This window comes from Patagioenas fasciata, chromosome 3 (assembly GCF_037038585.1).
Source record: "Patagioenas fasciata isolate bPatFas1 chromosome 3, bPatFas1.hap1, whole genome shotgun sequence".
NCBI lineage: Eukaryota > Metazoa > Chordata > Aves > Columbiformes > Columbidae > Patagioenas > Patagioenas fasciata.
Window position 1 is genome coordinate 67,359,894 of NC_092522.1, and position 126,858 is coordinate 67,486,751.

The 126,858-nt window shown below is 39.4% G+C and overlaps 4 protein-coding genes and 1 long non-coding RNA gene across 5 annotated transcripts in view; 4 read left to right on the forward strand and 1 right to left on the reverse strand.

Annotated features, from left to right (window-relative positions):
• The window catches only part of LOC136100391 (trace amine-associated receptor 1-like), a 990-nt gene extending 92 nt beyond the window's left edge, over positions 1-898 (forward strand). Inside the window, exon 1 of the mRNA XM_065835417.2 lies at positions 1-898. This exon is cut by the window's left edge and continues 92 nt beyond it. Coding sequence (XP_065691489.2) covers positions 1-898 — 898 coding nt within the window.
• A 7,028-nt stretch (positions 899-7,926) lies between these two features.
• Positions 7,927-10,455, forward strand: TAAR5 (trace amine associated receptor 5). Its single transcript, XM_065834078.2, is given in 4 exon segments — positions 7,927-7,964; positions 9,353-9,525; positions 9,528-10,046; positions 10,049-10,455. Coding segments are annotated over 4 exon segments (1,137 nt in total).
• Positions 10,456-17,400: 6,945 nt separating this feature from the next.
• On the forward strand, positions 17,401-49,408 carry STX7 (syntaxin 7). The gene is made up of 10 exons (XM_065835342.2): positions 17,401-17,506; positions 24,963-25,116; positions 37,517-37,586; positions 39,444-39,534; positions 41,209-41,346; positions 42,076-42,128; positions 42,881-42,971; positions 44,295-44,367; positions 45,387-45,469; positions 47,999-49,408. Exons 2-10 carry the CDS (start codon positions 25,035-25,037, stop codon positions 48,089-48,091), a joined length of 774 nt encoding a protein of 257 aa, XP_065691414.1. The 5' UTR covers positions 17,401-17,506; positions 24,963-25,034; the 3' UTR covers positions 48,092-49,408.
• On the reverse strand, positions 29,387-71,325 carry LOC139827581 (uncharacterized). The gene is made up of 3 exons (XR_011738381.1): positions 70,911-71,325; positions 35,659-35,781; positions 29,387-32,481 (listed from the first exon to the last, which is right to left on the reverse strand). It is a non-coding gene; the product is annotated as an uncharacterized lncRNA (long non-coding RNA).
• MOXD1 (monooxygenase DBH like 1) lies at positions 71,292-121,166 on the forward strand. The gene is made up of 12 exons (XM_065835341.2): positions 71,292-71,725; positions 82,248-82,394; positions 83,852-84,019; positions 84,145-84,228; positions 101,636-101,815; positions 104,080-104,182; positions 106,722-106,888; positions 108,368-108,559; positions 111,315-111,374; positions 113,637-113,779; positions 117,318-117,486; positions 120,678-121,166. The coding sequence occupies exons 1-12, from the start codon at positions 71,456-71,458 to the stop codon at positions 120,843-120,845; spliced, it is 1,851 nt and encodes a 616-aa protein (XP_065691413.2). The 5' UTR covers positions 71,292-71,455; the 3' UTR covers positions 120,846-121,166.
• Positions 121,167-126,858: the final 5,692 nt, after the last annotated feature.

Here is a 126,858-nt window from a genome sequence, read left to right on the forward strand (position 1 = left end):
TATTATTCTGGCCACACTCATTGGAAATTTGACAGTTATCATCTCAATATCACATTTTAAGCACCTCCATACACCCACCAATTTCCTGCTGCTTTCTATGGCTACAGTAGACTTTCTGCTGGGATTCCTCATCATGCCTTGCAGCATGGTGCGCTCTGTTGAACACTGCTGGTATTTTGGGGAACTGTTCTGCAAGATCCACACGAGTATGGACATTATACTGAGCACAGCTTCCATCTTCCATCTTTCCTTCATATCCATTGACCGTTACTATGCTGTGTGTGACCGTCTAAGATACAAATTAAATATAAATACTTTTGTTATCTTGGTCATGATATTGGTAAGTTGGATGATCCCTGCTGTTTTTGCTTTTGGGATGATCTTTCTACACTTAAATTTGCGAGAGGCAGAAGAGATTTATAATCATGTCCATTGTGCAGGAGGATGCTTTGTCTTTTTCAGTGAAACTTCAGGTGTTGTGTCCTCCATTGTGTCTTTTTGCATTCCTGGATTTGTCATGCTGTACATCTACAGGAAAATATACTCCACAGCCAAGATGCAGGCAAGATCCATTGACACAATTAGTCAAAAAAAGATGCATTTTGAAATGAAGAACGACATTTCATTTGGCAGAGAAAGGAAAGCTGTGAAGACATTAGCCATAATAGTTGGAGTGTTCCTCATCTGCTGGAGTCCATTCTTCTTCTTTACAGCAACCAATCCATTTATGAATTATGTGATACCTCCTATTCTCATTGATGCTTTAGTTTGGTTTGGTTATTTAAATTCTACATTTAACCCAATTGTTTATGCATTTTTTCACATGTGGTTTCGCAGGGCATTGAAAATGATTCTTTTTCAACAGGACTCTTCCAGGACTAATTTGTTTTTAAAGTAGCATGCTTTAAAAGCTCGGATTCATGGCTTTGAATATTTGTCTTGCATCTGAACTCCCAGATGTACTCATTTACCAAATCCAGTTCAAGTTAATAAACAGTGATTGCACTTTACATCTTCTTTCATTCCAGACTGGTGTTTTAGTTATAGCTATTTATATGCAATGCACAGAAAACCAATACTTAAGTTTAAAAAACTTTCAGCAGTTTATATCCCTGCTCTTAATTATTCTGATACAACAGATTAATTTTTTGAACAAGGGGTGTTTATATTTGCGTTTATTTATTGTCCTCTAGAAAAAGGAGAAAAACCTATCCTATTCAATTTCTAGACATCTTGAGTATTAACCCAAAGCTTTTAAGTTTTGTCCCTCCCCTACAATGTGTGTGCAGAGGTAAAAAAAGGCCCATAACCAGCACACTCTGTGAAGGGAAGATGGGACAGAGGAAAGTCATGCTCCTCCTTCTGTTTCCATTTCAGCTAGTGCTTGTCACTTAATGAGTATGTCACTTAAAGGATTTGCTGCTTAATGACATCAAAAGCATGTTTAACTAGATCAAAGACATGGGAAAATATGATGTACGTAATAAAAACAAAAGGGAAAAGCAATGTCGAACCTGACAATGTCAGAAAATGATGCTTATCTAATTATAGAGTCGTTAAGGTTGGAAAAGACCTTTAAGATCATGAAGTCCAACTACTAACACTGGCAATCCAGCTGCCATAAAAGTAGACTCCTTTAAATGTTCTTACTTTTCTCTTAATTAATTTTAAAACCCATGTTCATTTTCTGCTCTGTTCTTATGACATGCTGTATATTGTATCAAATAAAAATCCAGTCGCTGTTGAATAGTGGTCATTTACCCTTGGACTTACAATGCACCTTCAATACATCTGCATCAGTGTCAGCATTAAGTCTGAACATCCACCTTTGACCTCAGAGAATTTCATTTATTCACATTAATAGTGAACTAATTTTGTCTTTTCTTGTAAGAAAATCAATACTACCTTTCCTATTTATATACCTTTATAAATAATAGATTATCCAATAACAATGATAGATTGACCTAAATTAATACTTCTTTTTATCTGTTCTGTAATGTATGGGGAAGATTTTCTGTAGAGATTTCTGTGAAAACTGCATATACATCCAGCCTGACAAAAAGTGTTATTTCAGCCCACTAAGTTACAAGATCGTAATCTTCTTCAAGATTATTAAATATTTAATTTCTAAGTTTCATTAGAAATTATAGTTATTAAAAATATGATAGATCGAATATACTGGCCACTAAAATAGGTTTACAAAACAACACCTGTTCTTCACCTTTACTTTTAGCCTCTCCTTTCAAAGACTCTTTTTGATATGACATGTATCTACCTTAAGTCACTGCAATAGCTCACCCATACATGAGGACGAATGAATTAATAGAACGAGCAAAAATAATAGCCTTGGGCATGTAGATTTCTGGCTTTGTTTATCTTCTATTGATGTAAACCCATAAGTTATATATACACACATATAACTCAAAATCTCCTGGGACTTAAATGTAATGTCATAAAAGAAATATAAAATCTCAGCTTTCATTAATGTGAGCCAAGTCACAGAGGGGGCCTGCCTTTTACAGGCATTGCAGTTTTGCAGAACAACAAAACAGGAAAACATCTACTTAAAGAATCTGTTGGTGGTATTACTAAAACAGATGCAGGTAGGGTTAGTCTATAAAACTGACTTCCAAACATTCTTTTTAATCTTTTGATGCTCTGTTTCTGTATTTTCTTAATTTCAGTTTTATACCTATTGGAAAAAATCAGTGGACCAAACTGCTTTCCAAGTTCCCTATAAGTAGGTTAAATTACTGTGGAGAAGAGTATCTCTTTCTTCCTCTATTTCTAAATATGCTATCAGTCTCAAACAAGTTCTCAGGAAAAGAGGTGGTAGAAATGGGTCTGAAAATTCCCATATAAATGGAGTTTTCTGACCCTTGAAAATATTCACAGGTGTTTAAATTTATAACTACTGTAGCTGGACCACAGCCTATTACAGGAGACAAGACTTAGCTTATCTCCATTCCCTTTCAGTTAGTGGAATTATAATGATAGAAAACAAGTGTGTAAGTAGGGAAAGAAAAGAATATTCCTAATCCTACCAATTTTACAAGTGATTTCCATCAGATGTGTTCATTGCTAGTACTTCATAATGCACAGCAGATTAGTTTAGCATCGTAAATAATTTGGAAAAGGGGATTTTGGCAGCTCATATGTGACTCTTAAGATAAATGTTTAGGTGAACAGTTCGTTAACTGAAGTCTCCAAGAAAGCTGAGGTATGTGAGCTCACATAACCTTTCTGTTATAGAAAAAAGGTCAACATTCTAGGATTGAAGAGATTAATAAATCTTATACAATATTTACAGATGGAAAAGAACTTGAGGATTTTCTTTGTCTCTGCATCTTTTTCTTCCACCACTTTAGAATTACTAATATTATGGTGTATATAAAGTACAAGAACCATATTTTACAAAATGCTCCAGATACAACAGAATGCACTAAATAAAATTAATGGTATCATGTAATTTAGTTAATTTAAGAGGCAATTTAGTTAACTTTCAACTGCTTTGTTTTAAATACTGTTTGCAATTAATTTTATAATAGCTTCCAGTTATCAGATTTCATGTACAATTTCAGAAAAACAATAGGTTGTGGTTGGTCCCTATTTAGGTCGAGAGTTTGCCTCTGAATTACTGCATTTCACACAGTAACTTAATTCATGTTCTTGACTTACTTAAGTCATGTTCTTGAAGTTGATATTTTCCCCTAAAAAGAACAGAATGGGGTTTGCAGCCCTTATCCTTCCCGCACCTTGTACTCAGGAAAGAGAGAACTGCTCACACTCCAGGATGTGCTTGTCCTTTCTCAGTTTAGACATCAGGCTCCAGGTGTTATATTCTCACTGACAGCCCACCCCATATTCACCCCACCACAGTTCATCAGTGAACTGTGGCCTTTACTTGAGGTCCTTGCCATGCTGATGGTTCCCTCTGATGTCAGTAAGAGTCACTGCCAGAGCCCACATCAACTACATAATAAGGTGTGGCTGAGCTATTGTTACTGTTGTTACTGAACACAGCTACTGCTGGCTTTTTATTGTTAACTGTACATGTGACTTACCTTTTGTGGTATGCCTAAATGTATACCCTTACAAAAGTCTGACTACTAAAAAGCCACCCACACGTTTATTCACTTCATGGCTTATCATGATCTTAATTCCAACAATTGCTGTATTTTGATTCTTAAATAGTTTGCAACTCAGCAACTCACAGGTATTAGCTGCAAAGCCTGCTTGTGATCGGAATATTTAAGTTCACTTTGTATTTTTTTTTTAAATCTTATCTGTCACAGCCTAACCTGTGAAAAAGGATTTCCTACCCCCTCGTGGAGTCCACAGGTAAAGGCAGCTTTAAAGGACAAAAAAAAAAAAAAAAAAAAGTTAATCCTTGGGTTGCAAAAAAAACCCATGAAAACAGGTGAAAACTTTTTAAGAAAAAGGTTGATTTAGTTGTGCAAGCTCGGTGCTGATTTTTATTTCATACCTTAGTACTGCAGAGCACTTAACAAATATTTAGTGTGAAGTGACCAGTATAACCATGGTTCTAAAGGCAAGCATGTTCTGGAGGTGAAGCAAGTGAGCAATAACACAGAACATCCAAAGGACAATTCTCTGGAGACACTGCAGCAGCATTTCCAAAATAATTTTGTCGGGATTAAAATTAAAGGGTTTGGTTTATGTGCATTAATTTTTCTATTCAAAATGGAAATATATCAAAGTCATCAGATAAGTTCGGGTAAAATAATGCTCAATAGTCCATGTCTGATTTTCAGCTACAATGTTTTTTGTCAAAAAACAATCTAACAAAAACAAAACAAAACAAAACCCACAACACTTTAATCAGCTTTAGTGAAAAATAAATAAGTGAATGTAACTGTTCCAAGAAATGCCTGACAAAAGTGCATATACAGCTGTAACTGTAATATATTTAAATAATTTATTTGTTCTTCTGTTTATATAACCTAATCAAATAATCTTCCCACAGGGTCAGTTCTGTGTCATTCTTCAGGTCTGCAGCAGCAACAAAGCATCCATGAATCATTACAGAGAAAACTGGCATAGGAAAGGATGTGCAGTTTCTCGAGAGACAGCCATGAGTCTTTTTAGCTATATATAAACCAAGAACATTCCAGTTTTCTTGTAAGGAAGGAGGAGTATTTTCAGTTGTATTTTTAATTACACATTTCCATCAAAATGCAGGATGAAGAAAATCTGAAGCAGCTTTGTATTTTAATGAGGGAATGAATATTTAAACACAGTACTCCAATCTGGTGGTGCTCTGGGTTATAGACAGGAGGTGAAGAGGCAAGGGAAGGGAGCCGTCTGAGGTAGGAGGGGAGAGGCAAACAGGCAGATATTTGTTTGGCTCTGATGGGGAGCAGGGAGCAGTCTTCCCTCACTCCGCACCTGTAAACAGAGGCTGTAGCTGCAGCATATTGCAGGTGAGGTCAGCTGGGACAGAGGACAGCTGGCTTGTGCCACCAGCCCCCATCAGCATTTTCATACCAGGCAGACATGGACATCTGAGCTCCATCCTAGGCTTGGCACCCTGCCCTCAGACACTTCCATGTCAGAGTCCATGCCTGATGGTGGTGACACTGCACATACTTGACATCAGTGGAGCTAAGGGACAGATTTTTGTCCCCTCATCCTTCAGCTCAGATGCCGAGTGACAGAAATGACTATCACAGCACCTCGTTTAAGCTGCCACAGGTAACTTACAGAGGTACTGCTTCTAAACCTGCTCGTGTAGTTGTGTCCTATATGAGCATATGAACAGACAGAACACAAAACACACTAACCAAGGGCAGGAAAACAAAAGCAAAAGTTACATAAAAATGGGATGCAGCAGGTGGAACAACTTCTTGTGAGTACCATAGACAAGTTTTCCATCATTGCAAAACTCAAGGCCAAATGCTGCTATTTGCGTAAGGAAAACGAACCCCAGGGAGACCTCCTGTCTGCACAGAGGTGGGGTGCCCTACACCTAGCACAATTTTCAGCTGGACTGTGTCAGTATGTACTCAACAAACATTTCCACCATTCTACACTAATGATAAAACACCCATATGATACACCGGCTTCTTCAGAGATGATCACTGCTCACTACCGGAAGGTAGAGCAAAAGGTTGCACTGTAGACCCTAAGCCTGTGAGACATATGACAGAAGACTGGAAGTTTAGGTTCACTTGCTCAATGTAGGCCATCAAGTAAGCCCATCACCTTCTCCTACGATTATATTCTATTTAGGGATCCCAGACTGACTCTTTTGGAAGGTGTAAGGAAAAAATTCACAGCAAAGGGGCACTGATGATGGCCCTCTTAGAAATTCCATAATTCTTTGAAACTGCCTTGTTCTATTTTAAGGAACTCAGACTCAGAGGTTACTTAGAAAAACTTACCTCTTAGAGGTTGTGTGAAACAATTTCGATGAAAAAGATATCAGCTATACACGTCTTCACTGCAGATCAAAGCATATCAGATAGTGCACTTTTCCTTCTATTTTGTGTGTGTTTTCTTGCTGGCAGTGTATTCAAAAATTTAATTTTGAGACTATATCCAGCAATTTTGTCTGAAGAAAGAAGGATGTAGAGAAGGAACACCTTGAGTATGATGGGCATTTTTAATTTTATGTTAGCGCTTTTACTTTCAAAGTTAATACACATTGAAAAGCTCTTCTTTCTCCAAAGTATAAAGACCTACATTGTCATTATCTGAGGCTCCACTTAATCATGAAATCATCTTTTTCATTGATCAGATGAGAAGAGAGGGGAAAATATACAAAGTGATTCCAACAAGTAACGTGTGCAGTAAGGGCGAGCTGAGATTTTTTTGTTACATGTTGTTCCCTTTAGGAGTTGTCATAATCACTTCAGAAGCATCACAATAGTTAGCTAGCTAGACAGAGTAAGTATTTTGACAAGGACATGATTTTACTTGGAATCTGAATGAGAAAGTACTTGGATAAGAATGATACTTTATTGCATATAAAATACAGGAAGAATGGAAACTAATGAAAATGTCAGAGCACCAAGGACAAAAGCCCTTGAGCTATCCAAAAGCCTCTGACAATCTTAATAAAAATTATCAATTATTAAAATATGGAAATAGGAAAAGGAGAAACAAATGTCTCTGAATTTTTAAGGCATGTGTCCAGCTAAGCACAATGTTTCAGAGAACTATACCAAATTTATACTTTTTTGCACTGGGATTTTTACTATTGTGGAAATGTCAGCTTAAATTGTTGTTGAAGCAAAACTGAACACCAAAACCAAAACCAAAAATATCTTGCTCTTGTAGCAGTTTTTACATCCCTTTAGTAAGAGATGTTACTTATGTCCTGATGCAAAACAGAATGATACAGAAACTGATGGTGACTTTAGCTCTTTCTTGTACTAAAAATTCAGTCTAAGCAATTGCCTCAGCCTTACTCTAACAGCCTCACTGCTGGGTGTCAGCAGCCTTTGGCACCCAGTGCCTCAAAGACATCAAGAGGGAGGGGAGCTGGGCAGCAGACAACTTCTTAATCAAAGAAAGAAACTCAAAGTAGGGAAGATGGAGAATGGCAGTGATACTGGAGAGCTTGTAAGAAACTAATTGCAGAGCAGAGAAGACGACAAGCTCTGAGAGATGTACCATTGGAGTCCCTTAAGTTGCTGGTATGAGCTTGCTCTGACTGAGCAGGAGACAAGATTGGAGGATCTGAGCAGCAGGAAAACTTTCATGGAAAAGCGAGACGCTTGTTATAAAACCTCATATCCCATCTAATATGAAAAAATCCAGGATTTTCCATGGTGATATTTGTCTCTGTAATGTCAATGTAAAAACTGACCATTCTATTGTGTCAAAGAAATATCACAAAATTATCCAGGAGTGAAGGCTGCTGTACGCACCTCTTCTCCCAATTTATACTGTGGGATAGAAATGGGTTCCACTACGGAGGAAAGAAGGAAACTCCAGAGGTACCTGATGTACCTCCTTCCAGAGTGAAAGATGTGGTTTTGGGGAGACTGAGGCTCAGGAGCAGGCAAGGGAGGCCTCCATGGGGTGAGGGTCACTGGTGCCCCAAGATGAGCTGGCATTAGCTTCAACTTCTTGTGGGAATACCCAAAGAAAGAAAATTCACAGCAAACTCTGATACAAATCTTCAGAGATTCAACTGCAGCTGAGCACAAGTGCATTTTAACAACTCCTTATTAAATGGCAATTTTTGCCCAATATGCAACAGTGTCTCTATGCCCCTAGGGTGTATTAGACACCTTCAGGGACTCCCCGTCTGGTTTATGTAACATTTCATGCTTTCCATGCGGACAGTAGATATGTACTCAGAAAAGGATTTCAGTGCTCTGCAGTACAGGCCTCATTCTACAAAAAGAGATACTTTACTACAAGTGTTCCTGATTTAAAAGTTTATGGAAATATAATCAAGAGAGATTTGCTATTGTGTTTTGTTGCTGCTGGAAAGGATGGGAAAGGTGGGAATAATTTCCAGCTATTATACCAGTCCCAGTCATTTCAAGAACAAAAATACATATAGCAAAATGCCATGTATTTAACTGCAGTTGTCGTACTGTTTAAAATCACACCATTCAGTAATCTGTTTTACTAAAAAGACTACTGGAATAATCCATTATAATCCATTAGTATCAAGTATTTCTTACAGTTAAAATTACAAATTAAATAACTTAAAAATTAAGTAGCCATTCCATAAGTAAAACCAGGTAGCCATCTTTAGGGCATATAACAATATTTCTGTTTCCCTTGCTGAATATTTATGTCATCAGTACAATAGATATCCATATATATCCCCATAGCCAGAACACTATAAATTGAACAAATTGCCCTGAGGGGTTTTCCTTGGCAATCAGATATTACTTGTTTTAGAATTATCACTTCCCAGCTTCTACTTAATAAAAACAATCATAACTAAATTGGAACTTAATTTCCAGGGAAATTCACAAGAACTAGTACATCATTATACTAGAGTCAGATTTCAAATCCCTTAAGGAGCTTTGGCTTCCAATGCCTGTTACTCAGCACTGGTTTTCCTTCTGTGGCAGATCTCTTTATTCACTGCTTGCCCATACACCTCTGGATTTGCTGCATCTCCTGCACTACTCGTGATACTGGCTGAAAGAAAACTAAAATATAATATAAAGTTGATGCCACAATAGTTGAATACACTGACCTGGAGCTTCTTTATTTCAGTAGAGATATAAAACAGATAAATCAGGCAATTTTTTTTTTTCACCTGGAATATAGAAACTACCTGATGGCTTTAATGAAAGCATTTTATTAAAAGGCATCTCTCCTTCTAGCCTGCATTTTCATTACCTTTTTGTCACATTAGTCATCTGGCACCTCTGCTGGAAGGTGAATCCTTCTCCAGGCTTGTGGCAGAACTGGGAGAGGCAGCAGGACCTGGGAAGACTGAGACAAGCTCAGCCCGGGGCCCCAGTGCTGAGAAGAGAATGCTCATCACCTTGTGCTATGAGGCAAATGGCTCCTGCTATGGAACCCACAACCAGGGATCCAGCTGGCCTTTTATCTGGCCTGTGCCTTGGGCACACTGATCACAGTGTTAAGGAATCTGCTTGTCATAGATGTCGTTTTGCAATTCAAAGCCCTGCACACCTCCACCAACCTCCTGCACCTCTCTCTTACCCTTGCCCACCTCCTCCTGGGGCTGACCATGCTGCTCTTCAGCACCAATCAGTCCATAAAGAGCTGCTGATATTTCAGAGATGACTTCTGTAGGCTGCACGTCTTTTTGGGCACACTCTTTAGGTTGACATCTGTATTTCACCTGTATTTAATTTCCATTGACTAGCACTGTGCCATCTATGACCCTTTGCTCTACCCCACCAAGTTCACCATAAGAGTGGCCTGTGTTTACACTAGAGTGGGGTGGGCAGTGCCTATAGTTTACATGTCTGCCTTCCTCTGCACTAAAGCGATTGCAGAAGAACTGGGCCATTTATTGCAAGACATGCCCTGTGTTGGCAGCTGTCAGCTGCTGTTCAACAAGCTCTGAGAGTGGCTGAACTCCCAGTACTCTTCTTCCCTTGCCTCACAATTATGGTTTTGTATGTAAAACTATTTACTGTGGCTAACAAGCAAGCCAGGCTGATGAACAACATGAGTAGGAGTCTAGGGTCTCAGTTAGATGTGGGAGCATTCAAGAGTGAAAGGAAAGCAGCAAAGACTCTTGGTGTAGCTGTAGGAATCTGCCTCCTGTGCTCGTTGCCCTTTACTGTTGACACAATGGTAGACAGTCTTCTGGATTTCATTACCCCCAAAGTTCTATTTCACATCCTAATTTGGTTTGCCTACTTCAATTCTGCCTGCAATTGCTTGATATGTGTTTTTTCCTACCATTTGTTCTGGAAAACTATGAATCTAGTCTTAACTTGGGTGATCTTTTCTTCTAGGACATCTACAGTAGACTTGTAGCTGTCTCGCACTGTAGAAAATATTGTAGGCTATATCACAGCATTTCTCATTAATATTCTTCAACATCCACTTAGAATTTAGATTTTTTTTTTTTTTTAGGCTGCTGCCTTGGGCAGATCCCTAGTTTAAATAGACATGCCATTCTGTGACTCATCTTCCACGTCATTTGACCCAGCACACACATCTTACTGATGTCTTGTGTTTGTTGTGTGTTGCCGACAAGCGCTTGAAAATTGACTGTAAAAGCTCCAAAGAGGACCCTGTGCATACTATGCCTTGGGCATCCTGAAATAGTTGCTGCCTGTTTCTGAAGAGCCTTTCTTTACGGACAATTGTCTAATTTTTGCACAAAGCTGGTGGTGCTCATTTGTAAAGTTACACAGGGTATATGTCAGCTTTTAAGTACAAAAAGGCATAAGGATGCAACTGCAGGTGAGATCAAATGTCTGCCTAACCTAGTCACCAACAGTAAAGAACAAGGCTACACTGATATTTTTTACAATATATTTCTAGGCCACAGACACATGCCACTGAGCCAAATGCTACATGTGGGAGATGATTTTATGATTCTATAATTCTGTGGCATAGTATCCTGAATTTCTTAGTACTGTCCATTGAAACCCATGGAATCTTTGCCTGTTTGATCTGTGTGTGCAAGGATGCTGCTCCATACCTTTGAACACCCTTTTTGCCTTGATCCATATGTTTCCTGCTCCTACTGCACAAAGGGAGTTAGAAGACGGGGAAGAGGGAGGACAGGAACTGCACTGGGTATTCCAACTCCATATATCAATAGGTGTTATGATGTTTTATGTTTTGTTACTTTGTTGTTGTTTTTTTTTTTTTCTTGACGATACTGAGATTCCATATGCTCTTTTGTTTGCTTGTTTCCAAAGAAATGAGTGTGTCTGCTTACAGACATAACATGTGTTCACATATTTGGGTTGAGCAACAATGTCAGCATAGGTTCTCAGTTTTCTTCAGCTATGTTTTTGTGCTCTCACGAGGCCAATTTTAAAATTGTAGATGCTGATGAGTTGACATCTCTGTTCGGCAGCAAGCTACATGGTAAAGTTTTGTACTGTTCATAAGGGAGTTATTTTCTACCTCACTATTATGAACATTTTATCAGAAATTAACAAGCAGCCAAGTAACAATTTTAATAATTTTGTCTCATTTTTCTGCTAATGGTATGTAAAACTGTCGTTAGGTTTGAAGGCTGTCCGAATTTTTAGTGCCTTCTAAAAAAAGTCATTCTATCCTATAGTCAGTTGCATATTTTCTGAGTGACACATGCTAAAAGAACAGCTACAGAAAACATGTAAGTAAGAGATCAGCAGATGTCCCAAAACTCAGTGAAAAGAGCGGTCAATTTTTAACTACATGCAACAGGCAATTGAATCGGGACCTAGATGTGTAAAAAAAAAAAAAAAAAGAAAGGAATTGGACAGCAGATATTCTGTAGGAAATCAGTACAATACAGTGACTGTTGTAGTGACTGCATATTTTAATGTATGCAATAAACTAAATGGTAAAACTGTTTTCCCTATTTTTTGTCTTATTATGGTTTTTGCATGGCAAGAAGAGTTTCCTCTACTAGTACAAATGAGCTACAGCTTTGGGATGTTGTAATCTGTTCTGACATATATTTATCTCAAACCCTTTTTTGGTTTTGTCCATAATCTTAAGATCCCAGTCAGAAAAAAAATCAGTATTCAAAATACTTAAAGCTAAAGAATGTGTCTGGAGGAAGGAGAGGAGAAGGAGGGCTTATGTGTTATTTTCAGGGATGTCTTGAATAGTGAGTGACCATACAATGCTGGTGTTTTTAAACTGAGATATTTATGAAGCCTTAAGCCTGGAGTTGGGGTGTCATTCGATCTCACTTCATTTTCCTAGTGTCTGATATGCCCTTAGTTCACTATATTAATCTTCACTGTTTCTTAAGACAGAAGCAAAGGCCTCTTCTATTGTTCCCCTGTTTACTCATGCTGTAGAAGAAGGTAAAAACCTGAACCTTACTGCATACAGCTTTAGATTTTCTATAATAAGGGTATCAAACCCAGGGACCAGGCTAGAGACTGAAAGGCATAATCGGATTCTTAGAACAATTCAGGTGCCAAATTACCACAGAAATATATAGGAAAGCTGTGGTACATCTTGAAAGACATAGGCTGTGGAATGAGTTTCAAGCTTAAGACTCAAATTTAATGTGTATAGGTAGGTGTTTATAATTGTGATAAATGTCTAACCACAAATTATAGCTACAGCCAGGATGGCTGTTTAAGCTCAGGCTGTAGTCAATGGATATTTAGGATATGAATCATTTGCCCAATGCTACCTAAGGTGCTTTAGGGAACCTGAGATGTCTACATGGGCCTGGCATCCAGCATCAATGAAGCACCAGCTGAGAGCCATCTGGGACACATCTAGGCATATAAAATGGCACTAGATACCTACCTGTGAGGCATCAAGCTTAAGGAAGGCATATAATAGAAGTTTGGACATGTAGCTATGTAGAAATCTGCAATTCTCACAGTGAATCATGTCCCAGGGGCATATTAACAACATCTTTCATTGACACCTTTTGCTCTGAACTTGCCGAAGTCAAAGCAATAGAGAAAGGGAACTTCCACTGAGTTTCTAGCTGTTTTCTGAGATATCTTCTACCAGTACTCAACACATTACAGAGGATATATACTGTAAATGTATTCAACTGGCCACTTCTTTTTTGAGTCACATGGCATAGTCTGTCTTTATAGTTTTCTTCTGTGAGCCTTATTCCCTCAATGGGTTACCACTGCCTATGCCACAATATAAGGACTATGTCATGGCATTGGATGATGGTTGCCACCTCCTTTTTGGCTGAACAGCAGGCTGGAATGGAGAGAAAAGCAGAACCCAGACTACTGATACGTATAGTTTGCATAGCAAATTTCTGTCAGGATCCTTTCGTGTGTTTGTTTGTTGTTTTTTGCTCGTTTGTTTGTTTATTTGTTTGTTTGTTTTTCTCTCCATGGTTTCAAAAAATAATGAAGGTAATTATGAATTATAAAATGATGATGATGTGATGATAAGTTGTAAAATGATGAAGATTGATTGCTCAGCAATGACCTCATTTTCAAAATTACAGGCTATTGAATTCTGCCAGAGCTGGTTGCTGACCTCAAAGTCCATAATTATTTTTTTCTTTTTTAAATACATTTCCTTCTGTAAATTTGTATTTCTTTAGCTGAACAAAATATTGCTATTTTATGCTCCTTATGAATCTTCATAATTTTTAAACAGTTTGGTTGAAATTAGAAATATAATGTAGTTGCAGGTACTTCTTAATTAAAGATGGGGCTTTGAAATAGTAACATCAGCTCATTGCACCAATGCAGATGAAGTTATATTATGGTCTTTGAAAATTAAACAGAAAGGCAAAGAAAGATTTGAAAATACGTAAACTTCATTTTCTTTTTTGGGGGGGGGCTGGGGTGGGGAGAGGGCGGGATCATTATTAATGTTTGGAACAGAATTTTTCTCTATTTAAAATGTATGCTATCACGTTAATTACTACTGCTTGAGAGCAAGTAACAGTCAATACATTTTTATTTATTTATTTATTTATTTTAACCAAATAGGTTTTACAGGTCATTCTGTAATATAATTAATCCATAAGCTTGTTTAGGCTGGAAACCATCATCCATCATAATTTTGTACAGTATCAAGTGTAACAGGAGCCTAATCTCATTTCAGGTTCTGGGGTAGATATTTTAATTAAATTAGCAAACAGAGATGATGACAACAATAACAGGAATTCTTCCAGATGGTCAAATGCATCAGTAACAACCATATGGGAAGCTCTGTCAGGCAATTTGCCATTGGTACCAAATACTGTCAGCGTTGCTCTTCCTATCTAAAGTTAGAGGTGAACAAGTGAAATGCAACAGCAGAGAATGAAATTTGCCCATTAGATAAATTACATAGCACTTAGGCATTGCTCACACCTTGGAAAGAGGACACTCATCAGGAATATGAGGCCAGGGCTGGGCTGCTTCCCCTTTATTCAATTGTGCATCATACAGACCTGGGGAGTTGCACGGAAATGGGTGCCACATTCCTGTGTCACCAGTGGCCCCGACGCTTGTGCCACCCACACTACTGGGCCCATGTGCCTGACAGTTCAATGCCAGGGGGGAGCTGGAGGTGGGAGGCAGAAGCAGAGGGTCTGGGAGGTGGGGCAGCTTCAGATACTGCGCCAGGAGGAAGGCTTGCCCGTTTGAAATCTCACTATGCTATAATAGTTTTGATTTCATTTCCAGTTCTTCCAAGCTCTGGATGTCATACTGAGTACAGATCCTCAAACAACATGTGTTTGAAGTGACATCCCTATTAGCTCAGTTTTACATACATCAACAGGAATATAAATGGTGTATACTCTGATCTTCAGTTAGTGAATACACAAAGCATCCTCCATGGTACGCTGTACCTGTGAATAGCGGGGTCTCAACATTTCCCCCTTCTCTTCCCCAGAGCTTTTCTTATTTCATTTAATCAACTGAAATCTGATCATGTTCCAAAAGCAACAGGAAAGGTCCATAAGCAGGTGAACATATGATTCCAAACTCAGTCCCCAGGTGACACTGGTGTGGGAGGTCTCAAAAAAGGCCACTTAAATTAGAGACAGAATTGTGTAGCAGCACTCCATTTCATTAGCTCTGATGAGAACACTTAGAGACAGCTTCTTTACAACTCTTGTCCACGCATCATTGAAAGCAATCATATTTGCTAACAGAGGAAAGCACACAGAAACTGAAGGAACCCTTCTGTCTTGTCTAAGAAGGTGAAACTTTCTCCCAGCCAACCTATCTTCTATAGGAATTAACAGAAATCCTTCAAGGACATACTATGCTCTTAGCAATATTTGATCAATAAATAGGACTGTATGGCCAGTCTCTTAGATGTATCTTCATAATTATTTTATATTATGATATTAAAGAGGCTATTTAAATATTTTAATAGTATGGATAACATTTTAATGAAAAGTTTTGTTTATAATACAGTTTTTCCTCCCAGGCCATAATATATTTGCTGCAGCCAGTTACTTTAAAGAATAGCATCACAAGCATTTTTGGGTATTGACCAATAAAAGGTGGATGCTGATGATAAATGAGCTAACAGTAGGTGAGCACCAGCATTTTGTCCATAAAACACCAGGCATCTCTAGAAAAGTGTTTGTATACCTCTTTTCCATAGCATAAGAATGAACATCTATGATTGATGACTGTGTATTCCCCTCCAAGCAACAAAAAAAGTATCCAAGCAGTGATCTGCAGACAAAGTATTCTCACTGACAATGGGTCACTTCTTTTAATTGGAAGCGCATACCTGAAATCAGATAGCAAAAGATGTATTGTTTTCTGGAGAAATACTGACAATGAGCTCAGCTGAGGCTTTATAAAGCAAAAATGACTGGGCTCAATCAACAAAGATTATATGACAAACACTTAGAGATAAAAATCAAGGTGAGGCTTTCATTCAGAAGCGACGTGCATTCTACTCTAATTAGTGCACTGTCTAGTGGGATCATCTTGGATCAGTTTCAGTACATCAACAGCATGGGGGGCAAACACTTGCAGATGCAGCAGCACTAAAATAATTGCTAATCAAAATAGCCTATTAAAACTAGAACAAAGATGTATACAGCAATCCTGCAGCAAGTGAAAGGACTGGTATATCAAAATGGGTTTTTCTTGATAACTTTAACTTGTGAAAGTGAGAAAAGGACATTTCTGAGCATCAGTTAACATAAGAACTATATGTAGACAAACCAGTCTCAGAGGTTATGTTGTCTCTCCTTTCAACATGCTGTGGGAAACATCAAGAACCACCAATGTAAAGGGTATTCTTTCTGTTTCAGGTCCTTAACTTCACTTTATTGATCTGGCATTTTATTGGACTTCCCTGTTAGTGTTATTTGGTAAGGATGTTATTAAGGTTTCCACTGCTCTGGTTATTTCTAAATCCTAGCAATGACCAACATCTATGATGTAGCAGAAATAAACTTGCACTTCCCAACTTCTACAGCTCTTCCCCAGCCAAGGCTGGACGGGGCTTTGCGGAGGAGATGCGTTCCCAGCAATCAGGTGTGACATGTTCTGTGGTATTTAATGTACATGGGGGCATCCTGCAGATGAAGCAGCTCAGCTCCAGGACCCTGGGGAGCATCTGGTCCTATAATTTTCCCTTTGAAGAGCTGGGGAGGATGCAGAAGCGTCCCAGTCGCCATGCAGGCTCACCTGTCTCTTCTTGTCAGACAGCTGGGTCAGGAGGAGACCAGATTTCCCCTGGTCTCTGCTCCCGCGGCTCCTCCATATGTACATATGCATAAGTACTGCAGCTGCTGCCCTCGACCACTCCTCCAGCACCCCGAAACGCATGCCAGCAGCCCTGCAAATGCACCCCTCGTTTTCCATTGTTCCTGGCATCGCTTGCTGCCCCTCTCTCAGTTGCATATTATAAATCTCTTCGCTTCAAGACACCTTTACATTTCTGTATCATTTCTCAGCCACTTTCTTTTAAGTCCATTCCCATCTAGAGACAAAGTGATCAATACCGAAGGCAGTGCTTCTAGGCAGGATATTAACATAGTAACATCGTATTTTTCACTGTAATATTGTTTCCTTACTCATGTTTCTCCCTTAATTCCTGATACAACAGTATCTTTTCCTTAAATTACACTCTCCCACGCATTTTTTCCACCCGCAGAGGGGCGAGCGACGGCGAGGGACCGGGTTGCCTCGTTTCTCTTGGGAGCGCCGGAGCCGCGGCCGCCGGAGCCGCGGCCGCCGGAGCTCCGGCCGCCGCCGCCAGCCAGAGGCCGGGGCACCGCCCCACACCGCCCCCGGCCCGCTCGCTCCACCCGCCGGGCGGGGCAGCGCCGCGACACCGCCTCCTCACGCCTTCGCCGTCACGGCAGGACGGGGCGGGGATGGGGCTCGTCTGCCCCTCCTTGCCTGCCGCTGTCGCCAGCCGCGCCCCGTGGGAGCAGGTTCGCCGGGGCCGGGTAAGGGCAGGGGGAGCTCCGCTGGGGTGTTTGCTGTCCGGGGTCGCCGTCCGCACGGAGGAAGGGTCGGGCAGGGGCGTGTCCGGCCAGCCGGGAGGGGGCTGCCAGGCGGAGAGGCTGTCAGCTCCGCTGAGAGGGGCCGCAGCGCCCCGCGGGCCCTCGCTGGGGTCGGGGCCGCCTCCCGGCTTGGAGCTGCCGCTCGGCCTGGAGTGAGCAGGGCGGCAGTGGGCGGGGGGGTGACCGGCCTGTGGGGCGGGAAGGGTCGCGTCGGGGCGGCAGGGCGGGCGCGGTTTTGGAGCGCGGTCGGTTGTGTCACCACCACCCCCTTTTCCGCGCACCCCTCCCCGTGACATCCCCGTGATATCACGGCTTCGGGCTTGACGCTGACCGTGGTGCTCCAAGGAGAGACTCGGGGCCTACAGCTGGTGTTTTGCAGCAGCTTGTGTCGAATTGTAGGGTAGGATGGTCCTTTTGCTGCATTGAAACGCTCTCCCCGCTGTTCCACATCGGAGGTGAGCAAAGCATGTCAGCAGTAGAGAGGGAGTTTATGAAAATCACCTACGTAAATAGCAAACCCGGGCCTGGCACACCAGGCTCCTGGCCAGACCTTATCGCTGCTTTCCTGGTGAGCTGCTCGCCACCGCAGCAGCAATGGGCACTTCTTGAAACTGTAGAAGGAAGTGGAAGGTTTCACTCCTCTTTGCATGAAATGCAAGGCACGGCATCTTAATTGAAGCTCGGTGATAAAATCCCGGGATGTTTACTGCCAGGAGTGATGTACTCATGCGTTGCAACCCTCTCCACTGATGAACAAGGTGTGGAAAGGCAGAGAGCCGTGCCAGCAGGGCAAGCAGAGCCCTCCTCACTGGTTGTTGTCCAGGTCTGTGCTTTGTTGGCAGTGCAGCCCTTCTGCTTGGAGCTTGGGATTTTGTGCAAGTGCAGTTAACAGAAAAGAAGAAAAAGAGGATGAAATACAAGTTTAAATATGTTAAAACCAGAAGAAAGTGGTGCTAGATGGTCATGTTGTTACAAAGTGTATTTGTGATCCCTTCATGAAGACCACTCATGTAGTCTTAGATCAGAATATTAAGTAGCACTCATTTGGTGGCTTACAGTGAAGTTAAAAACTCTTTTTGGAGGGGAGGAGGGGGAAGAGGCCATGAGCTGTATACCGTCATTAGCATCCTGAAAGACCTTAGAGAGACTTAGCATCCAGAGCAGTAAGATTTTGTGTAAAGATAACTTCTCCTTTGGTGTAATTGATATGAGCGTTTGGTTCAAAGTAAACAAGCTACAGTTGAGGAGATTTGGGTGAGAACGTGTAACATACTAGACATCATGTGGTTCTGGTTGATCTTCATTTTCTCATGAGATGTTGTTTGTCTGCCAGCAGCACAAGAAACTTGGCACTTCAAAATGGTCATCTCAGGTCCGTTTTTAGCCCTCCTATTTCCTCCCCTCCCCAATAGTTCCAGTACCCAGTGTTCATTTTTCCTATTCCTGCTTCATTGTCAGGCTGTAAATGCTTTGTGTGCTCCTAGGAAACATAACTCCCTTTCTTAAGGCATTTTCCTGTGAACTACCATGTTGTGTTCAGCTTGTGAAAGCTATGTGCTTCCTTCATCTAGTTCATTAGAAATATCGGTGTGGATGAATTGGGCAGTGATAAGCATATTCTTTTTTTAGCCATATATGCTAAGAGTTGGTGATGCGTTAGGCCTAGTAGTATTTCATGCTTTCATAATTGAATTTTCCTCACTGTGCTGTTCTAAATGGCACTGCTTTAAATTACATCTTTGTTGAACAGAACTGTTTCTAGGGAAAATGACTAAAAAATGACTAAAACACTGACCAGTGGCACAAGGTATTTTTTTTCTTTCTTAAAAAAAAAATAAATTACTTGCCATTACACCCTGTGAACTTGGTTATGGTGTGCTTCCACATGACTAATGTCGCAAGGCTGAGGGAATTGGACAGAGTAGAATAGAAAATTACCTTTTGACATCTTTTATGTTAGTGTTGCTGCATTGGAGCAAAGAAAGTTTTAAATAAACTTTGCTTTTCCCTACCCTATATGGAATTAAGTTTGACTTCTACTTGAAACCAGATGATAAAAGAAAATCTGGAAACTCTTTTTCTTCCGAGAAGGTAGGAAGAAATTAATTTTACTGCTGTTTTGTTTGCATGTTTATTATGCTTCATAGTTGGTTTTGTATAATGGGAACCCCCAGCCCATCTTTGCAAATGAGGATTGCAGCACATTAGAAGCTGCAAAAGCACAAAGTGGAAAATATGATCTCTGTCTCTAAATATTTTAGCCTAAGGGGCAAAAATAGATAAAACTGGAAAAAACCTAACCTTCCTCATCCCCTCTAGAGGAAACAATGACAGCTTTAATGCTCACCTGTATATTATGAAGTCAGTTGTTATGAGTCTGATATGAGGATCCCTCAGGTGCTGTAGCAGGTTGTATTTATCTTACAATGTGCAGTCTGCCCTTTATTCCAAGAGCTGTTATCTATCTATCTATCTATCTACTTATTTATTTATTTATTTATTTATTTATTAAGATTAATTTTATCCACTGTCAATCTACTGCTGAAGTCAGCAGCAGATGCGGTCTGAGGATGGTAATGTGTTTTCAGTTGCATTAGGTAGTTGCCAGAGTCACTCTGTAGATGCACCTTAACTTGGTATTTGGATGGTAAAACCTACTGAGGTGAAATATATTGAGCAATGTCATATTGCTGAAATCTTAGTAATCATGGCTGTGTACCATGATCCATGATACAAATTTTCTGCAGCTAAGATTGTGACTGGCTATATTTTTTTTTTTTCTTGCCAAAGTCTTTGAGCAGTTCATCATTTTTGCCAATGTTTTCACCCTTCTTGAAGGATTTTGCACTTTTTTTTCGGCAGTAGTTTACAAAGGAAGTCACATTTAGGAGTTGTTCGGGAGGAGCTTTGTTTCTCTGATCTTAATTTAGAAAAAAAAAAAATCACATACATGAAAGCTCCATGACTTGTCTCTGGATATTTAAAGGCATAAAAATCCTAATTCAAATCAGATTTAAATTTTCAAGCATTTCTATGGAATGCAGCATGTACATTTTGCTTTCTGAAAGTTAAGGATCCATGTGAACATTTCTAGGTCCTGATGCTCAAACACTGCTTAAACAGTAAAATCATCAGTTAAGGGTTCTTATCCTAATGTATATGGGCTAGATTTATAGTAGAAGGAAAAGTCTTACAACATCTAAATGAGAAAATACAAAATAAATTAGGTGCTTATTAACTGTAGCTGACTGGAACCTACAAGATACTCAGGTGACCGCTGCTGGGGTCTAACATGTGTTGTGCTTGTTATGTCTCATTGTTTTGTACTCATGGAGCTTTCAAGAATGGCACTTGGGAGCTGCTCAGTTGTGGAGTTCCCACTTCTTATCTCTGCATTCAGCAGTGATCTGACTGATAAAAGCCAAGGGAAAACTAGATTTTTTTCCATGTCTGACAAACACCTTTCTAGAAAACAAGCTGATACTAAAGTTCATGTTTTGCTTGGGTATGAAGTGACAGTGTGATGCAGGAGCCAGTTAATGCAAAAACTAGGAAAAATATGTAGCAATCGTTTGAATTCTTTAAACTTCACCTATGTACAGAGAGATCTTGCTTCAGCAAGCGTTGATGAAGTGTTCTGATTCTTTATTTCATTTGTGCCAGTAGGCTTGCTTTTCTGGACTTTCTTCAGTAACTTGACAAACTGAGTTGCCACTAAGTGTACAGCCATTCAGAGACAGAGATGCTGAGGGGAAGATAAAGGTACAATCAAAAAACCCACACCCGACTGAGCCTTTTAGAGGAACTGGAGACAACCACAGATGCAGCTTTGTTCCAGTTTGAATGCAAAGTGTACTTCCTTCAACTGCAGCTGATTATTAACTTTCCCGTTTTGAAACTTATGCAAGCAGTAATACCAAAATACACCATGACAGAGTTGTTAAATGCTGTGGAAGTGAAAAGGGGGAATTTTCTATGGAAATTCAGTCTTGATGAATGCTCCTGTCACCTTGATATGAACAGAAATGCTTGGTGCACACATCTGTTTTTTTTCTTGGTGGTTGAAACCCTGACCTTGTCAAAGCCATTAGCAAAACTCTCGTTGGCTTCCCAAGGGCTCAGCTATCCGTGTTTCCAGAGGAGTTTGAGTAACTCAGTGCTAACAAACGAAGGGTGTGTGAATGGAAGTGGGGTGTTGGTTTGGTTCAGACGGCCATGTTGCTGTGAGAACTAGAATGAGGAAGAAGTTCATGCTTCCCATTGAAAAATAGTAGTAAACAAAACCAAAATTTCCCTTCTCTTTGGGCTGTTCAGTTTGTTTTTTCTTGACTTGGGGAGTTTGTGGTGAAAATTAGGAAGGGATGAGAACTGATGGTCAACTCCTTACCTCTCTGTGTTAGCCAGACCAGTAATTTACTCTGTCACCAACCTGTTTTATCAACATGCTCAGGAACAGTATTGCTGGTGGAAGAATTTGTATAGACTAAAGCTGCTGTGAATTTACACTGCTATTCTACAAATTTATGGTAAATCTCAATTTATTTATATGTCAATGCAATGAGTTGTATCATCAAATAGAGATGTACATGTGCAGATGAAAAGCTAAAGTCTATCCTGTGAGTTTTGCAATCCATGATCTGAACATCCTCTCATAATGTGTTGTGTTTGGCTGCTCAACTATGTAGCTAGAAAGTTGAAAAGCTCAAGGTCTTATGCATTGTACAATATGTACATTTCTCAGTATAGAGCAGTGTAACTTGTTCAAAGGTATGGTTAGCTGTAGAAATTTTCAAGACAAAAAAAGGAAGTCAATCACTGCTTTTGTCAAAACTTGGATGAAATATTCTGTGTCTGTCTCTTGATTGTGATGCTGTTGCTGAGAACAGAGTTGCAGGCAGCTGTCTGGTAAATATAAATATGAACAGTAGCCTTCTTATTCAAGGTCATTTGGTCTCTTGCTGTCTCTTCTCCCAAGTAGCTGCATTTTAATGTTTAACTTTTAATTGTAGATATAATATGTAACTAAAAAGTATTTTTAGCTAGTGCTAGTTTGTAGTTAGCATGCTAGTAAGGTGTCTAGAAATAGTCGTAACTTTTAAAAGTTACAAACAATGTTAACAGTACTGAGAAATCTTATTTTTTCAAAGTAACTTCTTTTAGGTGGTTTCTTTGGATTTTATGCCTATGGTTGTATTTTCCACTGAATTGATAGAACTTCCTTACTTAGCCAATACACCAAGGCGTAGAGACGTTTATTCACTATGAAGTCAGCATGGGTTTGGTCTTACAATACAAATTCAATGCAATATTGCCTAGGGTTTCCAAAAAGATCAAGGGCTGTTATGCCAGCCTTGGACCAGATAAGTGGGTCTTAGGATGTCTGGCTGACTGACTTCAAGCTTCAGTCTGTCACCCAAAATAACTTGAATCTGCATGTGGTACAGACAAAGACAGGAAACAACACTGCAGAGAGCCAGCATGGCTCATGGCGATGGTGCTGCAGGTAGCTAGAAGAGTGCAAATAGACCCCCTGCCACCTCATCTGCAGTCAGGTAGTTCATTACTAGGGGACACTTCAGGACCTGAAGACTCCAAGCAGGGTCTGAGATGCTGGTGCTGCAGCCATTTCAAAATCTTCCTTGTAGCAGCAGCTTGCTCATCTAGCACAGGTAATGTAACCCCACTGAAGGTCCACTGGGATGTGTCTGACCAGTACAATGGCTTGACAGCTTCACTAGAGATCATTTCATATCACAGAGATAAGAAAACAATCGTGTTTTAAAACAACCGGGGTGTAACTGCACTGTATTAATACAGGCATTTTTGAAGGTGAAAGAAAAGAACATTTGGCAACAAGGACTGTTAATTTTTTTTTTTTTTTTTTAATGTTCATAAGGGCTTGAATTTGCAAACTGTAGCACAGCTGGTGTCACACCTGACAAATCGGTTGACCTTTTTCATTTCCTCCTTTCCTCTTTAAACATTTAAATGTGCTTTCTTTCTCTCCCTGAAATTGAGTTTTAGCAGTGTCTGTTAACCAGAAGCTGACAGACCAAGAGAACAGGACATTGCTTGGAAGGCACATGGTTTGGGTTGAACAGTGGAAGTGCAGGGAACTGGTGAGGTGAAAATGTTGAACCCATGAAGGTGATGTACAGGAGAGCAGGAAGGATACAGTTAAGACTAAGCACAGCCTTGGTGAAACTGTGGGATTGTGTTGAATGCATGGGTGCTTGATTAGTCTGTATTCTCACTGCAGAACAGACAAATTGCCAGTTTGATTTGCACATGTACCTTAGCTGTGTCCTGTTAACTTACTTTTAGAGCAGGAGTGTTCAAACTCATTTTCACCAGGGGCCACATCAGCCTCATGGTTGCCTTCAAAGGACTGAATGTAATTTTAGGACTGTATGAATGTGACTACTCCTACATTTATGAAGTCCTAAAATTGCATATGGCCCCTGGTGAAAATGAGTTTGACACCCCTGATTTAGAGTATCTTTGAGTTAGTGCTGAAATTTGGTCTTTATGGATGGAAAGCAGGCTATGACATCTCTAGTAGTTACATACTGCGTGATCATATATGTGTGCTTTTAGGGCAAGCTTATCTGTGAGTATTTGCGTTGTCAGATTTTGACCTTTTTAGATAACATATTATAGTTCTGGGTGAAAAAAAAACATCCCCTAAAAATGCATTTGTTTACCCAAGTTGTTGAAAAATTAGTTCAGCTTGAAAAACTCAGCAACTGAAACAGAATAAAGTGGCAATTCATAGAACTGGATTACTACTAAAACTGAAGTTGATACAGATGCTTGGTGTTCAGAGAGAATTAGGCGCTTCCTTCATTCTGATATCTTGTGTGACATCTGCTGGGATTTTTTCCAGGGGTTTATGTATGCTAGGTTGTGTCGGTGGGATGGGTGATACCTGGTATGGAAATAACCATAATTGGTTTGGGACATAAATCATCAGATGATTTGACATTGACAGATTAAACATCTAGTATTTTTCTGGAATGACAACAAATGAAAATACATACTTTTTCTTTGCTTACTGTGGGGAAAATGTGTAAGAATTTTGACAAAGGATGTAGTGTCTGTGATGTAGCTGCTGTTAAACAATTGCAGATCTTAAGCCATGTGTATTACCAAGAATCTTAATAGTAAGAGTTATTGTAGGAAATTTAAAAAGGATGTCATAATCTATTCAATACTTCTTTAAGAAAGCATTCCATTAAATGCTGTCTTTGAAGTACTGTGGTTTTTTTTGGAGAGGGTAAACATCAGTTTATGGAGTTTTCTTTAATCTTTTCCTGTGTGTTCTTCTTTAAGATGATGAAGACCATTGTAAATCAATGACCAAGACATAACTCTCTTTTCTGGTGGTGGGGGGGTTTAGTTGTCTTTACTAGGTGGAGACTGTCTGACTTGTTCCCATTGTGGATGATCTTGACAACAAATCTGCTCAGCCATGTCGTACGGTGCAGGTTTTGGGGATCCTAATCAACTAGCCCAACGCATAACTTCTAACATCCAGAAGATCACACAATGCTGTAAGTTGCATTTATGCATGTTTTATATAAAACTTTAATAATTGTCGTGCCCCCAGTTTGAGGTGAGGTTTACAGAGTCGTTCATGGGAATTCACTCTTTGACTTCATCTGTTCATTTGACAGGTTTGTGGCACCTTACACAGTAGGTCCAGTCCTTTGTATGTATGGCAGTGATCTATCCTGGGAAAGTATAGTGTCACTCTGTACTCACCAAATGAATAAAGAATTAGTAAGGTGGCTGTTGGTAATAAGCCATTTTTGTCCTGGCTGTTTATGCGGCACCTTAAGATGATAGGCTGAGATGTTTGCTAAGCAAGGACTGCATTAAATATTTACTGGAGCTGGAATTATTTAGCAGGGATGAAGTTTTGGCCTTGCAACTTGCCCTTGGAAGTACACATTTGACATGAAAATAAGATTGTGCAAGTTTCAATATACCTGTGCTTAGATTCATGCCAATTGACTGGGATGTTCAAGTTAAAGGTAAGTTAGGCTGCTAGGGTTTTCAGTCCTTTTCCTTTTCTCCTCATTTTCCATTATGTTTTTAATATGTGTGTGTATATATAGAGCAAATACAACTTGATCTCACAAATTACACAAAGTATAGCGTTCATCAGAACGGAGCTAGCGGTGGACAGCATATGGCTGGATTTTGGCATGCATGTTTTTAATGTTGTGGAGCACATACTGTGCATGTAGAAATTGGTATTTTATTAGTATTAAAACTTCAAATTAATTCTGATCAGTTAAGTATTTGAGTTTTTATTAAAACTCTAATCTCTGTTTTGCCAGGCAAGTTTTAGATGTTTGTATTTGTAGCACAGATGACACTGATTGAGCTTTTGTCTAGTTTTTCAGCTACATTTTGCATTTTCTTCCCCAAATAATTTATTTATAACTCAACAGACAGGAAGAAAAAAATGTTAATTTTACATTATTGGGAAGTTTCTGTACAGCAGGGTTGTATTTCCTCAACCTAAAATTAACAAACTGGCTCTGTAAAAGCCCTTTTGCTCAGTGAATTCAGTCTTGTGACTTCCAACTCTGCCTTCCAGAGACACCTGTCAACCTGTGACAGACACTGAGACTCCAACATGCACAAAAGAAGTCTTGGTTGTCAGGTGAAAATGTAAAGCGAAATCAATGGTTGCAAGTGGAGCACTGTGAATATTGAACATAATTAACCATCTTGTGCTGGACTCAGCAAGTCCTTAGTCTCAGCCTGCCTCTTCCATCTACTCTCTTGCTTTTGCTCTATGTCCCTTCCTCTCGTGACAAATGAGGCATACTAAACGCAAACTGCCCAGGCTTAGATAGGAGACACGGCACATCTGCACTCCTTCCCATTTTGAAATTTACAGGGCTGAAATCTGAGCAACAAGTGGGTGCCTCTGCCATTCCAAGACCCAAGTTTCAATCTTTCTTAGCCCTGCTATTGCATGGCTTCAGAAACAGGAGCTTTCCCCTCAAAAGCTCCAGCCAGGCACTTCTCTAGGACTGGCAGATGCACAGCTGGATTCTATCCCTTGCTTTTCTGTAGATCTGACTGAACTGTAATCACTCAGTTACTGTTGTAGTCCATTTTCTTCTGGCAGATGTTCTGAGGATCTGGATACTAGAGGCATGCTGAACATGTTTCCTGGACTGAGCTCTCTAAGGGCTTATGTACATTTCTCCAATTGTTTTGTTACCAGGTGTAGTACCTGTCCAGCTGTCTAGCTTTCTGTGTGAAGGTGTGAGCTGCAGGAACTTCCACACCAAATGGGCAGAAACCTGCAAACCTAAGGACCTGTAGAGCTAGTCAGCTACTGAACAGGTCTCTCTGAGACTACAACTTGTGATCTCGGTTAGGGAGGGAGGGGGAGAGAAACAGGAGTCTTGACCTCAAATCCATGTTTTTCCTTCTAAACAGTTGACTTGATTTTGCACTTCTGTCCAGAAATGCTTTGCATTTGAGAGATGTGTCAACACATTTGAAATCTTTTTGATTAACCTGGAGTTGTATAGATACTCTGGTTTTCCGGGTGAGATTAATAGAGTAAGACAGTTTTGTTTGTGATTATGAAAGTCTGTCTTATCTGGAATCTGGTCCAGAGTAACTCTGATTCTCATTCCAGGCCTATCTGATACCTACTTATAAAATCTAGATGACACACTTTCTATTGGACTTTTGAAATACGAATTTAAAGATGGTTGAGATTTGTCCTTGGCTTTCTGAACATGACGAACAGGTATATAGAGAACATAGTATAAGGAACGATGCAGGTTGTGGAGCTCAAGCCTTTCTGGGCTTTGCAGATGGATAACCTACTATCAAGGTGTTTTTATCAGTGTTTACTAAAGGAGCAGTAGTTCCAGAACTGGGTTTCATAGGTTGCACTCTCACTTCTGTGGCAGCTTAATGGCAGCTGCTATTGACTTGAGAGAAATTCCTTCAATATTTCCTTGAAATACTTCCTGTTGATCACTCATTTACAGCAACTGGATAGACAAGGAATGAGTGTGATGCACAGAAACAAGATGAGCTAGCAAAAAATATTTCTTTGTGACAAAACAAGTCCTGCCTGCTTACAAATCTGTATTCCTACTGGGTATGTCAATTCACAATACTAGGGATATGCCTAGCATGATGAGAGCACTGAGTCCATGTTGTATTTTTTTTTTCCTTTATTTTTCCTCTTCCTCTTCTAGAAAAAGAAATAGCAAATCTGATCTTTCAACAAATGGAAAGGTGGAAGTAGAATCAGTAAAAGAAACAAACAGCTGGATTTAAAAGCTTTAAAATACGTTGATTTCAGACTTCTTACAACTGTGAAGATGAGGGGGAGCAGTCCTTTGAAATCTGACAGTTTTCTGCATTTTAAATAACTGATTATCTGTGTGTAGCAAAAAGAGGAAAAGCATTTTGTCTAAAGATGTTCCCAAGAGAGAGCAAAATGGGAGTTGAATTAATCTACAGGGACAACTCCAGTTACAAGAGTAGGAAGGGTATGGTTAGAGGAGTAGTGGCCTCTTCTACTCAGCTGGAAAGATTTGACTCGTGTCTCTGACAGGAACTGTGCAAGCAGAAGTAACCAGCTGTGTTTTTTCTTCCCCCCACATACTACTTCTCAAGTCTCTCTCCCATGTGTGGGTCATTGAGGAAGCAGATTCGTATGCCTTTGTTTTCCTTTGCTCCTAATGTTTTCTTTGTAGCTACCAAATATATCACACAGTGCAATCCAAGAAAAGAAGCAGGAATGATACAAGTAAGATAAAAACTATCGTGTCTCCACTGGCATCTTAAACCAGGCTTCAGGAGCTGCCTTTTGCTTGGGAACACACAACAAAGCTTGTCAGTGGTAAAATAAATTATCTTTGAGTTTTAGAGAATTTCAGATTTGCAGACTGTAATCAAACAGTTACAGAACCTACACTAACTGAAGTGAGGCATTCATATTCCCTCCCTACTTCTCCTTTCCCAGCTTCTCTAGGTTAGAAAGGTCATAGCAGGATTTTGTGAAGTGGTAGTTGCAAAGTCAGTAAGAATGACATAATCTACCCTTGCTCAGTATTGGCAAGGTCAGTGATATTTTGACTTGTTCATGCACACTGAAAATCAGCGCAGCTGGAGAAATGTATGTTCTGCATGCTGCAAGATAATAAAATTAAAGCAAAATTCAGTAGCCTCAATACACATATGGCTAGAGGGAGTCTGCCTGGCTTTGAGAGATTCTTTCTCATAAGGGCTCTTGCTTTCTTTTCTGTTCATTTGGGTAGCACAAGCTTCAATTCATAGAGAGCACATTCCCAGAAGGTCAGCTTCAGCCAGCAGAGATCCCTCTGTCATGTGCTACCTCTCTTGTGACAGCAAGTTTATCCAATTTCTGTTGCATCCAAAGTTTTCTGTAAACCAGTATTTTCCTTGAATTTTGTTCAAGTGGGAGTCGAATTACATCAATCATATGACTTTCCCTTTGACTTTATGTAGCTGCAGAAAATCATCAACACAGAAAAAACTGTGAAGAATATTAGAGTTCTAATATATGCCTTTTTGTTGTGGTTGAAGCCTGGTAGGTAGCTAAAATGTTCAGCTAAAAGCAGCTGAAACATCCGTGAAAAACTGTGTTTGCCACTATGTTTGTAGAAACAACAGATTTGCATCATTATTCTTTAGCTGAAGAAGGGTACAGATGAACGAGTTAAAAGTAAATGAAATCACTGAGCTGTTGAAATCAGAGCCTGTAAGAGAATAAGATTATATTCTGTCTATATTTAAAGCATGGTTTTATACAGGTGTGATTTTAAAGCAAATAAGCATACAGTACAGTTTGTTGAGACTTTCAATGATGATATTGTCAGAAATTCCCAATTAAGCTACAATTAAGCAGAATTTAAGTTTGTGGGAACCTACTAGTTGGAACAATTTATTATTGTTGTTGTTGTCAGGAAGGTTTCTTGGATCTAGGATGAAGTTTTGGTGAAATCTGGAACAGGCTGTTTTATTAGGGATTTTAAGCACCGCTATCGTCTTCCACATTCTATTTAGTGGGTTTTTCCAAGGCTGAGGAGTTGAATGTGAATCTGCTCTATCCAATTTATAACCTGAATATGAAGGATAATAGGAGGAGGAATTCAAATATTTGGTTTTTTTTCTAAATGCCTGTCTTTCTTTAAGGAGGTGAAGTCATAGAGCCCACGGTTCTTTTAGAAATGAAATAAACTATTTTTGAAAACTTCAGGCCTGAATTATTTGCATGCTGTTCCTAAAGGCTTTTTTCCTGTGTAAAGTAGCATATATATTTAAGGTATCATGCATTGCAGATTTTTTTCTGAATTTGAAGAGTTTTGTGAATATTTTTTTCTGTGTTTTGTCTTGTTTGTTAAAAATGTTTTAGTTCCGTGGAAAATGACGTATGAAACAGTGTCTTCCGTAGATGACATTACACAAGAGGGGCAGGGATTTATTTATGTTAGCCGCAGAATAGAGTGAAAAATGGGTTTCCCATGTACACCCCAGCCAGCTATTTGCGCTAGTATGTGCAGAAAAGGCAGAATTTTTCCTTGTCCTACACTGTTTTGCATTACCTTAGTTAACTAGTCTGGGTAAGGTGGGGTGGCAAGAGCTCTGTAAACGAAGGCATCTTAGTTTAAGAGCGGTTTAAATAACAATTGTAAAAGTACTGTGCAATTTGCAAATAGTAAAGTGACCAGTGAAGAAATCCACAATTTTGTCTGCAACTGTTGCTTTTGGTGGTGGAGCAAGTATGAATGGACTCAGGTAGACTAGAGAACTTTTGCAAAACAGCCTACCTTTGCAGCAGAGAGGGGCAGGGATGTGGCCAGGGGCCTCATGTTCCTTCCTATCTCTAGATAGTTACATTTCAGAGCTTCTGTACGGTACTTTATTACCTATTCCAGGTCAATTCTGTTGGATTTTTCTCCTTGATTCCAATTAAGTGAGCTGTTGCATGTGGGGTTGCTTTTTACTAAGTTGGGGTCTTTTGACTGGCGTCCTGGATTTGATTCCACTACTGAACTGTCACACTTGGTTGAAGTAGGAATAGTAAGGTGTACAGCTCAGCAGCACTGTGATTTATTTAAAATCTCCAGTGAGTATGAACTACACTAGTAGCTTTAAAGAGGTACTTAAACTCATACAGTAAATTCCAATGTGCTGTATTTATTACAACTACATTAGGTTGCTGTATGTCACAACTTTTATGAAAGATTGATCCAGGAATGTTTTCTGCAGTGTCTGTCCATTTTTAGTCAAGTATTTTCAATTAAAGTGCAGAAGGAAAACACACTGAATTAAATTTAAATAAATTGAGGAAGCCTGCCATCTCCAGGCAAAAGCAGTTTGAATTGGTGTAAATTTTATAAATAATTATTCCGTTCCAGTAACCTGCTCTGAAGTGACTCTGAAGTTTATTAGATTCCACACAACTTCTGTAACTGGATGTGCTGTTTGGTGACTCATTTGTTCAGCTGGAAAAAAGGAGGAGATTTCTTCATAGTTATCCAACTGGTGGCAGCATGGTTAAGGCCTTTGAAGCATTTCTGAGTGGTGACTGTGCTGGTGTTACATACACTGTTTATTTGCCATACGAAGCCATAGCTCAGCCTGAGCCTCACATGGAGCAGACTTTGTGTTTGGTGCACACCAAGAAACACTTTGCTGATTCTTTGTATTCTACTTGGGCTCAGGAGCTACAAAAAAGTCTGAAAATCAATGGCTTTTAAATCCCCATTGTTAGTTTTAGTCCTGTCAACCTTAGGCACTGACTAAAACCCCGTGTGTCTCTTTTTAAGTAAAAGATGGTGGATGGAGCAGGGGGACTCTCACCATCACAGTTAATATTCAGTGCTCTGCACCTTAGTCCTGTGACAGGTCCCAAAGCCTTGCTGTTCTGTAAGGCAGGTTTCCTTGTACTCGCCCTGCCTGCTTAGCTGGTTCTTGTTCTCTGCAGTACGATGTCCTCGTGCTTGGTGTTCCTGTTGCTGCTGGTGTTTTTCCAAGCACACCCAGTGGGTGCCGCATTTCCTGTGGGAGCATCAACCCCGGGCTTTTATGAAACCAGGCAATGTGGGGGGTCTGAAGGAAACTGCTGCTGCATGGCTATAGTGCAGTCTTGTGTGATCCGAGTAAGGTTCCAGGCTGCGAAGAGGTAATAAGCAGCACTCATTAAATGTATTTTTTCCTCTCAATTTCATGCTTCTGTGTTTTGGCCTTATTTTTAGAACTCTGTGGATTACATGAGGATTCACCTCACTCTCCAGCTATAGAGCTGCAACAAGCTAGGCCATAGCCATTTGGGGGTTTAAAATTTGGTTTTCCAAATCTTAAATAGAATGGAGGTTGAAGTAGGGAGACAGCTAATTGCAGGTAACGTGGGAAAGCGTCTCTCCTGTAGCTGGACTTACTGGTAAGTGTTCCAGAGACCATCCTCAGTTTCTCTTGTCTCATGCTGGGGATGAATGTGGTGCTTCGATACTTCTCAGCCCTGCCAGAGGAGGTGGGTGACCTACAGCCAAGTCTTCATATCTCTCCTTTTAATTAATTATTTGCCTTTCAAACGTTAAGATTTTACTGAAGGGTTTGGGACTTTTTTCACATTTTCTCCTATAGTAAGACTATGGTGTTAGAACTTGTATGGTGTTTACTGGTTCTCTATTGGGGACAACATTGTTTGCTCCTGTATTCTTAGAGACAAGAAGTTGTTTACGTTTTGATCTTCATTGTATTAATTTAGACATTTGTATCTTTATTTTGAGTTTGAAACTTCCTGTGTGATCTTAAACATTTTCACGTTCAAGGAGCAGAACAAGCAGTTATGTCAACATAGATTTACTTCTGGTAATGGAACAGCTTTGCAGACCTGGCTGAAAAACAAGAGAATGAGGAGAAAGGAGTTGAAACTTTTTTCTTTCCCAGACAGCTAACAGCAAACTGTTAAGCAAGGCTAATATGTGATCCAATACGTGAAATATGTTTTTACCTGTGGAAACATAGTACATATTGCAGATCTGGCCAGAACATGTTTCTCAAATATTTCTACCTGTTAAAAAATGTAAACATTTCCACTGTAAATCTCAACACTTCTGTAACTCATGTAGAGAAAAGGAGGCCTTTTGGGAGAGACAGTATTACTATTTTTTGTTCTGTCCCAACTTTTTTTTTTGTTCCCTTTAAGTAGAAAGAGAGTTTCCACTGACTAGAAAAGAAACCACTGCTTGGCTTAGTAAAAGTAAACATGAGCTGACTGTTAAATAATTTTCTCTGTAGGAATACAGGTTAGGTCTTAATTGTTTTTCTGGCTCATCATTAACCATGTCTGACCTGTTCCTGAGCATGTGACTGGTCTGAGAGTAGCCGAGTAGCTTTCATCAGCTGATAGTTATATATTATGAGAGAGAGATAAGGAATGCTGCAAAGAAGTGGAAAGTCTTCTTACTAATACAGTGTTGCTTCTTTCTAATACAAAACTCATTTTCAGGAAGAATAAGTAAGATTCTTTTGCTTGGAGAAAATGCATTTTGCTTGCATGGTATCGCACACTCAGCTTCCCACCAGGGAACTGCGCTGCCCGGTTCCCGACGGGGACTGGCCTCTTGCGGTGGCTCACTGACAGCCCACAGCTGGCCAGATGCTGCTCTAGCAGGGTTGCAGTATGAGCCATGAAAGAGGTGTTGATTTTCATTATATGCAACACCTACCCTGATCTTCACTGTAGAAGTGAGGGTCCAGCACAGAACCACAAAGATGATTAAGGGAGTGGAGCATCTCCCTTATGAGGAAAGGCTGAGGGAGCTGGGTCTCTTTAGCTTGGAGAAGAGGAGACTGAGGGATGACCTCATTAATGTTCATAAATGTGTAAAGGGTGAGTGTCACGAGGATGGAGCCAGACTCTTCTCGGTGACAACCAATGATAGGACAAGGGGCAATGGGTACAAACTGGAACACAGGAGGTTCCATTTAAATTTGAGAAGAAACTTCTTCTCAGTGAGGGTGACAGAACACTGGAACAGGCTGCCCAGGGGGGCTGTGGAGTCTCCTTTTCTGGAGACATTCAAAACCCACCTGGACACCTTTCTGTGTAGCCTCATCTAGGTGTTCCTGCTCCGGCAGGGGAATTGGACTAGATGATCTTTTGAGGTCCCTTCCAATCCCTAACATTCTGTGATTCTACGATTCTGTGAAGTGGCTGCAGGAGCTGGCATGCCTCTGATGGAGGCTGTTGCCATATCCCAGTGACTTTGGTGAAGAATGCCTGTGTGCACGCTGTGTGTTTCCTTCTGCAGCTCCTGAGCAAAGTCCAGCTGTTAGCTGTACGTACTCAAGGAAGCTGAGCTAAAGTGTGAGACTTTGCACTGAAATAGATTAAAATTGTACACAAGATCCAGTCAGGCTCTTTTACAGAATTGGTGATGCCCAGAAGAACAGGAGAGACCTCTGGTAGTTGTGTTAACTCTGATCTTTCAGAGCTCCTTGAGAAGCTGGAAGAACTGTGAAGTGGGGAAGGAAAAACGATAAAGGGTGAGGTAACCTAGGAACCTATCAAAACTGTACTCTGATCTTTGGTCCCTGACTGTTACCGGTATGTTGGAAGTGCAGAGCTAGGACTTTGTGAGCTGGGCCTATGCCTTTGGTTCTCTGGGACACTTGAGTGTTACTGATGGATTGAGAGGTACCAAAGCATGTGCCATGTACTTGTATGTGCCAACCTGAACTCCCTGCACAGAGGTGAAAGGATGGTTAAACGAGGGAGGCAGTGCTCCTCTAAATAGCACCATCAGCAGTGAAGCCAGGAATTTAGGGACCTCTGTTTATGAAAAGTAACCCCAGGTTTCCAGTGGCTTTGCTTTCCCTCTTCCAAGATCATCTCCATGCTTGTTTCCCAAATGCGGCAGTGGAGGGAGCCAGCAGAGATGTTTCTACAGTCTTGCCTTCAGGAGGAGAGGCTAAGGCTACCCTGCTTTTCCTTCGAGCAAAGGAAGAGATATTGACTTCTGTCTAAGAAGTTTCAAAGCCAGTTCTTGCTTTGAATCAAATTCTGTAATGTCTCTATGTGTAAATGTGAGGTAACAAGACGCATCACCCCTGTGATCCAAGTGATAATGTCTTGAAGCCTATTTTAAATTTTCTGTTTATCAATAAAGCTGTATGAGTTTGTGAGTCTGGACAAACGCCTGTGGTTTAGGTAGTTTTGTTATTATTTGTATATTATCATATAAAATGTTTGAGCAAGTAGTAGCTACAGTAAGAAGTCTGAAAAATAAACAAACAAAATGATGAAAAAAGCCAAATGAATTACTAGGCTGTATAAGAAATATTTTTTTTTAGCTGGTATATTAATATCAAGGAGCACAAAGGATGGATTTCTTTAACTCATCAACTCGTTGATATGTACTGTAAATCAAGATTTCAGGAATGTCATCTTCTCTGCTTCCTGTGTTATACTGGTCCTACCAACTTGATTTTGTTTGGTTGGTTGGTTTTTTATGAAGACAGCTTCAGGAGTGCTGCTGAAGACCATTGGCAAAAAATTACATTTACTGCTCTGCCTTTTTTCTGTTTGCTGACTTGAATAAGAAACGCATGAACAAAAAAAAAACTGAAAAGAGAAATGCCATTTCTTTCTAAATAATATCCTTACTGTGAAAGCTTAAGGTGCAAAATGCTAAATTACAGGAAACCCAGAAAAATTTGTGACAGTTCAGTCCTTGTTTGTTTGTTGCTTCATTTTTTCCCCTTGAGGTTGGAAAACCCATTAGCACTTGGCAATTTTGATGCATACCTACAGACTTCTTGGTAAAAGTTGTTTTAATTTTGTACTGAATTATTGAATCACAAGAGTTAAACTGGGATGAACCCTTTTACTTGGATTTGTATAACTGACTGATTACTCTGTTCTGACTTTTAATTTACCCTCAACTATCTACTTGTGTTCAGTTTTAGAAGCAGGATGAAAATCTAATTAACTTAGAATGCAAATATTTTAAGTATAGGCTTTGTTTTAGAGAGTTTTTCATGTGAGAGCCTTTATTTAAAACACAAACCTTATTTTCTTAATTTGCAGTTAAACAATGTATCTCTAGGTGGCGGTAGGACACACGGAGCCTTTTTCCGTCTGCAAACCCGCTGTTAACCCGCCTGTAGTTGGTTTTGTTCTGTTTTTCTCCCTGTAAAAACAAAAGCAGAATAACTGAGCATCTTGTCTCTGAATCAGAGGAGAGCCTGTCTTTGAACAAACAAAACTTCGGGTTAATTTGTATTTGGTTTTACATATGTTAAAACTTCACACTGTTGAATTCCAAAGGTAACACCAGACAGTTGCTTTTTTGTTTGTTTTAAAACAATGCATTATACCAAACATAAAAAGAAGGCTTAATGACCCAGAGTGGGTATTTATCAGGATGTGTTGGGGCTCCTGGCCCCAGCAGGTGAGAGAATCCCCCCAGCCAGGGAAGGGCTGGTGCTCGGCAGCAGCTGGCGACCGTAGGCAAAATTCAAACATTTTCACTCATGTTTTACTGATTTTCTGAAAAATTAAAATAGAAGTTGTGTGAAACCCATCTTATACTGCTGTTCACCTCAGTAATTCTTACAGTAGCTTGTGTACGCTCAATCCCCCCAAAGATTTCTGCTTTAAAGTGTTTCATTATTACCTCATGCGAAACTTAGGTACTAAGTTTTTGATACCTTCGTTACCTCTGTGTGCACAGCAGGAATTTACTATAGCAGTTGTTGACATGGGGACATTACGCAAAGCAGTGTAGAAAATCCAATATAATCTAATTCACTGGGGACTTGCTATGAAACAAAGATTCAAATTACTACCATTACTAAAAATGTTTTCAGGAATTCCAGTTTTATTTAACTGCTTAACAAATCTCACATGTAACTGTCTCCTTGTAACTGAAGTTCTGTCTGTTGTAGATCTCTTCCATGGTAAATATGGAAAGGTAACTTTTTTTAAAATGTGTTTATTCACTACTTAGAGATGCCATTTGCTGCAATTTTAACTATATTTAGGGGAAAAAAAAAAAAAAAAAAAAAAGGTGTGCTATTAAAGCAAGGATCCCACATACTGTCATACCGTCTTATTTTCTACTGACTGTGTGGTACACCAGTCTGCCTGGAGAGGGCCACTGAATACAGGGACAAGTCTACTCCTAGCTGAGGTCAAGCAAAAATAAGTTATTTTGCATATGTATGCGTTCATTTTAGGAGATGTGAGGGTGTTAAGCTGAGATAAAGCACATTTAGGATATTAGTTTTGCAGTGTCTGTCCATTTTTCTCCTTACTTTTACATGTGACAGTAAAATATATTAAGCTGAAAATAAGGCTCAGATGATGTGTCATATTTTGCAGTTCAGAACTAATAGATTTTATTAAACACACTTAAAAAACCACTGGTGGTTTATATCCCACATTTAAAAATGTGAAGATATCAAAATTACAATTAAAATCTGGACATCTGACTTTTTTTTTTTTTTTTTTAATGTACTGTAAGCCCACAAATGCTTTGTTGCTGTCTTTTCATTAATGCACTGGTTCTGAAATATTTGTGTATGACTATGTCATGGCAGTTTTTTGTATGGCTTTCCAAAATGACATGTAAAATATCATTAAACCAGAGTTGTGCTGCTTATTTTAAAAATATTAAAAGGCCTGATTTATACTTACTACTACCTAAACACGTTAATATATTACCTTTATAAGAAACCCTGGGCAAAAACCATTCACTAAATGTTCTGGGACTTCTTCAGCGGAATCTTTGCAGTAGGTTGAAAAAGTTTTGAGTATCAGTTTCTGTCAACTTTTATGGCTCTAGAATTGTCAAACAAAAGTGCATAAAATTAAGTGAGAGTTGTCTGTGTCCCATTAAAAGTTCTCTTCCTCTTCACAAACAGCTGCCGAAATACAAAGAATACTACATCAGCTTGGAACACCGCAGGACACGCCTGAGTTGAAGCAACAGCTGTGAGTACTTCACATGACAACGTTTAATTTCATTGCATTGTAAACAATCTCCTGGTAGGTGATGTGGTGGTTTTTTGTTAGGCAGAGTTCTTGATCTCACCAAGAAAAGAAAGTATAGAGAATCACAATCTGTAAACTATAGTCAACTGATTTTCCTGTGTACATTGCCTGCAGTATCAGTAAATTTATAAAACTTATGCTGTATACCAGCAAAGGGAAAGTGGCAGGACCAAAAAATAATATCACAAACATTTGCACACCTCTACTCCAGTCAACAATTCAAATCTGTCTGTGTGATTTTCACAAGGTAATGAATATACTGGGGAGAGATTTGTGAGTTGTGATACTGGGTGAGAGAGGGGACTACCTTTTTAGTGATGAAAGCTACAGTAAGGGATAACATTACAGAATAAATATATACCAGAAATACTAAAATAGCTAAAGTGAAATAAGGCTCCAAGGCAGATGCTGTGTGGTAGTTCAGTCACATGAAGGTGAATTTTCATTAATATGCCACTAGCAGAGACAGTCAGCAGCTCTCCACTTCTCTGCACAGTCTGAGGAGTCAGTATGTTTTGTTTTTTTTTTTCCATTAAACTCCTTTAGTGAATTAATCTTAGGATCCTAAAGGCACATAAGCAGAGTGTTGTGCCAGCCCTGTGACTAAGAGAGTTGGCATCCTCAGTGTGGTTAATGCTGCACTGTGACCATTGAATAGGAGGCACAGGCATGTGTTGGACCGAAGGCGACACCTTCCTTTCGTGTGAACAGCCAAATTGCTTTCTAATAGCATGAGTTCAGCGCCCATAACATCAGCCAAGTACCATCCACAGTGGATGTCCTACTGGTGACTCTGAATAGGGGAAGGGCAGCATATAGAGTTTACGCAATAACCAGACAGGATCTTGGCATAAATTCACAAAACCTGTTGTGAAGGACACATTCCAGTCCCTTTCTGGAGGCAGTATATGTAGTAAGCTTCCTTGAGTTTTCATTGTCCATTTTTCACTTGTCTGAATGTTTGGCCCTTCCTTTTATGTTGGTATGTATCTGAAGAGTCATTTGATTATTTTAAATATTGGTGTTGTTTTCTAATAGCTTTCCAGATAAAATCTTTTCATATGCATTGGGGAGGAGGATGTAAAAGCAGGTGAAGAGTTTGAGTTGCTCCAGGAAAAAATATGAAAATGTGAGTGTGTGATAATATCAGAATCAGAGACCAAAAAAAAGAAAAAAAAAAGCAAACCAAAAAAAGTGCAATGCTGTTGAAGAGGAGGCTCTTTTTTAAGCACTGTTAAAGTAATTAGTAAATAGTGAAGCTTTCAGCCAAATTTGCAGCTATTGTATTGTGGGAGAATATAGATCTCTTTGGATAAGCTTCCCAGTAACTCCCAGGAATTGACCTTTCATGCACTATGGTATCAGAATTATATTCAAGCCATGGTATGTTCTTCCGCACAGAAAAACACTTGGTCTTTTCTGCATTTTTTCTGAACTCAGAAGTGACCAGATGTTTCCAACTATTGTTAACCTCAAAATGATTATGAAAAGCATATTTATAATAACTAGAAACATATTGCTGTGCATTAGGAAAATTGAAGAAACTTCGGTGGCAGGGGAAGAAAGAAAGGTGAATAATGAGATGCTGTCACACTGAAGAACACATGTTCTTCAGCATCTGTCCCACCTGAAATCAATGGTGTAATGCCTTTTGTCATGTCTTCACAGTGAAGAACAGAATAAAGATGACTTCATGCACTTCAGAGAGGCATTTTGTACTGCTGCTTTTCTGAAAATCGGCAGAATTTGAACGAAGTAACCCAATGGTCTCTAATGAAACTTTGCATTTGGTTGTAGGCAGCAGAAGCAGCAATACACCAACCAGCTTGCCAAAGAGACTGACAAATACATTAAGGAGTTTGGATCTCTACCTGCAACAAGTGAACAGGTATAAAACCAAGGAGCGTGGTTTGTTTGATGATCATGTTGGCTCATGTAGAGTGTTTGAGTGACTTCAGTTCTGCATGCCTATTTTTGTGCTCCTCAGCAGGCTTTCAAAGCGCTGTTTAGTTAGTCAACACATTTACCCAACAGGGACACTTACAATGTAAGAATATTTCGTTGCAGTCCAGACTTGTTCCAAAGCCGGGTTTTTTTTGTTTTTCAGGAATTAAGGTAGTTTGATTGACATGGTAGGAATCAAGGCAGTGTGCTGTGCCTGTGATTTCAGGTCTCTGTGCGCTTTGTAATCTGTGTCAGTGACGCTAAGTCTGACTTCTCAGGTGCTCTGACTGTGTCCAGGGTCGAGGAGCTGTGCACCAGAACTGCTTGCAGGGCAGGTGGTCAGACCTGTTCACCCACTGTCTGAATAATTTGATTACGCACAGTAGGTCTGTTCTGCGTCACTCAGATCAGCATTTGTGCTGTGTCTTGTCTGCAGGCTTTTCCTTTCTTAAGGGGAGTGGACAGGACCTGTTACTGAAACAACTTGTGCAGTCTTTAAACTGCTTATTTCCCAGGTCTGTGTAAAATCTTGTCAGGAGGTAACACAAAGTGGCTATTGTCATTAACACACTCCTGCTTGCCATCCTGGGGTTTCTTATCCTAGTGAAATTTGTCATTTAAGTAAGGGAAGAGCAACAGGAGCTCAGGAAACATGGATTCAGGTTATTGTCGCTCAAACAATGTGCTTGCTCTGTGACTGGTTACCACAGAGCCTTTAGAGAAACAGATTATCCTGAAATACTGAATTCAAATGGCAAGCCATTATTTACGTGTACTCATCCTGTTGAGTTGTGAATTTCTAACAGGGGTGTTAAAACTTGGCCTTGGTGTATAACCTCTAGTTCAGGCAAAGTATGTTTTTTATTTTAATGGTTTCTCTATTTCTTTATCTTGGAGCTGAAAAGTTGGCAGTGAGATGTTTTATTGTTTAATTTTACTCCTTTTATCATGAGCATCCTCTTCAAAGGTACCTCCCAATGAGATGCATAAGCGACAGGTTGATGAATGGTAAATTATAGCCTCGCATAAATTTGGAAGAAAGGATTGATACAATTAGGGAAATACGGCAAAGGCTCTCCTGAGTGCCCAGTATTCCTCTTCCCTTCCCTACATCTAAAAAAAAAAAAAAAAGGCTTGAAAGATTAGGACAGGTATTTTTGTACCAGTTCTTAAGCACTTAAGGGAGAATGTGAATCTACTTCTGGATGGAGCTTGATATGTATTTCCAGAATTTATGTAAAATATATGTGAAGTGCCATGTTCTTTCTTTTCTGCACCTTTCCCCCCATTTAGTCACCTTTGCTTAAACAGTAGATTTTATAATCAACAGATAATAAGGAAGGTAGAAGCTTTCTTGTTCCTGCCCATTTCTCACTTCCAACTGTTAAATGAAAATAAATACATTGATTTCCTCTTTAACTGCCTAAAATTGTGCAGTTATGTGATCCTAGAGGGAAGGAAAGTTTGTCCATGCAGTTGCAAATGGTTTTGTAGACAGCCTTCCCTTACACCTATTTAGAAAAAAATTAGTATATGCCTTAGCATTGAGCAGCCTGGAAATGTCAGCGCCTTGAAAAGCTGGAGCTCATTTGACTTGGTAAAATTTTTTCTCCTATAGCGTCAAAGAAAAATACAGAAAGACCGTCTTGTGGGGGAGTTCACCACAGCACTAACGAATTTCCAAAGACTCCAAAGGCAAGCTGCTGAGAAAGAAAAAGACTTCGTAGCCAGAGTAAGAGCCAGCTCAAGGGTATCTGTAAGTATCAGAAAATGTGCCATTATACTTTGTTTACAATGGTGTTGGTGGTGTTCAGTGTCAAACTTGCCTCCCTGGTGCTACTTACAAGAGCTCGTATCTGACTCCAAATACTGCAGAATATGTGCTATATAGTTATAAATATATAATTATAAACATTCTTTGCTCACTTTTATGCATAGCTGAATTGCACAGCTCATTATAGTAAAGGCTGAATTACATTGTAATAACCCCAACAGAGAACTGTTACTTTGTCCTTGCCTTTCTCACACAAAGGCATGAACTGCCCCTGAGTTCATGCTGTAATCTGGCAAAAGCAATTTTTAGGAGATTTTTGAATTGTTTTTGCTGGGCCTTTGGATATCAACAGCTTTTTTCTACAGGGAAGAATCACTCGCCAGATTTCTATGCAATAGTAAAGTGGAGAAGTGCTGAGGAGCTTGAAATGTTGAGCTTTTCCTTGTTAGCATATCAATTCTGCTTTTCACTCTACCAAATACACGTTGCTGTATTTGTAAATTTTAGCAAGCAGTTACCAAGTTGAATGTTTTTGCTTGTGTTTCAGCTTTATGCATAAAGGAAAATCAGGATGAGAACAAGTTAAATCATGTTTCGGTTTGAAGTTTGCTTACTATGAACCTTGCAATATTGACTCATTATAGAAATGCTGACAGTGCTTCTTTTGGGACCATAACGGTTAATTTATATTTTTAAATATTGATCATGTAGGGTGGTGCTCCTGAAGATAGCTACAAGGAAGGAACACTTGTCTCTTGGGACAGGTAGGCTGAATTTGTTAATAAGACTTAACCTAGCTCAGAATACTAAATGGCCTGCAGGGAAGCCAGCTGCTGATTTTATTTAATTTTTTTTTTCACCTCTGACCAATTGCCTTTTTCTGGAGGGAGTTGGGATACGTTGTTCAGTTAAGCTTTCTTCCATAGGATGAATGTAGAGAAGAGGCTTTGATGGGATAGGTGGGAAGAAAAAGGAGCAGTTCACATTATTTCCCTCTTTCTTCCACACGCTTCAGCTTTAATCATGTCCTTGAGCTGCCCTAAATCTATATTTGGGCTTTCTGAGGCTCAAACTTAGGTAAGCATAACCTGTGAACAGACTAAAAATGTTGTGATAAGGGTCCAATGTTTACTGGGATTTCCCATTGCTTTCATACTCTCCAAGAACAGCTTCTCAGTCTCAGATTCTGTTTTCTTGGCTAGCTCGCTTTTGCCTCAGATGGATATAAACTCTGCAGTTTATAATTCAGGAAAATGTTTGCTCTTGTATTCATACTTGGAATATCCAATCGGTTAGCTCAATGTGATGTGCAACGTTGCTACAGCAGCAGGTTCCTATACTGAAAGTGTGACTTTTGGACCTTCCCTATTAGCTAGATGGGTAAAAATGTATGTTTTGTTAACTGGTAACGTGAAGTATGTGCTACCTACTTAACTGTCATTTTATTCTTCTGAGTTACTTCTGATCACACCTGTTAAATTCTGGGTGTTTTTTTTTTGTTGTTGTTGTTTGATAGTCAACCGCAAGCACAAGTGCAAGATGAAGAAATTACAGAAGATGACCTTCGTCTTATTGAGGAGAGGGAATCTTCCATTAGGCAGCTTGAGGTAAGTGCAAGCAGTTTTAAAGCAGAATGTGCTTTTCATGTTTCCAGAGAAAAAAACATTTTATAGTGGCCTGAACATTAATTGCAGACATTAATCTTGAGGAGTTAGGATTTGTTTTGGGTTGTGTGTTTTTTTTTTTTTTTTTCTTCAAAACTATAAGTTTTACCTTTAGATGTGAAATGTGCATTAGAGCATTAGAAATCTACTGTATGAAAGCCACGCTTTGGTACTGTGTTCAACTTCAGTTGTTCGATTATGGAATAAGAAAGTACTCATGTGACTACAAGAAAAAATACAAATAATTTTTTTCCAATGTAGTGGTCATGTTATATAACCTTTTTTAACAGTGACTGTAAATGAAACAAAATTATACCTTTCCTCCCAGGCATTCACAATGTATTGTTCAACATCTTAATTTTGTAAGCAGCTTATTTGAATTCTTCTGCAAATACAGATACTCTGTTTCATGCAAACTTTTGTAATTAAAGGTTTGTCGAAAAGTTAAAAACATTTAAAAACAAGATGTAAACTACACAAAAATTTGACTTCAAGAGAGTTCTGTAAAGACAAAACAAATTTTTCCAGCCAGTCTGGAATCCACATCTCTACGTCCATCAGCAAGAAAGGTGCTGGAACTGGAGTTTGTCAGGAAGTCTTGCTGATGCATGTGGCAAAATCCATTCTATGTATAATTTTTTCACTAATCTCTCCCTTGCCACCCATATTTCAGTGTCACTCATTAGTTACAAAGAGATCATATGCACAGTGTAAGATGACATTTGTAGTGTCCTATAGTAGTAGGACAGTATAATACAGGTGCAATAGCTTGACCGTATTATAGAGATAATTTCTGTAAACCATGACGCTTATGAAATTTGTGTGTGTTTAATTTCATAAATGTACTAAAACTAATGCAAAATACTTTCTGCACATGCTTTTGTTAATTTGGCTTAAATGGATACCTTGTAAGCAACATTGGCATGAGCCTTTCCTTTCAGTTAAATTAATACAAGTATGTGTGCCAACAAGCCCTCAGCAATGAGAGATCTTGTTTGTGATGTGGTGGTAAGTGTACTTCACACACATCGTCCTCTTCAGTTAGTTTGATTAGAATAAACTTGGTCTCATAGTGTCAAAAAAGCCTTCCAAATAAACATATCAAGTTGTTTGTTTGTTTTTTTTTTGTTTTTTTTTTTTTTTTAATCCTGTAGTATAGCATCATGGATGCTTACTTGGGGGAGAGAAGGAGCATTATTTGTATCTAAATGCAGAGAGATGCTGGAATATGTTATGTCAATTAATGCAATGCTTGTTTCCTTGCAGGCAGATATTATGGACATCAATGAAATTTTTAAAGATCTAGGGATGATGATTCATGAACAGGGTGATGTGATAGGTAAGTCAAATGAAAATTTTTTATTCTGTTTCTCTGGAGAGCAGCAATGTAGAACTTCCTTTTGCTGGAAAAGTTCCTCTAATGCAAATATCAATACTAGAGCAAATAATCTGCAACTTAATAATGGGTATAGTGGCTAATATAACTGTGAATACATAACAAATTGTGTTTAAAATGTAGTTGAAAACATTATGTAGTCTTTAATGTGTATAAAATGTCTTTAAAAGTAGTTTTTTGAACTATTTGTATATAAAATTGGAGTTCATGTTGATAGCTCTACTATATTGACTAGTGATATAAGTGTGCAGATTCAGCAAAGGTTCCTGCTTGGCCCTCCATGCAAGCATGTTGTGTTGTTTTTTTTTTTTTAATGAAATGTGATTGGAAAATACCTGTTCTGACTCTGATGCTAAGTCATGCTGTTGTATATGTCCAGCATATATTTGCAGGACCTTTTCTAACACCTTAGCCCATAGTCCGTTCATATTTTTTCAGGTAAAAAAGATAATTCTGTGTCAGTATGATAGAATACCAAACCAGACACGTGCCTCTTGGAGTGTTTTGTGTGTCTGTTTCTCCTGATTACATAGGTCTTAGGACATTTTAAATCTGAGCAGAAGACAGAGAGTAGCAAGTTGCAGGGCAAGTAAAAGCAAGCAAACAAACAAACACAACACCACACACACACCAAAAAAAAAAAAAAAAGAAAAAAAAGAAAAAAAGTCTCTACCCTCTCTACTGTGGTTGATATCTAAGGTTCAGCCTTGCTTCTGGGGCAGAGGAGCTGTTACTGACACGAATTCAGCCGCTCATTGCTTGACTGGTTCAGAAATGAACTCAGGTGTAAGTATAGGATGGGTCAAACTTCCATGAGAAAGGTATAAAACTTTGGGTATTGATGAAGACACCAGCAGTTTGGAGGCAGCTATTACATGTGTTCTCAAGTGTATTTCAGCATTCCAAGCCTTTGGCTGGGGTATGACTAATCAAAATTTGAAATCTTTTCTTTTAAAATAAAGACAGTATAGAAGCCAACGTGGAAAATGCAGAAGTACATGTACAGCAAGCAAACCAGCAGCTGTCAAGAGCAGCAAACTACCAGGTAATGTCAATGCCGACTGCCAGCTGTGTGTAACTCTCCCGTCTCAGTAGTCCCGACTTCCACTTTCTTATGCAGTTCAGATTTTGCTTATCCATTTCCTCAAGGCTTGGAGACGTAGTTAGAGGTTTATGTTAGACCACGATGGTATTTCTAGGTGACCATGAAACAAAAGGCAGTGACCTCTGCAAGCTTTGAGTTTCCTGTAAAATTAGACAGGCTCTTCCAGAGCACTGGGAGTGTCATGCCTTTATTAAAAACAAACAAACAAAAAAACAACCAAACAACAAACCCCCTCTTTTTACAACTCAGGAAGTCGAAGTTTCTTGTCTATGGAGAGCGAACTGCTAAAGATCACTGGAAGAGTAGAGAAGATAGGCAGGGAAGTCTTCTGAAGATGCTGCCAGTTAGCAACAATTTTTGCTGTCTAAAATCTTCTCCCAGCTCTATATATCCAGCTTCTGTTAATTGCTACCCTGATGCTAAAAACGTATTTCAAACTCTCAAACTTTCTGAAAAGCCTTTTAAATACCTTTAAATGCCGCTTCTTTACAACATTTTTGGAACTTGTTAGAAATAATCTTATTAGTAATAAATCTTCCTTCTTAAGTCAGAGTCAGTCCTTAGGCTTTTTTATTTTTTAATCTTCTTATGTGTGTTAGTAGTAGCCAGGAAAGTAAATCAATGACAAAATGTCTGAAGGACTGCCTGATGATTTCGTAAGTGGGAGAAGGAAAGGGGTGAAAGCATCTTTGAACTGTATTCTAGGTGGCACTAACTGGCACACCAAATGTGGTTGATGTGTCCTATTTTGATAGTGAGAAGGTTCAGGAAAAAAAATAGTAACAGACAAAGTTTTCTGTGGAAGGTTTCTGGTTGAAATTTAAAATTTAAAAATTTGTGTTTTATCTTGAGGAGGAAAGGATGGATGTCTTTTGATCTCAGAGGAAGGTTTGGACACTTGATAAGCTTTTGTTTGGTGGGTCTTGCAGCAGAGACCAAACACTCATCAGACCTGGCCCATGATCGTGTAGTTTGCTTTGAATTTGAACTTTCCTTTGCTTGAAAATTCATCTGTGTGCTAAGATGCTGAAAAATTGTTTCCACTTCCAGCAGACTTTGAATTTCGGCAGCTATTACATCTGCATGCCCTGGCTCCCTCAAGGAAATGTTAGAGGCCCAGGCGTGGTGGCAGGAGTGAGGCTGTGCATGGTTGGCACCCTCACAGCTCCTGTTTGTGGTGAGACCAGGAGTGTGAGACAATCTGCCATGGGTGCAGAGCTGTTTGGGCAAGGCGAGGCTCCTCTCCTTTCTTTCCACCTTTACCACTACTGCTTTAGCACTTGCAGAAACGATGATCAAATGTAGGAGGAAATAAGATCTCCATGTCTTTAGCCTACTACCTTGCTTTAGCAGTGTTACAGGGGAAATGTTTGGCTTCACTGCAGTGTTGGCAAGAGTTGGTCTCCAGGATGAAAATGCAAATGGCCACAGATTTTAAAAACAGAAAGGTGCTCCAGCAAATGGATTGAGCGTGAGCAAGTAAAATGATGAAATGAAGAAATCTTAGGCTGACCATGGGAAAAGTAGCAGCAAGATAGTAAAACTAGAAGAAAACAGTTAAGAAACTTGATAGTCTGGGTGGTACTGGGCAGAGAACTGGCAGCTCCACTGAAGAACTGACACAGATGTAGTTCTTCAGGGCAGGGGGAAAACCAAAATCACCCAGGCAGAAGAACCTCTGCCAAGAGAGCAAAGCCTGGCTTTGCTTCTGGAGCTGTGGCCTAGAATCCCAAGATCTGAGTGTTACTATGACTTGGCTATCAGCAAAAGCCTGTGAAACCCACTGGTAATTTCTTTTCCTGTTGTGAAGGACATTCTCATGACTTACACTTTATTGTAGCGACATCTATATAACGAAGTGTCTACTCAGGTCTCTTATTTTTACTTCCTTCTCTTTTTCTTTCCTCTTATTTTTTTTTTTTTTTCCTAAGAGAAAGATGTACCTAAGAAATTTCACAAAAATAGCTTGAAGATAACTCTGTGAATAAATACAAAATCAATCTTCCGGAAGTCTAAAATTGCAGTCCTCTGTCCCCTTCTGTATATACATTAATAGTATTTAAATATTTTTTGTTTTCTAGCAGACTATTTCTGCCTCCTCTACTATGCAGGCTGATTGTCCATTTTCCATTGTATGTGGTCACCTGCTCTCTCACATTTTTTTTCCCTCAGTATTCTAATTATATCCATTCATTAAGTTACTGCATTTTCTTTCATTACTTTATTATGTGTGCCAGAAAATACCACTGAAATAATTCTGTTGAATGATATATCCATGCAAGTAAGTCATGGATACACTAGCTCTTGTTTTTTTTTTTTCCTTTTTTGTCTTGAACAACCTTATATGACTTGTTAGCAAGGACACAATTTAGTTAGATTACATGATCAGTAGGACCGTAAAAGCATTTGAATAGTCTTCTGATGTGGTGGTGCAGTTTTTGATCAACTTGGGTTTCTTTCTATTGGCAGCAAAGGTCCCGAAAGAAGATGTGCATCCTTATGATTATACTTGCTGTTGGAGTATTGCTTCTTGGACTCATCATATGGTTGTCTGTAAGATAAGTCTCTGGAGAAAGCATTGTAACTGGTATTTAAATTATGGAAGGAAATTCCTAGTTATGGTTTGCTCATTGTGATGCTGAGTAAAATAATGATTCTGTACTTCATCACTTTTTTTTTTATAAGACTTTCTGTTTTAATCTGAGGAGTAACATTCTCAGTACTGCTATCAGTATGAATGTCTGCCCTCTTGGATGTGAGTGTTCTTACCAGAAAAAAATAAGAGTCAACATCATAAACTGTTCCGTTAACTTACACATGAAAACCCCTTTAGATTTAGAGGGGCTGATCAAAATCCTGATAATTTGATTTGAAGGGGTGGGTGGTTATCTTTTGGGATATTGCCAAAACAAACTCTTGAATTGTTGCTTGAGGCAACAAATTCATATATCAGAATCTATTTTTAAGTTAGAAATGTCTTTCTGTCTCTTACCCTTCCATCCCACTCACCTGCCCATTTGATATGGGTGGTTCAAAAATAAAACGTAGGTTGCTGAAGTTGGTGTGATCTCTCTTTTATAACTGAAGCCTTTTGAATTAAGCCTTCAGTTTGCCTGAAAACTTTTAGATGCTTCATATATCTCTATACATGGTGTTGAACATGGTTATGCCTGGAAACCTCCTGCAAAGATTGGTAGGGTGGATGGTGTAATTATGTGGATTTTTTTGTTTCAATTCTTGCATTAAGAAATACTGTGTTTTATGTGCACATGTCCAGTATCTTTGCATCTGAAGTGTGCGTTGATGAGCTTGGCTACATGAAAATAAGCTCTAGTCTGTGAATTCTTAGATTTACTGGGAAGAATAGAAATTCCCAACTTCCTAACTGCACTTGAATGTCACTGTTCTGAAACTGCTGTGATTCGGTTTCCATGAACAAATCCAAAGTTATATGTGAGGTCTTTCAAACAGCTGAAGAAAAGAAGATTACAAGTTCAATTGCAAGTTCAACAGTGGTATTTGAAATTAAGTTGAAATCGGTTGAACTGATTCAAACTTTTTAAGATGTTTGCTTTATAGCCTTTAAAATAACTTTTTTCCTTTTGTGCCATTTTGTACTAATATATTAAAAATGTAACAACACTCTTTTTTTGCCAATTAATCTAGTTGCCTTTTTAATTGATGAACTAATCAGAAAAGTGTACAGATTAAAAGGTCACTTAATCTTTATTTTATAAAGTTCTTGTACACTAGACTGATAGAAAATGCACTGTTTACATGGTGAGCTGTGAAACATTATTTGGGAACAACCTAACTGTAACCATATATGGACTCCAGAATTGTAACCATGCAACCAAAATAAAGGTCTTTTAAAGAGTATATTTTCTTCTAGCAGTTCCTTTTTTCCAAGGATCGGTGTTTACCAGTACAGCTGTTGTCTTCGCCTTTATGTAAATGATTTAAGCTTCTCTGAATTTCTGAGTATCTGTTCCTGTGCTGTGCTTCACATTGTTAATGAAACCACCCCTGGGTTTTGCGTTCCTACCTGTGTGAGCCCAGTCTTGGGAGGACAGGCTGCTTTGCTTGGTGTTGCTGCTGATAGCGGGTGCTGAGTCAGGGCTGGTACTGGCTCTCCTTCAGCATAACATGAAACTTTTAAGGGGTGGGAATCCATGATGCAGGAAGGAGGCTTGTGCTGCTGCATTTGGATTCTCAAAAGCAGTGGAGGAAAAATAAGTCCGGTGGAGCTGCATGATTATATACCATGTAACGTGGAAAACATCGCTGAGATTAAAAGAGGAGTTTATTTTTCATGTAAGTTGCAGTATGAACTCTTGTGTGTTGAGATCCTAGCAACAGTGTTCCTGTGACTGCCTTTGTGCTGTGAGTGAGACTGGGACTCCTTACATGTTAAATAACTAGCAGATATGCCTTGGGCTATCACCAGCCATGGTAAGGCAGGCACTAGTAATGTTAATGCCTTTTTTGTTGTTTCCAGGCTACACTAGTCTAAACTACAAGAGCAGTCCGCATTTTGGCTGAGCAGCTTTCTCACCAGTGAACTGTAAGACTGACTTTGGAAGTTTCCTGGCCTTAATGTTAAACAAACTCTTACACCATTGCAAACAGGCACAGAAGAATGGCCTGATCCTACTTGCCCAGGAGATCCTTTTCTCTGTTGCAACACCTCATATCTGCTTCTGTCAGTGACTGACTGATTCCATTGACATGCTTGGGAAGGAAAAGCAGCATTTCAGCAGTGGGTCTTCACCTCTGACTCCTAACAGATCAGAAATTCTATTTGTGCTTGATACTTGTCACATTTTGTATGCATTGCAATTTACTTGTTTGTTTTTCTACTAGGAAAGGGCTTAAGCTGAAGAACATTGCTCATTTTGGGATTAAATGGTATATATTATGATTTCCTATTTACCCATTAAAGGGATCAGTACCTTCCTTATTGAGTTTCTCCAGCAGTGACTGCAAAGCAGCATAGCCAGTACATACAGCTTCGTCCATCAGGAGCTTGTGAGAATCAGGCTGGGGCAGCAATTTCAAGTGACTTAGGAATTCTGTGAGTTGCACAGCATTGCGTATTCCAAAGCCCTGCTGCAACTTGCTGCCTCTGTTCTTATTCTTCTCTGTCTGATTTGTCTGCATGTCTTTATTTTCCACATGCGATCAGCTCTTTCTTTTTAGACAGTCATGTGCATTATCTGTTCAGCTGCTCGTGGTGGTGGTGGTGGTTTGGGCACTGTCAGGGAGAAGAGCGCTGCTGAGACCCACGGTGTCGGCATTGCTTGTGTTCTCATTCATGATCTCCTGCTCATAAACACTGCTTATGGAGGGGGTGTGCCTCCCCTCAAACAAAAGATTTCTTACTTTCTGGAATCCCAGTGGAAAGGGGATGTTTGGAGCCTTTTACCTCTGGAAGAGTTGAAGGGCCAGCTGGCAGAAGTCACGGGGATGTCCCCACCTGGGCAACCAGATGGGGCTGGCTGGTTCCAGCAGCCCAGGCGGCTGGCTGTGGGGCAGGGGGTGGCGGGGCAATCAGGGCTGAAGTGTTTACACACAAGCTCCTGTGCCTGTTGGAGAGAGCAGCCTACAAGGTCCTAATTGCTCATTAAGAATCTTGGTGCTATTAATTTTCAAACTTGATTATGCAGAAACAAACTGTTGAACTTTTTTATATTTAGAGTGTCCACGAAGAGGGGCATAAATACTCCTTTTTAAGCTGCTCTTAATGGAGCTCCTCTCTTTCTATCTTTCCCTCCTCTGCATGCATGCTTAAGCAGATAAAATACAGTTTCCAAGTATTTAAAGAAAGCTTTGATATCTATTAGAAACCCAGTAAAACATCTGGATGTAACATGTACAAGTCCATGTTTTTAGAACAAAGATTTTGGCTGTTCCAAATTATCCATCAATATCTGTCAGATTAGCACGGCCAAAAATGCAGTCAAAGCACCCTTCGTTTTACTGAAGGAACCTGCTAAGAATAGTTCCTTTGTAGTTATCTTAACCACACACCAGGAGTGCTTTTTCTGCTCTTTCTTGCTTTTTCAAAGAACTGCAAATCACAGGGACAGACAGCTTTGTAAAGGCCTTTTTTTTTTTTTTTCCCCTGCACCTCCCCCTTTGGAAATTGTTCTTGGTAATCAGCAGGGTATACAATTTCTCCAAACTAACTTCATACCTGAGAGCCTTCGTAAGTCACACACACTGTGTACATATAGTCAGCAAATATGTTTGAAGTCAGAGGTATGGGCTAGATTTGGGGCATCAAAAGTAGTTCAAAACCACAAAAAAAAATTAGTCTTGGGAAGTAAGGGTCAAAAGGTGGGGAGGAAGGAAGGTAATGACATAATCTGTTAATAAAGTTGGAAAGATCAAACACCCTTGTAGCTGATCATCAGTTTGAGATGTTTCGAAAACTGTTGGAAGAGATGACTCGCTTTGCTTTTGTTTATTTCTGGTTGAACTTATTTGATGCTTTCAGGAGCAGCAGGTTGGTTAGTGAGAGAATCATAGAATCATAGAATGTCCTGAGCTGGAAGGGACCCACACTGTCAGGCTTGGGGCTATGACACCTCCCTGGGGAGCCTGTTCCAGTGCTCCACCACCCTCTGGAGGAAGAATCTTTTCCTAATGTCCAACCTAAACCTCCTCTGGTGCATTTTCCCACCGTTCCCTCAGGTTTTGTCATTGGTCGCTAAAGAGGAGAGTTCAGCACCTGTCCTTCCTCCTCCTCTGGTGAGGAAGCTGTAGACCGTGATCAGGTCTCCTATTAGTCTCCTCCAGGCTGAACAAACAAAGTGACTGAGGCTGCTTCTCATACGGCTTCCCCTCCAAACCCTTCACCAACTTCCTAGCCCTCTTCTGGACACTCTCTAGTAGCTTTATACCTTCTGTATCCTGTGGCACCCAGAACTGCACACAGTGCTCCAGGTGAGACCGCACCAGTGCAGAGCAGAGCGGGACAATCCCCCCCCTCGCCCGGCTGGCAATGCTGTATATGATGTACCCCAGGACATGGTTGGTCCTCTTGGCTGTCAGGGCACACTTTTTTAAAGGAAAGAGCAGAGATCTCCTTGCTGCTGGATATCAACATTTTATGACTTTCTGTTTCTTATGATACCTACGGTGCAAAGTGGTGCTTAAGTGCATAGCACAGTTTTCCTTTTCAGCTTGCAATTAAGTCCAAATCTCTCACCCAAAGCTGTTGGGGAGTGAGGAGTAGTTGTTCTCTGATGAGGTGCCCACCTGCAGAGCCATCCTAGATGCTACAGCGACAGAGACTTGCAAGAATAAATATTGGAAAGCAATCAGCTTTCAGGCTTTTTTGCCTTTGTACGTGTCTCTGATGGTTCTCCTGAAGCTGCAGAAGTTTCTGTACCTTAAAAATGCAGGTAACAGGGTGTTTGTTTTGTTCTTTATCTGTCCTGAACATATTCAATGGTAAAGGAAGCCAAGTGCTTGCACAGCAGCAAGGAACACTACAACCCAGAAATAACCAGAAGAAGTATCAAAATGTTTATTTTTGAAAGGTGTGCATACTCAGGGTAAGGGAATGCGTCACACTTTTTGGTATTTGCAAGAACATTCTGAAGAAGGAATACTATAAACATCTGCTCGTTAGTTAAGTCATGCCTCAGTCCACAACACAGCACATTTCTGCTACTGCTGATAAAATAGATTTTTCTGACTCAATAAAAAGAAATAACCTAGATTACAAGGTTTGTTAGCATAATAATATTAAAATAAAACATATTAAAATGTCTTGCAAAAAGTGGTGAAAAAAGTAAAATAAATTGGAGGTCACTAGCAGGATTGTGCACACGCACTCCCCCATCCAAGTTCTTCAAGATTTATCATGGTCTGAGTTATGATCATGTTTGTCCTTCATTTAATGTTTGAACAGAAAATGTTTGTCCTTTGGCAGTGCAGATTGAAGTCTGAAGAGGTAATAAGTATGGGAAGGAGCAGGCGAACTGCATAATCCAGGTGTTATAAATGATAATATACCTTCCTACCTCTACTCAGAAAAGGAAAAGCTGCTGGAGTGATTGCTGTAGCTGCCAGGCTGGTGGTTTAGGATGGAGGACTTGACTACGCTCCAGACCCACTGTGAGTTCCTCAGCAGCAGCTTCAGCTTCTCCCAAGTCCTGCCCACAGGATGGACCTTCATCTCGAGGAGGTGAGGAGGGACCAGGAGTGGATCTTCTCTGCTCTAAGGGAGAATATCAGCCAGCAACTCGCAGAGAGGGTAGATAAATATATTTCCTCCCATCTGTGCCATGTTTGTTCCTTCCCACCCACTCTCGCGTACGCCTGGATATTCTCTCTACAGAGGGAACTGAAAAACCAAAATTGGGTTCCCAGAGCCTAGCACACAGGAAGAACTACACCTTTGTATCTGGTGCTCTTAAAGAACTTCTCTGCCACAAAGTGTCACTGAAATAGTGAGAAGCTTCATTGCCTGATACGCTGTTCCCTGACCACTCTTCTTCCACCGGATAAAGAGTAAGTATAATCTTGGAGACTAGGCACTGTGTTGGCAGGGAGAAATAGGCTGAAGAGGCTTGGAGGATTAGAAATCTGTATTTAAAAAGTAGATTTAAGCTGTCTTTGTCAGATGACAGAAACAAGTTGAGGCTTTCTTATCCTGTGTCAGCCTTGGTTGTGACATCTACAGCAGATCATTATTTAAAATAATGAAAAGAGAACTTTAAATGGAGAAGGAAACTAGAGCATTTGTCCCTGATCTGCATTGTTTCTAGTAGCTTATAAACTGGTTTGTGAATTTCAAACCTTGAAGCTCTAGTGGGACAGGGACTGTCTCAGCAGCAATGAGCCACCGTCATCCTTCCAATGCAGATCCACAGTGGTGTCCCTGGAAAAGGGCAGTCTGGCACCTGAGTGGCCAGACAAAAGCACAGGGCGTCATCAGTTTTCAGGCCTTGAGGCAAAAGCAGGTTTTCCATGTAATGTACGAAATACTCTTAAATACCAGATTTTGCAAGAGGAACAGGTGCATGCCTCTTTGATGCCTGAGCTTTAGAGTCAGAGAAATGGCTCTTCTGCAGCCTGGTCAGCTGAGACATACTGGGATGGGATGTGGTAGTTATTTAAGCTTGCCTGCTTGCAAATAGGAATATAGTCAGGTGTCTGAACACCTGAAGTGTCTGAAGTTACAGTGAGAAAATGTGGCTGGAGCCACGTGAGTACCTCTTAGCAGTTGCTCTGCAGATGAGTGTTGGACTGGCTCTTGTTAAAGTCTGAGGTGCCTTGAGATAAGTATAGAATTTGTTGTTCCTCTTGTGGAAGTTTCTTTTACAGTTTTGGTATCTGAATGTATTAATGAAGGGTAGAAATCACCTTTTAATCTCTTTTGAGGAGTATGGATTTTTGTTAAAAATATTTGGAGTATAAAATATATTTTGGAATACACAGGTTCGCTTTCAGTGCCGTTTAAACTGAGAGTAGTGGATTATATGATATTCTAGATTTATTCAGGAAAAATACCAGTACAGTTCCGTAAGATGTGAAAGATATTCTATTGGTTGCTCATTGTATTAAACTAAACAAACAGCTACCTGGAAAGGTGGGCTGATTCAAAAGGGATTTTCACATACCTTAGTTTAGGACAGATTGTGACTGTCTGCATGGACTGAGACCCTGTCAGCTGCTGCTGGGCTATTCTGCTTAACCATGTACTGTCCCTGTCCCTTTGAAACTGTTTCCATGAAGCACCACTTCCAATTTATCCTTGCAAAAACTTAACAGGAGGAGCAAAAAGGGTTTTGCAGGAATTTTTTTATCCATTTCACAAATGGAGTTCAGGATGTGCACTAACCAGCACAGAGAAGGCAACGAGCTCTACAATCCACCTCCTGGGCTTTGCCACCCTTGGAGTGGTGCCCTCAGAAGCCAAGGTCCCTCTTCAGGACTCAGACTTGCCTCCTCTGACATCTTCCCTGTGCTCCCCACACCAACTCACTCTTACAAGAGTCATTTTTTTTTTAAAAAGCAACTCTTTGCACACTTTATCCTGGTCTTGTTTTTCCTACTGGCAGCTTTTCCCCTGCTCCAGCCTTTGCCTGGCAGCCCGTACAGGCAGAACCAGCTCTGCTTTAAGGTTCTGCCTCCCCCATTGTGCCGACTTTCATTCGGCAAACAAGGTCATTTAGGTTGGCTACATGATTGCTATGCAAGTCAGTAGTTCTAGACTGGGAACAAGCATTTTATTCACTCCGTGTCAAAGGCATTCAGTGATGGAGCAATTTGACATCATCAATTCAGTAACTTCCATGAACTCAAGCAGTTGTAACCTCGATCTCAGTGTAGCTCTTCCCAGTGGAGATGAAAATTCAGTTTATTTCTTTTGGCAGACACTAGAAGGAGATTTTTTCTTGTTCAGTCCTTATGGTTCTAATTTTACAATGGAACTGCACCTGAAAACAGGCAAGTGCCCAGCAAACCAAGAATTTCCTTGCAAGTCACAACCCTCTTGTCATCTCCTCTGCTTCCTGCCACCCTAGATTTACTCCTGAACATTGCCAGGACAGTGGAAGTTCTTTCTAGCTAAACTGCAGCTCCTCTGGATTTTCAGTAGAAATTATTTCTCAAAAAAAGTATGAGGTTGTGATTCATCCATTTGCAAACATGGCTCTGCATAAAAAAGGCTGAAGGGATATTTTGTAAACCATGCACATAGAGTAGAAGAGCTCTGAAAACCCAGAAATATTACATAAAGACCACAAGACTAAATGAAAGTAAGAAAAATATTTGAGGGGAGAGGATGAGGTAGGGGAGACAGAAAAGGATCTTTCTATAGCTTGTGCTATACACCAGGGCAGAAACAAATTTAACAACTGTAGGTCTGAGAAACTGGATGTGACTGTGACGGGTTGTACTGAGTAACACTATGCAACATTGTTCTGGGCAATAAATGGTGACTGACTCTCATCCAGTGCAGATGACTCAAATTTTGGAAATTGCTCTTCTATGAATAGCCTTCTAAAGCTGGCCCTCTATACAACCAGAAAAACCATCTTTGCTGTGGTTGTTTTACAGTTTGGGGAGGGAGAAAAACAGGAGCTTTTCTGCATGTTGTGTTTTGTTTGTGTCCTGAGGATTCAGTAGTATGGTGGAGTCATTTTTGTTGCAAGTCTAGGGTAGTGCTCAGATCCCTGAACTTTTCTTGAATTCCTAGTTATGTTCTTGTTTTCTGGGAGAGGTGTGGTTGGAATGAAAATGTGAGGACTTGACCAGAAGCAGAATGTGTTAGGAAAGCTTGTAAAAGAATTAGCAATACCAAAATAATGACATCATGCTAATATCAAGAACTTGAGATAGACAGGCATAATTTAATCTGGCTATGGATGGGTTATTATAAGACAAAATATATACCAGTCTCAAAACTTAGAAACTTAGCAGGTCAGATATTAAATCATATTGAAAATTTCAGGAAAGCATCAATTTATATTTGGCTTGACAGCATCTATAAGGTTGCAAAGGGTCCAAGAGTGTTGCTATATTAATTACTTTTGATTCTTAATTGCTTTTGTGCCTCGTCTCTGCTGTTCTGTTGAGAGGGTGTTGGTGAAGTAAATGGCCTGTTCCAAATGCATATTTGTTCATTTGTACTTTTCACCATGATTACCCTGCACCAAAATCATATCTGCATTACTCCTGTGCTATTTGGTTGGAATGTTTCTAGCAAGAGCGCTACCCCAAACTGTGTTCTCTGCTAAAATTCAGCAACTCTAACCCCAAAGGAATACAAGGACAAGACTGATTTTCTGAAAGGTGCGTTCAAAATGCCACTGCTGGTACTGAAGATGTAGTAAAATCTCAAGCTTGTCTGATGTGCCGACACCTTGAATGAATACTTTCATTTGGCAACTAATCTATTTTTTTTGCATCCCAGTTCTGGGCTGACCTTCAGTAGCCATTCCTAAAGGGAGAAGGGAGGAGTTTCCTCTGCTTGATCCTCAACATTTCGTGGTTAGGCTTTGCCATGAAAAAACACAGAGGATCTTTTGATGAGCTCATTAACAAATTCAACCCAGAAGCATTTAAGGCAGACAAAAAGTAGCACATTATAGAATCATTGAATCACTTAGGTTGGAAAAGACCTTTAAGATCATCGAGTCCAACTGTTAACCTAACACCTCCAATTCCACCACTGAACCATGTCCATAAGCACCACATCTACACATCTTTTGAATACCTCCCGGGGTGGTGACTCAACCACTTCCCTGGGCAGCGTGTTCCAATGCTTTATTGGGAACCATTTATCTGATCAAAAAGTCCTGAGCACTAAAGAAAAAAAATCTTTGAAGTTTGTAAATTAAAACGAGAATGAAGAATGCAAATTTGACAAGGTTTAACCCAGCCTCTAACAGCTCTTTTTAGCTGTTTATGGTTTTGGGGTTTTTTCTACTTATTCAGGGTTATAAATTTTTCCACAGATATGCATTACAGAATACTTCCCACTGTGCTGAGTAGTACTTAATGACTATTAGTCACTACAATGCTAATAGTACTGATTTGCTTTTAATGGGTGCCAAAGTACCTTGAGTGTTTACTTTTTTAAAGCTGCCATGGGTAGAGGGATGATATAGATTTCACAGGATGGCACAAAACTGGGGCTAGTCTGGGCTGGTGCATAAGTGTAATCTCAGATGAGAACAAGTAGGTGACAACTGCACCTCAGAACTATGCTGCTTCTGAGGTAATGATGGGGAAATCGTTTATTAAAACAAAACAAACCCACACCAACCTAAATGTCTGCATTGAAACTTGGGCAACAGCCCAGTGGTAGGGTCTGAAGCCTGAGATGCTGTGGCATTCCTACCCAGGCCGCTTTTCCCTCAGAGAGGGTCAGAACAACCTGGACAACCTTCACACCAGTCACTCTATTGATCACATATTTCCACCAGCTCTAAGAGCACAGCTTGGTGATAGACAGGAGGAAAAAAGGACAAAGATCAGTAGCCCAAGATCTGCAGATGCTGTCTAGAAAATCCTTAGGGACATTTTTAGGTCATTAGTCCAGATGAAGATTTGCTAGAAGGACAGACAGGTGACTGTGGATGTTTATTGAACTAATGGCGATGTACTTGACAGAGAAATCTCTGACAAGAAGCTGAAAGCGTGTAAACTAGCAATTTGCAGGGAAGTTTGGGTTTGGACTGTAATCTCTTATCCTACCAAGGATAACAAGAGTATGGTGTTAAAATAATACAGAAGCTCCTGAAAGATGCTGAGGAGGCAAACTCTGATCTATACTTAGTATTGTGAAATTACAGTACAGCTCCAACAAACCAGAGTTAATTATTTGTAGACCATATATTTAATGGAAAACTGAGTTTGGCTGTTGCAGTGTCAGGTTTGTAGGAACAGAGGGAGATGAATAAAACTAAACAAAAAAAGACATGATTTAAAGTCCATGAAATGCCAGGAGTTACTGAAAATGATACATTGTGCAGCATTGGTATCACATGAGTCTTCTGAGGTTGTGACCACAGATGCATGACTGCCTTCTCCAGCTTCCACAAAGGGTTTAGGGGAGAGCACTGAATTCACTGCTCCCTCAAGGAGCTCTGCTTCAAAACCAGAACCATTGTGGGTCCAGATATGGGAGCTCCAGAGCACTATACTGCCAGAACAAATCATTGTCTACTGGCAATAGTAGTACTGGTATTTTAAAGCAGATCTGTAAAACACTGACAGGGTAAGGGCCCATCAGAAAGCAAACACTATTGGTAAATTTTGCTTACAATTGCTGGTAGTGTGTTGGCAGGGCAAGGAAGATGTGGAATTTGGAACTGGTGTCTTTAAATGGCTCAGCTTCAGAGAGGGGAAGTCCACGAAGCGATGTGGTGGTGGTGTGAGGTCCTTGGGCAGAGCTACTGGGACTGGGCCCTGAAGAAGAGCTTCTTTGTGCCCAGAGCAATTCCCCAGCACTGACGACTTGGTGGTCTGTCTCACTTCATGGTATATCCCTTCGCAAAGGAGAAATGGAAATCCTCTCTCACGGAATTGCCCCTCGCAACAGGGACTGTCATTTCCTGTAGTTTTCCCTGCTGAGCAATTTCTGTATCTGGTTGATCTCAGTATGGCTATTTTTCTCTTATTGGAGGAAGGAAAGTGAGACAAAAAAACCCACAAAAACAAAACAGCTTATTTTCCTGCTCTGAACTAGAGTAGTGTTTGAAAACATCACTGGCCTTCAATATCTGGCATCATAAAGAAATCATGGACTGTGGAAGATTTTTCTGTTTGCAAGGTGCTTCACAGGCCACATCATCATGCAGCATCACCCAAATCAGCTACTTGAAACCCCATCAGAGTGGGACATTTAAGGCAAAACACAATCCTTAAAAAAAATGCACTTTGGGGATATCTCTGACTTTCACTCCACCAGGAGGGAGTTGTTGTACAGGTTGTTTTGTACACATGTATTCCCACTGCTCTTACACTTCCACTATTATTAGTTCACTTGTGTAATTGCTGCAGAAGTCTTGCTTGCCCAGCCCCTGGAGCACCCCCAGAGCCAGTGGCTTTCTGAAAGGAGCAATCCTGTTGATACACAGCTTGTACACTGACCAGCTCTAACCCCCAAGCGTGCAGAACTTGGGATCAGAGCTGTTTTCTACTTTATGCCTTTTTCTCATAGAAATCTTTTCTCTTTGTGAACAGGGAAAAGTCAGTCCCTGTTTTGGTGCTTTTGTAGGAGAATAAGAGTGGAGGAGGTGTTGCTCCCTGTCTTCCTGTGTAATGTCTTCCCTGCTTTCCTCCTACCCCAACCATGAGGTGACCACACAACCTGCCCTGAAGTAAATTTGGGAATAGATCCTCCTATTTAAAAATAAATGTTTTCCTAAAATTAAATATGTAAGATTTTGTTCTTGGGGTTTTGTTTGTTTGTTTGGTTTTTTGGGTTTTGTTTGTTTGTTATGTGAGGGTTTTGTTTGGTTTTGGCTATTTTACTTGTCAGCTTTTCATGTAAAGAACTTCAGCTCCTGGAAGTTCAAAGCAGCTTGATTATGGCAAGAGGTATTTTTTTTCCCCGCAGCCTAGCAATATTTTGTTGAAATGGGATTATCTATTTTTGTTAATATCATGACTTGTGATTAATACAAAAGGAATTAAAATCTTGGCTAAAACAAAAGCCAACAAATAGGCAGTCATTTCTGAATTATTTTTGTTCTCCCTTCACACCCACACAACTTAGCATGCTTGGAGTCATCTGATGGATTATATAACAAACAAGGATCCAAATTCACATCACCAGGAGAAAGTGCTAAATGCAACTCCACCCAGGAGTCCCCACAAATAGTCTTTGGATATTGAGCTCAGTTGGCAGTCACAGGTTGTTTATGTAAGTGTGAGTTTTGGGCTTGAGACTTGTGGGTATATTAACAAACCTGTTGTTGCCAAAAATCGAAATAATATGTATTCATGCTTTGGATTGGTATAGTGTTCTCCAAGCAATTATTTGCTTAGATTTATTTGGAAGGCTTCAGCTTTGTTGAAGTGAGCCCTAATTTGACAATGATTGTGCCTATGAATGTCAGCTGGAAATCTCTGCAGTAGGGTTCGTATGGGAACACCTCACAGCTATTTTTCTCCTGATGTTTAGAAGAAATGTCTGTGATCTGCTGTGGTCTGGACTTAAACTTTCTCAAAAAGTCTACAAATCTCTCCATCATACTTATTGTTTCTTCTGCAACACTTGCATAATGTCTTTGAAAAATATGTCAGTAATTCGTAATGTACCAATGACACTGTATTCTCAACATTAACTGTATTATAAAAGAATAAGAACACAAAAGTACAAATAAATCGACTAGAGTAACTCTTAAATGACCAAACTGAGCATGGGAGAATGTTTTACTAGATATGACATTCTCACATGATCATAAACCATCATCCATGCAGATCTCCCTCTACACAGCCAGCTACTGAGAAGGTGAATGGTGGTGCTGCAAAGCCTTCCTCATACAAATACGGGACAGGGCCATTTAACAGACCTGAAAGAAAAACAATGCCTTTATTGTCAAAACTCTGAGGAGCTAGGCTAGTCTAAAAGCTTTAAAATCACAATTTTGGGTCCACTGATTTGGAAAGCACTGGTTTAGGGAGTGGCTGGGGCACTAAACTGAGAAGCAGAAACAGTGTAGAGAAGGAAGTGATGGAGAAAAGTGGAAAAGTGGAAAAGTGATGGAGAATGTTTGGGATTTGGCTGGGAGGGCAGTCTTTTTACACATCTCAGATGCAGTAAGAACAGGACATGTCCGGCTGCCTAAACATTCTCCAGATTGTATTAAGGATCATTAAAGATCGGAATTTAGCTGTTTCATGAAGAGTTTTAATTTGAAATCCAGGTCCTCCTATCTCCTGCTGATGCAAAGCCCAAAACGGCTATTATGACTCTGACGCCTGATTACCATGGAACATTGCCCAGAAATTTCTGCACCTGAATCACAGCTCTGGATTGAACTGGCACAAACCTGCATACAGGACCATGCATCGTACTGTGGAGCCTGCAGGGTCTGAGTACTCATCACATCCTTTGGGAAGCTGGTCAGGCGTTTATGGCTACCACTTAACTTTTCCATGCAGTTGTCTTTCTTGTTTTGTATTTGAATGGCTTTTGCTTTCAGTGATACAGTTGGGTAATATCTTTATTTACAGACTGTATTTTTTACTGTAATTTTATCCATAGGTATTATCAGGTCATGATCAATTCATCTCCTATCTTTGACTCAGAGAAAGACTCTAAGAAATGCAAGGAGATTTCTGAGGCTTTTAGTGAGGCTTTCAGTCATTTTCTCTATATTTTCAGTTTCTTAACTGCCTTTTCAGTGTATGGACCCTGGCACAGGGAACAGAGCAAAGCGACTCTTGCCTTCTTCTGTGGTGGCACGAGTTTTTATCTCTCTTGACATTTCATCCTGGGGGTTCCTGCTCAATAGATTATTTAGCAAGATGCCTCGGTGTCTTTTGTCATCACTGCTTCCAGATACTTTTTCTATCACATAACCATGACTTTATTTTTTCCTATGCTTGCTGCTATGGTCTTGAATATCTGTAGTCTTTTTTCAAGTCTGCTTTATGTCTTCTGAAGTTAGTGATCCATTGCTGACATCATTATTGACAAGAGGTGATGTCATTTGTTAATTTTTAAGAAATATAATTTCATTGCTTTTTGTCACATTCCTTTCACTTCCATAGTAACAGTGCTCGTCATTCTTGGTTTGAAATTTGACAAAAGTATCTATGACTATGAGAAGCAAATCAACAAATCCAGGAGAAAAATCCAGACAATCACTGATGCCCATGTTGAACACCATCTTTTGGAACTCTTACAGTAATCTTACCTTCAAATCAGCAAGCAAGAATCTCATTCCTCAACCTGTGTACATTTTATATACACACACTTTATTTATAAACTCCATACTTCAACAAAACTTTCTTCTTTGCTTAAATACAAGCTACCTTGCGTGTATGTATTTGGGCTGTATATTACATATACAGAAGCAAAATGTATTGCATCAGTTCTAAGTAAACAAAATCCGAGCAGCAGAGTGCTTGAAAGTTTTAGAGATGGGTATTTTTTTTCCACCAAGGAACCTTTTAATCTCAAAAGCAAGGTCACTTCTCCTTTTGCACTGGGAATTTACCACTGACTTCAGTGGAAACAGGATTGGGTTCAGTAGTTTGCTGTGTTGAAAAATACTGAAAACTTTTATATGATGAAGTAACTGCAAGCTAATCTTCATAATTTGCTGGGGCGATAGATGGTACCTTTGTTGTCCAAAGGATACAGTACATTTGGCACTCTCTGCTACATTTTTGTTTCTTGTGTGTATTCATGGCTTTGAGTGGCTAGGCAGGCTGTTTGAACAAAGGGTAGGGCACGGGGATGCTCTCCACTTATGCAGAGCAAAACATTCCCTCCAAGGCACCATGCCCCACCTCCTGCTCTCTTTCTGTTTCATGTTTGTTCTTCAAATTTTGACACTATAAATAACAGAGGGAAATTAAACCCAGAGGTAAGTTATGTTCCCTGAATCCATCTGTCCAGTTAGGAAAAAAATAGAGATGATTATTCATTTAGAAAACTGGATGCCTATCGAGCTTTGTGAAGGCTGCACAGGAGAGATGGTCTTCAGCTTCTTACAAAAGTCATACAGCTTGAAAACCTCTGTTTACCTGTTGGTTTCTGAACTATACCAAGACAGAGAACAAGGCAGTGAGGGGTAGGGACCAGGAAATACCTTCCTTTTGCCTCAAGAGCAGCTGTGCTGGTTTCCACATAGTCAAATAAATACATCAGCAGTTTTGGGCTTAAATTACTGCTTTCAAGATTAGACACCTAAGCGAGCTTTATAAAGGGAAGAATGGTGATGGATCTGATTCTATCCAAAGGAAGAAGGACAGAGGAGGGGGAAACAATTCTGTGTTTATGGACATTGTAAAGGGGAGGCTAGGCAAACATCTCTCAGGGCTGCCACATGTAAAAGGGGATCCTGCCTTGGAGTTAGGGTTTGGCTTAGGTACTCTTAGGAAGTCAATTCTCAGCTGGTAAGTCTATTACTCTGATAAAGACTTTCATTTTGATTTTAGCCAGTGTGTCTTAAGAAAAAACAACAAAAAGCCCAAACCAAAACAAACCCAAAAAACCAAACCAAAAAACCACCAAACCCCAAAACACCAGGTCTATTCGCAATCTGACAAATATTTGTCAACCTGCATTTTTTATTTTGTTTAACAAAAGAGATGTTGATATTAAATCATTATTAATCCGTTAGCATATGCTGTCTCTCAGGAATTTAGTATTATGTGGAGGTAACAATGTTTAATTAACCAATAAAATCTATTAGAACTTCTCTACAGTCTTGTTACAACCAGTAAGAAAAACATGAGTTGAATAACCTAAGTTTTCCAGATTTCTCTTCATGTTTGAAATTACAAAGAAACAGCAGAGAGAAGCAATTTGGTTTCATTTAATTTTTAGATACTTTTTAGATGGAGAAATATTATTTTATGGCATTTAATCTAGCAAGGCTTTTTGTATAATCACCAAAATCTTTGGGCTGGAATTTTTAATGGGACTATGAGAAACCAATTTAGAGATGTACTATAAATCACCAAAACCCAGAAGCCTCAGATTCATCCTTTGTTTTGAAAAAAATGATGTCTGTAACACTTTTTTTTTTTTTTAAATCTTTTTCAGCTATGGTTTGTGTGCATTTAGAGAGATTTCTCTCCAAATTATATGCTGTTTACTCATTATATATAATGATTTTCTCATTAATTCAGGCTTACACATTGCTGTGTGGAATGCCCAGGTTTAGTAAATGGTAGCAAGTTCTGGGAAGCAAGAGATGCACTGTGCCTCCTGCTGCTACCCTATTGATGATGCTCTTAGTTGTTGACAGGAGCTGGAGAGTGAAGGTCAAAGAGATGATGCCTCTCTATTGTTCCTTAATGAGTCAATTAATAATGAAGATTTAGCCTGATCATAGGTAGTGACCTCACATCTAATTTACCTGCTGGCGTGTTGTGGCATAGCAGCGTTCTTGCTAGAGAGTGGTCCTGCAAGAACTGGCTGTTCTGTCTGTTTGCAGGCAATGGGTATCCCAGAGACATAAAAAGGTTTGGTTTCAACATATTTCTAATGCATCCTGTGTTCTGTGGCGTACTTTGGGTTAGATGCCTGCTGGCTGTTCTCTTATGCAATTTAGCTTACATGCAGGAATTCCAAGAATATTGAACATCGATTGTACATTACTAATTAATGCAAAGTCTTTTATAAACATTTTGTAAACTACCTAGCCAACAGCAACAACATTTTGCTAACAGAGGGCTACCAGAATTCTGTTCTCACCTGTGAAAATGAAATGAAACACCTTTTATTCAGTCATTTAATTTAGAGATATATATCCCCCATGGGGATGTCTACATAAACCCATATTTTGACATCAATGTGATGCAAGAGGGTTAGAGAAGTAGCTTGCAGATCCAGTTGGGAGCTTGTTACAGTAGGAGAGTACCTATGCAGAATAAACCCATCAATGTAGATGGGGGACTGAGAACAGGAAGGTTTGTGGGTTGAACTTATGTTGTCTCTGAAATGCTGAGCCAGCAGGATGGGTTCCTAAGGAACATTATTCCCAGCAAAAGTAAGAGGAGCTGGAAAACTCTTCTGTCTTGATCCAAGGCCAAGATCACTTCAAGAAAAGAAAGGTGGAAATGTTCCACCTGTGCCTTCGCCAGCACCAAACATTTCCTTAGGCACACATGGTGATCTGGCTGCTCTTAAACATTTGTTTGAAGTACTTAAGAGAGAAAAAAATAAATGAAAACACTCCAAAAAACCCTTCAAGTTGGGAACAACTGCTTTGTGTTAACCTACTTGATTCAGGTGGGAGAACAGAGCATCATGCTTATTTTATTGCTGTTTATTGAAACTGTACTTTGGAGAACAACAACATGGTCATATAAACACACCAGAAGTTGTGTATTTACCATTCCTATGTACTCCTGTGTTTTTCTCAAAGGATATCAAAGGCATTGGCTAGCTCTGAGAGGGGAAGTATATGGTTCCATTGTATCTTCTGACCATGGAAACCCTTTTAAAGCAAGATATCAGACTGGGGATATAAGCTTTCCCCTCATTTCAGGATATAATTATTTCTGGAATTTGCTCTATTACTTCATATTCTGGTTTTTAAAAGATTTCTTTTTCCCCGTGTCCTTTTTCCACCTCATTTCCCAAGTACTTGAAAATTATTTTTACATTGTAAAGTGGAAAATGCCTACTATTTAATTGATTGTTGTAAACGGAGTAACCGCGTGAAGGCTTTTTATTATATAAGTCTTTTTAAATTCTCTTTCTATGCATTTTATGTACTTGGTTTTCATTTTTCTTCTATTTTGCTGAGGCTAGGAGAGAAGAAGACATAGTTATTTTTGCTTGCAGGTTGGCACGCCAAGGAGATATGAATTCTTCTTGTGAAGTAATACACATTAACCAGTGGAGCTGGAAGCGGTGTTTGGCACCAGTGAGTACAGAGGTGGACTATTTCTACCTTTTTGTTCTTAAAGCAGCCTCACCTTGGCTCAGTTTAGAAGAGTTTTGGAACAGTCCTGTGCTACCTACAACCTACATTTTAAGTGCTCTGTTAATCTCAAACTGGTATAAATAAAGACCAGTGTGCTTTCAGCTATTCTTATGATGAGTTTGGACACAGGTTGGTTGATGTTTTAAATGACTTGCCTGAGGACAGAATAATAAAATCAGTGTTAGAAAAAAAACTGTTTTCCCAATCCTGTGCTTGGGGCACCAGCAGAATGATTTAGCTTTCATTTCCACACTGGCAGGCTGTTTTCTGCAGATGTTGCCAGATTTCCAAATACCTTGACTCAAGTTCATACAAACTTCTTACTTCTCTTGGGAGAGAAAATTGGAGGGCAAGAGTTTTATTAGACCAGTTGGAAAAGCCGGCAGGCTTTACAGCAAAGATTCTCTCATTTCTCTTGGTTGTGGTTGTTGTCTTTCCCCTTTTTTTATGAGTAGCTCTGTGAAAGGAGGCACTTAACTGCAGTCAGCCATGCAGTGTAATACTCAGAGCCACTCACAGCAAGTGCTACAAGGGGATACCTCAGCAACGGCATTTCTATACAGTCATAATTCCTCAGGTGTGAGGAAGAAGTCTTTCCCTTTCATTTGAATTTAACTCAGTCTAATTCTCCTTACTTTTCACTGGTCATATTTGTTCTGGTGCTGATGTTTCCCGAAGTGGAATACCTTTTGAAATACATATCTTTCAGTGCAAGTACCATTTTTAAATGGTTATTTATGTTTCATATATATATATATTTACTAAGTTAATCCACATGTAATTACAATTCAACTTGCCTGACCATCTATCTGTCATACAGGGTATACAGTTTAAATGCTTTTTGCACAGGTTTAATAGCAGAAATTTTTTACACCAATTGCTATGTTCTGTTCTTCACAACATTACTCACAGGTACTTGGTGACACACTTACATGTAATGCGTTTCCATGCATTTCCTGCAGGACCCAAGAAGGTCCTTATGCAGACGGTTTCAAATGTTTCTATAATAATCAGATGAGGGGTGTGTGGCGCAGGAGGAGTTTTTAGGTAAGCAGCGTGGCCGAGGTAGGCATTCATATTATTGCTCTGGATGAAACCCAATGTCACTGTTAGCTACAAGTGATTTTTAAGATTTTTCTTGGACAGCTTAATTAGCTCACTGGCTGGGGGCCAGCTTTCTCCTGGGTAGTCACAGGTTGTTGTTTCAGCTGTGCCATGTTCTTTCTTTCCTTACAGTTGTGGGAACTGATGGGTGGAGTGTCTCCTATAGCAAAGTGCACTGTTTTGTACCAAAAGATGTTTACATTTTTAGAGAGTTTTTAATGCTCTATCAATCCTGTAACTTTTTTTTTTTTTTTTCCTCAAATATTTGTGCCATGAACAAGAAGGTGTCATTTTTTACACAGTATTCTAGTATAGGAAGCATGCCATGTAATGGTGTGGGGGAGCAATGGCCATGATCATGTTCAGTAACAGTAGCAAGACATTTTAAAGAGAAAAACACTTGTTGGATCTTTCTGCGTTTTGCTAGGTGACTGCCTTCCTCTACAATAGGAGTGATGGGACTGAGTTCAGCCAGGAGAAGATGGTAACCCAGTGTTGTCCTGTGCTCCTGCCAGCAGCATTGCTTCTAGGTCAAGCTTCAGATTTAGATCGTGTTTTCTTCATAGGAGTTTGGTCTTTTAATGATGCAAAACAACTTCAGTGAAGTCACTAAAGTCTCTTAATGTGAGTTTTGGGAATATTACTACTCTGCCCACAAAGTGCCTCTTCTAAGTCTCCTAGTAAAGTTTTATTACATGAGTATTGTTCTTAGGATTATAAATAGCAGCAAGTTGGAAAAGGTTCGTTTTGTCACAGTATTTGTAGATCAAGTGTTCAACTCTGTAAAACCATTTGGATGGTTTGTTTTAAGGCAAAAATGTGTACCGGAGATTGGAAAGCAATGGTGTTGCTATTCCTGTTCTTCTACTAATCTAAACATGGCCAGTGTAACAGGGCAAGCAGGGGTGCTGCATGAAGTCCCATTGCTGGAAGACAGGTTACCAGTACCCCCAGGTTTTGGTAAAGAGTCACAAGGGCTTTGGGAATAAAGGCTTCAGAGCTGCTGAGCAGCAGCAGACTGATGCTCGAGCTGTGCAGAGAGAAGATCATTCAATCCCAGGGGGGATTTAAAGAACCTGAGTATTGTTTCTGTTTCAGCTTTCAGTCTCCAAAATGTAATTTTTCTCCACAAAAGAAAACAAAGCCTGGGAGCAATCTGGGGTTAGCTCCAGAGTCATGGAACAGGAACATCCTGGTCACAGGCCCTGCCAGCAGAAGACACTTGCTGTGTGGGGGCTTTTCACCCTCCAAGACCCCTGTAGCCCACCAGAAACACCAAGCTGTTTCCATGAGTGTTACTACTTTTACCAGACCCACCGTAACAAACCTCTGGATTTTCTGAGATGCTGCAGTTTGTCCAAGTCGCTCGATGATCCTACTGTCTTGGCTTTTGGCTGAATTACTGGAATTATGTCAGCTGACCCCAAGGTTGAGTTCATTGGAGCCTGTTTTTCAGTTTTCTCTCTGTCCCTGTTTGCTGTAATATGAGCAGGGTCGGAGGTCCAAGGGGTGGAGGCCGGGCTTTCCGTATGTGAAGGTGCACAGCTCTCACTGACAACAACCTCTACACTCTACTCCTACCTCCTTCATCCAGGCTGGCTGAGGAACCCCATTTCTGCTTGCTGCACCATACAGCATAGTCTGCTGTATGGGATATTCCATCACCCTTCCCTGTAAAACAATATCCCATGCTGTGTACAAGCTTCTAAAATGTCATCAGTACCATCCTTACCATGATGGAGTACTTCAATGTGACTATTTTCCATTACTTTGCACAAACACTTATAGAGTGCATGCACAATGAAAGCACTAGTTAGACTTCAGTGATCACTGTTATGGTTTGAAGGCAGCAATTCTTCTACCAGATGTGTAGTTCAATCGTTCTTTCTGAGACGGAAGTTGCTACATGACCTTGTCACACCCATATGATTTAAACTTTACCTCAGGGTTTGTTATGTGAGAACATAATATACAGTCTTACAGGAAAATGAAGAAAAAAGCTAATTTTAAGAAACACCCATCATTCCCTCTTTGTCCCTGTCCCCAGAAAATATATGTGTATATATATATATATATATATATTTTTTTTTTTTTTTTTTTTCTTTTGGTAACTCTCCTAAGGATCTCTTCTTTAACACATACTTTTACAGAGGTTGCATCTCCCCAACTGAGTGTTGAAATCACACCTTTGGCCTTGAGAGGTATCATCTCACACTTGCAATTTCTCTTTGAATGAATCCACCTCTACTGGTTGCTGTTAGCATTTTTTAGAAGAGAATCTAAACACTCAGCAAGTCCCCATTTTCTATTTCATCAGTCACCTGAGTTTGTACCTTTGATGTTACTGCTATAATTGGAACTGAAGGAAAGGTCTCACTAACCTGTTACCTTTAAAGATTATTTTCATTTCACCAGTATCTAATTATTGTTGTTCTCTCTTATGCTACCTTAAGTGAAAGTAATTTTTGGTGCTGAGCATTTTTCAAATGCTTTCTTTTATAGAAATCGTTTTGTAGTTTGATGTATTCCTCACATTGCAGTAGGTGGTGATATCCCAAAAGCCCCACTGATATTTGTGAAATATTTTCATGCAAAAGCCAAAAAAGAAGCATGTCTAATTTCCATCATGTACTAGTTTGATTGGTTTTCATAGAATTAATATTTAATTTCTATTGAGTGCCAAGCTCTTTCTCTTGCATTTAAACATGAATAAAACACGATTCAAACAGCATAACTTCATTTTCAAACTGATTTTGTATTGTTTGGAGCTTTTAACAGCCGATACAACTTGTCAACCATGACTTTCCCTTTTTGGGTGCTATGCTATTTTTTATTTTCTTCCAGATTTGCAGGGAGCTGGGGAACATTCCTCCAAAAATATCTTTCTGATCTTTACTTTCCTACCTAAATGGCGGTGGAGTCGCCAGTCAGTGGCGAGGAAGTGGATGCAGCTTCTGTTATGGGTGTATCGGGGACCGCACGGCCAGGGGTCCACGGGGGACGGGTGCGGGGGTGTCAAAGGAAGCGGGTGGGGAGGTGAGCTGTGCTTTTGGAACCGTGTGGGTGCAAATCCCACTGGAAGTTCCCGTTTTCCGCTTACGGACCAAAAATAACTCTCTGGACGGGGGATCTACCTGCTCAGGCATCCTTCCGCGGCACCGTGCTCTCACACTAAGAAGCGGCTGAGAGCTGGAAAGTGCTCATTTGCCTCCGGGCTTCGTCCCGCGGACTCCTTCGACCGGAGTGAAAGCTCCCGTGGGGTCGGGGGCGTCCCCAGCAAGTAGGAGGGGACCTCCGTCCGCCGCCTCCTCTCCGCTTGCCCCGTCAGGAGGAGGATTTTCTCTCGTTAACACGAACTCCGAGCGCATCTTCGGGAAGCACCCGCGGGAGCCCAGCAGCTGCGGCGAGCACACGGCAGGTGCTGCCGAGGCGGCAGGGGCTCGGTCCAGCCCCGACGGGCGGCGCGGAAGAAGCGGAGGCGACCGCCAGCGCCGGGCCGGGGCGGGGAGCGAACAAAGCGGCTGCCGAGGGCGCGCTGCCCCGACGGGGCCGGCCGGCACGGTGCCGCCCGCAGCGTGGGCGGGGTGACCGGGGCACCCGGCCCCCTTCTCCACGCACACACACACACACACGCACGCCCGGACGGAGACAGAGGCACCCGCCGGTGAGCGGCGGGAGGATGCGGCGGCTGCGCCCCTGGGCGCTGGTGCTGGGCGGGCTGCTGTTTGCCGCCGCTGCCGCCGGACCGCCGCGGAGCTACCCGCACAGCGCGGTGCTGGACGGCGCGGCCGCCTACCGCCTGCACTGGGGCCGCCGAGACAGCGCCCTCGCTTTTCGCCTGGAGGTGCGCACCCGCGGCTACGTGGGCTTCGGGCTCTCGGCCAGCGGCGGCATGGCCTCGGCCGACATCGTGGTTGGGGGCGTGGAGAGGGGCCAGCCCTACCTGCAGGTAAGGCCCCGCTCCTTCCCCTCGCCCGTAAGCCGCCGGCGCCTGCTGGGGGAGAACGCTGCCTGCACCCCGCTCCCCGCCGCGCGTCTCGGATCTTCTTTGTCCGCTCACCTTCCCTCTGCTGCTTCTTTCTCGGGACGTTCCTCTTTCTCTGCCCCTCTTTCTTTCGCAGCCTCCTCGCCCCTGATCTCCCTACCTCTTTGCTTCTTTCTTCCAGCTTTTTGGTTATTCCCATTGTTATGCGTTCCTTCCTTTTCGGTCCACTCCCTGCCAATCTTCCTGCTAAACTTCTACGTGGGTTTCGTCAAATCTGTCACGTTTCCTTCCTCTTTAACCAGAAAATGCAACAGCCCTTTTCTCTCTCCTTGAGAACCCTCTCCGTGCCGGCCCTCTGAGCACAGACCCGATGAGGAGACGGGAGGAATGGCAGAGACTCACAGCGAGGTGCATCACTTTTCCCCTCACTCTACCAACAAGTGATGGAGCTTGGCCATCCTGGTGCCTCCTAAACTTCCTCTTTTGTAGTCCCATCGGCATAAGGGTATGATCCCACCAGCTTCCCAGCCTGCTGATTTCCTCATCTGTTGGGGCACAGCCGGTGTTGCTCTTGTCCTTGGTGTTTCTCCTCTCCTCTCCTCACCTGGCGGTGTTTTGACCCAGGTGTTGAAAACAACTTAAAAGAGTAACCACTGGGGCTCCAGGTACTTGTCCTTGGTCTGGTAAAGCAAACTCTGAGGAGCCCAACTGTACTGGCATAATTCCCTAGGTATGTTTCTGTAGTTGTCTAGATATTGCCAGGTCTATGGCTGGGAACAGAAGTTTGGGACTTCCAGCAAAGCATCCCTTCCAAGAGGCACCCACACCTTTGGTCCCACCTCAGCGACCTGAGATCCGGGCTGGAGGAGCTGCTCTGGGGCTGGGGTGCTGGGACACCTACTATTTGTCAAGATTTTATAAAATCAAATATTTTCTAGAAAAAGGGAAGTTTCAGCATATTTTTTTTCCCTATTAGTTCACTATGTGAAGTTTAGGTAAATATTTGTTTTATCTAATTTCAGAATGATGATTTTCAGAATTTTATTTCTCCATATTTCAAAACGAATATATATTTTTTCCCCCTAAATGGAGTCTAAATAAATTAGTAACAATAATAATAATAATAATAATAATAATAATAATAATATAAACCCCCTATGTTTGTTATCAAGCAATGAGCTTTTACCTCACAGATGTAAGGCTTGCTGGAGCCTTACATTTTGGAAGATATATCTATTAACCATTAAAAGAAACACAAACTTTGTGCTTGGTTAGTTCATAGATCTTGTTTGGGCAAAGCAAACCTTTTAGAAAGGCATCCAAACCTTGTGTAAAGACATGCAGTGACAGAGAATCCATCACATTCCTTGGTAGTTTGTGGCAATGGTGAGTCTTTGCTATTCCTGATTTCCAGTATTACTTTGTCTGGGTTCAGATTCCAGCTATTTATTTCCTCTGCTGTATTAAAAAGTCTACTCCCACCCCACTCTGCCTTCATAAAGTTATTTATATGCTGTAATCAAGCCACTCCTAAATTTTCTTTTGCATAAAACAGGTAAAGCTCTTTAACCGTCCCACTGCAGTACATTTTCTCCAGCACTTAAAGGACTTTTTTCAGCTCTTTCCAGGACCTCTCACAGGTTTTCAGCATCCTTTAATAACTACTCTATACTAATTCCATTCTTCCAAAGACTTTATTCACTGGCATCCCATGACAAATACAACTAAAATAGAAGAGGAAAGGACTGTAGCAAGTGCCTCCCGTTACAGAACACCTGGTATTTTTCCTCCAGTGCTAATTTAGCACATAAAGATTTGCTATGCTAAGTGCTATGACTTATTTTGTTGTGCTTTTGAGTAAGTAAGGCACAGAAGAAACACTTCTGTCTGTAAAGCTTGCTTGCAACCTGAGGTTTTCTGCATCCCCATTTCTTCTTCAGTTCTAGGCAGCAAAGCTTCTTTTTAAACTGGAATGATGTCTTTTAAAAGGCTGTTCAGTTAAAATAATTCCATACTTGCACCAGCAAGGAAAGTCCAGAAACAAAGATGATGAAGATACAGAATTTGTCCAAAGGCTTTTTCTGGCTTGTCAGCAGGGATTGCTATAAAATGAATAACTTGTTCTAGAATGGTATTTCAATAATATCTAATTCTTCCCTTTACTGGACACACAAATACTGTTAATGTGTGTCACCATCATTTACATTATTTACTAGTAAAAAAGATTTTCTCATAGATAGTACCCTTGAAAGTATGTGGTTTTATGCCTAGCTGCACTCGATAAAATATGTACACCCTATAATGAAAGAACTTACTTTTCTTTTTGGTTTTAGAAATATGTTTTTATTCCATGATCATCAGTTGGAAAATGTGCATCGTGGTCTAAACTCTTAGAACGGTCATTTTTGGGTTTATTTGAAAGTTTTGAGATGCTTGTTAGTGGCCTGATTTTCAGAAGATGTTCTGAAACACCTTTATACCCTTTCAAGTGGGCGTTGAAATTGCCAGTCTCTTAGGAGAATTTAGCCTCTTTTTCCCCTCTTAAATTCTCTCTCCTTTAAAAATAGAAAGTGTTCTCGGAGGGAAGAGTCCTCTTCTGGGAGGAAATATGTAAATGTAGTTAGACTACAGTTGTCAGTAAAGGTAAAAGCAGACATGCCTTAGTCTGTAGAAGACCAGCGTATTGAGGTAAACTTCCAGATAGTTTTCAGAGAAGAGAGAAAATATTTCCTCTGGCATTTAATTTTCATCCTTTCAGAGCAAGTACATGCTACGCTCACCGTCAGCAGGCAGTGCTTTCCTTGAAAAAATCTGGTAATTCAAACTTCTGGATATCTGAGATTGGGGTTTACTTTCTCAGTTTTTACGTGTATCCTGAATGAGTCTAAGGAGTTATTTGTTTTGGTTTACCTTCCCGTGTTTGAGCTGTATTTAAGCTAAAAGGGTGTCTGGCATAGTAAGTAAAGGCTAAAATGATTTGAAAGTCTGAGGTTTAGTTTTCTCTAAATATATCAAGGTGAAAAAGTGTTTCGATGCCATGAGAGAAGAAGAACAAACCTTCATGGTGTACCAGAGTAGTTTTTTGAAGAGCATTGAACAATCAGAACATTATACATTTACAGAGGGGAAAAAAAGAGGGAGATTAGTGAACAAATGATTCTCGCATGTTACTGAGAGCCCCGTGGTGACAGTGCAGCAGATCATGTGGAGTCTAGATGAGCATGTTTGAGAACAAGTGGAAGATACCAAGGGGGGCTCGTGTTGGAAAGCTGGGAGCTGCCTTTGTCTCTATAGGGAGAGGGTGGACTTAGAAGGAGAATTCATACTTAGCAAAATGTTACCTTGAAATCTACCATGGTCACTTGCAGCATGTGTTACTCATCATAAAAGTTCTAGGGGCAGCCTTAGCTTTTGTATCTATTTTTTTTCCTTTTTTTTTTTTTTTTAATGCATCTCTTTTATGCTTATGAATTGACACAGCATGCATTTTCATGCTAGACCCATGTCTTTTCCTTGGTCTCCACCCCTGTCTGGAATTGTGCATCCCCACCCACAGCACGTAGCTGCTGAGAGCCCCATTTTGGGGAGAGTAATCCTCCTTGATGAATGCCTATTTTGTGCAAGTTATACAAGAGGGTTGCATTGTTAGAATCTTCTGTTGAACTTGCACAAAAATAGTCCCTACTCAGGGTGAATAGGGACTGTGTGTCACTAAAAAGTACTTTATTATTCATTACAGCCCTGCTTGTTAACTGTCACCCAAACTAAAGAATATCTGTTATCAAATGTATCCCATAGAGTTAGCTTAATTGCTCACAGGGAAGTACTTGGAAGAGATTTTAAAGGACGGAAAACAGTGAGCATTTTCTGTACTTAACGATATGCTGCTTTTAAGTGCACTCATGCCAACAGCAACAAAAGAAGTGTTTAGAAAACAACTTGAAAGGCACCAAGAGGGAGATGCAAAGTGAGTGCCACACTGACATTATCTCAGTTGGTGCTTTGTTGGTTGGAGGTATTTCATGCCTTTGGGCACTGGGGCAAAATCTCCAGATGACTAATGAGTCCCTCTTGGCTTCCATGTGGGACATAAAGAGACACTCCAGTGTACATCTACACTGGCTGGGTGCTTTGTGGTTCCCTTTCAGGCGTACAATAGTTAGAACAAGGAAGCAACAGTTAGTGAACAAAAGATGAGAAGAATTCTGTAGCTCTTGTAATTTTCATCCTTTGGGGGGCTGTTTTACAAGGGTTGTTTTTCTTTTATTTCTTTTATTCTTTTTTTTTTTTTTTTGGTCTTCATGGTATTTTTTTTCTTGTTCTTTGGATTTTGAAAACACCAAGGAAAAGGAATTTTCTTACAGCTGGTTAAAAATAAGTACTTTGGGCAGGATGGTAAAGTAGCCACCATGAGTGATTCAAAGGCTTAAAATAATGGGGTAATAGTTATTTCTCAATATTAACAAGCATTGTAGAAGAAGAAAGAAGAGAGGAGATTTTCTAAGGCACATACAGAAATTCTGGGAACAAGTATCACTAATATTTGTGCTTGAAAATCCCTCAAGTGTTTTTGAAACTTCCTCATAACTAAAGTAATTAAAGTAATTAACTTGTAAAGAAGACTTGTACTGGTTAAATGTGGCTCCTGTGTAAGGCACATTCCTTGTGATAAAAGTGCAGTTGTAAGATTAGATCACGCAGTATTTCTTGCTTACAGATTTTCTTTCCCTTAAAACACTTTACTACATGTTTTGTCTAGTCTATTTCTGTTAGGACAGCCTTTAATCTATCTGTATAGCTTCTGATATAACTGGAATATAACCTCTTAAATCAACATTTATTCTTGATCCAAAGACTCAGGTCTTTGGGACTCTGCTGCCAAGTCAAAGTATCCACGCCGATAAGCGATGTTACATTTCAACTTCTAACCACTCATGCTTCTTACACCTTTGTGTGGAAAGTTAGAAAGCAATCCACATTTCAGTGTTTTTCATATGTGTGTGGAGAAAGTGATATTTTTATATCTCCCAGGAATGTCACAGAAACCAAGGGATGTCACTGCTAGCTGTAGGCTACCAGGAATGCTACCCAGGCAGCATTTAACTAGGTATAAGAAATACACTGAAGTGTATTCAAATGACACAGTTTGAATGAGGAAAGATGGGTCTCTAAGTAAATAACTGTGTTTCATGTGTAAAAAGTACACAACCTCTTTTGCAAAGAAAATATATGTACATGTATACACAAATACATGCATTATCTGCTTCTGTAAATACACAATTGGAAAATGTGTGTCTTTGTGTATATGTGTATGTCTGCATTTAAAATAGACACACCTGTAATTATTTATTACAGATAAAAATCTTCTGTCCTTGTTAAAATTATAATAGTAGTACACCTAGAGTAAATAATTCACATCTAGTCCAGTGTTATTCAGCTGGTTTAATTGGAATTGTACCAGGAATTGTGTGTAGCTTCTCAGACCTGCCTGCATGAGTGAGATCCAGGCTTTCTAGCAAAGGACTGAATCATTTCATGCAAATCTGCTATGTAGGTTAAAAATAAATAAATAAATAAATAAATAAATAATCACTAAATTAATTGCAAACACAATGCTCAGACTGCTCATAGGGTAGCAGCTGAACTTACTGATCCCAGTTTCTTTAGGAACTTCTCACAACTGCTTGATTGCTGTCACTGTACCACTTCTGCAGGTATTTTTTTGTTTCAGGTCAAAGCCAAGATTGGATCAGCCAACTGGAATGCTCTCAAGGTGTTCTTATATAGAGCAGTGATACTTTCAGACTCCTGCTTCGTGTTAGTTTTCTGTGGGTGGGCTCTGCTTTTTCCTAACAGAGCATAGTAAGAACTTTGCCTGAAACTCAAGCTGAAATTTATTTGAGGTTACAAAGAAGTTTGATTTGTTTATTTGTAAACTCATACTCTGTTTGCTTCTTGCCAAATACAATGTAAAACCAGCTTATTTTTGGTAGTAACATCCAGTGTGTGCTGGAACCATGAGCAGCAGGATTCCACTTAAATTAAATGCAACAATATAAAAGAGAAATGTTAACCACAGTTATTTTCTTGGAAACCCAGAAAGGCATAGCTTGGTGCTTATTTCAAATAAATGTTCTGGTCAGTTCTTTTGCATACTGTAGCAATTTACGCATCCTATTTATACTAAGATAGATCTTCTATGCCGATTTTCATCTCGGTTACAGCTTCCCAATTCCTTTTGCCAAACTACTTATCTTCAGCCTTGGCCTTAGACAGTATTTGGATAGTCTGGGGATGTTTGAAACCCCACGGGTTGGCTACAAACCGTTGGTGAGGACTAGTTGCAACACAGCTTGTTTTTCCATCATTACCCATGCCTATCTTGTCCCTTTACTCATGTGTAAGTGTTAAATCACTGCTGAAATAGCAGCGATCTCCCAGTTCAAGCGTGTGCAAATCCCGGTGGCAGGGCTGCTCGCAAGCCGAGCCCGCAAGGCAATTGCTGGATGAGGCCACAATTCGAGAGTTATTTTATGCTCTTGGAGGTTGAAAGGTGTTGTATATGATTTAGGATGGGAAATGGATATCATAAACAATACAATCTTGTACGTTGTAAAGATCTGGGGATGGAGTCCCATAAACACCTGTTCAAGGCTGCGGTGACAGCTGGTGGTGCTTTCGGGGTCAGGTTGCCCCCTGCAGCTGTGCCCACATTCTCAGAGGAGAAACCAGCCTCTTTTCACTTCCTTAAGAAATTACCCTTCCTGACTGTTCGTAGAGTAGCAATCAGAAACCATATATACCACAGACCAATTTTTTAAGGAAGAAAGAAGCTAATGGGATCTTAAAAACAGTATAACATGATTGACTTCACATCTGGAAAAGAACATAAGATAACTTGTATGGTCAGGAGGATTTTTCGTTTTCCGTTTGTTGTTTTGACTTCTAGTTAATGTGAGGAAGGAGATCCCTTATTGACTGATTGCACAACTTAGTCTAGACTTTAAAATGCCAGTTTATGCAATATAATCAAAGGGAGTGCAGAAACTTCAAATGTTACAAATGTAAACAATTTACATAAGCAAATTTTGAAATAAAAATAACAACTTTGTTATTATGTAGTATGACCAATAACACTTCCGAAACTTTGTTTTAAACACTTATTATTTAAATAACAAAAATAAGGTGTTCTTACTAGAAAAATAAAGTCATTTCACTCTCATCTTCTCTTTCTGTAACTGCTTACACTTCTGTAATGTTGATGTGAAACTTGGCAACTTTATCTTCATTTAACATAGGATATATACTTTTGTGTGTATAAGAAACCAAAGAATCTGGATGCGAGTGCTGAATCAGTACATAAATCCGTGTTTTCAGGTTTCTGCTGTGAGGAAGGAATATATATATATATATCTCTACAACCAGCTTTTTTCTTACTTTTCCAAGGTGCTACTGAAAAGGATGTGGCATCACAGTTTGTGAATGTGTCTTCATTTTTGATAACCTACTTTCATTCATTACAATGTATAAACAAAAACTTATCTTGAAGGCTTTTAAGCTCTGATGAGTAAATTGAGCCAAGTCTGTGTAGTTTGACTTAAAATCTTCTCTGTGAACAGAAAGAGATCAGTAGGTTTCCTTGGCGTTATGGCCTTATTTTGTTTTAATACTGTTAAAAAAGTGTTTTCATGTGAGACACCGAGCAATTAAATTCTGAGCTGTTCAGAACTTCTTTTGTTACATAATTTTTGTGATGAACATCTGGATTATTTTCAATAAAGGAAATAAAAATAGTAATAGAGATGATTTGCTAACTCCTAAATCGCTCCTGGCAATTGTACTCACACTGGATTCCTCTGGGGCAGTCCCACTGCACTCAGTGGAGCTGTAGGATTTCTAGAATAAATGGACATTTTTGTCTTCTTGGGCATGACATAAATTTGCCGCCCAGGTATTCTCAGAACCCTGATATTCAAGGGCTATTTCAATGCGGCATGTATCAAGCAGAGAAAATAAGCAGAGACAAGGAATTAATTACTTTGCAGAAATTTTCACATGGGACAGATTGATGTTAATTGGTCAGATTAGCATCTACCCACGACATAATTTATGGTGAGTCACTGAGTGAGATGCTGCTCAGTGTTGACAGCGGGGTGGGCAGCGAGCACTGGGGTGGGCAGCGCTGCCAGCCCCTGGTAAGCTCTCCCAGTTCAGCTCTCCCAGTGCAGCTCTCCTGCCGGGAGCAGTGTGGTCCCCTCCTGGGGCCTGGATTTTGGGACCATCTTTCCCAAAGCATTTGCTGGCAGCCACAAAATGAGCCCCCTGCAGTGAGCCAGAGCTGTGACCTGTCTTTGACTGTCACTCAAATGAGTGAAATAATTACACTGACAATCATGTTATCAAGGCATATCTAAGCTAATACCTTAATTACACAACTCCTTCGAGTTATTTTTACATGGAACTCAGGGTTATAGTACAAGACGTATTTTTGGTTATGGCAGTGTCCTCTAGATTTGTAAAGAAATGGTGAAGTTTACTGACAGAATACTTGAGCGTGCACACCTAACTTTACTTCACATTTCTGAGTGTTTCTTTACAGTGGTTTCAGTCAAAGACTTTCAAAATGTTCACATGAGGAAAAGTTATTCTTGCATTTGAATTCCTCAACAATTCAATATGTGGGTGCTTATTCTAATAAAACGGTGCCTTCCTCCAATTCAGTGTAATATTTCAGCAAAGGTAGCACAACTTAATAAAAGCTGATGTTCACAAGGTTACATTTCTCATCCAGATAAACCCTTACTATTTTTAAGATGGAAGTAGAGATTCTGTAGAGAGTTTTCAGAGCAGGGATGGTATTGCATATAGAAGTACACTGCATCTTTCCAAGCTCTGATACAGGATTGAAACAGAGGATTTTGATCCCATAAAATACCCATCTTCAATACGATCCCAGAACAGGCCCATTATTTCCCTTTGGAAAAGCAAATCCAAAATTATTTCTCTAAGCAAACATAACTCATAAGTTCCCTTTCTTATAGCATACATCTTCAGGTCCCAGACCCCTCTTTTACTCTTTTTGGTGATTAGTTTTACATGTGTGTATTCTTTCACATGTGTACTCATTTGTAGTTGTAAGAAGTGCTGACAGGAAAAATTTTTGAAATGTAGAAAAAATCTGAACTCTTTCAGTAGTTTTGGTAAGAGTGAATTAAATCAGAACATTTTCATACTGATAAAAAATGGTTGGCTTTTTACCCTTTTCTTACTTGAAACTGAATAATGATTGAGATAATTTTAAACAATTTTTAATACAAATGAAATGTTTGGGCATGAAGTTATTTGTACATCTATGAAAGGCAGAGTTTGTGCATGTGGTCTCTTGAACACATGCATATTTCTAGGGTGCGGTTAAGCTTTAGGTTACAGCTCCTAAATGATCCTTTAGTCAACTAACAAGGTATCGTTGGATAATTTCACTGGTATCAAAATACTTGGCCATAACATTTTACAATTTTTCAGCTTGGTTGCCTTCACTTTAACAAAATGGGAAAGCTAGAAATTTCTCAAAAAGTGAATGGAGTTCCAAACAGCTACATAAGTAAATGGATCCCAGGAGCAGCCGGTGCTGCATTACTCTGTCATGATGCCACACAGTTAACAGTCTCTGCCTGTAGCCTGTTTGGCATGAGAAAAATATCTATTAGTTAAAAGCCCCCTTCCCCATCCCAAATCGAGCAGAAACATCCGAAATCTCAGAGGGTGACCAAAGGAGGCACATCTGAGGTGGTGGTGAGCCCGTTCCAGGTGGCTGGGGGGAGGAGGAGGGAGGGCTGGGTCCCAGCTGTGCGAGGGCTGCAGGAATTTGGGGTGAGGAGGTTAATGACCTGGCATCGCTGCAGCCGCTCCTCCATTGTACCTCTGCTGAACCCCAGTCGGGGAGCTTCTTTCTTAAAAACAGCTCCCCCCCTACTCCAAAATCCCAACCTAACCCCAACCCCAGCCCAGCACCTTTTGTATGAACTGAGCTAGTTAAGCCATGGGGTCTTTGGTTCTAGTCAATGTTCATTCAAGAGGTTTGCTTTCTGTTGGAAAGAAAAAAGAAAGAAAAAGTTGTTTTGATGTGAATATTAAGTGAAATTCATTCTCTCTGTAATTACCCCTGAAGTTCACGACACCCCAGTTGGAATAAATTAGGCTTCTTGGTTGTTGAGTGCAGCCAGTATTTCTGTGGTTATGAACAGGCAGCATCTTGTTAAACTTTCTCAAGATATTCTTCAAATGACCTATCAAGGAGACTTCCTTTCCTGAAGATTTTAATCAAAAAAGTGTTCAGTGTCACCTCAGACTTATAATTTGATACAAAACTGTGATATTGCAATATTTTTCATAAAGATGTGTTTTAAGAGGCTTCAGTAATGGACATAGTGTTTTATTTTTAATTTAATACTGTTTTATATTGATGGTCCACCCTTTATTTTGACAGGATTATTTTACAGATGAAAACAGAGTACTTAAAAAGGACCCTCAACAGGATTACCATCTGGAATACGCCATGGAAAACAGCACACATACAGTATTGGCTTTTAGCAGAGAACTGCACACTTGTGATACAAATGACAAAAGCATAACGGTAAGAGGCTCTGCCTATGTGTAGAATGATGAACTAATTAATACAAACCAAATGTATACATGGTTATGAAGGTGGTTATTAAAATCTTGTCCTAGTAAAAAGATGGAATTACAGAAATTCACTTTCCAAAACATTTGTTTGGTCAACTTAAATTAACCATGTAAAATACTTGTGCTAGTTTTATTAAGCTCTTATATTTTAATTTCAGCTTTCTTTGCCCTTCTACTTTTATGCATTATGTTCTCTAATTTCTAACACATCAAGTGAACACAGGATTGAAACAGATATCTCTGGATCATCGGATCCCATACTCCACAGTTACAATCATTTAAGAGATGCCAACTTGAGAAACACTTTTTAGATCTTATACTAACTTGAAATTCATCTTACAGACAGACTTTTAAAAAACTTTGGAGTGTATATATTTATAGTATTTTTTTTTGTTTGTTTAATTTCTTTATTCAAAATGAGGAAGTTGAAGAGTTTTATGATAAAACTCTTTCCATGATAAAATACTTTTCATGACAAATTCTCCTGTTGCCGTAGGGACTGCTGTGCTGTTTCCGAAGCATAATTTTAAATTATATGAACTTGATTACTTTTGTATTGGAAATGACAGGTTAGAGAGATTTGCAAGGCATTCTGTGCTTTGGCTTGTTTACTACTCATTTTAGAAGGATTGCTGTAGTTCAACACTATTTTCATTATCTATGTTTTCACAATATATGCAGTAATAACAACATGAAGAGCTGAAAGATGCAGGAAGCAAATCCACAGCTGTATAAACTGACAGATTTCCAGGCAGTAATGGACCTATGGTTTTTGCACCTGCTCCAAGTTGTCTCAGTGTAATTTAACTTTCTGGGGCCCTTCAAGATTGATTAGAGTATTTTGTCTCAAGGATGATTATTGCAATCGGAGAATGATTTACAGAGAATTGATCTGTGCTGTGACTGTAGACTGATTTTTTGGATGTAAGTTTGTTCTGTAATTGAATGTCTATCTTGCCTAGTATGTAAAGACAGTAATTCACAGAAGATATCCACATCTTTACTGAGTAGAGCCTGGGAATTGTTTTGGGAGGAAACCTTCTGATTGCTGGCCAAATGAATGGCATCTCTAGAGAAAATTGTTTGATATGTTTAGTTGGTTACCTTTTTATGAATCTGTTCTTCTATTTGCAGATGCAATTTAAATTTGTGACATTAATGAAGGAATCTGTCGGAGACAGATTCAAATTATGCAGATCTGCAATGACCTCTACGAGTATAAAACATTATTAATTTTGAAGGCAAAACTGAATCAGTAGATGACTGCTCCTCCCTCTGGTACCCATTGTCATTGTTCAGATACAGCAAGACCTACATCATACACATTTTAGGAATTATGTGAACTATATGAGGAAGATCTTGTTCCCATTCCTTATGGGTTCTTTGGTTATTTTGTTATTTTTTCAGGAGAGCACAGTGAGGGTGATATGGGCCTACCACCACAAAGACATGGGAGAAGCAGGTCAAAATTACCATGGGGCTAACCGTGGTACAAAGAGTCTGCGTTTACTGAATCCTGAGAAAGAGGAAGTCTTATCTGCCTCTTTGCCATACTTTGACTTGACAAACAAAGACGTAAGTTACTCGGGGTTTTGGGTTTATGTGGAGATGGGATAAGGTGGCAGTCAAAGATTTGGGCTTAGGCTGCAGGGTAATGAGACTTTTATAATATTGTGTTCTTGCCCTTTTTATTAAGACAGGTGCCTGTACCAGACAAGGATACAACATATTGGTGCCAAATGTTTAAGATTCCCATAAAACATGAAAAACATCATGTGACAAAGGTGAGTGATTGTGACTCAGATAACCATTACTCCTCAAATCAATTCTTGCATTTTCAAAATTAGTTACACTATTTACTGGAGTGAAAACAAGATCTTGTGTCTGTCTTCACAAACATGGGTCAAGTGATTCTGGTGTGCACTGATGATCATCATGGACAGCGACAGAGCCCCTTTTCTGTTTCTGTTTGTTTCTGTTTCTGTTTCTGTTTCTGTTTCTCTTTCTCTTTCTCTTTCTCTTTCTCTCTCTCTCTTTCTCTTTTCTCTTTTATCTTTCTCCTTCTCTTCCCCTTCCTCTTCCCCTTTCCTTTTCCATTTCCCTTTCTCTTCTCTTTCCCTTTCCCTTTGTCTTTCTCTTTCTCTTCTCTCTTTCTCTCTCACTTTCTCTTTTTCCCTCCTCTCTCTCCCTCTTCGGAAAACAAGGTTGAAAATTATTTCTATCCATAAACATTTTTGGGAAAGACTAAATGAAATTGTCTAAAGACACATTCCAACAAGTTTCTACTTTTATACAGGAACTTAGTTAATTTCTTTTAACAGAGAATAATTTTATATTAAAAATAATTAAAAGAGTAAGTTTGTTAAAATAAAGGACCAAGTTCTTATTTGATTCCAATCATCTCTCTTGTGATGACCACAGTGCAGTTACTCCGTGTTACATCATGTGAGTATAGACTCCATTATCTTCATCTGTGTAAAAGCCAAATATTATGAAAGAAGAGATGGATGTTGTAGTTTACATCTACACAAGGTTCAGCAAGATCCAAGACGATTTCAAAACCCACATGCATAAACATGCTTTTCTATAAAACATTTTCTAACTTTCAGTTTGGAACTGAACGATTAAGAGTGCTGACGGAAAGATGGTTCTTGCATTCCTTCCCAGAAGGAATATAGCAAAGACCTCCGACGAGAACAACGTTTTATCATTCTAGACTGCTCAAGATAGCACCGTGGAATAGATTTGGCCCTTCTTCTTATCTTTCTTTGAACCCATTAATGCTTTTAAGTGCACAATTCTATTCCATTATTTGGACTATTGTCAGTTATATTTCTCCAATGCATTCAGTAAGACTGAAATTTTAAATTAACTCAGAGAACTTAACATGTGATCTTCAGTGCATCTGAGAAACACATTCAGTTATTTTGAAATATTGTGGGTTTCTGTACTTTATCAAAATGAAGAATTGCAAGGTCCAAATTCCTACCTTCAGGTACGTGGTCTTTAATCTCATTTGAAATTTGCAACAGCTGCTTTCACAGATCTCTATGAAAAGCAGAATTTGCTGGTAATATATGTCAGGATTCCCAGTTTTCTGCTTTCAAGAGAGAACACTTCAAAATTGTAGTGTCAGGATCATGCTTTCTGTGTTAGGTTTTATGGAAGATGTAGATGCATGCTGGTCTGCTAAAAAGTTTCCTGGAACTATTTATTATTTATATTTTCTGAATTTATTATTTAAATGTTTTGCCTGACTGCACGTATGGTTACTGTTCTTAAAAAAAAAATGTGGTTGGTGTAAGCTAAAACGTGATTTTAGCTCAGAAGTACATTGACTAATTTTTCAGAATAGTTTCTTAGTATTTGCTTTTATGATGATATATACATAATATTATAATTTTAGAAATCACGTTATGAAATCAGCAATTTGTTTGTGTTTTATAAAGGTAAAAATTAGAGTAGAATCCTCAGGGATTTTCCACCTTCAGAAAAGCAAACAAATTTCACCTTGCCACTTAAAAAATGTTTTGAGAGAGAAAAATAATTACAGAAAGAGAGAAGAATTATGTAAGAACAGTCCCTTAGCATTTACTTTCAGGGGCACAACTTACGCATTCATGTGTGACTTTTGTAGATGACACATAGGGTTGTTGTGGAATAGTATCTCTGCAGTCTTGCAAACTAAACATTCCCTAAAGCCTACTGATACACACAGGATAGGGCTTATGGCTACTTAGGAGGATATTAGCTATGCAAACGAAGATTGAATTTCACAAAGGAGAGGACAGACGAATTGTTTGTCCTGATCAAACAGTCTGTAGATGCTGGTTCTGGATTCCTTCTGTAGCAGCATTTTCACACAAACTTACACATCTCATTTTTACAGACAGAAAAAAAAAAAAGTTTTAAAACAGTACAAATTCATCTCTGGTATAATTCTGTCTGCTCAAGTAATGTACCTGCGAGCTGAATTTGGCCATTTCTCTCTTCCTGTGTGATTTTGTGGAGCACTGAACTGCAGTTCAGCTCTTGTTGTACAATGTGTGCCATCACCACCACAGAAGTGTGTGCTTAGCTGTGTGCATGTGTAAATCTGCCAGTGATCTGGAGTCTCTGTTAGGTGCAACAGCCACAATATTTTTTTTTTTTTGTACTGTTCAGCTGTTTTTTGTCATTCCTTTCTTCTTGGAAACTGCTCTGAGCCTTTTATAATAATGTATGTTCTAAAATGTCACAAAGAATCACAGAATCAGAATGGTTGGGATTGGAAGGGACCTCTGGACATCATTTAGTCCAACCCACCTGCTAAAGCAGGTTCACCAGAGCAGATCACACAGGAATGTGTCCAGGTGGGTTTTGAATGTCTCCAGAGAAGCAGACTCCACAACCTCTCTGGGCAGCCTGTTCCAGTGCTCTGGCACCCTCAAAGTAAAGATGTTCCTCCTCAAAATATCAGTTTTATGAGGAAAGCACAATATTTTAATGTAGAAAACTGTCTGAGAAAAATATCAGACTTATCATTAAAGGTAGAGGCCAAGAGTTTTAATCATCTCTGGTTAACAAATGCCAGATTCTGAATACAGATTCTGAATTTAAAAAGGATTTTTTAACTTCCATTGACCATGCATGATTTCAAAGAGTAAATATAAGCTTCAGGCAGAACAAATATATTTTGTGAACACAGTCTAGGGTGCAACCGCTGGATAAGTAATAATACTTGCTTCTAGGGTGCGTCTACAATAATGTTTTAGTTTGGATGAGAACAGTTCTAAAGTGAAACCTCAAGGTTTTCTTGCTTGTGTTGGTGTGGCTACTGCCATGGAGCAGCTGTGGAACTTGAGAACTGAATCCCTTTTGGTGAAACTCAACAGGAGCGTGCATGCCAGGGACACAGCTGAAGTCCTTGGGTGGAAATGGGCTGTTGGTCCATGAGACAAGACCGGCTCTTGAACTAATAGAAGTTTTGTGATGAATAGTGAGGATGTCCAGAACACACCCTTTTCCTCTTTTGTGCTTTTTATTAGCATGGGAAAAAAGTTCCCAAAACTGAATGACCCTCTGGGCAATGCAAAGCTTTATTTTTCAGATGTCTCACTATGCTGCGTTTGCCTTGTGGGTAGCTCAGGCACGGTCCTCCTCCTGATTCCTTGCATAAATAAGCTTTTAATTTGAAGTGAATCAAAGGGCTTGTTTCGGTAGCAACTGCAAGAGCTGGGTTCTTCTGTTAGCACAAGTTAAAGAAATAACTAGCGTAAGAAATCTCAAAATCAGTCAAAGGTAAATTATGTAAGAACTTATGTCTTTTCTTTCTCTTTACATAATATTCATGCTACTTTCCAAGAACCTCAGGTAATGAGAAATTGTATATTTTCATTGACTGTTCTTGCTCAAGCTGCACTACATGATATGTAAATTCTGCAAGAGATAAGATTGTAATCTTGTGTTCATTTCATAGGTAGAATAAGGGCATTTACCAATGGAGAACAGAGCTTCACTGCAATAACAGGGCATGTAGTGAGTGTTAGGACTTGTCTGTTTAATCTTCCTTTGTTTCATATCTCTTGCAACTTCTTCCCTAGGGAAGAGATTTTGTCTTCCTACGTGTCCGTACAATGCTTTCTGTTACAAGATCTCTGATGCCTCTGGGAAGCCCTGGAGACGTAACTTATAAGAATATTATGCCTGCTAAGAAATAAAATGATATATCAGTATCTGGGCATAATAGTGATAAGAGTTATCCAGATTACAACCAATACCAGGCACCAAGCTGGTTTTGTGACTCTGATGGAATTCATCACTCCTCAGCTTCAAGCAGCCTACCTGGCTGAGCAGTTGCTGCTTGAAAATTTCTTAAACTTCTATGGGTTTTCCTCCCATTTGTTTTTTGTTAGCAGAACCAATTATCAGGGTAATAGATCCATTTTGAAAATAGCAATATGCAGAACAGATGAAAGGGATTGCTTGGAGGTAATAGAAGGCAACTGTCTTTCTTCAAGTCAGCTGTTTGCAGGATTGCTGCAGTGGTCCTGGAGCGGTGGACCCTGGCTGCACATCGCCGCTTGTCTGCAAAATCATCCTGCAGCTACATGTGCACTGGCTTGTTTTGCTGCTTTGAGCTGCAGGCTGTGGTATGTGCCTCAGGCTTACTACCCTACAGGGAATTTTACTTTTCTCACATATGGAAGTTAGCCGGGAGCTTTCTCAGAAGTAGCTTTCTTAGAAAAAAAAGCATTCCACTTATTAGCTCAGACTTTCCGGAGATGGGTTTAAGGTTATTTCTTGTTAGGATTTTTGCAGTGCTCTGTAAATATCGTTATTTTGACTGGTTCTGAATGTGCGTCTTGCTCACATCCCTAAAGAAACTTCTCTGGTTTCAGTAACTGCACCTGGGGAAGGACCTCTGCTCTGGCAAGACCTCTCAGAGGGAGGGAGGGAGGGACCCTCTGGTAGAACAGACGCACAGGCATGTCCATGCACTGACCTCTGCATGAAAAGGTTTCTGTCTCCCTGCTGAAGTGGTACTGGGAGCAGCCCCTTAGCTGTGGGGAGCCCTTGCATGCAAAGCTGCAGCCACAGAGGGGCTGGGAGCGAGGGCTCACGGAACCTGAAGTGCTTACTTACAGGAGCACCCACTGAAAAGGGGAGTCTGTGCAGCACTCTCACTCTTGTAAATAGCCTGTTTTAAAAGTTTTTTATTGATCTTCCAGTTTAACAAACAAACAAAACCGAACAAAGCCAAACAAAACAACAACAACAAAACAAAAAACACAAATAAGCCAAACAAACAACAACAACAAAAAAACCCCCAACAAAACAACAACCAAACAAAAACCCCAAAACAAACACCAAAACTTTTTCAGTGGAAGCATACTGGTGCTTCTGAGAGCCTTTAATTCTTGTACCATTGATATTTCTGATTTTTGTGATTTTCAGTGTGCATGGATATGTGTGTGCTCACTCGCCATTCTCTAATTTGACAGTTTGTAAGACCATTTGTTTGTGACTGTTTTTTTCCTACCAATTTGCTGAATTTATTTTTTCACTTAGTGTGAGCTGGCATCATGCAGATGTTTACCAGTGGCACAACAGTGAAAATTTGTTTCCCGTTCATGAGAAATACTTCCCTGTATTTCAGCAAATACAGCTTTTGTTGTATTTTCAAAGCTTGTTTTTACTGTTCTTTATACTCGTGGTTCTACAGATACAACATTTTTATTATGGTCTTCAGCTTAGCTTTCAATACTCCATGTCATCTGTTCCCTTAATTTCATTGTATTTCTTATTAATACAACTGCATCTACTAAAGATTCATTATTTTGGCTTCACATTAACCGCAGGTCTCCCATGTGCTCCACTGTTTTTTTCTGCCACAATTAGAAAACCTAAAAATACAGTATTTCTTCTACTGTCTCTAGATTTTCTGTGATTTCCCTATGCCTGTGGTCTCCCACTACATCTGACAAATTGCTTAATGCTATGTGTAAACTTCTGAAAATTTACAGTATTTACTGGTGAATGAATGATATGTATAATTCTATACGCAAGATGAGCCATAATCTATTTGCATGAAGCTTTTCAGCTTCAGTGTATAACATGTCCCTGCTAGTTTCAACACCATAATTCTTCCCTCTTTATTTTCTTAATTTCTTTCTTCCTCAGGGAAGGTAGTTTCTCTGGGCTTCAGTAGTAATAAACCCATAGACAAAAACATGTCAGATGCTGAATTTCACTATTAAGAGCACGAAAATAATTTTATGTAAAATAACACATACAATTGAGTAGTAAGGTCATTTAGCTGTATCTATGTATCTTTTCCCTAAGAATTACTCATTTTGCTATAGTTCCAAACTTTTGGGGTTTTTTTTTGAAGCTAGCATAGTCAGAGAAATACTGACAGCAGACTGCAATGTGTCTGTGCTCAAGAGCGTAAAATACTTTGGGTTCTGTAAGTGAACTTTTGCAATACGATGCCCAGTTTTAGAGAGCATTTGGCGTTGGAAAAGAGGGTAGTAGGTTGCATTTTGTAAGCTCTTAAACTTTTGGACACACGCCTTCCATGTTCATTACTTGAACCTGTTTATGAGAATGGAGTGAGAGGGTTCAGTGCGCTGAAATGGGGAAGAAGCCCCATGCTGGGGATCAGACTATGGGCTCAAAATTCAGTACCTCTTAAGTACACCTCATGCATACTAAATTAAACTCAGGCAACATGCTAAAGACAGTAAATTTCCAACCATGAAGATAGTCTTCCTCTCATCTAACTTGACCTATCTACAAGTCAGAGGTACAGTTCAGGCTCTCTCTCTCTCTTTTGACTCAAGAGAGAACCCAGATGACCAGCCTGTACTAGATGTGTAGCTCTCAGATGGATGAATCAAGGGACACGTGTCCTGCCAAAATGGTCAGGTGACAGAAGAGATTGTGGTAGGAGCAAAAATTGCAAAATAAAACTTTTTATTTAAAATTTATCTTTGGGAAAAAATAGATTTTTGTCAATCATAACCCTTTGTAATTTTTTGGCAGTGAACTTAAGATGTGACTTGTGAAAACAGGCCAAGCATGTCACCAGAAAAAACTTAATTATTTAACATTAACTGAGAGCATTACATTGGACATATTTTTATATAAGCACCAAAGTTTTCCATTCTTGATCTCCTTAGAAAAGGAAGCCTCTTTTCAGTCAAATAAAGGACTGTATTAGAGCACACCAGCAGCTGCCAGTTAATCTTCATGTTCAGTTAGAGAGCAATCCCTGATAAGGAAGCAAAAACTCCAAAAAAACTTGTTGCTAAGGGTAACTCTGTTTTTTGACAGTGGAATGCTTTAGTGATACCAAAGACCCCAGTGTGTAAATACAAAGGGACTCCAGTTTAAGAGGCTGATTGATTGAAAGCCAGAAGGGCAGCCTGTAGCCTTCAGTACCTAAATGAGGGCACTGATTTTTAACTTGAGTGATACCAGACAGTAACTGCTTGTTGTTCTCTGGCTTGAACTTTTACGTTTTGCTAAATGTGATAACTGGCAAATTGCATCATGTAGCCTGACACAAACAAATGTTCTGTATTTTCCTGTATGTTCCCCTGCAAAGCAATTTCAGCCTTGGTAAGTTAGATTGGCAACCAAACACTCATCTTGCACTGCAGAGTTTGCAAGCTATCTGCCCTTTAATCTGCAGGGTTGTCTCTTCAGTGCAAGCCTGAATTGGCCCATTAGGCTTAGCAGAGTATAAGAATAATCTAAGTCAACTGGCTGGGAATTAAAAATTTCCCAAGCATCTGTCTCAGGAAGTAACAGAAATACTGTCTTCTCCCATATTATGCTAAACTTTATATTTCTTAGTGGAACATATTTTGAGGTAGTATTCTTTCATTTCCCAGGTATATCTTTACAATAAGAATACTTAAACTATGCAGCTGTTGCTGCATTAGTTATTCCATACTTGGTATGCAAAAATAATCCATTTCATTTCTATCATCAGCAAACTTGAATATCTGGTTAATTTAACCCAGTTTCTTTGATATTTATTTATTTATTTATTTATTCATTTAAAATTCAAACAACATCCATCCATTACGGTAATGTATTGACTATGCCAACATGTGGTTGGAAAATATGTATTTTAAGTGATTTTCTGGTTAAATGAAAGTCAGAATTTGTATAGTTACATTGAAGTGTTAGATGAAAGGAGCTTTAACTTAAAAGATGACCAACGGCGAGCATGGAGGAAGGCACATTTTTTGTGAAGTTCTCTGAGTTTCACCTTCTGAGGTCTTTGTAGGGCAATCTTCAGCAAAGGATTGCTATTTATTGACCCCATTTTATGCTGTGCCGTGTCTTCATTTCTTCTTCCTCATCCTTGGCTTTGTGTATGACTTTAGAGTAAACCTGTGATTACGTAATGCACTGAAAAAATAAGAAAATTCTGTCTAGGAATTGTCTGCAGTTAACTGATCCACACTTCTTATCATAGGGAGCAATAAAATATTTTAGAGCTGAATTGGGCCTTAAATGAGCAATTACAAACAGTCTTTTGTGCAAATACCCAAACAGCAGGTTCATAGCTATTAAAATCCGACCTGATGGGACTCGCACAGTGTGAAGTGAGTGTCTAGATGGATCACAGAGTAGATCTACCTCGGTCCCACTGACTTCTTAGCATTGCTTCTTAAGATCAGCTTTCTAATTCAGACAAGTCACATACTAACGTCTTAAATAAATTTTGTATAGGGCCACATTTAGTTACCCCAACATCATTTACATAGACAAGAAATTTCATTTACAATCTAACTGTTTAAAGTGTTTCCCTTCAGTTCCCTCCTCTCACTCTGCAACCCCCAGCATAAGTTTTCAGAGGTTAATGTTACAATATCCTCTCCATTTCTGTTTCCGTTTGCAATGTACAGTAATTACAGCTATGTCCAGAGCATAGATTCATTGACTCCCAGGGGTAAAACAGAAATAAAGAACATTAATAGCAGTGGAAAAACAGGCAATTGTCAGACAATACCATTCCACCATGTCCACACATAGCACACATGACATCTAAATCCACACTGATGACAGCTGAACCAAAATTTGATTGTGAACAGTTTCTCTTTGCACCAAGACTAAAGTTTTACCTAGTATCAAAATAATTTAAATATTGGATCTGACTAAAATACATTAAAAAAGCCAACCAACAAAATAACAAGAAAAAAACCAGCAACAACAAAACAACCCCAAAATACTCTAACCTGAGAAAATATAAATATCTAAGCAAATTATTATAAACTGTAAAATAATGCCCTTCTTTCTCCTTTCTCCATCCCCTCATTTCAGTGACCTTTCCATTACTATCTCTTAAGCTGCTTGGACTGGAACTGTGTCTTTCTGTTTTATGAAGTGCCAATTAAAATTTTTGTTTCCAGAGAATTAATATAATTTTAATACAATATTCTCAAGTAACTTCAAAAGAACCATGTCATCTGAAAATCGTCCTTTCTGTGTGACTTCATGGGTACCATTAAGGGATGTTGGAGTCCCTCAGATTGAGAAAATGTGGATATCATGTTATTAATGTAGGCATTACCTCACCACACTTATTTTGTAAGCCATCTCATGTTTGTATGTAGACCCTGTAAATATTAATTTTTAGAGGGTTATAAGAAATAGTTCTCAAGATTTTTTTCTGTTGACTCAGGAGGCTGTGTCATGTCAAAATCATGAACCTTTTGCTTATTTTATCTCATAGTTTCTCTTCAGCAAACTTAAGGTGCCAGAGCATGCAGGTTGCTGAGTCCTGTAGAAGCTCAGTATCCAAATGCTCAAAGTCTTTTCTCATCTGTGTTCCCCTTTGGTAGCCCTTCACAGAAGTCAGTATTTCCTAACAGTATACTCCAGTATGTGTAAAACAAGAAATGCACACACTGTAGATTCTCACACACTCTGTCTTCGAGCAAAGCTGCACATTCACTCTCAAGCAGGAGGAGAAAAAGTGAGTACAGTGTTATTAAACTGCACGATCGAAGGGAACATTTTACATTTGTACAGTAGAATGAAAACCTCTTCCGTTGCCATCTCAAAGAAATAGATAGACATCACTGTGGATGAATGGTGATTTAATGAACACTGATTTTGTTGTTTATACTAGTCAAATTATATTATTATCTTATATAATTCATATTCAAATTATATATTATTATGGTCCTTCTGAATAAATATAAACGCTTTATAGACTACCCACTTTGGCTTTAGATCTGGAACATATTTGTTACATATTACTTTATTAGGATATGGTTTTCACAAGAAAGTAATGAGGTTGCTGATTAATTACCGATTAATTCTGCTTGATGTGTGTCAGCTGTGCTGATTGACAATGACTGTACCAAATGCTGTAACCACTCTGGTGGTCTTTCTACTGCTTTGGAGTGGAACAAGTGTATAGCCAGGAACTGTAACCAAACAAAACTTTTTTTTCTTGACCTGAGCTTTTTATCAGGTTGCTTCTCAGGGTTGTATATTACTGTTACTAAATGCATTATCTTAGATCTTCAGACGTACCTCAGGCAGAAACAATGTTTTATGAATGTTTCTTTGAGGTGTACTTCTTTTGGATTTAGTCTGAATTACTGCATGCCTTTAAAGTCTGAAGCTCTTCAGGTGGTGGAGTGCCAGGCAATTAATTAGGAGGAACTTAAGAATGGGCTTGATGGCAGAGAGAACAAGAAGCCCTAAACTAGTCTTTACTTCTCATTCTAAATAATTCAGTTTTATTGGTTAAAGTACTTAAGTCATTCTGCATACTGACCTGTAGAAATTCTGGATGTACAGTGTAATCATTAACATTTCTTTAATTATAGTACTAGGATTTGTGTGAATTTAGATACATAACCTTCTCTCCAAGCTAACAGTGCAGCAACAGTAATTTTTACCTGAAAGTGCATATTATTTCCCAATAAAAATTCTGCATCTCTAAATGGAAGTATGGTAATTACTTCTTAATGTGGTATACTAATAAAATGTAAATAAGAGCATTCATTGAAAAATGCAGTCACTGAGTAAATAGATCCTTTCTTCTTTACACCAAGAACAGGAAATATCTGTGCTTTGAATAAGGTTTTTCTATTCATGTGGTAAGGACTTTTTATCCACAATGATGTTAGAATTTTTGTTACGTATTTTAAAGTACACCCAAAACCAGTTAAACCCAAATGCCAACGATATAGTTTAAATAAATAAATAAACAAGTCAGCACTGTTATTTTAACTTGGGATTATGTCCTGTATTTGAATATTGCTTGGGAAAAAAATACTTCCATGCGTATTAAGGACAAATCATGCAAATTTAAATGCCTTAAATTGTATGGAACCTCTATTTTTCATTGAGAAAATCTCCATCATCCAAGGAAACTTTACCTAATCACATTATGAGGCCGGGGGTGGGGATTGTTGCTGTTGCCTGGGCTTTTTTCCCATCTCCATCTCCTTTGCATTAAAATACAAGTAGCAAGATTTGTCACTAACTACACAGGTTATATTTTCCTCCAGGTTGAAGATGTGAGAAATATGTATGAAAATAATTTGGATGAACATTTTTATGTTTGAAAGACACTTCAGGTTAAGCAGCAATACCCCCTGTTATATGTAGATATGTAGTCTGAATGTAGGATCTGGATTGTACCGTGAGAAAACGAGAAATGGACACTTAGCTGTGTACATGCAACCTATGTGGCTGATCTCAGGAAAGATTATGGCAGCTTGTCCATGCTAGACTGCAACCAGTTGAACACTGGAGGTATCTCTTTCAACCCTAACTATATTGTGGCATTAATTTAATGCTTTCTGACAGATGGAGTGGGGGTGCTGGGAGGGTGGTCCCTGCCTGACCCTGGGATGCCTGAACTCAGGGCTTGGAAGTCTGCAGCAGATTAGTGTCCCAGACATGACCCGGACCTAGGCAGGCTTTACTCCTGACACAGGATAGCTGTCGGGTTGTTAGGGTTAAAATCCTGGTCTGCCTGGTCTGAGTTTTTGCTCAGCACACCTCTGGGTTGTGTGCACAAAGCAATGTTGGGCAGCAAATGCCTATTGTTTTTCTTTCTGAATATTTAGATGAAAATAAAATGATATTACTACTCAGAATTTTTCTGCAATACTTGAAGTTTTTTGCTGAAAAAGACTCAACTGTATTAAGCTGCGTATTCTAAGTATTTGCTTTTCTGGAAAAATCTAAAACTTTAAAAGAGATGTTTTAGGTAAATGTTTGTTCATTTCACAACTACACTTTTGAAAAGAAAAAATCAGAAAAAATCTTGATGATTTCCAGTAAGAAGACATCATGTCTACCTTTGAAGAACTAAGGCAAATATTTAGATATTTGCACGTGGTGCACATTTGTTAAAGAAATGCAAAGACCACAGTAATAGTTCTTCCCAATTATGAGTACAGAAAGCAGAGACCGTGTAACTTGGTCTTTTGCTACAAAAATTCTCTCAGGTAAACTCAGTCAGTACTCAATTTCACAACTATCACTTTGTTCTGAGTTAAAAAGGGACATGGGAAGCTCATATAAATAAAATAACCAACCACAGGCTAGAAACTATCTTAGATGCAGCAGTCCAGGACAAAATCTTGTGTCAAATTTTTTCTCTCAATTTTAGGTTATAGAATAAAGTTTTTTCCCTGTGACACCACTAGCTACAAACACAAGGTGTTGTGTAAGGCTGTGGCCATATTCAAAGTCATTCATATGGCAATGTACCATTCCTTGGTGTCTTTAAAATGTAAGAATAAGTTGAAGCTAGTTTTTAAGCTAGAAAAAATGAAATAATGTTTTTCACTGACATTTCCATGTAGAAGCATGACTACAACAAGATCAAAAACCTGTTGCCATTTTTGTATATAAATTAAATTCAGCATCTTTTTCTGAAGTTCAGTGAGCCATATTTTCTAACTGGGATACTATGGGGAGACTATGGATAGAGTTTACTAACTTTCATAATTCACACAAACAAACATGAATCAAAACCCACAGCTGTTAACATCAAAAAAGCAAAGCAAATAAATGAAGAAAACCAGCAATAAGCGAGAAAGACTTCCGGTTTTCTGCAGATATTTTTCCCTTGAAGGGAATCTAACTTCTCGGACCATTTGAGCTTGTTTGCGTTTTCATCTCATGTAGTACATCATATAGCAGCATCTTGACCTTGCTTCTGTTAAATTAACAGGTGGAAAACACATCTTATCTGTATCAACTAACTTGATAATAAATTGAACATTTGTTTGTTATACTATTTGAAAGTCAGTATTTTGAGAAGTGCTGAGAGATACAGTACGATGAAAGGAGGTCTGTAAAACCTCTCAACCTGCCTGGCAAGTACAGGTCATGCTAATCAAACACCATAACCGTAACCCATCCTTTTGGCTGCAGAAAGCAGAGTCTTCACTTTGCATTTGAATGCAGTGTAGACGTGGTGGTGGAGTATAGTACATCTATTATTTTTTATCTCTGTTAATGATAGTCAGGTAGGTTTGTATATGTCAGCGTGCTCTGTTAGAAAGATCTTTCACCTAAGCTTTCAAGAAAGGTAGAGATGATGCAAAAAGTAAATCATCATGAATAATAAAACAGCAGCTTTTTTCTTCAGGTTTCATGAAAAGCAGAGGAGATTGTGTCTTGTTGCATGCACTTATTTTTTCCAGTCCCAAACGCTTTTGGCATTTTGATGTAGGGTGGATACAGGGCTTTTGTTCTCCAAGCCTCTGGCAGTTAGGAAATGTCAAGCAGAAAATGCACTTTGCCTACAGGGGAAAAGGCCACCGAGGTGCCTCAGTGGTGCAGTATCTCTGCAGGCTTATTCACAATATGGCAAAGAGATGAACCCTGACAGCTGGGTCTTCCTTGCATTTCAGCAACAATGAAAATGCCACAGATGAGCCTCAAAGAATGAGGTGAAATGGGGAAAATTATATTCTAGGTAGTTATATGAATATTCCCTTTCAGGCTCCTTTCAGCCTCTTTCTTCAGTCCCTTGGCTAACAAGAGGTCAGTAGGAATTAGCAAGGAAAGGGAAAGGAACTACATTTCAAAGTCACAGGTTTCCTCATAATTATAGTAAGTGAAATGCAGATTCTCATTTTCACTGTAGCTCATCCAAATTACTCGGTTATTGGTGTAATTTGAAAGTGTCATTTGAGAGTCCTCATGCTACAAGGACAGAGTAATCAAACCCAGGTATAAATAGGGATCCAAATAAAAATTAATTGTTCACTTAAATTTGCAATTTGTTGGCTATTATGTACTATGTTTACTTTTTCACATTTTTTCTGTATTTTATTACTTTGCCCAAATTATTATATTTATTGCCTTTTCATAAATATTCTGAAAGTTGCATTATTTCCCAAGACAAATTAACAAGACAGTCATGGAGACTTTTCAGGGTTGGTCCACTATTATTGTAACCGGAGACCTGCAAAAGTAGATCTTAGTTTAGCTTATCTTTCAGTTGTGTGATTTTGTGATTAAAGACTACCAAAGAATGAAAAACTTTATGCTTTAAACATTCAAATAACTAAAAACTTAGCATGTGTGCATTAAATAGCTCTTGTTTTAAAAATGAATGCCTATAGTTAAGGATCAAGGCTGATAAAGGGCTGTCAAAATAAGAATAACCTTGTAAGAGATAAGCCCTTTCAAATTGTGTTATCATTTGTTGTGGCTGCAAGTACTCTGGAAACCAGGCCACCCTGATCTAGATATTTATTTGTAGATACCTGTTTTAGCAACTAATTTTAAACCTGAGACAACTTATGTGCACATTTAAATGCATTAATGATTTGCTGAATTTGGCCCCATATTTGAGGAACTTTGTCATTGCTCATCATTGTTTGCAATGCTGCCCAGAAAACAAGAATTTTGTTTATTTGGAAAAAAGACTTTTTGGAATTTCTGTTCAGCTTGGAGTGAACTAAGCTGTACAGATGCTCTTTGTGGAAACTGAGAGAGGAAGAGAGAGGCAGCCTAAACAACCAACTTATACAATAAGTTAAAATAACAAATGGCTGAGTAACTAGGGCAGCACTCACCTGGGATGTAGAATGGCATGTTTACATCTCTGTTCCAGTTAATCACTACAGTAGATAATCAAATCATATTTCCTAATTTTCTTTTCTGACGAGGTTATTCTCATAAGTAGAGACAGTTAGCTACTCATTGGAACAGGGAAAGGGAATCCAGTATGTCTAGGCGGTCTGCTCCTCTTCCTTCTCTGTTTTCAATCAGAAATGATGCTGTGATCCTTAGGGACCTGGCCTTTAAAATATTTCCGTACATTTCTAGGAAATGAACAATTTGTGATCGATGAGATTTTCCTAAGAGTTTTGTTAACACGTTTCTGACCACTCCTAATGGTAGCTTTTTTTTCTTCTTTTTGTTTAAGAGGGGAGAGAGAAAGGTGGCACCTCTATAACCAGGTTGTAATAGAAATATGTAAAAAGTGTAACTTCACTGCTGCTTTTCATTATTTATTCATGCATCTGGAGTGTATAATTTGCCCTACAAGATGCAACAGAAAGATGCTTAAGGGTTTGTTCTATTTTTTTTCCTTTTTCTCAGTAAAGATAGCTGAACAAACCTACTTTTTGAAGTGTTGTTATTGTTTAGGTAACTGGCACAAAGAAAGCGATGACAGGATGTGAGTTTCTAATTTTGGTGATGTCCCATTGTTTTGAGTGGAAGTCGGTTTTGAAGTAATGATTGTAAGCACAGCAGGTGCTGGGATCTTGTAGCAGCAGGCAGAATTATTGTGTATTGGGACAAAAACACTGTTTTTTCTTGGTAGATAAAGGAATAAAATTCCCTGACTAACCTGTATGTTATGTGAAGCTTCTGAATTCTTGAGATATATACTACTATTTAATGTATAAGCTGTCATGATATGAGTGTGGTTTAGTTCTTCAGTATTTGAATAAATATGCAGGTATATGAAAGAGCAGAGGGAAGAAGCAACATCAAACTGAAACAGATTTCTGAATCTTTGTCAGACAGTCTATTTGGGAATAAATTCTTATCTGATGGGCAAACTGACTCTTATCTCATTCAAAAGTACCTTTTACTTCTGTAGTATAGTTATTCATGATGATGGTAATGCTAAATGAAATATGGACTGCTGAGAACAGTACAGAAGATCTTTTGTGAAATATTTTCAGTCTTGCCATCTGAAAAAATCTTGGCCACATCCGTGTTAATTGGCACCTTTCCATTGACTTCTAAGCACAGTGAAGTGGGTGGTTTTGGGTTGTGAACTTCTTGGACAGACATGCAGGTACTCAGCAGCAGCTGGACTCCCTGAGAGACCAACTTCAATGATATTTTGCAGATTCATGTTAACGAGGGTGGTCTTGATGTGCACAGACTCTAGTTGCTTCTTCCTGCCCTTCCTCTTTTGTAATCCATTCAGTAGATTGAACAAAGTGCAGAAAGATACATTTCTGGTAACAGTATTGTGCTGACAATATTTTAATAAGGTAATAAACTATCCTTGCTTATCCTGTTCTGGTCCTCTGGTAGCTGGTGTTCATGTACTTGCAAAACAAATGGGTGTAAAGTTAGGATGTATATGCATTTTCTGCCTGTTTAAAATACCTTCTCTTTCCTAATATCAGAAGACAATACTGCGTGGCACCACCCTGCATCTTAAGAGTTGCATTGTCAAAGCTTTACTTTTCTTGTGAAAACATTAATGTTTGTCTTATTCAACTTGAAGGTAGATATGATAGGATGAGATGCGATCTTTGAAAGAAAAAGCAAGTGAAAAACTCCTTTCATTTTAATACTGTTTTCTAAATGCTGATATTTTGTGGAATATGGTCTTTCTGAAATGCAAAATAATTTTTTTCAGAAGTATTCATGTTTGCCCCAGGGATGTCATCTCTGACAGAGATGATTTAACCTCACCCATCCAAATAGAGAGTAAACATTGTCATATGGGAATGAAATGATTTCAGCCTACTCTGAAGTTCGGTGGTCAAATTTTACTGGGGGCACCCAGGCACCCCTGAGAGCCCTCCAGCTCATCACTGCTATAAACAGTCTGGAGCACCCGACCTCTCAGGAGTGACTTCAAGTTAATAAAGTCTTTACAACTGAATGGATTGTAAAATAATTCTAATTTCTTGTAGATGTCAAAAAAATTTGAAAGGCCATCTTCAACTGCTGAGGAATGTGGGGTATACCTCCAGGCTCACACTATAGGTACAGAATCTACGGGCAGCTCTAGTTTGAAATAGTACAAAAGAGGCTGAAACAGGGATGAAAAGTACTGAGTAGTTCAGATACCAAGCTGGTTTAGCTGAACAGACTTTCAACTGGTTTATAATCCCATCATGGTGGTGTGTGGCTAAACGAGATTGTACAGGGAGACAAGTGACAGTGCAAGACTGAAGTGGGAGAAGAGAGAGCAAGAGGTTTCATCAAGACACAGAATTTTCTTCCTGTCCTGTGTAGATTCACTTGAGCAATGAAGTTTTTAATGCTTGGGGTTGCAGAGCGCTGAAGTAACATCTCAACCTAGCTGCAAACTAATGTCAAGTGTCCTTTTTTTTTTTTTAAATACACCATATAATTTTTGAGTCCTGTCTGCATACCTGCATTGAAATAGTCACACTTGAAGTGTGTTTACTTTCTTTTTCTTTTTCATTTTAACATTGACAGGTTGAGCCATTGATCCAGAAAGGCCATGAGAATCTGGTGCACCATATCCTGCTCTACCAGTGCAGCAGCAATTTGAATGACACCGTGCTGGACTATGGGCATGAGTGCTACCACCCCAACATGCCAGACTCTTTTCTTACATGTGAGACGGTCATTTTTGCTTGGGCCATTGGAGGAGAGGTAGGATGAATGGCTGTCTAGCATGGTTCATCAATGGGGCTTTAGAAGGTGTACATCATAATGAAGTTTCTTCCTAGTATATTAGTGATTATTTATCTGTCTGTTTTTAAGGGTACACAATCACAGTACACAGTCACAATCCTTGTTTGCCTCTGGAGTATGAAACACAATGAACATCCTGAGTGACAAGCTCGAAGTAACGAAAATAGTATAGAAGAATTGATGCCTCAGGGAAAGAAAGATGACTTGGGAGCATGGAAGTCTGTCACTGTATCAGCTTGTCCTGTCTAATATGGAAATACAGTCATGTCCAGTATCTGTTACCTGTGGAGAATGACAGAAAAAAAACAAGTCTCTGTAGGTGACTGCATAATAGACATGGAGGCAAGATTTTCCAAATGAAGTTAGACATAGACTTAACTCATTACAGTGTTGCCCCATTCAGGCATATGGTTCTGAAGTTTCTTACCCAGCCCAAAGAGACATAATTTCAATGCAGGAGTGATCCTGTGACACCACAGAGCCAGCACATGGATCACTTTGCTCACAGCAATACAGCACATCTACAGAAAACATGGTTTCTGATGCCGTGTTGGCCCCAGGCTGTGTTTTCAGTTTATTTCACATGTTAATTTAGACTCCAGTTAATGCTTTCAGCTGATATCAGGCATCATTACTGCCAAAAGAATCCCACCCCTTCTTTATCCCCTCAGTTCACTGAGTGCCTACACAAACCATGGTGTAGGCACAGAGAGGGACTGGGATGACGATAATTTCCAGAGCCTTCGTTTGCCAGCCTGCAGCTCAAAACCTTCTTCAAATGCTGCAGTGTGAGGGTGCCAGAGCTGCCACATGGACCCATCAAAATAAGTTTAATCCCCTGTGAGCATTATCCCTGATGTATGCTTTGTGCAGTTTTGCCCTCAGCTATGCTCTGACCTAGTATTTATACTTTCAACTGTCTTAATCTAAGTGAAATAAAAAACTCACATAAATAGGTTATCACGTGTCAAACAGCATGGAGGCTTTTGCAAAGATGATGCCGTTGTTAAAGATCTGTAGAGAGGAATCCAGCAGATCTGAGTTACATTCAGGTTTACCGGAGTTCTCACTTCACTTACTTCAGTTTACCTCTTTGTAGAATGGGGGTGATACTTATTACTATGTATTATGATTAGTTCATTAATGTCCATCATGCATCAGAAAATTTGGATCTTAAATTGCACATTTCAGAAAGTTATAATCTCAAATTGCATGTTAAAATATTAGCTATATTCTATAAAATGATGCAAATTAGTTCCTATAAAAGTGAATTTGGTAAAGGAGTTCACTTAGTAGATACTGGAATTTTGGTTTGAATCAGGAGTGAGCTTTTGAAGTAGATCTCCAGGTTATCCCCACTTACCAAGCTCTGTTTATCATCACAAGTGGTTTGAGAACTTGCACAGCTCCCTTTGGGATGAAGTGAAACTGAATGTGCAGGGTTGAACTCAGCACCTCTCAGCCATAAATGGGGTTCAAGTGCATGGGTCTGACCAGAGCCTGAGTAAAGGAGCATCGTTTGGGGACAGTAGGCCCAGCACATGCTGTTGCCCTGTATAGAGCTATTTCTTTCACACTACATGGCTTGCTCATGTAAATGTAGCCAGGAAGATAATTTTTATAGTTCAAATAATTTTGGTTAGGATACAGTGATTTGTGCAGGAAAATGAATCAATTAGATTAGCAATTAGCATACAACCTCAGCATTCCCTGGAAATTACTGCTTTTAGAAAGAGGGAACACATAAAATGTAAATTCACTTTTTCATAAGGGCTTTATTGTGAGGATAACTGCTTGTTGATGCAATGTTTATACGTTTAAGATGGAATTTTCCTCTTCTGCTCAAGCAATAAATACGGTATAAGTAATCATAAGATCACAGGATAGCGCAGGTTGGAAAAGACCTCTGGAAGTCTCTAGTCTAGCCTCCTGCTGAAGACAGGGTCTGCGGTGAGGTCAGACCAGTTTGCTGGGGGTTTTATCCTCTAGCAGGCATAGGATCTACTATTTTATGTTGACATAGTTATTTAGTGCATTCTGAATATAACAAATACATTATGCCACAATGCCATGTTCAGAAAATTTTTAAAGAAGTTATCTTTGTAAATTTTACTATTAATATGATTGTATAATTGGAAAAACAAAAAAGTGTATTTATAAAAAGAAATTAACTCCACCATGGCAAAAAAACCTTAACTCTGTATGCATGTGTTGATTTCCAGGGCTTCACATACCCTCCTCACGTTGGGTTATCCATTGGCACAGCAGCTGACCCTCAGTTCGTTCTTATGGAGGTTCATTATGACAATCCATCATACACAGAAGGTTTGTTCCCTCGCACTCTTTAAACCGTGCAAGATTGGAAATGTACTAGAGACAAGTGTTTCTCATTGCATCGCATGCCAAACAGAGCAAATACAAAACTGAGGCTTATTTTTCCTTGCTTAATAGTTCCTGATTCCCAATATTTTTCTCGCTGCACTCAAAAGCTTAACTTAAAGTCAGTGGAAGTTTCAGATATACAAAGAACTGTGGAACAGGTGAATACATCTCCTTTTATCACTACATTCTTCACATTATCTTCCTTTCCTTTTGCTGGGAAATCCAGTCAGACTGAGAGCGAGCAGCACAGCACTCAGATTATGAGACAACAACACAGGGAAAGAACCTTTTATTAATTTTTTTCAGTATTTTTTTGAGATAACTACCTGAACTGTGGGCAGTTACTAAAGGAGAAATATAGACTCAGATTGCTAGGCCTTCCACCGGGTAAAAGCAGTTTATCTTAAAAGACAAGCTTTTATTTTATAAAGGTGTCTTTTAATCTTCTTTCTAAAATTCATTTATATTTAAAAGAAGGAAAAGGAAGAAACCAGGGAGCCCCAAAAAATCTAAGGAACTTTGAAGATGACTTTTGGAAAGATATTCTGTTTTTCTGAAAGGGAAGTTTACTGAGCTACTATATTATTCTGGTGATTGCTATATATGTATGAAGTAAAATCTAGTGCAGCACAGTGTACTGACCTTTCTTTACACTCCCATGTGTTTAAATAAAATCTTCTGAATGAGTTATGGTGTTCTGTCTTACTGTTATTCCCCCACTTTATGTTGTTCTAGATGAACTGTCTCAAAATTGTTCTGTTTAATGACAGATTCTTGCCCTTCAGCATGCACATTTGCATGGGATACGGTAAACTTCTTTTGCATCCTTGGTGTTACATGCTTTTCCATCGAATGTTACCTGAAAGCCCAAGAAGCCGCATGCAGAAAAAACATTTCCAAATTGTTTGTGTCCCTAAATTAACTATTTTAATTGACTGTGCTGCATAATACTGTTGTTTTAGTTCAAGTGGCAGATACAAAAGCTGAGAGTCAATAGTATTTTGTTTCCTTATTAAGTAATGGGGAAAATTTTGCCTTTCTTGGGACGGTCTCAAGTGAATGCAGGGTCTTACAAAAGACCTGGGAAAATTCAGACAGCACAGGCAAAGTGAGGTGTCTCTAACCCAGGTCATGTTTCTCTCCTCCCTGACAAAATACATGGCATACAATGTCGCACAGTTGATCATCACTCTTGATTGGTTATGCATAGTTCATAGCCCTTGATCCTTAATAATTATATACTACTCTGGCTTAGGTATTTTAGTGACTGGGTAGTTTAGTCCCTGCTCTGCCCCTTTGTCATTTGCCTATCTCAAAATAGCCTGCTGATTTCATGTTAATGTAAAATTTGGTTTCAAGCATTGCTACACCTGTTATGTTTTTAGAAGACCAATATCGGTCACTAGGGAGCCTCTTTCCTTCTCTGAGATACTTACTAGGTCTTTTGCACTTTTAGTATTCAAAGCTGAAATTTGAAAAGTGACAACAAAGAAGAAATGAGCTAACAATGTAGAGCTTATGCAACACAAATTTAGCTTGAATCTTTCCTGACAAAATGGCTAATGCAAGAGAAATAATTGTAAGGAGTTAGATGATAGAAGCAACATAAATTATGAGTAGATACATAAACAAACGTATATGACTAAATATTTAAATGGATGAAATAGATTCATATCATTTTGGGTCTTAAAAATCTCAATGTTTTTACATCAGGATTTGGTTCCTGAAACTACATTTAAAATGAAGGAAGTCCTTGAGTGAGTGCAGCATTAAAATTGCGTGTAGTTCTCTTGTCTACTTTACTCAAAGTGCTGGTATTATCTTTGCCTTTGGGATTTAGGAAGCAAATTTTCACATTTAGTTGATGCTGTCTTAATTGGAGAGATTGCAAAAGGGATGATTTGGTCACCTGAGGTATCCTGTAATGTGACAGGCAACCCAAAACTAAGAAAAAATGTAATTAATGCTAGGGCTCAACGTGAAGAAATAGATAAATTCACAAGTAGAAGACAATACACAGCTTGAAAATTTTAAAGGAAAAAAAAACCTCACAACAACTTTAAACTCTCCTTTAAATATTTTATTTGAAAATCATACATGGCACCTTTTGAGGACTTATTATGTCCTTGTATTATTTGTTCTGCCTGGGATCTACCTTCTTTTCTCTCAGGTCCCTGCTGGGTAATTTAGCGGAAGGGACACAGGTGCTACAAGCAGCACATATTTTTCATTCATATCTCAACACTGCATTTATCAAAAAAACATGTTTAACAACCCTCCTGTGGGGTGTCCCTATTTATTGCTTCCTGAATATGGTTTGACTGATTTCCAGGTTATTGAGGTTGATTCCTCAATTTTCATGTAAAAAACTTAGGACAAGCCTTGAAAAATGAGAAACAATTGGATTATTTATTTATTTATTTATTTATTTATTTTAAAATACTGATTCACAGTCATGACTGACTGTGTTCTTTTGTTGCAGGTTTGATAGATAACTCTGGTCTGAGGCTAATTTATACTCCAGTTTTAAGGAAATACGATGCTGGGGTTATTGAAGCCGGTCTTTGGGTCAGCCTTTTCCACAATATCCCACCAGGCATGCCTGAATTTGTGTCAGAGGGTCACTGCACACTGGAATGTCTGGAAGAGGTATGTCTCCTGCCTGAATCCATTGGTTTTCAATCTTAGAAATAGTTTTGGACAGCCTCTTTAACTTCTTAAGGAGATTGATAGTTACTGGTTAAAGATGTAAGAAAAGGCATCTGCTACATGCTGCTCTCCAGAATGTCGAGCCTTTTTGATCTGGGTATTTGGGGTGCTCAGGATTCAGGCTGTTTTACTGATATGAGTAATACTGGCTGACAGAATGCTTGCAATGATTTAATTATGTGTTCGATTTATGAGCATACATTGCTTTCCATGGAAAAACTATTGGTAGTATGGAATAGCTAGCCCAGAAAAAATGTTGAGAGAGACTAAGATCTGTGCACATGCAAAAGTCTCCTGATAGTGAAGTGAAAGGCTGAAAAGTATTCTTAGACCAGTGGCAGAAACTAAAGACCTGAACAGGTTTTGTTGTACTGCCCAAAGTACAAAACTAGGCATCCCTTAAACCCTTGGTTTCATTACGATAATTTAAATATCTCTACAGGTAATGCATGCATTGTCTAAAATCTGTGATTAAGATATCATGAGAGATTCTCATGTATTTCGTCATTTTTAAAGAAAGGTTGAATCAATGTCTGCTTTTTATGATGTGGTTTGGAGTGAAGGGCAAATCAGATATGGAATTTAAGTTTGTTGGTGATGGTGTTCAATGCTGCATGCTGTCATAACATATTTCAGCCTAAAAACACCTGAGTATTCTATTATCATGAGCTTTTGACCTTAAGGCTGTACTTGAAAGGTATTGTGATAGCAGTTTATTTCTAGTTTGGGCTCCGAACAAGGATCAAAGTTTAGCGTACCACAAGTTCAGAAGTTCAGATCTGTAGATCTCAGCTGGAATGGGAGTGATGTCAGATTTGTGTCAATTTGGAAAATTTCATTTTAAAATACTTTTGACCTGGAAAAAAGCTTCAGATGTAGACCTACAGTATTTCACTACCAGTTCACTTGAAGATGGGAAATAGAGCATATTATAATTACAGCCTCTTAATTTAAAGTGCTTCTTTTGGCACTATATTAGTGGTAATGTCATTCATAACTGCATAGAATTCTTTTTCACAATAAACCTCCTCATTCAGCAGTGTTGGCCAACAGCAGTAAAATAACTTGGAAGGTCTAGTATAACAACCTTGAAAGTCTTCATCTATTGAGAATTACTGGCTGTCTAGTTGTTTTTTTTTTTTTTAAAATGTGCGTTAAAAGTCAAAACACATTTTATTTAACAAAAAGAAAAAAAAACACAGAAAAAAATTTGCTTTTTTTTTTTTTATATAAAGCCTTAATTTCACATATAGATTTGTTTTTTGCTCCAGACTACATTTTTGCTGTAAACTGAGGGAATGCAAAATGCATTTGTTGATGTAATTTTCACTCTGTTTGCTCATTGCATTATATTGCATTGCATTACATTAAGTTATGTTACTTGTGGGCACACTGATAGTGTTGCTTTCCCCTGGCCAGGCTCTAGGTGCTGAGAGACCTACTGGGATTCATGTGTTTGCGGTCCTTCTTCATGCTCATCTTGCTGGCAGAGCTATCAGGATGCGTCACTTCCACAATGGCGAGGAGCAGAAACTTCTCGCTTATGATGATGAGTTTGACTTCAACTTCCAGGAGTTTCAGTATCTGAAAGAAGAAAGAACCATCTTGCCGGTATGACACTCTTAATTCTTTACCTTAAAGGATTTAAGAGATCATGTGCCTAACATTTACTCACATTTAGGATTAATTTTACTAAAGAATTTCTTGAATCTTTTGTTCATTTTTCTACTTAATGCAGAGTGGCTAATGTATTAAAATCACAGTGTCTCAGGTGTGTCCACCCTGTTCACTACAGAACTGGCTTGGCCAATCAATTCAAGCTATCCTTTAGGTGTGTTTGGTGCCTGCAATTAATTGATTTGAACTTTATTGCTATAAATGTTTGAACAAAGCAGATTATAAAATCACACGTGTGCCTGGTTGTGCCATCTTTGTTCATCCAGCCAGCTGAAGAATAGAAACATAATGGTGTGGCTTTATGAATCTGTTGGAATCAAGTAGCACATCATGAGTATTTGCACAGAGCAAGTATCCAGCCTTGCAAACACATCTACAAATCAGCCAAGCCTTCTGATTGTTTCTGATTTTTATTCGTTGTTGGGAGGAAAACTCCATGCTCATGTTCCACATGAGGTTTCACCAAGTAAACAAAATCCTTCAGAAGAAGAAATGCAATTTTATGTCTATCTGCTATACTTGTGAGAATAATGTGTTATATCTTTTATAGAAATCCCAACTACAATTATATTGTAAAGCAATAGAGTCTATATTTTTTTGGATGAGTGACTCATTTAAAAATTATTCACTCAAGCTTTGTTAGTTCCAACCAACATCTATTTTTGAAGCTTTGGCCTGAGGACAGAAAGTTTGATGCCACAAAGGTTGGGTGTTCCAGATCTGGCCTGCAGAGCAGCTGGGGGTGTGCTTGTCCTGATGCATGCGTACAAGCCAGTTACTTCATGGAACTGGTCAGATGTAAAGTATCAAACAACTGGATTTTGTTTATGATTGGAGTCAGTAAGGGAAAGAGAGCTGAAAAGGTCATCGCAATGACTGAACTTCAGGTAAGATCAGGAGCCCCATGTTTTAAACTTCCAGGCTTCTCTTCAAGTCCCTTCCTCTCTTACGTCTCTTTGCCCATGCTGGGATACTTTCATATTTGTCCTTTAGAGACAAGAAGTTGAAATGCTAGATTTCTAATTTAATTTCTAAAGCAAAACATGGACTTTCAGGTGTAGCATTTACTCTTTGAAGTCCAACTCCTTGTAATCCACAGGGACTTCAAAGACAAACTGGTGTTACCTCCTCCAGGAAAGAAGTGTTGAAGGGTTTAGGAAGAGGACTGGCAGAAGATGACAGGTTGGCAGAGAAAGCCTGGAATATTTTTAGGAAAATCCAAGCAGATTATAGAGAAAGACCTCTTAAAATTCAAGAACAAAAGAGAGTAGACAGGAGAAAATCTAAAAGAGGTATTTGATAGTATCAGCAACTTAAAAAAAAGACGGCTCAGGTAGAAGCTGGAATTCTTTCTCTGAAGTGAGCCTTTTTCTTGTGTTTTGTTGGTTTAATCTTAAACAAAACTGCCAGTACAACTTTACATACATCATTCTGGTGTAATTCAGACTACAGTCTAATCGATTACCTAATAGGATTAAAAATTTTTATAGAAGTTCTTGTTATTGTCTCCTTCTGCCTTCTCTTCCAAGGGTGAATCCTTCTTTCGGTTTGTGTAGTCCAGGTTGGTTGTTTTCTTCACATACTAGAATTCTCTTCTGAATTTGGAAGCAAAAGATTTAATCTCGCAGAAGGAATGTTTTTAGTGAATGTTATCCAGTCTGTAAACCAGAGACCTCTCTGGTAGGAACCAGCATATTCCTGCAGGGAACAGCGAAACTGTGCCAGTACTCCCTGCTTCAGAAGGCTCTGTCTCCACTTGGCCGACATGAGGCTGACGCACCTTCTTCCAGCAGCCCAGAGCATAATTAGCACTAGCATTGATCTGGCAATGAGACAGCCTGCAGGGAAGGAGAAATTCTTGATGTTTGAAGGGTGATCTGTTTTTTTTTTTTTCAGAGAAGATTAATACAGTGGATGATAAGGGAAGAGGATGATCCAAATAAATGAACCTCTGTCATCCTTGTGATATGAAGTTGCCCAAAAATACCAGAATTTTGATGTCTGGCTATACTCTTAAATATTTTAAACTTCCACTTGATTATCATGGTGATTTTGAGATTTGTATTTGATCAGGTACTGGGAATAAGGTTGCCACCAAACTGTAGATCAGTTTGTCAAGACAGCAAAATGTTACTTGTATGTACTTGAGAATGTAAGTATTTAGCCTTTCCCATACATATCTGTCAATGTAGTTAAGTCTTTGCCTGCCACTCCTCTACTCCCAGGCTTGGCAGATAAATAGTTGTTATTGTGATGTGGAAAACCTCCTTTTCCTCATTTGGCAAGTATTTCTGTTGAAGCTGGCAAGATAAAATAGCCTGAAGAAAGCTATCCAAAATAGCACTGGATGAGTTTTAGAGCTACAATCATGTGTATACAGCACCTACATATATAATTTTCCTGAAGACAGGATTATAACTCGGCAGCTCCATTGCTATCTTAAACAAACAGACCAGACTCTTAACAGGACCCCTTTTAAATCCATGGGGCATTCCTGATGATCTGGGATAACATGAATGATAAGAGCCAAGGCCTTAGCCTACGCCAATTACCTAATACTTTGCTCTTTCAAAAAGTTGTATTCACTGCTCTGATCTTTATTTCTCAAGTGCTTGCTGTCACCTGTGCTTACCTGAAGCTGGTGTTGATAAACTTCATACTTGTCAGCTTCCTAAATCTTGTGTTTCAGGGGGATAATTTAATCACAGAATGTCACTACAGTACTGTGGACCGAGTTCGCATGACATGGGTAAGAAAAGTCTTAATGTGTCAAAATACGTACATAGATAATATTGAGGACTAAAACCTTTTTCCTAAATGCTATGCTTACTTACTAATGCCTGTGTGCATGTAATTATGTCTGATCTTTCCTTTCATAGATTCTAAAGTTTTAAAGTAATCAGGACTATTATTATCATAATCTGATCTCTTGCATAAGGCACTCAAATTACTAGTTTATAGAAATAAGCCAGCTCATAAAAGATCTTAAAAGATCAGACTTTGGTAGTGTAAGGAGTGCTTTCTTCATAACATGTATTAACATTCAAATTCTGCATATTCTAATAAATTGTTTTTATGAACTTGTTAGGCATTTTCCCCCAAAGTTCCTGTTGCTGGTTCTTAAATATCGATTTTTGCTTATGTCATGACCAGGATGGGACTGCTTACTTATGTGCCTAATGTAGAATGCAGGCAGAATGCAGGTCTTTCAGGCTGGGAGGAGGAGGCTGGGCACAGTCAGCCTCTGTGAGTTACCTTTCTCTCATGATGGGTTTTCCAGCAGCAGGGACCCTCCTGGACGGTTGCTGACCCCAGGGCAGGAGAAGCCTGTTCAGTACCCTCGTGCCCTTGCAGCTGAGGCACAAGGAGCGACTGTACCGCAGCCCCATGGCCAGGGGGTGAGCATCCACTTCAGGCTCAAGGGATCTGGCTAAAGTTTAGCATGTGGCAGTGCACAGTCTCCCAGATGCAGCTTTTTATGGTGGCAGAGACCAGGTACAGGCCTTTGTGATGTGGCCACGTGGTTTTGGAGGTGAAGCAAATTTGGTTGTTGGGACATGAGCTGGACTGTGCCAGCTGGCTGTAAAACCAGAGAGTGATGCCAGACCCACCATGTTTATGGGAGGGAGGTAGCTGCCAGTACCAGACCTTCACCAGGGTCTGATTCTGCTTCCTCGGAAGGTGCTGAATCCAGATCTATCATAGAATATCCCAAGTTGGAAGGGACCCACAAGGTTCAACTCCTGTCCCTGCATATGACAATCCCACAGTACACACCATGTGTCTGAGGGTGTTGTCCAGCTTCTTCTTGAACACTGTCAGACTTGGGTCTGTGACACCTCCCTGGGGAGCCTGTTCCAGTGCTCCACCACCCTCTGGATGAAGAACCTTTTCCTAATGTTCAATGTAAACCTCCCCCGGCACATCTTCCTGACATTCCCTCGGGTTCTGTCATTGGTCGCTAAAGATAAGAGTTTGGTGCCTGCCCTTCCTCCTTCCCTTGTGAGGAAGCTGTAGACCATGATGAGGTCTCCTGTTACGTCTCCTCTTCTCCAGACCTGCGGGAGGTGGGACTGGAGAGATTTCTGTTCAGCAAGGAAGACCTAGTCCCAGCATCCAAAGAGCACAGGGATACCTCTCCCTGAATCATGGCTTGCATGTAGGCATATAAACAAAAGCAAAAGAGTGAGAAGGAAGACTTTTGAGTTTTTGTCATATTTTCCATTGTAGTGACCACACTAGCCGTTGGCTCTTGGTTTGTGTATTTTGTCTTCTCCATTCCTGTTCCTGTAGTTCTGTGAGTTTTGTGGAACTGCTCCCACACAGGATTTAGGAACATGCAGCTCATAATCTTATCCATATTTATCAAGATTAATTTTAAATACGTCCTTTGCCCGTGGCTCTCAACAAAAGACTGTTTAAGAGTCTGTTTCCACAGCTAGTTAAAAACCTTACTCTAATTATTTTATAGTTAGTGCTCATTTGTTCTTGAGTAAGCATTATCTGTTAACTTTAATAACTCTTTTCTTTCTTACTCTGTATCTGCATATGTACATACAAGAAGAGTTCATATAGATACATATTCCATTTCAGCCTCCATTTTACTAGACAAAGCTCATTTAATGTCTTATTACACAGACTAATTACCCTACCAGATTTTTTCTATATCTGCTCCATTTTAAAGCACTTTTTCTGAAACATGGTAGATATAAATACCTTGGAAACAGCTGAAAATACACCTGAACTTCTCAGATAGTACTCTTCAACATAATAGGAATTTTATTTTATTGATAGTTATTCTTTTTGGCATCTTTTTAGCTTGGGAGCTACTTGAGAGTATTTTGTAATGCATTATATAAAAACTGCTTGCTATTTGATAACCTAATGTGCAAAATAAACCTGTTTAATTGGGCCTCCTCATACACGTTTCATTAGCATATAAATGCTAATTAGTGTTTTTATCTGTGGGATTCCAATGCTATCTTAATTAAAAGAAAAATTCAATTTTCAGGGTGGTCTGAGTACCAGGAATGAAATGTGCTTGTCATATCTGCTCTATTACCCGAGAATCAACCTCACTCGATGTGCAAGTATTCCAGATATAATGGAACAGCTCCAATTCATTGGTGTTAAGGAAATCTATAGACCAGTCAGGCAAGTAATATGTTTATGGATATGTGTAGTAGCTTTGTTTCTGTCTGTGGGATTCCAGAGTCATTTTTATATGACCTTTATTTCTTTCTGATAGTATAACACATTGCAAGGTCACCCATGCTGCTTCTTTTTCATCAATATACTGTCCTGCTACTTATTTCTCCTGCCAAATTACTTTGCCTTTTTTTTCTAAGAAAAAACAAACCAAAACAAAACCCCAAACAAACAAACAAAAGAACAAAACCAAACCAAACCAGTTTCTTCTGTTAAAGAAATAATATCACTCACAGAAGGTTTTTTTTTTCACTACAACCATCTGTAAAAAGACTACGTATCAACGTCATATCAATATTTTAAATCTATCAATTTATTAAAACATATAAGTTTTTCACAGGTATAGAGATTATGTTGAAAAAGGAATTTGAGAGCATGGATATCAAATTACCCTGGGTAAATTTGTTGTGAGTAATTCAGCTGAAGTCAATAGGTGCAACCAGATGGTAGAACTCTTGCTCACACACAGAACTTAGCACTGTCTTGGTGACACTGACAAAAATGGACAGAAGGGGAAGAAGTCATAAGTTAGAAAGGAAATTGAGAGAACATTAAATTGTTCATAGTAAAAGATAAATGGTAGATAATCACCATGATGGAGAGAAATGAGAGGATGGAGGCTTTGGAAGAATAACAAGTCAGAGGATGATATGCAAGTTAAGTAGAGAGAAAAACACAGAACCAGTGGTAGGAATCCAGCCAAGAGGAAGAAAAGAGATTTTTGGGTGAACTACTGGCTGCAGGGGGTTGCAATGCTGTGCAAAGACACTGTCTCCTGAGTCTTGGACTCCTGCTGTTCAGGGAAGCAGAACACTGCACATTTTTCAGATGTAAATCCATTTCAGAAAGAAAAAATCCTAGTTCATTCATTAATTTTTCTTCCTAATAAAAATAACCCACAAGAATCTGAATATTGACCAGCTGCTCAGCTCAAAAGGGGTAATATCATTTTGTTGTAAGATCTGTCTGCTTCAGTGCTCCACAAATATTAAATATCCTCTCTGTGAATCATGGGGTGTGGGGGCCGTTACCATTTAGGCAACTCAGGATCTATAATAACCACCATGAAGGTCCATGCAATTCACCTGGCATCTGGCCACTGGGGTAAACCACAGGCTGGTGAATTTTAAACAAGGTGTTACAATTTCTTCGGTACGTCAGTGGAAGTCTTGCTGTCTTTCATCATGAGAGTACTCAGCAGGAACAAAATGTTTCCCAATGTGTTGCTGGATTCAGTGGGATGACCTACACAAGGATATTGCTCACTAAGAGCAATTTCCAGAATCTCATATAAAATTTAAATTTTGGTAGGAGTTCAGAGGAAGCCAGATGAGACAGGATAATGTGTGTGAATATATAAAACCCAATAAATAGCATATTTCAGGTTTTAAGTGTTCCTTCCAGTGCTTAAAATCAAAGCATCTCAACAGCAGATCAGCAGTGGAAGTCACTGTAAACAGAATGAGAATTGTCTAAAGAGGAAAGTTCCCACAATGAATACAATGCAGAAAAAAAAATCAAACAATAGGAAGTGGAATGCACTATTAGTGGTGAAAGGTGAATTGCATTTGCATTGTTAATTGAACTAAACAACGTAATAGTAAGTTTTTAAAATAAAATTGGTAGACTAATAGTGTGTAGTGACATATACTTACTAAAAGTTTTCCTTACTTATACATTTTATCTTAAAAAAACATATAAAACTTTTGTTTCAAAGTCATTTGATGTACAGACTTACTGGTCTTAAGTTCTGAAATTTATATCCAACACAGAAGAGTTCAAAGAAAGTCACAATACAATCAGTCTACTTCATTTTCCACACTATGTCTATTTACAATCTCTTTTAATACAGGGAGAACACAGTTTCTAAATTAGTCCTAGCTAAAAAAGTCTTTCTGAGCTTAGAAAGAAAATATTCTAACAAATGTATGCTCTCTTGAGTGTTCATTCATGATAACTGTACTTAAGGAAAAAATGCGCATGTGGCCTGGGGAAATAAAGATGTTTTGAATAGAGTAAGTATGCAGACTGTCTGCTGCAAATGGAATAGTAATTAGAAGAAGAGATTATTAATGCCTCTAGTATTTATGACCTAATCCGCAATTCTTGTTTCATTAAGCTCTGTCAGCCTAAGGATATGTGACCTGATATCCATCTCTCTTGTGTCAGTCTTACACTGGAATTGCTTCACTGACTTCTCTATGGTCTCTCTTGACTTACACATGAAGGCAAACTGGCAGCAGGATCAAGGCACCGTGGCACACTTTAAAACTCTGTTTTTCCCTCAGTCTGGTGGCACAGACAGTGGTATAAATCATGAGGACCTGAGATGAAAGTGATTGGGCCACAACAGTGTAAAATAGGCGCTTGGTTAAAATTGCGTTCCTTGTGCCTAGATGTTGAGTAGAGCAGAACCTGGGCATAGGCAGAAATTTACCCAAAGCAAGTGGGAGACAGCCTCCTGCAAGATTACACAGACCTGTCTAAAGTGCTTTGAAAAGATAATTCATGCTGCCACCAAAGTATTAATTAATTTGCTTAGATGAAGTTTTACCTACTTTCTTCCACTAGCTGTATTAGACTTTCTGTTTTTAAAAACTTGAGCCATTCACCGTTTTGTTTCCATTCATCCCAATAGAGTCAAGCAAGAAGAAAGCAAGAAAAATGGAAAAGGTTTTCTTTGGCTTTCTTTTCTTTCTTTTATTTTTCCTTTGTTATTATTTTTGAGTTTTCCTTCCAAAATAAAGACAAGAAATCTCATTTCTTCACTTTCCACATCTTTGGCTGGTGGAGAATGGGATTTGCCCCAGTTTTTCATGGGGAGGATTCCCACACGTGGGCAAATAGTCAGATCTCTCACAGCAGCGCAACAGGTCTCTATTGCCCTGGCCAAAATTCCCCTTGCAGCCTGCATGTAGGGATATGCCAAAAGACAATGTCCACAACACCAGTTATTGTCCTTTGATCTTTTGGCATTGCTGCCAATCAACACATGTTAGAACAACAACTCTCCTGGGCTGAGTTTTTACCTATTATCTGAGTTAAGACCAGAGCTTGGCAAAGCCATCTGGAAGCAGCTTTCTAATGGCAAACGTTTCTTTGCAACACTGTCTGCCAAACCTAGTAGAGGGGGTGGCTTTTATTTTGTTTTGGGCTTTTCTGAGAAGTTACAACAGAAGATCTGTTTTATATTGCCTGTGTATTCACTTTGTAGATTGGAGCACAACAATGCAATTCTATAAGTTAAAATCCTTCATTTCTAAAAGCATCTGGCAACAAGTATTAAACTGCTCACAAACTTTTATAAGTCTGTTAAAATCAGTAAAACTGCATCAGTTCTGTGTAGCTGGGAACATAGCTGACAATGTGAGTTAGGCATAATACACGTATTAATAGTACATCTGTTTTTCTGAGTTTTCCTCATCACTTTCAACCAGACGGTACTTATTTACTTTTAAAAATCTGTTTATTTGTTTTTCTTTAGGACTTGGCCTTTCATTATCAAGAGTCCTAAGCAATATAAAAACCTGTCTTTTATGGATGCAATGAACAAATTCAAATGGTCCAGATCAGAGGGTCTCTCCTATAATGAACTTGTGCTTAAACTACCAGTGAACGTGAGATGTTCAAAAACAGATAATGCAGAGTGGTCGGTAAGTCTAAGTGTTCAAAAGGAGGCAACAATGCCACAAAACAAATGCGGTTTGCTGTGCTTCATTGTGCATGAAGCAATGTAGTACCTGGTTATGTCTTCAGACTGTTTAGATGGCTATATTGCATTTACATACAACAACAAAGGATGAGAATATTTTATCAGTGCTTTCACCTAACTCGAGTTCTGGAAGTATTTAAAAAGAATAGTACACTTGAAACTTTGGTTAGCAGCTGAGATCAGTAATAGGAGTATGGAGTCTTTCAGTGTGCCTGGGACTGATCAGAGAGTAACCATGGGTCCAGATTAGGTGACTAAGTTAGAAAGCTGTTTTCACTTGGCTGCCTCTGTTAGAGACTTATGTCAGGGTCTTGCAATAGGTGATTCATAATCCCTAAATAGGTTTCTTCTCTGAGTCACTCTGTAAGGGGAAGCTTATTGAATGTATAAGGAAGCCTCAAGCATTTAACTACTTAACTCAGGCATCTAGACCAGGAGTGCCAAGCTCATTTTCATGGCAGGGGGCACATCAGCCTCACGGTTGCCTTCAAAGGGCCGAATGTCATTTTAAGACTTTTGCCCTTTGAAGGCAACTGAAGGCTGATGTGGCCCCAGGTGAAAATGAGCTTGACACTCCTGGTCTAGACTACCTAAAACTATAGGACTAATCTTCCAATATCTCTTACTTTTTTGTTGGTCTTGTGTCTTAGGGATGCCTATAGTATTGGGCCAAAAGAGTATATGTAGATTGTCTGTTTCCTTCATGCACCTTTGGAAGATTTTATCTTCTATAGTTTTCCCTCCGCAATTCTCTTGATGAAAATAACTGTAAGATAAAAAATAATTTCCCAGTAAGTTATTATTTATTGCAAATGTCTACTGGTATTTTAACAGGACTGCTGGGAAATGCTGTCATCTTTAGTTTTGACATATGTTTATAAATAACTATTAGTGCATATAGTATCATCCCTAAGGATGTGCTGAAAAATATGTGTTGCTCCTTGAACTCCTTTACAGAGTCCAAAGACAGGATTCCATTTTACTTTTTTGAGCTTTTCTGTTTTAGAAGGGGAGATTGACTCATTGTACTGGCTTTTCTCCTACTGTGACTCTAGGCCAGCCTAATAAAGCTGATACGAGATACTACTGGTGAAATACTTTATAGGAAAGGACCTTTCCCTCATTGTCATCAACCAGCAAAACAGCCCTGACTGCCTTGCAGCAGGTCACGCTATGCTTTCAGGTGGTGGCAAAATCGCGCTTCCTGTGGTGATGTTCTTGGGTCTTTCCAACATCGAGCAGACTGTTCTGCCCATAGAATGTCAATGAAATACTGTGTGCTATAAGTAATCAAAAGGTTCTGTTTTTTCTAATATTTGACCCACTGCAGACATTCTGTGAAAAGTAGTTATTGACAGCACATATGACGATTCACCAGTTTTGGTTAAACTTCTTGTTGTTTGCAACTGCTGGCCAGTAGCAGCTGCGCAGCCACTCCTTCACTGACTATTTGTCAGAGGACAAGTTAAGATGATGAAAAGCACAGAGAAATTCTACCAAGAAAGGATACGCTTCTTATTGTATTTTATTGTATTTTATTGTATTTCATTTATTTTTAATGGTATGATTTCTGGAAAATGCTGTTCACTTTTATTTTACAGGATGAAGGAACAATACTTTGTCAAAGGGTGAGGTCACTGGAACTGGGAATGTTTAATTCTTCTTTTTAATCATGGTTTCCTATTTTAAATGACTAGGGCATATTCATCAAAACTAAAATTAGGACTCTTTCCTTTTCCTTCTCTTATTAGTGATGTTATGTTAAATTGGCCATCCTCATCAAAATCAAGAACAGATTTAACCTGAATGGCCAAACAATCAGTGAGTTGTTACAAGAAAAAAACCCAAAAACCTGAAGCAAACGAAGTGAGCTGAAAATATCTTCATCCTTCTGTAGCAGTGGTGCCTCGATCAGTTTTAGCTTTGTGTTGTGTTTGCCAATATTAATTCAATATTTAGCTTTTTCTGCAGTGCAGGATAACTGCAACATGGAAAAAACCCAAAGCAAGCACATGCTGTGCAGGTGGTCATTCAAACTTTCAAAGATACTCGTGCCCAGGAGCTTGCCTTTTGCAGAGATTCTTTTCTTTAATCTGTAGGGAATACATTCAGGAAAAGCATAGCCAACCAGTGTACCCAAAGCTCTCTATTTTCATGTCAAAACCATGAGAGGCAGGTAGTTATGTCCAACACCATAACAATTGCACTAAGTTCTAAGGGAAAAGTGAAAATGCTCAACATATATTAATATTACAATCCTGTAGGTGACCTTACTTGAGCAGGGACATTGGAGCAGATCACAGAATCACAGAATGGTTGGGATTGGAAGGGACCTCTGTAGATACCTAGTCCAACTCACCTGCTAAAGCAGATTCACCAGAGCAGATCACACAGGAATGTGTGCAGGTGGGTTTTGAATGTGTCCAGAGAAGGAAACTCCTCAGTCTCTCTGGGCAGCCTGTTCCAGTGCTCTGTCACCCTCAAAGTAAAGTTTCTCCTCATACTCAGATGGAACCTCCTGTCTGTGCCCGTTGCTCCTCATCCTACCGTTGGGCATCACTGAAAGGAATCTGATCCCCTCTCAGCCTTCCCTTCTCCAGGCTGAACAGACCCAGCGCTTTCAGTCTCGATGACCTCCAGAGATCCCTTCCAACCTCAAGCATCCTGTGATTCCATTAAATAATGTATGCACAATTAGCTGCCTTGTACAGGCAACTGTAAGCTTAGTATGTACGAATAAATACGTTCAAACAGCATTTAATACCCCTCTAGAATGGTAACCCAGAAGGATGGCCAAACAAACAAACAACAAACCAACCAGACAATCCCACAAAGCAAAATAAGGTGGTACAAATCAATCAACAAAAGCCTAACCTTGCTTTCCTGGAGAGGATTGCCAATGTGTCCAGCTGTTCCAAGCTGAGAACAACAGATGTTCATGCTGGTTGATCATATGTTGTGCAATATATTAATATTTTTACTGAGCTTGGTTTCTCCACAGTAAAAGTCAAAACCCCAGTACAAAACTAACAATAGATTCTCATGCAAGCTGTCAACTAGTTAGAGAGCAAAATACAGGTTTCTAATCTTATGTGACAAAACTCTGATCATTTTTTATTATTTTAATTGCAGATCCAAGGCATGACAGCTTTACCCCCTGAAATAGAGAGACCGTACAAGACAGAACCAGTAATATGTAGCTCATCTTCTTGTTTATGTTGCAGTTTATTCCTCACCCTGTTGTTTGTTGTACATGTCACAGCCAATACCCTAGGAAACATTGGGCCCTTTGTATATTAATTTTTATTCATTTGTGTCCTGTATGCCATGCAAGTTTCTGATGTGTTTGCACTGTTGCTGTTGTAGATTTATTTTTTTACGTATTAATAAACTAAATTTGCCAGTTCAAAATAAAACATGAACTTCCTCTGAAAACTGTGGGATTTTGGTTTTCAATGTAAAGTATGTATAAAACACAGTAGGTACACTGGCACATTGCATATTGAAATGTTTTCCAGTACCATTTTGTTATACTTTGTCATGGCTCTTTCACGTGGTGTTGTCAAAATCAACTATGTATATGGGCAAAATTAATAAACTAAAAGCAACTTGTTAACCACATTTAATCTGGTGTGTACTGTATTATTTTGTCTTGGTTCTTGACATCTGCAGCTTATGAAATTATTGCTGCATGGACAAGTCTTGAGAACATGTGTTTGGCTATGTCTGACTGAGACGTGCCATAAAGCTACAGGTAGGATTAATTGAGAGAGATTTCTGGAAGCAACACACTGTAGGCCATCTCAGCTCCTGAGAGCAGAAGGTGCTGTGGGGGTCAGAGGGATGAACTCCAGTTCTCCCAATACCAAGGCCTGTACCAGTCCTTTGGCTTGGTAGGGATTTATTTTCCCCAGTCCTTGGAATTGCAGTGTGTTTCTTTTGTCTGAAGGTATTTGTACAGCGAGTGAAGCTTTGGCAAGGAATGGGCACTCCTTGACTAGATTTGATCTGGATAGCAGTAGCAATAAAGATCTATCTCACACCAGGCTCTGTTCTCACAGAGAACCAGAGTACCAGTCTACCAGAAACCATTGTTAGCACATGCCGAGCATCACTATAGGCCAGACTGGTGATTAAGAGGTTATTCTTGTGTTTTGTGTACAAGTTGTTATTTACTTGTTGATTTATTTGGTAATCTGCAACTTTTTTTTTTTTTTAACTGAAATGGTGTTGGGCAGGAGAGATTCCCAAAAGATATCTGATTTGTTGCTCCCCAAAGAAATTATGTAACACAGTAGAAAAGGATTTCAAACATCCAAAACCCCCATTATTTTTATAGTCACACCGCAGCTACAGTAAACTCTATTTTTTCCACAGTGCTGCATAAACTTTACTGGAGTGTGGCTATAAAAATAAACTGTTTCTTCCTTGGCCAATGAAACACCTGCACTACAACTAATCTTTGTAGACTCAGTTACATTTGTACTTTTTGTTACATACATGTTTTGTCATTGAGCACTCATGTGCAGTGTTCTGAGTCCAGAGCAGATCAAGAATGTCTTTTAAACATTTTTGTTCATTGACTGTTAACAATTTATACCTGTCTGTGCAGTTGAACCTCTTAATGAGAGGAAGCTGTTCTGATGCAAATACATATCACATAAGAAGGAAAAAAAAAAGGAGGAGATTTGAGAACTGTCTTCTCTATATTTGAGAACTGAGAAGGCAAGCATCACAAAGCTGCTAAGGCTCCTTTGTGGGTAGCCAAAATGACAATGTATGTGATAATTGACACAGAAGAGAAGGACTGAAGGAGCTAATGTCTCAAGTAGAGATGAAAGAATTACTCAAGTATAGATTAATTTTCTAGGATTTATAACAATCTCATTAAAAAAATTATGCATAAAGGGAATTTAAAACAAGCCATGAAGACAAGGGTTCACAGGGCCTAGTACTGCAGTCTGCACATGGGTTAAGTACAACTTCCACCAAATCCTGAGAAATTTCTTTGATGTTGTTGGGTAGCTGCTTGCCCTAAATATACGTGGGTGATGTGAACAGATGTGTTCTGAACGTGAAAAGCTGGGGCAATGTCCAGCTAAGATGTCATAGAATCCAGGATGCATCTTATTGTAAAAGCAGACAGAGGGAGCCTTGGCCTTTCTTACTCTTAAATCTTTCTCTAAAACGAGTATGTTTGAACAGTTTTTCACCAGGGAGTGAGTGGAAAAATAATAGTGAATTAAATGAGAAAAGAGCATTTGTGTAGGACAGATGAGCCCTTTCACATACAATGCTGTCTCTCATTTGGTAATAGACACGGGCTACTGACACCAGTCCTATGTTGATTTTGTTTGCAATGAAGATAAAGCAGATCTAAGGTTATTTTTCCATTCACTTGGCTGTTCTCTGATTTGATGCAGTTTCTTATCTACAGGGATTTCCTTTCCATGAACACCTGTCCCAAGAACATGTGAACAGATGGGTGTTTGTTGTTGTTGCCATCCAGTGTGCCACGGGTTGATGTAAAGCAAAGTCTGCTCAGAAAGGATATCTGTGAGAGATAACTGTCAGTCTGTCAGGAAGACTTGTCGTAGGCACTAGAAGTTTATTTTTTATTAAACTGCAACTGTTTTATGACTTCTGGAAGAAGGGAAAGGAAATTATTTCTTTACAGGTAAATAAAAAGAGAGACTGGTGACAGAGTTCTGAGATACTTCCAACTAAAAGGATCCAAACCACATTATATTATTAAAGAAACTTAAGATTAAAAAAAAAAAAAAAAAGTAAAAGCCTGAAACTGTCAAGAAGTTAAAGCAGGGATGAAGGGAATAAAAGGAAAAAAAGGAAAACAGAGGTGGGATGTATTTCCCACAGCCTCTCAGAGCTACTCCCTCCACTTCCAGTTCTGAGCAGGACAATTCCCAGCTTCGCCCAGTTGTTTATTGCTGAGGACGGGATCCAGCCGGTGCTCAGGAACCCCGCAGTGCTTGGAGATCCAGAACGGCTCGGAGGCCAAATCCACGGAGCCCAGGGGCAGAGCCTGAGGGCAGTGGGGCATGGTCCCAGAGCCGGGAGCAGAGCTTCAGGGCAGTGGGGCGCGGTGAGGGGCCAGGGGTGGAGCTTTACGGTGATGGAGCATGGTCAGAGGGCAGGGGCGGAGCCTCAGTATCAGCTGGTCATGAGCTGGTGGGGGAAGGGGCTTGGCGGTGGGCTGCTAGGGTGGATGTCCTCTGAGACCCCTCAATGAGGTTGGACATGAGGAAAAAGTTCTTGACCCAGAGAGTGGTGGAGCACTGGAACAGGTTCCCCAGGGAGGTGTCACGGCCCCAAGCCTGTCACTGTTCAAGAAGATGCAATGCAATGACACTGCTTCCCTCTTCCCATGAGCTAACTCTGTCACACTGAATTAAAAACAGGTGGGACAAACAGACACTTCGTCACACTACACACAAATAAGCTCTCAGACACATGTTTGTGTGCTTTTCTTTCAATCTTGTGCTATGTTAAGCATACGTTCTTCCATTATATTTCTTCACAAAGCTTTCATAATAGTCATTGTTAAAAATATATACAAGAAATCAGTCAAACCATGGTAGAAGAGATGTTGAGTATACACTGGAAAATCAAGGAGTTAGGGACTATGAGCCCAAAATGATTAAACATAACACCTCATTTTAACAATTTTGCCATTTAAAGTTTTCTGTATGAAGAAATGTTTTAAGAGTTTCTAGTGAGAAGTTAAATCTATAAATATTTTAGTGGGATAAGGAGTTACATTCTGGAATAGCAATTGGAAATCCCATTCTCCTTAAATCAGATTACCCACAAAATCATTCAGCTGCCTGTAGACTATCTATTGATATACTATTAATACTGTTTAATCCCTTTTGGTTTTGTTGTTTATTTGTTTATTATGGAGTTTCCATTTAATGAACATATGGTTCTCCTCAAATATTCATGTTAACTGAATCAACAGCCATTTGGGATTTTGCCCACATGTCATTAAACTGGGATGCAGGAAGACTGAGAAGGGAGCATTGAAGTTTACATAGCTCTTCTATTTGATCCTACAGAGGAGGGTGTCATTCTCTATTTGCATATCCCATCCACGAGGTCCATCATATGACCCTGTGTCAGCCCATCTGTTTCTGCATCGTGGTAACATCTGGACTGGGTGCAAATGTGGAGGGACACAAGGGAGAGAAGGAAAGCCGCAGCCAGTGGTAGCTGAACTGTGCTGGGTTTAAGCCCTTTTACTGGGGGCAGGTCTGGCTTGGTAACCGGTCTGGCTTGGTAACCAGACTGGCTGGTTAAAAAGAGGGACTGTATGGTCATATTATGCCAGAGGCTGAAAAGACACAAATTTAATAAATAAAACCAGCAGAAACACTGTTCTCATTCTCCTCTGTCTTCCCTTCATGCAGAAAGCGACTATTTTTAGGCCCATTATTACTTCTGGAATGTTTAAGAATTTCTGCTCCTTCTGCTCTCTGCCTCTTATTTCCGATTTTTTGGTACATCCCTGCCTTGTCTGAGAGAGGGAGACTGCAAACTTGTCCTGAACCTTTAAGCAGAGGGGAAAGCTGGGAGAAGAAAATGACAGCTGTGACACAGAGCTCTTCTGGGCTGCTTCCCCCATCACCACAGAGGATTCCCTGGGCCACAGGTATCCTCAGGAGCATCAGACCCCCAGAGACCAGCATCTTATGGGTGCACCGAACCTGGCACAGGCTGACCAAAGGGATGGGGGCAGCTGCGTAGTTTCCCTTCTTCAGCCCCTGCAAAGTGCTTGAGGTGCTGCTGCCCACCCCCAGTTACCAAAATCTAAAACCTGGAGCTTAGTGCACTCGCCTAGGATAAAGGTATGAACGTTATTTATGTTTGTACATCAAAATGACCCGAGATATCTATAAACATGCTTCTGAGAGCTGGCCATTTTAGGATGAGTTATTGGATCCTGCTCAGAAGAAGACATGCTAAAATTCACTACAAGCCCTTCCAAAACCACTGAATAGGAATCACACATATCACTATTCGAATGATCCCACATAATCTGATGTGGCTCTTCCTACTACCCATTTGGTTTGCATCGTATACATAGACTTCAATGTCGAAAAACATTTTGAACGGGCACAATTACACTGATAAGAAGTAGTTGAAATATGTTTCCTTGATTTAAAATACACTCACAAAATCGGGCAAAACTATATTTTAATGTCTGATGGGAACTCTGAACTGGAGGAACCACATAGTTGTATTGTATATATACTGCATGGATTTTAAATACGCGTGGTTGCTGAAAAGTTATAAAGAAAGGGGAACTTTCTAACAGTGTAAAGGAGGATAGTTGCTCTTACATACAGAGAAAATGTTCAGTACCCTGTGAATGCCTGCCTTAGAAGCAAAGTCTTTATTACAACATATAACCATAATGCACGGTTAGGAAGGTTGATGAATGGTGTAGAGGTGGCTGACTAAATACTTCTTGAAGTGTTCTTTTAAGATTACTGAAGTTTAAACTGTATCTTTAAGATTTTTAAGAAAGTCTTATGAATTAAATATCTACCTTTTTAGTTAATGCAAACAAACCCTTCAAGTATAAATAAATTACTTCAGAAAGAGGAAGGGTTGATACTACAGGCTCAGATGGTAGCAACTGCCTTAACACCACTTGGTCAGAATAGAATCCTTGTGCTATTCTTCACTTGTTCCCTTGGCTGGAAGAATCAAGAATCAACAGAGCATGGCTTGTGTTAGCTAGGACAGGCAAAAGCTTTTGTCTCACAAATTTACAAGGATTAGACTATTTCTACTTAATTTTATTTGAGTTAAACTCTTTCTGTTATGTTTTTAATTACTAAAGTCACGTCCAGATCAAACTGCAGGAATCAACTTTTATTACGTCATAGGCAGCATATAGAAAACTAATTAAATATTGCAGCCGTTCTTAGCTTGCAGAGCATGATTCCTAGGAAAGGGTTGACTGTCTGTCTGGAAATATTATAACCTCTTAATCAATGAGAAGGTACAGATTATGCAGTGGGACATATTTTTCATTCAACTTATACCTTTTCCTTGTATTTTAAGCCTCAGATGTTATAAGCATATAAAGCACATGTGAGTTGTGGTTTTCTGTGGTGTTTTGGTTTTTTGTTTGTGTGTTATTTGTTTTGTTTTGTTTCATTTTGTTTTACTTACTGTACAAAAGGCAGCTCTTTTTCCCTAGCTGCCATGCATCCCTACATACTGTTGATTTTACCTGGGATATGCTAGAGCTCCTTCAATGACAGCAAGTGTTGTTCACTCTACC

Bases quoted from the DNA above. Each gene is read 5' to 3' on its own strand.
- STX7 (XM_065835342.2), top strand. From the start codon at position 25,035: ATGTCGTACGGTGCAGGTTTTGGGGATCCTAATCAACTAGCCCAACGC. The intron at 25,117-37,516 runs GTAAGTTGCATT...CTTCACAAACAG, and splicing joins CCAGAAGATCACACAATGCT to CTGCCGAAATACAAAGAATA. The intron at 42,129-42,880 runs GTAGGCTGAATT...GTTGTTTGATAG, and splicing joins ACACTTGTCTCTTGGGACAG to TCAACCGCAAGCACAAGTGC.
- MOXD1 (XM_065835341.2), top strand. From the start codon at position 71,456: ATGCGGCGGCTGCGCCCCTGGGCGCTGGTGCTGGGCGGGCTGCTGTTT. The intron at 84,229-101,635 runs GTGAGTGATTGT...TAACATTGACAG, and splicing joins AAAAACATCATGTGACAAAG to GTTGAGCCATTGATCCAGAA. The intron at 111,375-113,636 runs GTAAGAAAAGTC...TTCAATTTTCAG, and splicing joins ACCGAGTTCGCATGACATGG to GGTGGTCTGAGTACCAGGAA.